At 41.1% G+C, this 132,467-nt stretch overlaps 1 long non-coding RNA gene across 1 annotated transcript; it reads right to left on the bottom strand.

Moving 5' to 3' along the window:
- Positions 1–43,447: 43,447 nt before the first annotated feature.
- Positions 43,448–97,662, bottom strand: LOC117210732. The gene is made up of 4 exons (XR_004488147.1): positions 96,789–97,662; positions 64,710–64,762; positions 56,028–56,038; positions 43,448–43,458 (listed from the first exon to the last, which is right to left on the bottom strand). It is a non-coding gene; the product is annotated as an uncharacterized LOC117210732 (long non-coding RNA).
- Between the last annotated feature and the right edge of the window lie 34,805 nt (positions 97,663–132,467).

The raw sequence follows: 132,467 nt of genomic DNA, 5'->3' as shown, positions 1-132,467 counted from the left end.
CAGGATAACGATCCTTTATATCGAGCTAGCTTACACTTCTATATTTATTTCCCTTTCACGATTACGTCGCCAGCGCCCTGAGCAAATATTACGCAAGAGATTCCTTCATATCCACATCTTCTTTTCTTTCTCCTCTCTTACTCTCTTACCCGTTTTCATTAATTAACACTACAACTACCGATTGTTAACACGAAGCTATTTCTACCAAAATTGGTCAAACTGACTGGTCTTTAAAAAATGCATAATAATAGAATATTTTTATATTTATTGATTTATTACTTTCTTACAGAAGCAATTCCATGTTATGTAGTGCATTTTTGGTATTATTAATCCATCTGAGACCACGATCGACCTAAACAAGGGTTGACACATTTAGAAAATTGTAGAACCAGTCGTTTTGACTGCTGTGGTATTTCTAGCAATCGATTGGGAATTTTCCTGATAGCCGATATCATCATATCGAATGATACGCGGTATAAATTTGAAAAACGTGTCGCAAGTTGTAGAAAACGAGGAAACTGGTTAATTGGGGTTCGATAAACAGATTGCAGGACCCTTTTACACTGACAAGTGCGTCATTTTGACTGCTACTGGTATAAGTAGCTTCAATATCAAATTATTTTCAGTTTGAATATATAAAAGACAAAATAAAATGCATTATATTCATTACATCATTGCGGAAAAAATATAACGTGAAGTAGGAATTTTAAAATAAAATTGTAGAACCAGTCATTTTGACTGCTGTGGTATTTCTAGTATTAGCATCTAGCGATCCAGCGATCGATCCGGAATTTTCCTGATAACTGATATCATCATATTGAATCATACGCAGTAAAAATGTTAAAAACGTGTGGCAAGTTGTACAAAACGAGGAAACTGGTTAATTGGGATTCGATAAACAGATTACAGCACCCTTTTACACTTTGACAAGTACCAGTCATTTTGACTGGTATTGGTATAAGCAGCCTTGATACAAAATTATTTCGAGTTTGAATGCATAAAAAACAAAATAAAATTCATTATATTATTCTTTTAGTTATCGTTGTGAGAGTCGTTACATCATTGCAGAGAGAATATAATATGAAGTAGGCATTTTAATATAAAATTGTAAAACCAGTCAATTTGACTGGTGTGGTAGTTCTAGTGTTAACTGATTAATCAGGTCTTCTGATTACTTTCACATTCGAAATTTTCCCTACAAAGTATTACGCAAATTTACGATCCAATGATCGTATGTATATTATAATACGCATAAAACAGCTGAATCATAGAGCGTAATCAGCGAAATTGTAACGATGTTACGTTGCTGGCCTACAATGGTCCTTACACTCTATTCCCCACCGTCGGATTCCTAAGCCTTGTTATTATTTCACCGGGGATATTTAAAAAGCCGTAATCTCCTTTCTCTTTAATCCGATTACCGAGCGAGCCGCACGATAAAAGGAGAAGTCGCAATCTGTGCCCGCCTCCAGAGACAATGGACCGACCGCCGTCTGCGAAGTCGAGTTCATTAGCGGTGTAAACGCGACGCGGTCTCTCGCCTCCGCGACACCCGACCGCGTACTTCTACGTGTTCCGATCGCTTTCCTATTCGAATAGATGGCTGGGTACACGAAGAACTTTCAGTATTTTCAGGTGATTTAATAAAACAGAAATTTAACAAATATTAACTCTCAAATGGTATCATCGTTACGTTCTATATGACCGTAATAATTAATTTATTTCAAAATATTTTTCATTTAATTAAATACTATTAATCATTTTTATCACGCAGAATGTAACGCACGAAATAGAATTGAACATCCTAAAACTTAGTACGTACGTAGACAAATTTTAGAAAATTCAGTATACGATTTTAGTTTCAATTTTAATCATTTTAGCTTCAAATCACGCAGAGCGTAACGCACAAAATAGAATTAAATATCCTAAAACTTAGTACGTACGTAGACAAATTTTAGAAAATTCAGTATACGATTTTAGTTTCAATTTTAATCATTTTAGCTTCAAATCACGCAGAGTGTAAAATCACGCACAAAATAGAATTAAACATCCTAAAACTTAGTACGTACGTAGACAAATGTTAGAAAATTCAGTATACGATTTTAGTTTCAATTTTAATCATTTTAGCTTCAAATTGATAGTAGTTTCCATTTAGAAAGATACGACTCTATACAAACATCGACGGTCTACTTATTATCAATAAGGACACTCGCTACAAAATACAAGACCGATGAAGCAAATAGTATTGTCACTTTCGAAATAGAAACGAACCTACATGTTACATCTGTAGCAGGTCTAAGAGAAAGGGAGAGATCTTGTAAATGGCGGATTTCGCGATATAGCTCCGCTTAATTCCCAAAATCGAAGCTGAGTGTAATTATAGCGGGCCGGGAGGATAATAATTGTGTATTATTATCGATTATCTAGGACCGGTGCTCGTTGCTTCGACTGCGAGCCAATATATCCGTGGAAAGCGGGCTAAGTTATCGACAAACCGGTCTAATTATCGATCCTTATTAATTGAATTGATTCATGTCACACGAGAATTCACCTTGAAACGAGGGTAACGAGCGGTAATTGCTCGGTGATTTAGAAGTGCTTTATATTTAAAGAGATGACGAGGCACAATGGCGGAGCAAATGTGAGTTTTATGTTGCAATGAAACGCCAAGAAACGATTGCAAAAATGGCCATCGTGAATATAATTTTGTCGTCGATTATGACGAGCACTTTAGGTAAGGCGTGATGAATTCGTGTGAACAGTTTTATTTAGGTACATTCGATCAGCTCTTCTTTCGTTCTAATTTTTGAGAGACTGGAAAGGTAGGAAATTTTTGTAATAGTTTCGTAGAAGTCGTGGAATTTCTAGGACAATTTTTTATTCAAACTCGAATTTGTAGATTTTAAAATTCTTTGTTAACTGCAAGATTTTGGAATCTACGAACTTCCGAAATTTGGAGCTTCTAACTTTAGACCTCCGAACCTATGAACTTTTAAATTTACGGATTAATAGCAATTTTTCAAATTTTCTAATTATTCCATACGGATCTTTCAATTTCAAATTCCCATTTAAATTTCAAATTCTACGGATAACTTATCGATATTTGCTGAAACTGTTATTCCATTCACGCTATTTTCAAGGCACTCTATTCAGGAAGAAACTACTCACCAACTACAGGATGACTGAATTTTACGACCGGTCGAACGAGTGGGTCCGCGTGCCTGTTATCTCATTGTCGACTTTTAAAACGTATATTTCAATTAATCGGGCGACCGATAGGCGCGTCGCAGTGAGTTAACGCCCGCTAGGGCCTTAAGGCTCGTAAAGGACCATTCTCGTTATCTCGATGAAGGCCAGGTGTACGCTCTCGCGTCCGATAGGAGGGCGAGAGTAGAACGAAACGAAAAAGAAAGCGAAAAGGGATAGTAGGGAAAAAGACTAAGAAGACCGAAAAGGGTGAAAAAAGAGTGGGACGAGTCGTGGAGCACGGACGGGGACGGTGGAAAAAGGAAAAACAGGGAGAAAACGGTGGAAACGGCGGGGAAAGAAAACTAGTCGGCGTAAAAAGAGGAACGACGAGTCGAAACGCAACAACGCTGTAGGAGAACGAAGGCAGAGCAAACCGACGGAGAAGTAACGAAACAAAAGCAGAGCTAACAAAAAACTAAGAAAAAGGACAAGAACAAAATGTAAAAAGACAAAATGAAACGAATCTAAGTCTCGGTCGGTAAGAGAACATCAAGCACAGCGATGGACCATTGGGTACCAAAATAAAAAGAATATAAAACTCCAAACGAAAGGGAAAGGGAAAAATACGTGGATATGGTGCGCGGTCTGCAACGAAAACGAGATCGAATAAAGGAAGAAAATATCTGACGAGTAAAAAGAAAAGGAAGAACAGAAGCAGAAACAAACAGAGAAACAGTACGAAAGCAGAGAAGAAAATGAACTCGGTTTCGAAATTAGCTGTGAAAGCAGCGGCCAGTCGCGTTTACCCTTAGGACACGCATTAAGCAGCTGCCAACCGCTAGACGACAGGTATGTCGTGACACATGATGCTCACGAAATGCCAGCGAACCGAGAAACGAGAGATCGACTGCTCGCGGCTAACGTACACAATTAACGATCGTCGAACGCCAAGATGTCATCGTACACCCTCGGTAATGCCAATAATTCCTCGTGAGGCCTGCGTATGACTCGACTGTTCTTCGAAACGACAAGTCCAGCGATCAGCTGCACCAAGGCTTGAGATCAAAACGGATAACCTCGTTGATTATTGCTCGCGTAATTATCCCAGGAAAGATAACAATGACAGCGGTCAGGGCAGAGGGCGATTAACAAGACGAAGGGAGGATGAAAGCGGTCGGAGATACCGATCGGCTGTTTAACGCAATTATTACGACAGTTTACGCGACAGTTTAAGGACGCCACGTTTCCGTTCGAGAACACGATATCGAGGTTGCGAGCTCGCGATGTAGTTGCTTACCAGGCCGATCGTTCGCTCGAGTAAAGTTGGACGGTAATTCGTGATCGATCGATTGATGGAAATTGCGAGGAGATTTAGATTTAGATATTATTGACGCGAAGTAATTTCGCAGGCTATGAGATTAGGGCTTAGTTATAATTTTAAGTGCTAAGAGGTACTTTAGAAAATATCAATTTCTTAGGTTTCTAATTGATCGACTGATAGATTCTGGATATACGAATTTAAGCAGATATAGGTGAACTAATTTTAGGGCATTAAAATGAACGATTTTAGGTGTATTTAGACACCGAGAAGCTAGTTATTATCGTTATAATTAGTCTTTCATTTTATATAAAGATTATCAATTAATTATATTCTACTTATAACATAAAAAAAAAAAATTAAATTCGTGGGATTGTGATTCATTGGTTGACACGAACGTAGACAACGATGTCCTGAATATTGATAGAATATAAACAAGACGAATTAATTTAAGAAAACTTCAAGATAAACGAGCTATCTGTCATTGCAATCAGACATTGAGAACTCAATCGTTATAAACCATGATCCTCCCCAAACTAATTACACGAGCAATCTGATCTCGATTACTATAATGTTCGCATTAAAATACAAAATGCCTTGGATCGATTAACCTCGAACGAGATCAATATATCGTGAAATAGTTTAAAGCAGGAGCAAGATCTAGAGCGTGTACAAAAAGTAACAAACGTGCCCTTCAATTGCCCGTTATTAGCTGTTTTTACAGGAGCAATCGCGTCTCTGCAGATATCAAGCAACGAACAAGCCACGACTTTCTGACAGCAGTGGTTCGCGAGAACGCAACACGCTCCCGCTCGTGCTCCGGCTACTAATTTCGTGCTGGCTTACACCGCGTTCGTCGCCTCGCGGTACCGGCCGCACGATTGAGACGTGACCCTCAATTAACCGGCCGATTACCGGCTACTTAAAATTATGTAAATATTTCGTTTGCAGACGTCCGGTGGTGTGCATGGTAACAAAGTTCTCCGGGAACGACGTCGGCCAGTGGCCACCAATTATCCGGCGAACAGTCGCGCTAATAACAAGGACGACGTCCACGTAAACGCAGATGTCGATTGTGCAACACCAGCGATCGTTCTAATGATACATTTCCAGGTCGTGCGTGTTCCTCGAACCGATTACGATAACTTTGGCTGACAATTTTAACGCAGCAATTATCCATGTCGAAAGAAGACAGCGAAAGTTCTTCAAGGACGCGGAGGACGCCTATCGATCGTTCGATATCTTTCGATATTTCACCGAAGATGTTTGGAGGATGTTGGTGATTCGATTACGGGGCGAATAGTCTTCTCTTTACTCGTCGACGTTCTGGTGAACGCCCTTTTCGTTGCTTCGTTTGTCGCGATAACGAGTTGAAAGTTAATTACCTCTGCAACTGTCGAGGGGAAAGAGAGGCAAAGAGTTATACTCGACGACCGAGAGTAAGAGACGCACGAAAGTTGGAGGAGATTTGCACCTCTGGTCGCGACGCGATCTCCTTTCGTATCGATGTCGATCGCGTTTCGGATGAATACACACGACAGATTTCCATCGTGGATTGTTTATGTAGAAAGGTGAGTTTAGAAATCGACGAAGTTTTTAAAAACAGGGAGACGAAAAAAAGTATGGTAAAAAAAGAAGTCGACAGTCGAGACGGCACGAGCACTTCTATGACTCACTGTATATATTTACTGTATAGATTTATAGATGCCGTTTTTCAGCAAGTTTCTCAGTTGAGTCTCGGATAATCAAAGTGAAATGTAGGATTCGGCTTGGTATACTTTAAACGAAAGAGAGAAACCACTTTTTGCATCGAGTAACCATATCGAATCAAAAAGACACGATTGTTTCACATTTGTGTGCATACACGTGCATCATGTGCATTCAGATATGCGAAATTTGATACGCAAACTGCTCTTACGATTACATCGCATACTACGAATCGATGAATCATCCCTTACTTTCATCCCACCATCTTCCAATAAAATATTTTCATAGAGCGTGTATCTACATATCGTAGAAGGACCATTTCAGGGATCGTGCTCCAAAAAAAAAAAAAAAAAAAAAAAGAAAAAAGCTGAAAGAGAGAAAGAGTTGACTGTTGGAAAAAAAAGTAGACACATCGTAACGTGACACATTTAATCAGCCAACCGATTGTCATAGAAACGTTTCAAGTAAAAAGCTTGCGTGTATGGCACTTAATGTCCGCGACAGGGACGGGGTTCGTTCAGGGCAAAATTTCGTCCAGCACTCAAGCACGTTACGCCGTCAGATTAAATTACGAAACTTTGTTACAAGTGACCTGATCCCGTCGCTGTTTCGACCAAAGTAAAATAACACGTGAAATCGAATAAACAACGAAGATAGGGTGGCCTGATCGAAACGGGTCCCGGACAGAAGAGAAGTCGCGCGAACGCCACGAACGAATCGAACGCGGAGACACGGGACCACGTACAAAGCCGGTCGAAGCTTATTTGTAAACTATACTGCCAGTTCGTCCCAGTTTCGCGGCACAAAAATTCCAATAAGTCGTCCCAACCCCTTCCAACCGACGTACGGTACGCCTATGCGGAAATCTACCCCCTTGGAAAAGTAATTTCCAATGGGTAGCCATCCGACCGAAACTTTGCCTCGTGATGGAAAATAGGGAAATAAGGGATCGTAGGTGTAAGAAATTGAACAATTTATATCGTTCGTATTTTTGTGTATTAATCAATCCCTTGTCTTATAATGTGTCCTATAGTATACAAATTTGCTGAACTGAATTATTTGCTTTTAAAGCATCGTTGTGGATAAAACATCTTTGCAACAATGCTATATGTGTAAGTTGAATTTAATAACGTTCAGTTTTAGAAAATGGAACGGAATTTGAAATTAAAATGAAGATTCAGTTTCAATGCGATTCCTGTTCATAGTGCACCGTAGTGTGTCCCGATTCGATATTATAAGTATGTGGATGAAAATGATCAGAACATAGGTACTTTCTCAAATTTCGTTTTCTTTCGGAAATTTACGTAGTTCAGTAGCGAAGCAATACGAGGTCCTTGAATATTCAAACGAACCGACAACCGTCTCAATCAATATGAACACAAATATGAAGTTCGATATGAGAAACGCGATTGTTCCGTTATCCGAACATTTTTGTTTTCCTGTTGGTTCGCACAGCTTACCGTATCAACCACCAATCTTTCGCACTTAAGACATTTCGCAACATTCACACACACGTCGAAGCGAGCCAACTTTGTCGCGCGAGGTAAATTCTGTCGAAAGCTGGAATAATTCGGGAACGGGAGGAGAAAGTCGCAGCAGCACAGGATGGGATGGTTTGGCTATAGGTGAAAATAGCTATAGAGAGAGGGAGAAAGAGCCGACCGGCCCTGGTAGCAGTACTTAACTAGATGAATTCAATATCTCGGAATAAATACATTGATAAATCAGCCACTCCGCTAAAAGCTTACTTTACTTTGGCTAGCTGTTGCGGCCACGCGCAAACAACATGCGGCCATGTGTGTATGTTCATTCAGAGGAAGAGAGGCACGTACACAGTTGTGTACATGCGGAAGAGCGCGCGAGCGGGCCGAACACGAGCAAAGCGTGTTCGAACATAGAGAAAGGGAGACGTGCAGAAGAGAAATAGAGAAAGCAAGTTTATATACGGGGTGTTTGGAAAATAAGTGGTTAAACGTTATGCATAATTTGAATTGAAAGCGATGTTAGATTATTTTATCAAAATCTATCTGCCTTTTTTTATCAACAGAGAACTTCGAAAATATGAGTAGTTTTCGTGTCGTATGAAACTTCCACTCTGAAAGTTTGAATAGAATTCGTGATGTTTTAACCCATTATCGATATTACGTAAACGTAACATTGTACTATTTGTTTAATTAGGTAGAAGCAAGCAATCAGCAGCAGGTTATTATGCGTAGGAACATAAACCAAAAATGTAAAATAAAATTTTTCCGTTTGAGACTTCATTTTCAAGCAAAATACCTATTTTTAGTTTGAATACTCATGTTTAGTTAAGAGGCGGCCTGATACACAAATTTATTTCTCTCGAAAACAAAGCGTCTTGCGAGAAAATTTTACTCCACATTGTTTACTTATTTTCACACGCAATTTGATCTGCTATCGATTATTCAAATCTACTTGATCTCAAATTAGCTAAATTCAAACCCGATTTTCTTAGAAATTAAATGTCATATGACAAAATTTTACTTATATTTTCGCCTTATTTTTTCTCGTACAATCACCCGATTACCATCAATTAAGGACTACCCTGTATATATATATACCCACCACCAAAATCCTCATACAGTCGCACACTCGCCCTCGCGCAAGAAGGACGAAGACGGTCGCGGCAGCATATACGCGAAGTTTGCACGATCGCATAGGCAGAGGTGGACCGGTGTTCCAGAGGAAGGGCACAAGGGCGAGGAGAGGACGCATTTATGGCGGAGTGGTTCGCCTCGTCTATAAAGAATCTTGTTTGTTTCTGGCCCACAGATATCGTGAAAAAACTATTTGTCTTAGGGATTTAGAGCGTTTCGCGAACCTTTCCGCGACCAACCGACTCGAATCGCTTACTAGCCACAAGACGCAAAAGGCGAAGAGAGCGATGATCCTAACGGAACGCCATCTCAGGAAGAGTAATACACGGAGCAAATAAAACTTCATTCCTGGCGATTGTACATCGACCTATCCGCTGCTACCAACCAATTCAGCAGATGGACAGAGAATCGATCGATTCGGCCGGCGCGGCGCGAGCCACATTTAAATCACTGCGAGCGCGGCCAGGGGGGTGAACATGCTTCCTAGTTGCACTCGAGAATTTGATCACCTTTCCAGCTCTAGCCGTGTGCACCAGGTTCTTCTTTCAACGAATTGGCTGCTTCACCCGTCTACTGTGTCATGACGCAATAAAAGCGAAGCTGAAATTTAAGAAGCGGTAATGCTGAATTTTAAAAGATTCGCGTAATAGTCAATGATCGACAGAGGTCAGAATGTAGGTCGTCGATCGATACAAATATTGCGTGTTCGATTTTTGTTACCTACAATGATTTTAACATGTAGTTCTTTGCACTTGTCGTTGCGTTGTAAAACTTTACGTATGAATATCACAGGAGAAGAATATATCATATTTTTCATGTTTCACAGAAGATGATTTTTAAATTCAATGCGTTGTATTAGCAATTTCTCTTGTTGTAAATATAATTTACTTAAAAGAAAAATGTCACATAAAAAGATAGGAAATCCTCGAATAAAGAAATTGTTAAATCTATTATACAAGTTAAAAGTACGTGTCGATTCGGATGCACATTGTACAGAATGATCGTTGAACAGATCGCGTTGTTTCGTGCGACAGCTTTCTCCTTTTTAGGACAATATTAAATACAGAATAAATGGCGCAATCACGTCTTTTCCTCAGGCGATAGAACGAACGTTTCAACCTTCGTTAACCTGGATTGAAGTTAAAACTAACTTACTGGCGTGATCGAGCGGGCCGGCTATTAGCTGCATACTGTAGCGAACAATTTATAATAAGTAGCTAACTAACTTTGACGAGTCTGTCGATTGATTACGATCGGGCTTTGTGATATAATAATTAGAAACTTCGGAAAAGGTAAGCCCCGGTGAAACCGACCAAGAAAACTTCCGTTTCCATTAGCAATCTCGGTTTAAATGGAACCTAGTACGTTACGTTTTCGTTACCGAAACAATATCGAAACGGTAATTAAAAAACCATTCAAACTACGATATTAATTTTGTAACTTAAGGTACGCTACCTTTATCCAATTAACGTTATCCAGCAAATATTGTTCAAATGTTTTTAACAAATCCTCTATACAAATTAGAAGAATGTAAAATAATTCCTTCCATGAAAAATGAAATTTATCACTTTTCACTTACGTGAAACTTACGAAACAGCTTTGTCAAACGACAAAGAGTGGCAGATTCTTCGAATCTTTCCGCTCAAGTCGGCGCGCCGCGATAACTCGAGTAAGTGGCGAGGTTGGAGGGCGGGTTAAAGGCTGATTAAAGAAAAATCCGCAACTTGTTGAACGTCTTAAATATTCATCCACCAATGTAGCATCTACTTAATAACCGGTGTTGCCGACGCCCCTCGGAGCAACCACCACGGCCGCCTCTTTTTCTCACCCTTTTGCCAAGCGCGTTTCACCCTTCCCTCTCCCCGCCAACCCCTCGAACCGGCGTTTCTTCTGAGATCCATCGTCTCGGAGCCTCAGTACGCGAAGAGCGCGACGACGAGCAAATGAAATCCGCTAAAACGTTTTCTTAGCGGTATCGCCCGGGCTAAAAGCTAAAAGCGCTTTTAAATTCCGCCAACTCTACCCCCTATCCCTCACCCTTCAGTCTGCTTCGCGCGTTTCCTTCGCGTTCCTCTTTCTCAAAAACCTTCGCTAGGCTGTTGTTGCTAGGTCATCAGTCCCGCATCGACGCGTATCGATGCTCCACAATGTAATACAGTAGCATTTGCTTAGGTGTATGTAGGTTTAGATAGGTTCGAGTACTTCTGGATTTAAGGCTACTTGATAATTTAAGTTACACAGTTACAGTGGTCATAGTTTGAGTCATAATGACGATTGTTAAGATGGAAAAATCGTTCGGGCAAAGAGCAAAGATTTCTTAAGGATGTTTCGAATTTTAGAATTTATATTTACAGTTTGAATATGTTTGAACATTTGTTAATTTGCGATATAAAATTTTAAGTGTAAGTTAAGAGAGCAAGATTCTCGACAATTATTATCAATAACTGAAAAATGCAGATGCAAAGAAAATGTATATACCGAAAGAGGAATCGGAATCTAACGATGAAAAAGAAGGAACGAGCAGTTGGTGGACGAAATAGGGACGTTAGCGGAGGAAGGGTAAAACGAACATAGAAGCAGCACGTGAAGCACGATAGACAGACAGACAGAGAAACAGAGAAGAGAAAGAAGTTAAGTGGGTGCACCTACGCTCGGGTAAAACAGAACGGCCTCCGAATTGAAGCTGGCAGCGGTCCAGCCTAATGGAGACTCTTAGCGTAATTAAACGTAAACACATTCGAGGCGTCACGCTAATCTGAATGCTTATCAAGGTCCGCCGGTGTTGCCTCAGGGCCGTGTCTACCTGGCGTGTTCATCCTTGGGAGTAGCGAAATGGGGAAGGGGGAACAGAGTACGGGGCAGTCTCCGAGCAGGCCTAACCTTCGGCCAGGCATTTGCGCGAAAATGGCCCCTGTCTCCGGCACTATCGCGTCCCGTTATTAAGCGAACGATGTTTCTATTATCCTTGCGGTGTATTTGCACCAGCGACCAGATAACGCGCTCGTAAGAAGCTTATTTTACGGGCCGGAATTAATGGCCGGCCGAATTTTCATCCCATGCCCGCGAGCCAGTCCCATCAAACGAACCGCGAATATTGCGGCCGGATCGATTATTTATCATTCGCAGACAAATTCGGCACGATTCCGATCGAAAAGGAAGGAATCGTTGTTACAGGTATTGCTATGAAACGAGTTACGCGAAGATCCATGAATTAAGATAAGAAACGAGGATGTTCATCTTCTGGTACTGTACGAGTCTAATCTTCCAGCTACTTTTACAAACAAAATCATAGAATGATCGGTTAACACGTTCGCTATGAGTTTTACTGTTATTTTTTATAATCGCACATGCTATACAAATAATCTTCGTATAATACCAATTCGTAGGGAACGTGCTTTGTTTATATTATGAAGCGTATCCGCTTCAGTCGCTGATTAATTGTAATATGGCAAGCAACCCTCTGGAGAAACATGGACCGCGATTTAATCGGACAAGTTTTTTTTCGCGACGAACGAGTCGAGGGACCAGAGAACGCGCGATCTGTAAACAGCGAGGGTTGGCATATCAGAGGAAGGGAAAATTATATCGATCGCGTGCTCGCGTCGCCCAGATCGTTCTGCTAATTAATTACGATCGTTAGATTCAATCAACCGCGATTCGCGTCGAAGGCGTTGTTGAATGAATGCCCCTCCCTTAGCCATGATTCGCAAAAAGATCAATATGAACGTATCAATAATGATGCTTTCACCGTACGTATTAAATAGTATTATGTATTAGTATGTACACACACATGTATATACTGTTTTCTCAATAGAAAGTTCAAACGCACCTGACTCGATTATATTATGGGTTTAAGGGCAAAGGTAATTTCTTCCCACTAAATATGCAAAGTATGTGTATAGGAATGTATTATATGAAAAAGTAATCTCTGTAGAACAATTTGGCACACAATGCAAATTTGCATATACAGACATTCAGACATACTAATTATTACATTTGAAATAAATTTATATATGTTTCGTGACACCTTTGAATCTTCAATAGTATTGGAATTCACGATACGCTGTTTATGGGGCGAATCAAGCCATAGATCACAAACGTCTTCAGCATTTTGTCGAAAGATACGCATAACATCTGCAACATTCGTTACCGTGATTCAAGTTGGTGGAGGAATAAAAACTCATTTAACCCCTAGTTGTCGAATGATTGGTGGAGACAGGCAGCTAAGAGGTAGAGAACGGCAAATAAATTTGGAACGTGTTGAGAATTGTGGATCCTAATCGCCGAAAAAAATATGTACGAACTTTCATTGCACGCAGAGATGATAAAATAAAAAAAATTGTATTTATTTAACACCTGATTTACAAGAAAGTACATAGATAACAATTACAAGAGCTTCACTGGCGCACCACCTATCCGGGTGTACCTCACAATATTTCAGTATGTGTACTTCCGAAGGAAGTACGATAGTTACGTTTTGTTTGCTGTTTATATAGCAACGCACTAATTTTGCGACAACTAGCGAGAAAACGAATATCTTATAGGCCATCTTACGACACATCCACGTGTTAGAAACACTAGTTGTCGAATGATTGGTGGGGACAGGCAGCTAAGAGGTCGATCGAATGCGAACACGCGTGCAGCTCAGGCTAATGAAAACATCTTAACGGCGAACGACAGCTCTTAAATCGCCGCTTCTGCTCTCTAATCTCGGGGCCGCGTTAACCACTTAACCGCGTCGCTCTAACCGATTGACATACACCACCTAAAGCGAGGCATCTCTCCCTGGCTTGCGACAGCTTTATTCTCGCGCGGGCACGCGCGATATCGATCGCTGAAAATAGGATTCGACGATTGCAACGCTCGTCCCTCGATCTCCTCGAGACACTCTCGCTTCCTAGCGCTCTTTGACCACCGCGGAAAGGCGTAAGCTGTGTTTGCAGGGGATTCTTTTCGAGTGGAATCGAAAAGGCACGAGCACTTGCAAGACTAATTTGGGTTAATGGCCAGACCGTCCGAATGGCTGTGAAAGCTTTCGCTGTATGTACAGGGTGACGAGTTTCAAATCGATACTCTTGTTTATGATGACGTTGTGTGTTATTTTCAAGTATCTGCACAACATTTTGTTTGTTACACTTGCTCATTAATTATATTAAATTTCGTGTCCTTTAATAGTACTTTTATGCGAGTACAAGAATAGAAAATGTAGAGTTTGATTTAAAAAGTGCTTCATTCGAAGATAAAGTACGTTTACATACTTTTCGTAATCGCTGTACATGGTGCTATTGCAAGGAAAATATTCCGATTAAACAAATTACTTTGACGAGGTAATGCGTTTCTTTAAGAACTTTTTATACGTATAACCTGACTTGCAATGATTGTGTAAATGGAAGAAAACGTAGGTTACGAAGCATCAGGGAAACACATAGAAAATAGTATGTCCCTGTGAAGTGTAACGAAGATTATACCGTGTTTGTAGAATGGAGATGCTTTTTGGCAAGCTTCTCCTGCAGCAAATGAGTTAAATGAATTTATACTTTATAGCGCAAATCATCTCCCTAAGTTCCGTATATCGGGGCAAGGATAATGGATAACAAATGTTAGACTTTTTGACCAATTCTACTAGTCATTTTCAAACAATATATAATTACATTTTTGTACATTCTTTTTATTTACAGGAGATACTGAAACAATATAACTTACTCTACATTTTTCATTTATTTTGTCAACTAGATTAGATTAGAAACAGTCTGTATAATAAATATCTCTTTACACAGCTTCGTAAAAGATATTCAAACGACACTTTATCCTTCGAAAATACGATAACATTGATCATATAAACGTAATCTATTTCTTCACACCTTCCATATCACGTCGGACTTTAAGGACATAAGGAATTTCCTAAGCACTGCACTATTGGCATTACAGGCGACAGTAGAAAATCCACAAAACCCGTCGCCGCGAACAAACCCTGGTTCAGCCCGGCGAAATAATAGGCAAAGTGGTGGTGGGACAGGCAATCGACTAAATAGAAGAAGCGACCGGGTATAGCAACGGCAGGGTCGAGGAACGATTCAAAGCGACTCGAATCCACGATGCTAATCGGGACTTCCGACTAGCTTCGATCGGCCACGGTATCGATAGAAAACAAACCCACCCCGGCTCTATAGCCCCGGTCTATCCCTCTTAAGATCGAGACACGGTACCGGCTGTCCAAACAAATGAAAGCTAATGGAAGGCCTACTCTGCCCCCCTGAGCTTGGTGTTCTTCGTCGATCGATCGATCGATCGATCGATCCATCCATCCATCCCTCTACTCGCTACGCGACAATGCTTCCAACCTCCTCTCTATCTTCTCTGTACCTCCGTCACCATCTCTTTTAAGCTTACTTTCGCATGCACTCTCGAGAGGAACGCGCGCACCACCAGCACCTCATGCAATAATTGCGCGGCACAAATAGAAAAGAGAGAGCCACAGGGACGGGGGATGTTGTTTTGCTAGGAGGAAAGTTACGAGACGGCTGGATTTTCCGTGAAATTGAACGAGACGAGCATCACCGTCGAACGGCAGAAAGTCTTAGAGGAGGATTTATGAGCTCGTTAAACGGTTCTATTCGAAGGCAATTTTTGTATATTTATCCGACCAGTTTCGGGAATACATATAAATTTTACGTGGCGATCGGATTATGTTATTTCTGAAAGTTTCCAGGCTGTAAAGCTGGCTTTTAGAGATCCCCGTTGTAAATTTGCGCCATTCAAAACAGGATATTTCTGATTTAAATCGTAGCCCTACGCGTTTAACTGGTATAAAAGTTTTGTCTAACATTAAGTCGAATACGAAATTTCTCTTCAAAGGGAAACTTGAAGCATATGCGAAGATACTTTGTATATTTAATTAAGATACAATTAATTGAAACGAATCACTCTACTTCATTTTTCTTTCGCGCGGTTTCTCACGATCGAACAATGATCGGAATTTATGCAAAGCCAGAAACCTAACCCAAATCTTATATCGTTTACATATACCGAAAATCCATCAAATTTTCTGTAACGATGAACTTACAATAATGTAATTGTAACGTATAATAATGTAATGTATAGTAATACAGACTATAATACGCTCAAGTTGAAAAATATATGAGCTAATTATAACTTTTTAAACAAAATATAGTTCCATTTATAATTCTATGTCTGAATAGACGTGAGGAGTGTCAGAAAATTTACAGCAAGCCAGCAATCTCCCTAAAAGTTGCCTTGGGACGTATTGTCCCATTAGTCTCGTAAGGGTTAAGAGGCTCGCCTTCTTAACGCTATAATCCCATCGTTCATGCCTTAATTGAACCATTGAAACCTGTTCAAGGCAAAGAATACTTGAATCCAGTGAATGCACTTGATTCGTTCAGCTAAATTATTCCACCGTTTCTAGATTTTTTCGTCGACCAGAAACTGAACGAGTTCGTGAATTCAACTTTATAGAAATAAGTAGATTAAGCCAGATAGATGGCGATTACGTATCTTTTATAGTACCGTGCGTAAGTATCTGGACGCTTTGGGTGATTTATTTCAATAAAACACAATAATTCTACAAAGTTTAACAATTATAAAAGCTACTTCTACTACTTCAAATTGGCTTTTAAAAATCTATTCGATCGATAATTTCTATCACAATCTAATACGTAGCTATTGGGATTATGGAAGATAAAATCATTGCACTTATTCATAATGTTGTAGTTGAAATGAATTGTAATCGTGAAATATCGCAAATAAGCAAATGTCGGGATATTTTTCAAATAGTGTCACTTCCAAGATATGCTCTTGCGTCCAAGTTGCACGAAAATTTCCTCGGGACAAAGATTCTCCCGTTGTTCCTTTTTCGCCCGATTAAAATGCAATCTACGAATTGCATGGCTCTGAATACGCAAATAATACATAGCATGACGTCTCGGTTGAGAAGGGGGAGGAAAAGAGGAGACGCGCACGACATAAACTTTTTCAAACATTCACGGGACCTAGTGGTACAATATAAATAAGGTTTTGGACTCGCGTGAGCGCTACCGAGGAACATTGAAGCAGGTCCGCGTAAAGAAGTAATGAGGTCATCCACTTGAGGTGTAACGCAAGGTCCCAGCGCAGGTTGATTTACAGGCAAAGTCGAAGGAACGAATTATAAGGAGCACGAGTAATAAACTTGAATGGAGAGGGTGTTGGAATTCCTTCGTGTTAATACACGAAATGATATCGATCGTAATATCTTTACCTTTCGAAGAATGTATCTTACATAATAATTAAGCGAATATTTGCCATTAGAATTATATGAATTTAATTTGATACCGTATTACATTTAATTAATTATCATAACGTTATGTACAAATGTACAAGAGAAGTAAGAGTAAGTTACAACCGGAGAAAGAATGTTGCTTATTATAATTACCATCCTTTAAACTTTCCTCGTTAAATTAATTTCTCTCATCTCGGCCATTATTTTACCAATTGCATAAAATTATCACGGTGATCAGAACTCTTGCAAGAACCTGCTTCTCTTCACTCAATAATCACGCATGTAGTTCAATCTACAAATTGATTTGGCCGATCATTAAGATAACGAAACTTCTCGAAAATGGTGTCTCGCTGCAAAAATGAGCGAAACCTGAAACGAGGACTGACAGTGGTACAACGATTCGGCTACAAAGTGACCACAGCACGCTGTTCACGAAGGTAATCGATAGTTATTATTTAAGACGGCTGACAGCGCGCTTGGAGGTAACAGCGCTCTTTCCCCATGCCTCGTTCAATCCCCGGTGGCTAATGGACGCTTCTCATTATGCAGATTGGGCAGGTGAGGCTTCAAACGCTTTTAAGATCCCGATCGAACGGCTCTGCGATCTTGCTTCGAGATCTGCCAAATATAACATCGTATCTGTGTTTAATTGCCGGGACATCGTTGACGCACGCCCTCGATATTTCGTTTTCTCCTCTCCTCCTTTTTAATTCTTTAATCAAGACACGAAAAGTATCGTGGAAGAGAGGTGGTAGAAGAAGGAGAGGAAAGGTAAGACAATAGGCGAGGAACAGGTGATTTCGAGCGGTTCGTTTCAGATTTCGATCAACCGATCGATGAAGTTCGTGTAACGAAGTTATAAACTGCAGGAAGAAAATAAAGAGATAAAGGCTGGAAGGATGACGGTGGTTCGTTGACGGGCCTGTTTATTGCAGAATCATTGCGGCGATTGTTTGAAGACCTTGAAACGTTTCACGCTGTCTGTTACTCGATTACGATGATTAAGATTTCCCTCGCTGTCAACGAACATTCGGTTTTGCTTGTCTTACGAACTCGTTGTTGGCTTTTCATTTGGTTCTAATGTGATTAGGTCTTCTATACGTGTATCATATGTACATGCGTGTAACGAGACCATAAAATTGGCCAAGTTATTGTCCAAGTTCGAAACGTCTAAACAATTAGACAGATAGCTGATAAGGTGAAGACTCAAAACGCTAGTCAAAGTGGTACGAAATAGATTTTAATTGTAATTTGCTTTTTAGTTATTGTTGATAATGACTTGCTCCAATGTCTTTATGCTCCATTTCATGGAACTACAAAAATGATCTGGAACTGTACGTGTCTAAAATTTTGGACGTTATATGAAACCTATACGTAAATGTTTCAAATATTAAACGTAAACTATCGTTAAATACAGTTATCGAGTTGAAACTGTAACCAATGAAGAAGCGATTTCAGAGCTATCAGTATCCACACGATTAACTCCAAAAGAGAAAGTTGCAACGATCAACGAAACAAATTCGGAAAACCAAACAGAATCGGAATAATCCTACGGTAATCCAGCATCGCGTCGCAAAATGCGGAACAAATAGCACATCCGTACCGGTGTGGGAAGAACAGAGATGGAAGAAATAATAAAGCGAAACGAATTACCGCATAACCGAAAGGCGAGCTATATTTAGCAACGGAATCAGAAATTTAATCAACCGGCGTCACTCAAAATTACCAACGCCGTTTAATCGATTTCGTTCCCCAGTTACGACAATACGACGTTCCTCTTTCTTTTTTTTTTTTTTTCTACCTTCAAGCGAGAAAGAATTTCGGTAAATGTCGTCCGATAACATCGAACCAGCTGAAAGAACGTTAATTTGTTATTCGTTCTCCTTTCATTTTTCCCTAGACTTTCGCAGAAATAAACAGCAACGACGTCACAGTCGTCCCATACTGGAAATAAAGTAATAAAGCGTATAAAGTAATCGAGCGTCCGTCACAACCTAATGTCCGTCGACCTCTCGAGTTAGCCCGGTCACGCGGCGCGTATAATGGCCAAGACGTGGCCGTGATAAATTGCCACACACGCGGCACGCCGGGGCCACGGCTTAATGTTGGGCCAACGTCTGGTAAACCTAGCTCGATTCTCGTTCGAACGCTTTTCACCGCGTTTCAAGAATCCCGCGTGTCCACGCGAACGCAGACGTAGTAATGCACAGGCTGATTAACGTGACCAATGCTATTGACAGTTCCAATAAATTACCACCGCGTCGACCGCGGCGCCGTATCAGCTCGCGGGATTTCGATCGCGTTTACACATCCCGAGAGGGTGAGAGTAGTTGCTTCGTCGATTGTTTGCCAATACTCGCGGTCGTATCGATTGATTTCCGTCTCCAGATTTCTGCCACGTGACTTTATTTCTCTCTCTCTCTGCTTCTGCCTCTTCCTTCTTTCTTTACCTTTCTCTCACCTTCCCTTTGAATCAGTTGGAATTAGTTATTTAAAATTAGCCGAAATCTTTTAATTTGTCAACAGTCTATGTAATTCTTGTAACAGCTAAATATCTGTAAAAAGAGCTCAGAACTCGAAGCTTCTCCTTTCTCTTTCGAAGTTTGCCATATTTTTTCCTTAGCATGCAATAACAAGAGAAAAAATAAAAAAAATAATATGCACAATTTTCTTCGTTTTACTTGCAAAATTCATCGATGTATAATCGTTCCTTTGCCGTGAATTATCAGACGAAGGTAACCAACGATCGAATTCGAGCAAAGGGCCGCTGGTTATTACTCCATTGCTGTCGTTCCAGTTATTGCCGAGTATCTGTTAGAGTTTTGCGTATAATACGAGGCAACTAGCTGGAGCGACCGAGCGGCAAGAAGGGGAAGGTTTGGTCGGCACTCTACAAGTCGAGAGCTGCCTTTGACTGGTCGTTGTAATACAACGGCAATTAGCAGTAAACCTAGCCCTCGCAAGCCGGGCTTTTACCCCATGCATTTCATAGTGTTTGCGTCGCCTCGTCAACAACCACATACGGAGAGGTTTAAGTCTTGCTTAACTCGACAATAAGCAATTAAATATTTTCCGCCAACCGCTTGAATTATTTCGATCACGATTGAGATACCTAATTTTGATAGCGATACCTTCAAAAACATAATTTGATTCGATTAATTAAATAGATGACGATTTGCATTGCAGGATGCTTATTGGCAGATTTTCTACTTCTATATTAAAATAAACAAATTCTTTTTGTCTCTGCAATTTTTAAAGGAAAATATACCCATATCTTCTTCTAATTTTCGCACGATAAATCATCGGTTTCTTCACAACGCCATTACTTCCCTTCACCACGAGTAATTAAACCATTCACACTGTCAACGAATCCATCGTTACAACGTTTACATCGTACCACGTGGTCAACACGTGTACCGTCGCCTCTCAAGAGTTCCATCTTACTCGACAGAAGATTTTTCTACCGATAAATCGTTCCCTAATAAACTCTTACCGTCTCTAATTAGTACGTTCGTCTACATTTTAACGACTTTGAGTATTCTTCTCCGCTAACGACGCGTAATAACGCGATTCACGCTAATACGTCAACGAATTATGAATCTCATTTTCCCTTTCGTTCTCTCCCTGTGAGTAGACGAAATAGACTAAAGAGAATAGCAACAGAATATGCCATGCAGCCAGAGGAGCGAAGAGGAGAAACGCGAGAAAAGAGGGAAGTGAGAAAAAATGATTAATTTTCGTTTAATTTCATAGTTTCGAAGTAGAAAACTTTTTTATTCTGATGCTGCGCTTTAACGACAGAAAAATACACATTTAAATTTTTAATAGCGGAATAGGATACGTTAAAACGTGTTTAATAACTTCTTAGAGGATTTATAAAATTTATTTATCGATGAAGTACCGTGACATACGATTGTTCGTCACTATGTTCCTGACCAACGATCATTTGAAACGATTAAGAATTGCTGGTGTTTGTTTCGTAATTTTTATCTTTCAGCATAGTGAGTAATCTTAAGTAGAAGAATAACTGTAAGAGCACAGTTTGTACTTATCAGTGCACTCAAGTAGTGAGACAATTACAATGTAACATTTGATAAGGAAACATTGAAGTTTCGAACTAAAGATATCCATTGAGTAAAGATACGTAATGGAGATATATTACGTATCGGACAATCGTAATAAGAATAATTACTAACTGCAATATTCTACGAATCTTATCTTTCTCGTAACATTTAAAACAGCGTTGAAGATATCTTTTATTTCAGGATCTATAATTTTCATAAATGAGAAGTAATAAAATTATATAGAAATATATAGAAATTATTTAAATTAAACATGCAATATATCGAAGAATCTCGGCGTGTTTAAAGTTTCATTTTAAAAAGCGACATTTCATATGCGATTACTATAAATGTTTCAGATTCGTGCTGACATTGTTTGTAGACGTACCTGCAGCTACTAAAGCTGTCGGAGGTACACTTGTAAATCCTCTCCGTGAATCATAATATATCTTCCAGCGTGTTATCCGTATTGTTTAATACATAAGACCTGAAAACACGTCCTTTTACGAGCGTCGATCGCCAGCGACATTACAAAAATACACGTTTCCCAGTTACAATTTCATAATACTTTTCCGCCGCTTTTATACATTTTCCTCCATTATCGTCGAATTATCGCAAATACGGTGCCAGAGCTTCTTGCATCGTGCACACTCGTCACAGTCGGAAATGACATTAATGAAGCGGACAATTCGGTTTTTCATCGGACGCGTATTCGCTACATCATCGGGGAAGAGAAGCAAATACGTTTCCACGTTCCGCGGGATTTTCCCGCGAACGATGCTCGCGAAAACATTATTATTTAACAAAAAAAAAAAAAGAAAAAAAAGAAAGAAACGTCGGACGTTAAATATTGGCGGAAAGTCGCGCTGATTCGCAAATCGTTACAATTTTAATTAGAAACGCAGCGCGTATGAATCAATTAACGTCAGAGTGGGGAGGTTTACAGGGTGTTGGGCGAGATATACGGGGGTAGAAGGTGTGGCCTGATAAAAAATAAAAGCAAAATTCGAACTATGCCGCGCGAAACATCGCGGAAATCAAATATATTTATTACGCTGCGTTTCGCGGACGATCGCACGGAATTTTTCCCGTCCGCCCCTCCCGTCCCCCTCGTGTGCCTACAGCCACCCCTAACCCTACCAACCGTCGCGTAATTACTGGATACCGTACACCGAACGCTTTTTCCCGTGCCCCTCCGATTAATTAAAATTCAAATTTTACTTTTACATAATTCGTAATACATTGGCAGCGTATCGCCATATTATTTTTACGTTATGTGGAGAACGTTCGACAACGCATTTGTTTTCTGCCCCGTTCGATACGTTCGTGTAACGCAGATAAAAGTGTACCCCCTGTTATAGATATTTCGAGGGGCTTCGCTGGCAGAGGGTGGGGGATGAGACAGAGCGCGAAACAGTAGGAGGATGGAAAATATGTGGCGAGAGAGACAGACAGAGAGAGAGAGAGAGAGAATCAAAAGGTGGAAAGGGTACGAGAGGATGCAAAGAGAAATATCGGTGCATAGCGAGGAGCATAATAGAGATTGAATAAATGAAATAAGAGATGAACAGTAAATATAATTTAACAAATACAGAGCAGATAGAAAGATATAAAATATAGAAAATTAACAAGGGGAACTTAACCTGTTAATCGAGAAATATCTTGTCACTCGAATTGCCTGTCTTTTTGCACAATAACAGGCGAAAATGGCGTAAAAGCTGGTGCCTGATAGATTTTTCCCACAGCAAAGAATCAAAAGGCAAAGAGGCACTTTAGAGATCGTTAGAAGTCTTAAATGAACCTTATACAATCAGAAAACGATAGTTTGCTTCCTAAAATTGCCATTTGCGCGACTCAAAGGAAAATAAGATTTTTCGAAAGTATCAAAAAACCAAGTTTTATCCCGTGGTGTAGGTACCGATTTAAAAACATCGATACATTTTAAGGCGATTATAAAATCTTTATTTTTATTGTGATGGAACTAGGTACGTAAAAAACGGTCATTGAAGAAGTAGCAGGAATCCGTAAATGTAACTCAACCTCTTCATTGGAGATGGGAAACGAGCGATAACAGAATCATTTCGTTACAAAATAGTTGGACGAATGGAAAAAAAGATAGAAAAAGAAGATGAACAGAAAATCCGGCGTGCTGTTTGCTAAACAGAGGCAAAGGGGCGCGTCGGTCCATGCATCGGTGTCCTTTATCGAGCGCAAGAGCGGCGCGTTCGAAACTATCGCTTTAAGGCAAGGCAATCGTCCATCGCGACGCTTTGCGCTTTTATTCGCGTCGAACAAACAGTTTTTGTTCTTGCTCGGGCCGATCGAACAGACGCGCGTCGAGTACCCTAATTTTACACCTGCTGTACCAAACATAATCTCAAAATAAAACACAATCGATATCATCAAAAAGGAAAGAACCGAATGATCCATAAACGACCAATAAAGGATATTATTATACAATAAAACGAACAGAAACTGTTTAGATTTTAACAATCCCACTTTACAATAGTAGCACCGCTGGTCAACAGAAAATAACGTATAATGGTAAAAGACAATTTTCGAAATATTTAAAATCAACTTGGCTTCATAAAGTAGATATACACAAAAACAACTTGTAACTTTTTAAGCTAGTTCTCGTTTTAAGTTAGTTAAGTTCAACGAATTATTTGAAAAAAATTATATGATAATCTTAATTAATCTATGCACCATGTGCGATGAGTTTTTCAGCGAATCTCACGTCTGCAAGCTGCATACTCATTTTTCGCTCCCATTGTATCGCCCATTGTACATTCCCAATGTAAACGATTAGCCAAAATGTCTGCTACTTAACGAACGGCCAGAGAATAATAATGCTGATCGCGAAACGCACTATGGCGCGAAACAACGCCATTAGCAGAATAGACAACGACAATATTCATTTGTAATTGGATTAATTATCGACAACATAATTAATGTAATTGCCGAGTAAATAATTCGAGGCGCGCAGCACCGCGGGTGGACACAGAGTTCGCGCCACAATAAAATATGTAGCCGAGTAATTACGGATTGAACGGCTATTCGATTCTCGATTCTCAACGGGATTTAGAGAACATCCGCGTCGCGGGGGCGTAAACACCCCTCCGTCGAGAATTTGTCCGACCGTTACGGCTGTCAACGGTGATCAAGCGGGGCTATTTATGAGGCGACCAAAAATCTTTTCGCCAGCCAGAAGAACACGCCTCGTTAATAAGACTTTTCTCACGTTGTTCACCTGTCAAGATCAAAAGCGGCCGGATGACACGTATACGAGGCGCCGGTTTAAATAGAAATATCTACTCGGACGCATAACTGGCTGCACATGGCTCGCGAGAAATGAATTTTCAGCATTTAATAATCGTCTAAAATTAACAAAAAAGTGACAGTATGGAAAAGATGGTGCGGGATATTTTAGCCATGTATATATTTACTATTTTATGATTTGTTTTCATGTCGGGAATAGAAAGAAACGATATTAGAATTACAATCCGTTATACTAGGTAGTATTATTCACGTGTCAACGTAAAACATATTTTTAATCGGTAGAGAATGGCAAAAAAATGTGGAACGCGTTGAGAATTGTAGATCCTAATCGTCGAAATAAATATGTAGGACCTTTCATTACACGTAGAAATGATAAAATAAAAAATTGTTTATTTATTTAAACACCTGATTTACAAGAAAGTACATACATTACACAACAACACAAGTACAACAATTACAAGAGCTTCACTGGCGCACCACCTGTCCGGGTGTACCTCACAACACTTCAATATGTGTACTTCCGAAGGAAGTACGGTAGTTACGTTTTGTTTGCTGTTTATATAGCAACGCGCTACTTTTGCGACAACTAGCGAGAAAACGAATATCTTAGAGGCCACCTTGCGGCACATCCATGTACTACAAACGCAAGAGTACTTATTATTTACTATATTAAAGAGCTACATAACGATGCACCACAAGCAGGTAAAAAGTTCCTTTATGTCTCTCATCCCTTTATTAGCATACCCTGCCTTTAGAGTAGTACTTAATAGCACCATCTAATTCATGTTTTCTACCTGTATAGGTTATATTCGCATCATGTTTTTCGCCATGATTACCGTATTAACTTTTGTACGGTAATAACGTGTAAACGAAGAAATATCGCATATATTGTGATAATACAATAGTAAAAAACTGATTAAAACAACATTGTAAAATATTTCAATCTCTTTCGTAGAATTACAAATAATTGAAATCTATTATTTCGCGAAAATTTTCCAAAGTGAAGCTTTCCAAATCAATCCTTTTCTAGCAATAGTATACTAAGGAATCATGAATTTAATCATGCATAGTAAAACGTTTTATTTTAAATTTGATTATGTAAAAATAAATATATAATATAGTTTTGTAACGATACAATGCTAGAAGGCTACGAACTTTATTATCGCATTCAAGGATATTTTAATTTTCTATTTGGTTGGAAACAATTCCTCAAATGAAATTTTACAATCCCATTCGATTTCATCCAGTACACGCGCGTTAAAATAGGTCCTTTTATCGAACAACAGGTCAAACCGCCCGCATTCTAGTCTAATAACCTTGATAGAATAGGCCAAAGAAATGCTACGGCAAAGCTCGTCAGAAACGCCTCGTCAGGGAGCGTTGTTTCTTCGTTAGGAAGGAATAAAACATTTCATAATACAATTAGTTGAATTTGCAAGTGTTTCCTGCTTTGTATGCCCATCACTGTACACAGCCGCATCTTTGTCTTTAAAAAAGATAATTTTCAAGTAATAGGTACGAACAAACATCTGCCGCTTCTTTATTTCTTAAATATCTGTGAAAGTCCCTAAAATTTGTCTATATCTATATTCTCTACATATTATTCTCCTATTAGATACAGTACGTAAAACACCACTTATGCGAACATCTACCCTAGTTTTCTCAGGATGCTAAGTAGCATCAAAAGAGAATAAGACCAACGAAATCGGCAAGGAAAAGAAACGAGGAGGACGACCGAGAAGAAGACGACGAAAGAGAAGAAGAAGAATAGGACAAGGGGCGTACGTGTTGGCGGGAAATGGTGATCTAAATAGAAACCTCTTTAGGGGCATAACTCGGCGCACACCGTCTGTGAAAGATGCATAGCTCTCGTAGAGGGGCGTCGTCGGTGTCTTCGTAACCGGGCCTGACGGATAGCGCCGGAAATAGCGAAAAGTACGGCCAAGAGATATCGTTCACCGTGCGGGGATACCGTGAACGTAAAGCATCGTCGAAGGTTAGGTGTCGAGCCGTCTGGGAATCCGAGTGTCGCCCCGATGCGATGATGCGATCTCTCTGTCGCGTGCCACCTAACCATCGCGCCTCGCTCTTCTTCGAACACGTCGAGTTTGATTTCGACACTCGACTTGCGTGCACCAACTATTCCTCCACAGGATTTGGGCACATAATTATCTCTGATAGGATACGATTTAATGAACAAATTACGAAAATGCCATAGAATGGTTTTTAGTGTTGTTATGATTGTGTACATCACAACATAATTGATGTTCAGATATTAACTATACGTAGTAGAGTAAGTATGTAATGTTTCGCTATTTATAAAGTTTTCCATCGTCAAAGCTAGATGAAGATAGAAATAGTAGTATGATTAGTTTTAAATAAGGCACATCGATTAATTGGCATATCAAATTTTGTAACAAAATTCATAATTTATCATTTATAATTTATCGGGACCATAGAAAAATGATAAATATCATTTCCTATCTTTAATTTACATCGCAGTAACTACATACTGCAACATCGATTAAAATGCCCACATACTTATTATAATATTCGCTAAATAGTAATACATTTCCAATCGTTTTTACGGCCCTACTTTGGTGTAATTTTAATTACATATCAATTTGATATTCCACGAAATTGTAGGTATCGCGCGCGATATTAGGTTTTCAATTGAATTAAAACAAATGTTAAATACGTGGAAACGACTCGTACAAAAAAATATATGATACGCGTGAAAATCGTTTCTTTCCGGTTTCGCAGAAGGCCAGAATCTTCGCGAAATGACGGCGGCAGGATTACCATGTGCGTAACTATTGTCGATGCACGCGAGTGTCTCCGTATCGGGCGCATCCATCTACCGCGAAAAGGACACACATTATCCGAGTACTTGTATTCCGTGCATTAGCCGGGACAGAGTGCTAATGCAGAAATCTGGTATCGGTTAATTAATAACCGTAAAACTCAAACCCCCGGCTTGTGCACGGCGCCGCGTTATTTGATTTCCTCGAGATACGCTCTCTTTCTCCTCCCTCTCTTTCTCTCTCTTCTCCTCTCCTTTTGCTTCTCGTAGCGGCGTATAACCGCGCGCACAAATGGCATGAAACGCGATGCTTTAAAAACTTGCCGGAATAATAAGTTCCTTTCACGGGTTTTTTAAACCTAATACTTTTTCTCGTAAATGTAACGTTACTTACCGTGCCCTTTGTTCCCGGTTCAGCGAAACGTTTTCATGAATTATACGCGGTACCGGCCGCCCCGTCTTAATTAGCGAATTATTTAATGAAAACAGATCCGCGAGTTTTTTCTGCGTACCTCAGACGTCCGACGAGCCTCTTCGATCGCCCGACCTGACCTATGCTCCGGCTTCTTTTTCACGGATTCTCGACGTGTTAATGCTTTCCTCGGCATCAAGCGTCGCCGTGGTTTGTGCTCCCTCGAGAAGACCATAGTTTTCTTCCGTATCTCTACTTCATAACGTTTGCGATTCCAGTGGATCGATCTTCATCATACAGTAGCTCGTAAAAGTATTTGGATTTTCCATAGAAAGCAATTTACGTATATGTTATATGTGTTATATAAAACATTCGACAAACAAGTTTCGAGTCTCATTAGAGTGCTAATGAAATTTTACGCTGCGTATGACACATATTAATACGTTTATGAAAAGTGTGAACAATTTATCTAAAATTCCATGAAAGTGTTCAACAGCTTCTGTGTATTTACGTTAATGTAGAAGATTATTCGTTCGACAGAGCCATCAGTCGCGATCTAATAATCTGCTGTTGTATTGTTCAAGGAAGAGAGTGTACAAGAATGTAAAAGACGAAGAAAATTTAACCCTTGAACTGTAGGGGTGGGTATTTCATGTCCAAGTCATTTTGACCGCGTTGAGTTTCTCACAAGGGAGCAAGTAGAAAACTTTCCCTTCCCTAGCCTAAAAAAATCATTCGATAAAAGTTTTATGATAATCTTAATCCAAAACATTTGAAGATATCATAATTTTTGGGGGATTTTTCTAACAAATGTTACCCACTGAAAAATGCATCGGACACGAAAGTCGAAGTTAGAGTTATAGTTAGAATACAGGTAAAAGCGTTTACAATCTAAGGCTGAACTTCTGCCATTTTGAATTTTCCCGGGAACAGAAGCCGTTTATTAAAATCTTCCGTATTCCGGATGTTCAATCACCGCAGAATAAATTTGGTGAACTGAAACTCGAGGCCGCAAGTTATTATCAAGTTTTCCGACGTATTACGCGTAGTTTGCTATGCCGATATGCTTATTACTGGGACCGATATTTCTACGGTACGAGTGCGTGAACCCCCAATATAAGTCGCCGGGATTCGATAATTTCATCAGATGTAGAGATGATGAAATAAAAAAGTTTTTATTTATTTAACACCTGATTTACAAGAAAGAACATAGATTACACAACAACACAAGTACAACAATTACAAGAGCTTCACTGGCGCACCACCACCCGGGTGTACCTCACAACACTTCAGTATGTGTACTTCCGAAGGAAGTACGATAGTTACGTTTTGTTTGCTGTTCATATAGCAACGCACTACTTTTGCGACAACTAGCGAGAAAACGAATATCTTATAGGCCACCTTGCGGCACATCCATGTACTACAAACGCAAGAGTACTTATTATTTACTACATTAAAGAGCTACATAACGATGCACCACAAGCAGGTAAAAAGTTCCTTTATGTCTCTCATCCCTTTATTAGCATACCCTGCCTTTAGAGTAGTACTTAATAGCACCATCTAATTCATATTTTCTACCTGTATAGGTTATATTCGCATCATGTTTTTCGCCATGATTACCGTATTAACTTTTGTGCGGTAATAACGTGTAAACGAAGAAATATCGCATATATTGTGATAATACAATAGTAAAAAACTGATTAAAACAACATTGTAAAATATTTCAATCTCTTTCGTAGAATTACAAATAATTGAAATCTATTAATTCGCGAAAATTTTCCAAAGCGAAGCTTTCCAAATCAATCCTTTTCTAGCAATAGTATACTAAGGAATCATGCATTTAATCATGCATAGTGAAACGTTTTATTTTAAATTTGATTATGTAAAAATAAATATATAATATAGTTTTGTAACGATACAATGCTAGAAGGCTACGAATTTTGTTATCGCATTCAAGGATATTTTAATTTTCTATTTGGTTGGAAACAATTCCTCAAATGAAATGTTACAATTCCATTCGATTTCATCCAATACACGCGCGTTAAAATAGGCCCTTTTATCGAACAACAGGTCAAACCACCCGCATTCTAGTCTAATAACCTTAATAGAAAGCGGCCAAAGAAATGCTACGTCACAGTTCGTTAGAAACGCCTCCTCAGGGAGCGTTGACTCACGAGTGCGTGGTGCCAAGAAACGGCCAGTGGCAACGCACGACATGAACAGTCGTCGCCGGATGGAAACATTGTCCGACGCATATAATTCATCGGTAACTGGCCGTGACAGACGCCACCTCGGGATGGTGTCTTGGAATTCCTTCCGGGCCGTGTATCGCTAGGATCCACGAAATCCGCTCGTTAAACGGGACTGGTCGATCAACGGTGGTGCCATATGCGAGGCAAACACGAGAGAACTGAGCTTCGTTAGTCGTGGGGAGCTGTCCCTATAATTGTCACCTTAGGTTTGTAGTTACTTCGTCAAACGAGTAACACGTCTCAAGAAACATTAATTTAGAGATGTTTGCAGAAATGAACTTTAAAAATGTATTATTTTTTAGGATGGCTGTCAGTGACATTATTTTACCAATTACGCACAAAGAAATTATGACTGTTAATAAGAATATTATCAGCATTCAAAAACTGTTTTTAACCCTCTGTTTAATCGATATATATACATATTAATTGTATATATGGTATTTTATTCGAGACCTTCAGAAACATTTTCATAAATACAACAAATTCAATTTAATTTAGCTTATTAGTCCAAATTCAAGAGACAAGAAACGTATTTTTAAACCCTACATCATAAAGTAAAAGCTAAAAGAAAGTTAGGAAAGAGTAAAACCTTTCATAATACAATTAGTTGAATTTGCAAGTGTTTCCTTCAGTGTATGCCCATCACTGTACACAGCCGCACCTTTGTTTTTAAAAATGATAATTTTCAAATAATAGTGAAAACGCAGGTATTTCGAAATAAACCCCAGCTTGTCGTCATTTCCCAAGAAACAAAGCTTAAACATACTACGTGCAATAATCGTTACCAGAAGATGAGAACTTTGTTAATGCAAAAGAAAGGAAGGTTGGCCAGAGAAAAACCGAGGATACAGATGCAACCTAATTTATCGGTTAACTTCGATTAACGGACGAACATGTTAATAACCGGAAAATTGCAGAAAGAAACACAGAACGTGGGTAAAGAGAATCAAACGCGACGCGGGCTAGCGGAGCGTAGGGTGTCGTGGGTGACGAGGGTGGCTCTCCGGGAGGAACAGTACGAGTTGTAGGATGAGGGTTAGGAGATGGAGGCGGAGGAGGAGGTGGATAGAAGAGGACGAGGTAGAGCAGTAGATGGAGGTGGAGGAGAGGGTGAACGACGGAGGGATGTCGAGGGGGTGTCGAAGGGGTGGTGTGGGTGAGAGGAGGGCGCGCGGGGCTGCGTCGTAGTTGCACGCACACGAGGACACACTCGCGTGCAGCCCTCGCCTCAGGCTGCGGAGGAGCCTCGCAATTTAACCGGTTCGACATTCGCCTCGAGCTCGTAATTGGCAGGACGAATGAAAGAGCCCCGCGGACGAGGACGAGTGGTCGGGATTAACGATGGCGAATGGATCAGAAATTCTCCGCGAAAATAAAGTAGGTAGCTGGGTTGGTGGTGTGGTATAGGTATAGAGTCCGGGGCCGTAGGTACGAGCCTTTGTTTGTCGTTCGCTCCAATTACCTCCGGCCTCTCCCGGTAGCTTCATAATTAACTCCCACTCATTTAACAAACTTTACTTTTAATGTTTTAAAAATAGTAATTAGCAGTGGCGGCAAGAGAAGAAGAAGGCGGAGGTGGAGGAGGAACGCAGGGGTGGCTGCGGAGCAGGGGGTGGCGGTAGAGAAGCTCGAACAGGAGGAGGTGGAGATGTATGAAGAGCAGGAGGAGGTGGAGGAGGAGGAGGACGACGACGACGACGACGACGAGGAAGAGGAGGAAGCAGGGTGAAAGGGGAGAGAAGAGGGTTCGAAGAGGAGGTAGACGAAGAGAAGGGGGTGACGGTGAAGGGATGCTGGTGGGGACGAAGAGGATGGAAGGAGAGTAGGTAGCAGTGGCGGCGGCGGTGGCGGTGGCAGTGGTGGTGGTGGTAATGCTGGTGGTGGTGATGCGGGGGAGTGTAGAGGGGGTGTAATTAACTATCATGCAACCCCTTCCCAACAGCAGCAGCCGGCGTAGCAAGGAGGTAATTGGACCGGAGTCTTATACGTGTGGAGCTCCGCTAGAGGGAGGAGGGGGGAAGAGGCTGCCAGGATAAAGGGTTGCTTAAAATTGCACACAGTGCTGCATTATGGAACCTCTGACGAGCTTCCAGGGAACGACCGTACGGATGGCGGCGTGGAAATCCATTAACCTCCCCCGCTCCCGCCACCCTACCTCCCCCCGCCCACCCTCCCGCCCTCCTCACCGTCCCCCACCTACTCTCCAGTCGCGAATTAATTGCGATCGTCTAAGGGCGAGTCTTTGCCGGAGTCTGCCCCGACTACCTGTATGGTCGAAGTCGCGATTCAATTTTAGGCGTATCAACTACGATCATAAACAGAGGAAAAATAGTAGACGAACTTGTACTCGGTGTTAGAACCAGTCGAGAAATGCGATCGATCGTGCGAATAAAAGAATCCCTGATTTTACATCCATTTAGATAGAAAAAGATCTTAAACTTTTAATTCTTAAGCTTCTATCCTTTCATTTTTTAAATCATCTAGGATTGAGAGTACTAATTTATAACGATACGGGACGGAGTACACAGTTTCGAATAGGGTATAGAATAGACTTATCAAAGAGATTATGACATTGACAGAAAGTTGAGGTTCTGTTAATCAGGAGTTAAAGGCCTTCGGATGGTCGAGGGTACGCGCGGTGTCGTAAGGGCTTCGCCATAGGGAAGAGAAACCTCATCGGTGCCTACGACTAATCAGCACCAAGACGTCAATATGCTTCCCCTTACCGCGTAGGTAGAGTCGTATTATACGAAACACGTTCTTGCTCTCTCTATAACGACGAGTACAATTCGTGAAACCGACACACAGTTACGATTAAAGAAACGAAAAGGATCTATACATTATGTGCCGAATTATAATCTCAGACTCGTCGAATCCTTCAATCAAGTATAAAGGAAAGTGATCACAAGTGTTTGATCACGTAGTTCCGTTAGAATTTCCTTTGCATTCCGACAGCTGATCGAACCGGGTTAAAAGGGGGTTAAATTCGACAAGAACTCGAAGCCGGTAATTCCACGAACGTGCCAAAAGCGTGGCTTCACCTTCCGGAAGCGACTTGCCAGATTAAGACGCCTTAACCACGCCACCGGCTGAGAACCGCCGATTCGCGGGGCATAATTAACGAAATTCATTATCCCTGGCCGAAACTAATTTTGTAACGTCTCCCGTGCGCCGCGACGGTCCCTTAATCGCGAAAAACCGTGAAATTTAATTAAATTTAGGAACGCGAAAGTGAACGAGCCAGGACGTGGGGATAGGGAAGGAACGACGGTGGTCGATGCTAATAACGTTCTTGTCGTGCCATAAAGGTATTAAACCGCTGAAAATGACGATGTTCCAGATTATCGCGCGAGAGGAGATCCTTCGGGGATCGATTCTTCGGTTTCTTCGATGGCCAGCATTCTTTTTCTCTTTCCTCTTATATTTCTTTTTTCCAACGCTAAACGATAATCGACACTTTGGAAGAAATGCCAGGCTTCCCGAAGGGATAGACGTGCACACACAGGGTCTTGAAGAAATTACGATAAAATAATTACACGGTAGATCGTCGAATAGATTCGACGGATACCAACAATCTGATCGAATAATTAACGAGAAAGGAGAACAAACCCTCTCGGGACACGCGACCCGCATTAAGATTTCAAGCGGGCGAGGGATTTACTCCGGTCGATCCAACGACGTTATAAAGAGAAACGCGATTAATCCTATACACCGTCACAATAAAAGTGGCAATAAAATCTCCGGGACCCGGTGGAAGATACAGCCGGCTGCCGTGGCGAGGCGGAGAAGGGTGGGAGGAATTCAGGTTATAATACCGGACGACGAGATACGGTTCGCGATATTACAAGAAATTGGAACAGCATTACCCTCCTTCGTAAACGTAACGATATTATATCAGAATTATTGCTGCCTCGGTGCCGCTATTGCGTTAGTCGCCCGCCGGTATCCGTGTATTAAACTCTTCGTCCCCGTGATTCCTGTTCGTTTAATTGAAGTCAATTTCTAATTAAATAATTTTATCGAAGAACGCTCTTCCGTTGAACCGGGCCAACAAAGTGGAGGCCGGTGGATAGAAATGGGAGTGGGAACGCGGACGGTAGAATGAGAGGTGAACCAATTAATATAGCGGCGCTCACCGATAGTTCACCCGCAAGGTTGCACGATTTCACGATATCATTAACCGTTGACACTTCGTTAATAGCGAAACCCACGATTCCCGTCCGATTCGATACGCGATACGTCGTCGAACGAACGCCGTGCCGGGACAATCGTTGAATAATAGACTTTAATAACGATCTTTCATGACTGGATAGTCCGCGGTTGTCGTGGCAAGGATGGATAATGAACATCGAAAAAGATTCGGCCATACCGCGGCACGAGGATCGAAGTCTCGAAATATTTGTAGCCGAGCCTAACATTTTCTTTTCGCGAAGCATCGTTTAAGACGTTGCAATACCAACACTGCCGGTATAATGTTCCGGCGATTTTGCTCTTATTGGGATGCCATCGAGTCGTTCCACTCTCTCCATTCCCTCTCTTTCTCTCCTGTGCCTCGCTGCACACCTCCACCTTCCCTCGTTTCCATTCCATCCACATTTTGTCCGTCTTCCTCCCACGACATTAGTCCCTCTTTGTCCCGGTTCCCTTTCTTCGTTCCTACCACCTTGTCGTCGTCGTCGTCGTAGTCGTCGTCTTCGTAGTCGGTCGTTTCTGTTCAGTCCTATCCTTTTTCCTCCCGAATAATCCTCTCGTCCTTCTCCAGCCTTTCCCGCGCTCCTTTCGACAACAACATTTTATCCTTCTCGCGGAAGGAGACAGGCTGAGATTCACAGAGGCGTATGTCCCTTCTTCGCTCGCTTCCCACCCTAGTCAGACCGGTGAAGTTTCCATGGTTCTTCCTTGTTCCTTCGTGTGTGCCACCACACAATTACAGAAACGACTCTGTTAACTCTTGTGCCCTTTCGCCTCGTTCCTCCTCACGGGCAAGCATTAACCTAACGTAACCTCGGCGCCGGGATTTTCTCCTCCGGAGTATTTTCGTCCGTGATAAAATTCCTTTCCCTCTTCTCTTCCTCAGCCGCGGCTCGCGTATTTCTTTTAAGGTTAATTCAATTGCGCCCGTGCCGCGGCACGCCGTCGAGGACCAGCATCGCCTCCATCTTAACCAGTTTCGCTTTCGGTTAAACACCGATTCCACGGTGAAACCTTACTAATTGCCACTGTTTTCCGTATTTTATTTGGCCAAGAAAAATCGTCAGATAACAAGATTCCGTGATATTCGATCTCCGATTATGTAGATAAAGCATATGTAATAGGATATTCTATGTGCGTAGATTTTTATGTATTTACGATATGTTTGATACGATTTTATACGAAATTATAATTTAATATGAAACACATGTTTTTCTAATTGCGTTCATAAAAATATAAATTTGTATAAAAAATCTACGCTCTAATTATGGATGAGAGAGTAGAATGTCTTTGAGATAGACCCATTAGATATGCTCTTTTACTCTCGTTAAATAAATTCTTCGCTCTTGTTGGGACTTACAATTCTTCGAAATTTCGAGGTCGGAGAATCAGCACAAGCAGATTCGTAGGGGCGTGACGCGTAACGGGAACCAGAATTTCTAAAGACCATCGCAGGTCCTCATCACTAATCCATCGTCCAATCTCCATTTCTATGGCGGCAGAATCAATAGACGGCGAATGGTATACTAAACTTACAAACACCTGCAAGAAACAGGTAGATTCTCCTCGAGGTAAAAATATCAATTTTACATTCCCGTGGTCCCGTAGCAGAATCGTTCGAGCAGAAATTATTAATGAAGACATTTCGAGGGTAGTTCGTGCTTTGCGTTCCCTTCCTCGTGTTATTCGCGAGCTCTTTCGCGCTCGTACACACTCTCACCCGCGTAAAAACGCACGTACACGCACACATACACGCCCATACAAGAAGAACGCGAGCATCTCGTACAGCAGAGGCCATAAGATCGGACTTCCACGAAGCCGCGTTTCCTAATTAATTAAAGTAATTAAGAGCCGGCCGAGTTATTGCTCGGACGTCCGCGCGATGCCACATCACGCTCGCTATTATGAACCGCGTAACGAACGTGGCCGCCTCGTCCTTCTCGTGCTTATACCGGGTGTCCCGATTTACAAGATCTGCTCCAGTGACTTTTACAGCCGCGAGAAACGCAGCCGTCGCATCGTCGTACGGGTTTACGATCGCGGCCTGAAAAATTGTTTAATCGTTGTGCCACTCTTTTTGCTGGATGGCGGCTCGGTGAAAAATGATCTTCGATTGATTCAACGGGGTGGGAGTAGATTGTGGCTTTCGTTGAAAGAAAGCAGGAAACATTCTTGAAAAGTGAAATATTTTTATGGAATACGGCATAGATTGTTTGAAAAATAAACCGGTAAATGGAGAATGGGCTGACTTTCAAAGATATCTAGATAAAAATAGATAAAGATATTCAGACAAATATTCAATTTTCTAAACTGAATGACGGCCAACGATCCCAGTTTCAAAGGACACACCAAGAACCTAGTATACATTGAGTTTAACAGTTCAAAGAACTGTGCAAAATAACTTACTCTGTTTTCTGTCGAAGGTAAATAGCCAAAACTCACATTCAACAACAAAAAGGGAAGAATATTTTCAACAACCAAGAACCAGAAAAAAAAAGGAACAAGTGGCTAATGAACCTGGTAAATCGACAGAAAGGCAGGATAATTATTTGACTGAGAGGGGAATCGGTTTGACGTGGTCCCAATTCATCGACAGCAGTGTATGTACATACATAGGGATCAAAAATACTAGCACGATGTCCAACGTATTACGCTACAGATACGCGATCTCTAATCCCTACTCGAACAGAATCGTCCGAGCCGTGTTCCATCCTCGATCTGCGTCGGTAGACGTGATACAAAATATGAATTTTTTTCTCTCTGCTTTCTACCTTTTCCAACGAATCTACTCAAATAATTCCTACGTTATTATATCCGCTTTTCGGACTCGGCTCGTCGACCAGATACAAACCGTTCCTCCTAGTCGAGTGGGTTTAACAGCTCGCCCGTTGGAAACGGAGCCCTCTACAGACGTACGTACGTACACCAGATCCAACTAGGGTTGCAAAGGAAAGAAGAAGTCAGGTGGCTGAACACATATGTGTACACGAGCCGTCCATATACATGCGTGTAGACACGCGAGCAGCCCGGATGCACGTTTAATATTTGAGAGGATTTAAATTCGGACGTTGGACGTCCGGACGAATTTCAGTTGGATCGTTTAAAGGCAGGGCCGCCGTCAGGTCCTCGTGAATGATTAAAAAGGCTTGGTCCTGGAAAGGAGCGGGGCAAGCCTGCGTCTTGGCGAGACTTTTCCTCCGGAATTGTCTCTACGTGTAAACTGTATACCGGGGCGAAATATCGGCCGGCCGACTTTCCGTCCCGTGCTCGCGTATAAATAGAGAATTTTTTTCTTTTTTTTCTCAACGGATGAAGCAACGATACCTGGCGTCCCACGGCTTACTTTACGGCCAGAAGGGACTGTAAACTCGACGCACGAGTCCCGTCGAAACGGCAACGAGAGAGCTTGCAGAGGAAGTTGCAGCTTCACGTTTCACGAAGCTTCGGATCGAACCCTTTTGGCCGAACGTTTGGCAAGACTTGGAATTACCGACGATGGATTCCGAGTTGAATTTTTTATTCCTTGTTGCTGATGGTTTTGATATTTTTCTGGCTATTCGTCGACGAAGTTTGATAGTACAGAGGGTGATACAGAGAAATCGTTGCCTAAAAATTGACCGTAACTCGTTTGTATATCCACGAGATCGTTAGAAAGTAATCCCCGCCGTATCTTCTGTATTTCGTCGTTTTTGGAGATACGTCGATTAGAGCAGGAGTTTGAAGTAATTTCAAAGGTTTCATCTGTATCTCGTATCGGTAGTTTATAAAAAAGAGAAAAAGAAATTGAAACATAAATATGGAAAACGGTGATGAAAAATTGCTTTTTTCATACGGGACGGTTATCTCTTTTTTTCAGATTCTGATAGACGTCAGCGATCACTTGGAGAGGCGCCTATCGCGTCGGCGCGGCGCGGCGTTACGATTGAAAAATAAATCCACAAGTCGGGCACGTTGAAAACGTTTTGATGTTTTACAAACACGGGTATGCATAAGCTTTCAAAACAGTCTTTAGTTCGCTTGGCAACGTTCAAAGGGGCTCAAACGATTTCCCAGAGCAAAGAGTTAATCGTCCGGAAACGTTCACGTTTTCTTTTTCCGTTTCGAAGCGATAATTACTAAGAGAAACGGTTTTAATTAAATCAATATCAGAAGCGTTTGCAATTGGGAATCGGCGGAAGACACGAAAGTGCTTTAAATAATCGGCAACAGACTGAAAATATCCAACGACCAGGAACAGCGATAGAGAGCACAAATGTAGCCGATAATCAACATATTAAACGGCAACGAAGCGTTAATTATTAATTCTAATTTTCTCTCAAATATTTAACGTACTTATAGCTCATTAACGCGCATTAAAAACATATATAAATGAGTTATATTAATGCATCGTTCGACGATGTTTGAGAACATCAGTTGTACTAAAATATCGTAATTAATTTATGCACGAACTTCGATAAATGTTTTCGCTGGGCAAATACACCGCGATGAATAATAACGTGAAACCGTGGCTAGCCGGTGAAGATTTAGAGCGACATCACAGATTTCTGTCGTCCCTGTTGTTGCATCGTTTCGTTCGATACGCCCGAACGATATTTCGCCAGTTCTGTTACTCTCGCGGAAGGTGATAAAAATGATACAGTTATTTAGGAAACAATTTTTATTTAATTTAGGAAACGCTGTCTTATTCGCAATGTTATCGCAAATATTTCAACATTTTTTCTTTTTATCGGATTTAACAGGATAAAAATCATCATGTGTATTCTACTTTGCTTCTAATTAGAATATCTGAATGATACTTGCTCTATTTTTCTAACCAATATTGCTTCCCACGAAATACACGCGGTATGATTAATGATTTTTCACCAGAATCACTGCATATTCATGTAAATATACGAACAAAGATGAAACGCTGCTTTTCAAATTTGTATGTTTCCGGTACGAGCGTAAAGAAACGTCGCGTAAAAAAAAAAAAGAAAAAAGAGAACAAGTGAAGAATGTTATACGGGAGAAAAGGAGAACGTACAAGATCCGTATGGGGTCTACTGGTGAATGGGTAGTATTATGAAGAGGAGAGCGAGAGTCGAGCAACAGTGGACCCCTTTCAGTAATTCGACTCTGTCCACAAATCGCGAAATTATGTACGCTGAAAACAATTGCCGCTTGAAAGCGAACCGATGAATATTTATAAGGGGTCTCAGAAGTCTTAGACGAAACAATAACCGTAACTCGAGAAGTCCGCCAAGTAAAAAGTACGGGCTAACAAACACGCTGTTTAATGCTCTTTTCAGTCCATGGTTAAAGACTATTCTAAACGCTGCCACTGTTTATGGATAGAGAAATTCAGCTGGCGCCAAATGGAATAACGAAAGTACAGTTCACATGTTCCTTTATAGAAAATAATCTGGCAAATGCGGTAGTAACTTTCGAATGAGATAATGACTCACGACCTTTAACAGTAAAGGTATTTCTGCTAAGAATGGAAAAGAAACTAGAACCTTTGTCAGCTCTTGCAAAATTCCTGATATTGGTTATATAGCAAATGGAAAAGGTCCTTTGTTTCTCGACATTATATTACACTTAAATAACAATATCTGCTCTAAGATGTTAGATTTCCAATTTTTCACTGAAATAATACAATTACATAATTAGAGAAAAAAAATCTTCCGACGTGGATATGACTTGTTCGATCGTGAAAATTTAGCTACCCTATTTATCCGGATTATAAACTTCAACAGAAGCGTACCTCAAACAAGCTTAATTCTTTTTTCATCGATATTAACATAATCGCAAAAATCTTCAACCAAAATCTTCCGCAAGAAACCCTCTAAGCATTAATAAACGCACTTTAACAACCCCACAAAACTCCAACACCTACCCCTAGATTCATCTTCGCAGCTAACCTACCCTCCAAAGATACTTCACCAAGTTGGCCAAAAACCAAAGACAAACACCTAGTCCCACCCCCGGCAAAAAAGCAACCCCAATCACGGGTTCAAGTTCGCGCGCGGAAACACCAGCGAACCATCGGCCGTACACGATTGCGCGGCGTGACGTGCTTTCCGATGTGTACATACACTGTTTTTTCATTTTTTTTTACGCGTCACCCCTGGCTCGTGACGCACCCACACCCTTGTCACAAAATCCCCGAAATCCCCGAAATTCGCAGCAGGCCGGGCAAATATAAATAACGGAATGATAATGAATCAAATCGTACGTGAAAAACCAATAAGTTATTGGTCGGCTGGCGCGAATGATTGGCCACGCGCTATACCTGCACGCCTCTCGATTCCGCGATGCAGGTCGAAGCATTGGCCGCGTTTCTCCGCCGTTTCTCTCTGCATACACACACGCGTGAACCACCCCTATTCTACGCGAGCCGGCCTCCCTCCTCACCCCCAAAGTGGAGTTTCTCGATCCTCGTTGCGCGGTCGCATCCGGTCTCGCTCTTTTTTTCTGCCGCACAGGTCTCATTCCCCGTTTCGGGCCGGCAACACGAGCGCGATCGGACAACACACATAGTGCATATTTTTCAATTAATTTAAATTACAAAACATCGCGGTAACGGCGCGGCGGCCCGCCGTACGCCCCCGCGACACCATCCGACCCCTTCCTCTTCCTCGGCTATCCTCTACCCCTCACGGACATTTCGCCGCCGCTCTTCACCCTCGTCCAATATCCGTACGAGCATAAACGCCGGACGCGTACACGCGCGTGCACACCATCCCGGTGTCACGCAACGCACGTACGTCTACCGTGGCTACGTAATCATTTTTATTTTCCTGCGTGTCCCTGTTTCTTTTTTTCTTTCTTTTTTCAGTTTGTTGTTTTTCGATTTTTTCCCCTTTTTCAGCCGATTTTTCGAGCTTGAAAGTTAGCTACTTTGATGGAGAATTTCTTTAGTTGCTTGCTGAAGTTCTTACGGTCGTTCTTCTTGGTTTCAGTATTTTTTTAGGTGACCGTGACTGTTAATGATTAGTGTCTTGTAATCGATATCGAAGTATAGTTCCGAAGTATAATGTGTCTGTATTTGAACGTACGTACGTTGTAGAAAATAGAATATACAGTGACGGGGAAAAGCAAGTTTAATGTTGAAACATAATCTTCTGTTGTAAAATTATGCTATTTTCTGCGGCGTTTGTCTCCTCAAATTTCTTTTACCTTCCATTGTATAACAATATACTCATTGCACTGCATGATGCCTAAAAGAAGAAGAAACGAAACGAAGGTACTAATCATTACGTCTTAACAAACAAACACAATAGTGGCGGCTACCTACCAAATTTATAACCATTTAAGTTGTATATTTACCGAATGTCCACCTGGACAAATTGTAAAATACAAATTAAAAAAATGTTCGTACAATTGAATCTCATTGACATTTCATGACCGCGTTCATACTTGCTGTTTATTTTAACAATATGCATATGGGAAGGTAGTTTTTGAGTAATAACGGATAATTCTATTTACACTGTCTGACGTCTTGGCAAATTTTTTATCGCGTTCCTTTATGGATGAATAAAGCTTTGTGATAAAAATTTCCTCATAAGAATACGTGATTTCTCTCCTTATTATACCCGGCGTTCATAGCGTCCCATCTTCCAAGAAGACGTTACGCTGTTGCACACCATCCTACGAAGAAGATATCCTACGCTCGAACTCGAATTTACCTCACAATTTCTCCATCGAAAATTTATTTCTATCCTACGGAGTCGATCCTGCCCCCTCGGGATCCACGTCGACTCCTGAGAGTCTCTTAAGTAGTTCGAAGGTGTTGAAACGTTCTTGAATAAATAGGGGTCGTCTTCGTGACCCCGCTCGAATGGCAAATCGGCAGCCCTGGCACGAAACAGGCGTGTCCACGCGATCCAACAGTCGACTTATAAATCGGTCTAAACGCTCGCGTTGCAAGTCCCAGATCGAAGAAAGAATACACGTCTCTCTTCGCGATTTCCTTCCAATTGCGTCGACTTATTTTTTCAGTCGGGTTTATCACGCTGGTGGTTCGCCGCGACAGCAGTTGAAGAGTGTTTTTCAAAAGAATGGTCAAGTAAATTTGTTAGAAATAAGATCGAAATAAGGTAAATTTCAGAGATTATGAAATTTTCATGAATATGAATGACTTTTAGGTAAAGTTATCAGCGAAAAGATTCTCGTATACAATATAATATTTTGCAAAGATTAAATGTTACGTGGTATGGTATATCAATCGAGACTACAAGGGCAAAATATAGAAAAATCGCATAGTAATCAACGTGTTAAAGAGATTTTATTCGTACGTTCTTCGATTTATTCATAAGGGGCGATAGAACAAACGAGAGATTCGTATCGGTTTCCAGTCTCATTCGAGATTCAGACTCGCTCTAATTTCCTCAGTTCCTACTCCCATTAGTCTCCCTCGTTCGCATGACGAACGTATACAAATTGCTTCCCGAACGAACGGAACGATAAGGAGGGTGGAAAAGATGGCCATAGACGGGGGGTCGACGCGAGTCACTTTTTTTACGATCGACCACAGGGAGAATAACATTACGGACGTCATGACTGGTCGAAGGCCCGTTAAATCCTTCGCAAACTTATCTCCGAAACTTCAAAGTATCCGTAGTAGTCTATGAATCAAAATTATAGTAAATTGTAAAGAGGGTGGTAAGGGGGGTGGGAAAGTGAAATGATCACGATCATCGCAATCGTACATTAGCATAAAGGAAAAACAGACTCGTAAAACAATTCGGCTGCTGTCACTTCTGTTACCATGGAAATCGCACGTTGCGCTCCTCTGACACTTCCCGTTTCGATGGATGAATACCGATGCATGCAAAAAAGAAAAAAACCATGAAATACAAATTAGGTTGGATATAGCGACAGTTTGTTAGGAATAGAATTAATTATCACGCTTAGGTAAGAGAAATTGGGAGAAGCGAATGGTCAATTAGAAGAAAGTACGATCATTTTAATTCGAAAATATTAGGTTGTCCGAAAAGAATAAAAGTGGGGTTTGTGGAGGAATTAGGACGACAGAAAGGTTTCTAAGATATGCAGACAATTAAGACATTCAAGATGAGCGTAGTTAAAGAAGACTGTCCTCTATAATTGAGTGATTTCTATGTTAATCGTTTTATTATCGAGAGGTGAAAGGTACTATGAACAACCATGTATTTCTTGCTTCAAAATTTACCATACATAAAGTATGTATTGACTAATATATAGATGACAGCGTATTGGGTTGTCCGAAAAGTTTCTTTCGCTTTATGAGGAAATGATAGACGTACAACATTTTTTGTTTTATATTATTTTGTCGAATTATTTACGATCCATTTTGTTCTGTTGCGATAAACACCGCGACATTTCACAGACTTGGTTTCTCGTTTGTATGAAGTTGCTTTGTTGTAAAAAACACGTTTGTGGAAGAAAGACACTTTCCGGACAACCAAATATTATAATCCTCTTCTTTATTATTTCTCCTCTTCTCTTCCAATTCTTCACTTCACTTCTCTCCCATCGTTTATATGTTATATTAATCCCATTAAAAAGATATATTCAACTGGCAGATTCGACAGATTCGACGAATTATATACCAGCAGATAATAAGGAACGTGTGGTATAGTTAGGCAGTAGCCGGTGTTTTTACAGCGGTTACTCGACGAGGAGCCCTCGTTAATAATGCATATAAATTTATATTAAGCTTTTGTCCGCGTACAGTGTGCACGAACAGAGGCATGTAACGTTGAGTTATGCTGACGCGCGTTGCTCATTTCCCTTAATTACGATATTGCTTATGTGCGCCGACGCAAAGACAAAGAGCACTTTCAAAAATGGGATTAAAATTTAAAGTTATGCCGGGCGTAATTACGCGCGAGATGAACGGGAACATTTGGAGGCCGGCTGTGAAAAACACCGCTGTCTATTAATAAGCGAGATACAGCCTGCCGGAATTTCGCGGTATTCTGTCTCATTACCGCTATTAACCTCCAACGTGCGCGAAGAATTCGATTCGCTTTATTAGCCAAGTCGAAAATGAACACTTGGACCAGGCAATAGCGTTCATTAGCTATGAATTATAAACTGCGAATGGGAAATTTGTGATTGCGATGATTGATAGGTTGATTTACATTTAAATTGATTTTGGTCTTCGAACGTTTGTTTCATCAAGAGCGCGCGAATTCAAGTTTATTTGCAATAAACACGGACTAGAAAGGAAAACGAGCATCGTAGATTCTGCGACGATAACTTTCAATTATTCGAATGCTCCGTTACTTAGTGGAAATAATAAATCCATGCACGTTTATATAAACCCCAATGATAACATAAAAGTGAAAAGTAAATACGTTAGGTTTAATTGTCTATTCTGTTTCAAAACGATAGAAACAAGCTAATAAAAAGTAATAAATCTAAACAGTGCCTATTACGAAATACCAATGCGCGATCATCGTATCGCTTCTCCTTTCAAATATTACACAAACGACATCTAATCCAACCCATACCGAACCAGCAATCTACATTTCTCCTCAAAGCCCGTCCCTACATTTTCCCTCAAATGCCCAAACACGAAAATCGCGAAAGAAAACATTTGGTTGGTAAAAAAATCCGCGTGCGCAGCGATACGAGAACGAAACAAAAAGGTTGGAGCGGTAACGAAATTCGGCGAAGCCCGATTTGCCACACCTCCTCCTTACGATCTCCTTTCAAACCCACCCCTTTTTCTTCCTCCAAGAATAAATCGGCGATCGACCTTTAACCCGGTGCCATCCGATAATTTAGCTGTATCTGGTGACTCGTCTAGAAGCGCGAGGGTTGATCTGGCACAGGCAGAGAGAAGGAGAGACAGAAAGCGCGCGAGCCACCCCCTGCCGAGGGCGGAAGTCAAAAAATCGTCCCCACAAATCACCGCGCACAATGGCCCCGATTGTGTACGCTACTGCGCTCACCCCCCGGCCCTTCTAACCCCTAACTAACTATCCTGCTGTAGTTCCGACACAAGAGAGAGGGGGGATGGAAGGGAGAGCCAGCGCCAGTGAAGGGGTGGTGGACGAGGAGAAGGGTGGCACAGGAGGAGGAAATCTATTGCCGGAAGTGAGTATATTCAGCGGCGGTCTGCGGTGCGTGTATGGAAATTCGAGACCGCCTTCCACGGAAGGGTCCTTCCAAAAAGCCAAAGGGAATCCGCACGCGACGACAATTTCACGATGGAGGAAGGGTAATTCGAAAGAAGAGAAAAAGAAGGATGGCGAAGTCGTTGCTGGCTCTGCGATTTCGACTGGAACGCGAACGCTTGTCTTCGACTACGGTTTGATTAACGATTGATTTGCGGCGGGATCGGTGAATGGTCGGTGATCTGCTGGGAGAAAGATGGCTTGATGGGAAGTGTGTAGGGACGGGATGATGTGACGATGAGGGATATGGTTTCTGGTGGGTTGAGCCGAGTGACGATTTGTCGTTGAAGAAAACGCTGGTGTGGTTAGCTAGCGAGATAGTAAGATTGGTCTACCTGGAACGATATGTAGATCGATATCTTGCGAAGCTTGATTTGATTTCAGAGAACGTTACCAGATAACGTGACACACGTATTTGTGGGACCATAAATATTGAATATTTAACATTTACTAAGTGCTTAAGATAGTTCAGAAGTTCATACTGTGCGTTAAATTTTGTATTAAATATATCTTTGCAAAAATATTTTTTAATTGTATACATTTTTAGATTTGTTTCAAATGTTATCAATATAATCAGTCAATTGTCTGTGGTTATTACAAAAGGCGATCGAAAGCCAAATAACGAAACTTTCATCACGATTTCGATCCTACTTGAACTTCGGATCGATGCTCGATCGAAATTATCGAGGTCGAATCGAAGATCCGGCTAGTCGACGCGTGCGAAAAACACGTCGCGAAAGTCTCACAACGTGGCCTCTTCCACGATGATCGCGAAGAGCCATAGCGTTCGTACGAGGCAATTCCAATCAGGAATTAAGTCTCGGCCTATCGGAGATTGCGATGCGGATAGTATTCTCTCTTCATATAGAGTGTCCTGGCAATCGTAGCACAATCGACAAAGGGAAGATTCTACGTGGAAAAGTAAATTGAAAGTATGGAGTAACATTTTTTCATACGCGCCTTCGTCGCATATGTGAATTTGCATGATTAATTACAGAATTATCGCTATCAATATGTAATTAACAACCGGGTATGAGTATCAAGAGGTTATTCTACATGCGAAAATACGTCGGAAGCGTAGAATAAATTTCCAAGAAAAAATGTTACTGTCCACTTCCCACTCATTTTCACACGTAGAATCGCCCTCTTACAGTCACCGACTGTATTATGACCAATGGAACACCCCGTATATATTTCCTTCCTTTACCTATCTGAATACGCTTCGTCTTGCTTCGAACGTTTCTCTGTTCGCTGCAACGCGTGTGTTGCTGGATAAAAACGTGAAGGTGTAGGTGAGGTTGCAGGGGAAGGGAGGGGAACGTTGGAGGTGGTGGGACGCCGTTGTCTGATTCATATAATGAAATGTCTGTGAGATGATGAGCTTCGAGTTCGGTAAGTATAGCGTTGAGTCGTGGCCCGTGACCTCTGTCGAGCAACAGGGGATGAGAAGGGGAGGAAAGATCGAGGGGAGAACGCGGCGATGATGATGAGGAAGAGCCGAATACTGGAGTCGCGTGCGAGATGCATCTCGCCGGACTTGCACTTGTGTGTTTACCCGCTGATACGCGGAATTGCGCGCCAACACACACGTTTAACCCTACCGAGATGCGCACACTAGGGTAAGTTGCCTTAGGATGTGACAGATAGCGGCTGGTGCGATCCGTCGTCGATGTTGTTCGATGCGTGAATTGTTTCGAACGGAGGATGAGAACGAGCGGATGATAGTAGTCGTGAGATACTATTGAACGATTATCGTGAGCTGTTGGAGGTGACATAAATTGAAATAGATAAATGACAAATAATATATCCATGGAGCGAGTTACACTGGTATTTTGACGCTTATTATAAAAATATTTTACCAACGTATAGTGTATGTTGTAGAAAACTTGTCGATATTTCATTAGTGTCGATGGTCTTGTTATTGTGCTAATGAAATTTTAAAATGTATTCATAAAAAATTTCTGTAAACGTACGAACGCAATGTGCATAATATATTGGTGTTTTTCATCGATATTCATTATTCGAAAAATGACTAGAACCGAAAGCTTGAAGCAGAACCGAAGGGACATATAAATCATTATAAAATATTATGGTAGAAGGTACTGCGAACCTATAAAAAATTCTCAAATATCTGAATATTCTCGATTTTTGTTTTCTTTTCCTTAAAATCACATCTTTTATTAAATACTGAATTAATGTCTCTTCTTTGAGGAAAATCTCTAGTAAGAATTATGTAGCTTCTCGTATCTCGGGTCTATAAATCACAAGTACAATTTACAGCGTGATTTATCCACGTTTTGCCTCGTCTTTCGAAGGCCAACTTTTTGCTCAATTTTCCGCCAACATCTTTAGTCAAATTCTTAACCCGTCATCTTCGCTTTTCTATACAAATCGCGCGATCGATCCTCGCTCGAAAATGAAACCTCGAAGTCGCGATCGGTTTAATATGCGCCTAATTAAACGCACCGCGCGATGCCCGCCGATAATCGACTTAATTAATCGTTTCCCGCGGGTAAGCACACTTCGCGCACCAACTCTCGAAAGAATTCCCGGATCCCCGGGAGCATAATTGAAGCTCATTCCTCAACGATGTTATTTGCATAGCTGCGCACGATCGTAAATAAGAAAACATCGAAAGGAAACGATGATAACCGAAAGTGGAGAACGATGCGAAAGGGTCGAAGGTCGCTCTTCCCTCTTTCATCGACGATCTTCGATCTTTCGTTCGCGATCTTCCAGACGAAGTTTTTCGTCTCTCGCTTAGCAATTCTCGGCAATTACGTATCGTGATGTTAATACAAATAATTATTCGTTGTCGCTCTGAGCGAACAGAGATATTATCGTGATTTATAAGGCCGCGTTCCAAGCGGAACCATCGTGGCTTTCTCGACGATTCAACGACTCGATCTACGCTCGAATCGTAAGACACTTAATGGACGCGCGAATCCTGCCACCATGACGCTCTTACTTCTTCGCGAATTACTCTGTTAGTCGTAGTACGAACACAGTTGTAAGTGCTTCTAACGCACTCTCATCACGTCGAATAAACACCGCGGTCAATGAATTTACGTTTCCTTCTTGGTCGAACGCTAATTGATGCATCCAGCTGCCTTGGCTAAACGTTTCAATCCGCTAATGCGGATAGAGGAACAGGATATAGGTAATATAGATTAGCAAATGAGAGGAGTAGTTGTTCGATCAGTATACCAACACTCACACTCATGGTTGTCTATGTATTTGGACTTTTTCCATACTCTATTGGCTCTCGTAATCTTATCGACTTGTTAATTCATCGGCTGTAATTTATGGACTGGCTGTAATATACGCTAGCAATAAATCGACGATTTAAGCGTAACGAAGTTTCCGAATATGAATTTAGTTCTTGATTAGAGGCTAATTGGAAACGAATATAAACTCCGATCAGACTAGAATTAAAACCCATTCACTCTCCGATAATTATAACCGTTTACATCTCGAAACTCGTCCAAACTTTCCTCCCTTCGTGCTGATTTAGCCCTTTCGCAGACTAATCGAATCTCGCAATTCTACATTCGATTAACAATTTTGCCACTGCTTTCGATCGTACAAATTTCAACGCGCGTATCCTCGTACAGAAAATAAAAAAAAAAGGACGAAAGAAATATTCATTATGACTAATACCAGGAAGAATCCATTGATCTACGTACGAAGAACAGATCGATCGAGCGATTTCGCCGATTATTTGTCGGCGGCACACTTAGGATCGTGGAATATTAACGAATTTCACGGGCACCGAGGCCCCGACCAGCGAAAGTAAATATGGAATTAAGAATTCATGAGAAATCCGTCGGTGGATCGGTCGATTATGGCCGTGCAAACATTTGTATGTCTCAGTGTGAACGTACGCGAACCCGCACGATGTATCTGGGTTAATGTATATTGGACTCACCTGTATGTATACGCATGTTTGCCTGTGTGTACGCGTGCACACGGACATACGATGGAGGATAGGCTAGATGCACGTGTAATCAGTGCTAATGCGTCCCTAATGGTGACTAAATACCAAATCATAGTTTGATGTGCTCCCATCAACGGCGGTCCATCAACGGAGTGTTACACTGGCAAACAAAATCAAACCGGATCGACGCGTGCGGTTGTAAAAACGGCACGCGGCTCCCCGATGCACGCTGGATTATGGAGTAAAATTTGTACGTTCACGGTAAGGCAAATTGCATGTGTTACATATAAAAAAAAAATAAAAAAAGAAGTAAAGTGGCTACTCGTTTGCTCTTACTTTCGGATTTTACGATTTGTTTAGTCGGCAATTATAGCGTGCTGTTTTATTTCACGTAGATTCGCTATTACGTATTTCCATACTAGTTATCCGCTACTGATTTCCTCCGATGTATATTTACTTTTTAAATTCGAAGTCTGAAACTTGGAAATCCAATTAGCCTTTGCATACATTACACTATGTGTATCGCTATTATAAAAAATCGACAATTTTTATAGCGGCTATTTTAACGAATAAACCGCTCGAGATATTTTGAAACATTAATCGACATACACAAACATCGTGGAACATCGAAACACGTTTAATACTACAGATTCGCTGATTACAGTCGAAAAGGATTATCCAGGAAATTTCTAGCAGGTGGAAACTTATCCACAAATTCTTCGCGTTTAAAGCGGAAAGTCCGAGGTCAGCTGTATCGAGCGGTATTTTCGCGTCGTTTAAGAGTCTGGTTTTAATTGAATCGGCTGCGTGTAACACGGGGAACGGGAGGCGATTAAACGGGAACTTAGGCTAAGCTTAATCATTTCTTTTTTCTTTTCCTATCGTCTTTTTCTCGCGCCGTATTCTCTCCGGTTCCCACCGAAAAACGGCGTATCCAGGAGCGTTGTTATTAAACGGAAGGCCATCGGGTCGCCATCCCGCGAGACGTATCGTTCCAATACCGCGTTAACGAGTTCTAATGGGAGTTGGGAACGATAATCGTCGCCGCGGAGCGAGTCAAAGTTTTCTTTCTAATTAAGAAACAAATAACCAGAGTTCACGGTTGGCCCGCTTTCGGGGCGGCTTCGTTAATAAACGCGGCCCCGGTTATTAAACCAGAAAATTAACGTCTGCCTCGTACACGGAGAAATAGAAAGGCGGATATAAAGAAGGGGAACGACAACGAGCAAATGCAGAGAGAGAGAGAGAGAGAGAGAGAGAGGGCGGGAAAGAAGGTCTTGGTGCTACAAAGGAGAAAGGACGATGACGTCATTGACCGATTCGACCATTCATAAGACGGATCCACTATTCTTACGAAATCATCGTGTTTCCATCATGGAAGTTCGTGAACCGTTCGCGTTTCTGTTGTGAACGTCGTCTGCGTTGAAAGATAGAAGCGGGTGGAAATTGGAATTTGGAAATTCTTGCAATTGAAATACAACGGTAGCGCTGTTCTTGAAGCGATATTGCAGTCGTAGTCGAATTCTAACGTGAATACTGATAAAGAGCTGGAATTGGGTAAGAAATAAATTATTCAAAACGTTTGATACATAAAAGAAAGATGTTAGAAAATGGCTAATTCTTGCGTAGCTCAGGCACCAAATATATTTATAAGACATCGTTCTGTAGGTTTCAAGGAATTATAACAGCAGAGTTTTCTACTGACGATATGATGGGAAAGTTGTTAATAAAGCAGTTGAACTATGAAGCGAACAGAGCGAAAAATTGGTAATCGTTAAATTGGTAACTCGAATCGGTGACTTCGGATGATCATAAGTTTCTTATCGTAGGATGGGTGCATTTGTAGAAAGGAAAATGTGCCTGAAAAATAATTGACAAAAATGTTTTCTAACGTCCCTAGAAAGCGATAATTATGATAACAAGTGCATTTATTGGAAAAAATATATTCGTAAAAAGTAACGTGTTAGATGTAAAAATTATTATAACAACTTTTCGTTGTTACATTATAGCAGCTTTTCTTTATTTTCTTTATTTTCTTTATTTTCTTTATTTTCTTTATTTTCTTTATTTTCTTTATTCTCTTTATTTTCTTTATTTGCTTTATTTTGACAGTTTAAAATCGGATCAACGCCGAAGACTAAAATATGAGCTCTAGACGAACGATCGGTTTGCCGTATTTTACATTTTATACGTGCGACAAAGTTTTATAATATTGGTATTAGTTAATATTTAACGCAATAAAGCTTAAGAATTGAAAGAGGGAGAAGTATATAAAATATCCGGCTCAATTTATCAAAACGACACAAACCTGAAAACAGTAGAGTATTTCAGTGGTTCGAAACTGTACAAATGGCTTACTGTGCACTTCTCTCTGCTTCGAATAAGACTTAAAGCAAAAGAAAGAACCAAAAACTAAAGTGGAACTGAAGTGGAATTGTCTTATCAAAGTTATAAACGTTTCATATTGCCGGTGAAAAACTGTGTTTCTACGTGAAACCACGTTTCCCTCGTTTACGGAATTATGGTTGCATCACATGAATTTCGATCATCAAATATTGAATTAATAAATTTAATGTGGTTGACAACTCTATATTTTCAATATGACTTATGTTTCAACGTATTTAATATATGATTTAACTTATGATCTTAAACTGTTTGGATTTTATGATATCGCCTGTTTAATTTGCTTTATCTCAATATGCATTTAATACTCGTTTAAATATTCTCGGTGTGCAAAACGAATGACCGAACAACCAGATGGCAGAAGCGAGTTTCGCGCTCGGTGCACGCATTTGCGTACGGGATGAGCTCGTGGTCGACCTTGCATATCGATCGAACGCGACCGTAAGACGTATCGATGCATTCGCGGTCCAGGAGTACCGGCTGGAATAAATTCGTTGACGGGAATTTGGGTGCGGCCTGACGGCGGTTGACGAAATGACATCTCGTCCACGATAATTGGAAAACCCGTCGGAGACGTATCGACTGTACGACTCGAATCAAATCTTCCTATCTGAATATCAATTATTCGCGACAAGCTTCATACTCGTTACTGATGTCGTGTATTTTTAACCGTACAATTTGCGATACGATACTTACATCGTTGGTTACTCTTTCGTAGGTGACTTTTTATCGTAGAATGTGCTTGCCGGAGTTGATAGGGAACAGCTAGCTTTTGCCAATCTTATTGTTCATTTCACAAATTTCTTTATTAAGTTTGGGTAAAAGGGAGAAAAAGTCCGTGTGTTGTAAAAACACACGTTAAACAGCGTGGCAAATATTTAGGCAAATTGTCCGATTTGCACGCGGTATCTCGAAGATTCGCAACTAATTCGCCGAATAAAAAAGAAAGTAAAGGACACGAAGTTTCCAGGGACAAACACGTGTCTCGAGCAAGTAGAACGTGAGCCACGAAATATTTAATCAAGTTTTAAATCGCGAAAGCGATGTCTTCGAAAGTATTTCATTAAGTCGGGACGGAAACGCGTTCCAACGACGCCGAACGATTCTCTCCTCTGTTTTTCTTCCTCTCTTTCTATCGTCCTGTTCCTCTTCTGTACGCCGACACAAAGCCAGGCAAATATGTAACGAGCAATGAAAGGACAAACTGTCAAGTTCTCGTTTGTTGGTTTAATTGGCTGATTGAGAACTGACGCAGCCTAATAACGCGGCATTACAGCCGTGGAATGACGAAGCGATTCGGCGTAGTATTAGGTATATCATAGCCGTTTATATAGAGGCGAAGGATATCGTTCGTGTTGTATCTGTCCGGCTGGATCGGAACTAATTCGATTTCAAAGAGATCGTCGAACCACGTGCTCCGAACGAACCCAGCTGCCTGACAATGGAAAAGTGAGTTGTGGGCGACAGTAAGCGTACCACTCTCGTCGCCTCGTAGTCTAACCATTGATCCTCGTTGTGATTCAACCGTTTCAAGTGTCACGTTGAAACAGATTTTCATTCGCCTCGAATAACGCTGATAAGATTCTCTAGGTAAATAAGATAGTTTAAGGTGGTCACGAGCAGAGTTTCTGTCTTGCGTTACTGTCAAATGCTCGTTAGGGTAATGAAAGGAGCAATTTGTTTATGTTAGACAAGGGAATGGGGAGTTATGACTGTGTTTCACAAGTGGCGATCAATCACGATACAATAATGACTTTAAGATCTGCTTCTAAAGTGTTTAGCTAGGTAAAGTCATAGAAATTTTTACACGTAGGAAACATTCCTTTCTAGTCGAACATATACAGGGTGGTTGGTAACTGGTGGTACAAGCGGGAAGGGGGTGATTCTACGCGAAAAAAAAGTCGAAAATATAGAATAAAAATTTTTTTTTTATTTTTTTTTTAATTTTTCCATCGAGACAACGATCTACAGTGAGATCCGTTATAACGAGACGTGATAAAGTGCACGCGTACCGAGCGAAAATTTAAAGTCGATTTTCTCGAAAACAAAGCCTCAAACGAAAAATTTTTATTTTATATTTTCGACTTCTTTTTTCGCGTAGAATCACCCCACCACCAGTTACCAACCACCCTGTATATATATTAGGTTGTCTGAAAAGTTTCTTTCGTCTTATGAGGAAATAATAGGCGCACAACGTTTTTTGTTTTATATTATTTTGTGAAAATGAAATGAAAATAAATCCAGTCATATAGCCTTCACTCTGCGAAAACAATCCTGCCCACAGGTGACCATAAATAATATTCCAATTCCTAACAAAGATATAGTCAGATATCTGGGCATGATTCTGGACAGAAGAATGACATGGAAACGACACATCGTAGATAAATCCAAACAACTTAGATCAAAATTAAAAAAATTCTACTGGCTCATTGGCAGACGCTCCAACTTAAGCGTGCAGAGTAAAATAATGCTATATAAAGCCATATTAAAACCTGTTCGGACATATGGGATCCAACTATGGGGAACAGCGAGTAATCCCAACATGGAAATTCTTCAACGATTCCAATTAAAAACTCTAAGATCCTTAATAGATGTATCTTGGTATGTTACCAACGAAACAATACATCGTGACCTTAAGATACCTACAGTTAAAGAGGAAATATCCAAATTCAGTAATAGATATAACATAAGAATTAACAACCACCAAAACCCGCTAGTTACTCAATTACTTGACACGACGGATGAGATCCGCAGGCTAAAAAGACATTATCCTCTGGATTTAAACATTAGATTCAACTAGAATCAAACATACGATAAACACTTATTATTCAAGTTATAGTACCACGCCAGAATAATTTACTTATAATTCTCAATAAGAATTGATTGTAACATTCTTCCAAATAAAAAAAAATATTATTTTGTCGAATTACGTACAGTCCATTTTGTTCTGTTCAGATAAACATCGCGACGTTTCACAGACTTGGTTTCACGTTTGTATGAAGGTGCACTGCTGTAAAAAACACGTTTGCGAAGGAAAGACACTTTTCGGACAACCTAATATATGCGATAGTTTATGGTAGTCGATCGATTCAAAGTCCAATATAGGTTCTCAGAAATAAAGAAAAACTACTACGAGTGTTGAGGTTTATCTCAGAATAGAGAGAAGAAATGCGTGGATGAATGTATAATAGAAATATATTTAAGTAAGTATAAGAATAAGTAGAATGTATGCTAGCCCAGATCCGCACGCTGGCAGCGTTATTTTACAATAGGGCTTCGAAGCCATGGGTCTATGGGTATTTATATAATCACGAAAACTGGCCCGCTACACCATCTGTGCATGGCATGTTCCTAGAAAAGGCTATAAGGCTGAAAGGCCCTTCAAATTGATTTAGAGCTAAACAATACTCGATAGCTTTGTGGACTAAGAAAACTAAACACCAGAGAAGATGTAGAGTTTTCCTGGAAATGAGAATCACTTCAACGACGAGGAATTGTACTAAACTATCTATATTTCTTTTTTTATTATTATTTAATTTGTACTTTACAATTGGCCCAGCTGGACATTTGGTAAATTTTTCTACTTTTTTTTTGTTTATTATTGCTTAGTTCTGTCCGTTTCGGCTTTGGACGAACTTTCGGTTTTACATCTCTTATGTCCATTTCTCTTCTTATGTCTACCTCCCCTCTTTTCCACTCTATTCTATTGCACTCCCTTAATTATTCTATCTCTAAAAACTGAAACTAGATACTACAAATTAGCAACTAATGACTAAAACTATTGCAACTTTGGTCTTTAGCCTCCTTGCTGTGCATTCTTCCTGTCGTTTGCCCTTCTCTTCTCTATTATTGCTTTCAGTTTTGTTAAATCTTCTCCAGTCTCATTTAGCGTTTTTCCTATGTCCTTTGGTCCTCCCGTTATTTCACATTCTTCTATTACATGTCTCAGGTCTTCTTCTTTCCATCTACATAGTCTGCATCTTTTTTCTCCCTCTTCTTTCCAGTATTCCCTTGCTTCGGTTTCGTTCCCACATCTGAACTTTGCCAGTATTCTTCTGTCTTTCCACTTCATCCTCCCTTCTAAGTACTTTGGTAATTTTTCTTTGGCTATATTTCTGTAATGTATATTACATTTGGATTCCCTCTCTTCTGCTTCTCTCTTTCTTCTTTCTTCTATAAGTAAATTTTTCTAACTTAATTGCTAAATAACATGTGAATGGCTATCTCCTGCGGGATACCATCCTCGAGTTTGACTATTTTATTTCTTTAGTAAGGTCAGTGGGGTGTTTTCTTTTTAGTCTTCTTTCTATGAGAGTTTTGCTCGCTTCAGCAGCTAGCTGGTTTGGATGTGTTGAAACTATCTATATGTATATACGAAAATCAGATACATATGTATATCAGTCGGATCAATATAGACGCACTAAAATTTGACCAAAAGTAATTCTTTCACGATTCCAAAGGATACAGAGGAAACTTTCTCTTGTAAAATACTCCGAGTAAAATCTTAGACAAAAGGTCGTGTGTATAGAATTTTGAGGGTTTAACAATCCTTGAGGCGGTTCTTTCGACGGCTGCCCGATATTTAAACGCGTCCCACGGTTGCACAAAAGAAGACAAGCGTTAGAATCGTTTATGATGCTGGAGTTAGGATAAGGCACGTTCTTTCTAATTACGTCGGATGTGATAATTACGAGGACGCAACGAGCACTTGTCACACAGTAACGAGTTTTCTTTCATCTGCATATCCTGGCCGCCTCGTCCTCCTTCATCTTGCCATGTCTGCAGGAGACGTAAGCAGTTTACGTGGCCTGCCCGATGCGCGTTGCTTGTTCTCTAAATTAATACTCGTCGTCTTATTAAAACTACTCGCGAAACTTTTCTAAACCACGATAAATTCTCTGTCGCTGTTGTATTTTACGAATTTTCGCTAAATCCAAAATCGATGAGCGGATCGTGTAAAATGCTAACCTGACAATTTTTTTTTTTTTTTTTTAATAATACAATTATTTATATCAGTCGTTTTTAATAACTCTATGAAATGAAATGAAATGAAATGAGATATCTAATACGAAAATTGAATAGAACGAAGATACGTTCCAATATCTCTTCAGTTCAGTCTCGACGGCGCTAGATTAAACGATCAAAACGAATGCAATTATTCAGAACCACGAGCTGCACAACTCGTAAAGCGACTTTTCACGGGCCGTAAGAATCGCCAAAAGAGACACGTTGTCACTCAACAGCGTTGAAACGGCTCACGAGCGGCGGACGAATAAACCGATCGTAAACCGCACTCGATTCGAGTTTGTCGGTACATAATGCGAGCACTTCCGTGCTGTATGGCCGTGTACGTTGGCTACCTCTCAAACGAGGCCCGAACGTCACTGAGAAGACGACGAAGGAACGAAGGACGAGGTGAATCGGGGATGAAGAAAAAAAAGGGGAATAAATGGAAGTACGAGCCGACCCTTTTTACGAGCACCAGCTACGGGTCACGTGCGTGTGTAAGTAAATATACGCTTTGGCGATACAATGCATACCTTGTTAACGTGCCACGCGCAAAGTATATCGCGCGACATCTACAGAGGCGAGCTTCCGCAAGGCAGCAGCGAAACCACAGACAGGACCAGCCACCCTAACTCGCCATCCACCGAGACTTTAATGTCCCTATGCGCACTTTTTTATTAGCAACGCCACGCTATGAATAAAACTCGCCGGAAGAACCGGCGAACGTTGAAGAGACGACAACCGGTTGTCAGCGGTGTCCTCTTCGCGAAGGGTGACTCTGGCACAAGAAAGTAACGGAGGAAAGACACTTGAACCATTTTCCTTTATCCGCTTCTTTTAAGGTTGCTTCTTTCCCTCCTCTCTCTCTCTCTCTCTTCTTTTTTTATTTTTCTTTCTGTCTTTGGTGGTTTTATGAATAAGTTTTTCGGCTTACGCGTTGTTTAATTCTATCTGTGCAGGCAACGTGTTTTGCTTTGGTTGTCACAATGAATTTGGAAATATTAACATACTGGTACTTGATAATGAACATATAAGTGTTCACAGACATATCAATTCATGCTACTGTTAAAGCATAAGTGTTGTTATGACATGGCATGTTTAGTGTGTTTCACCTGAGAAAAGAACGTCTGCGTCGTACAAGCCTAAACCAGCAGCCATTCACGAACAATTACCTGAATAACGGAATCATCGACGAATTTTTCTGAGCGATATCGTATCGTCGAGAGGCTTTCGACGGCGTCCGGTAGCGTCGGAGGCCGGACAAAAAGACGCTAACTCGACAAATTACTTTCACCTCGGTCCCGGCAGGCAAGATCGATGAACCAGCCGCGCGCTCGAATATTATCCAGTCATTTAGTCCTCGTAAAATTATCGAAGATAATATCTTCATTAACCGGAGGCTCGCGCGATTCCACGAAAACCGATCTCGTTCAGCCGTGTTCGCATTTGGGCGTCAAGTTTTTACCATCTCGGCCATCCGCGGCCCTACGTCTTCCTGCTTCTTCGCTCTTTTTCGTCCATCGTTCGCGTTTGTCACGCGCTCCTTCCTTTTCTCTTTCCCGTAGCCGCCTCACGACGGGCGTCGTAGTCCCGCGGCGCGTATTCGAGCGGCGGCAGCTCGTTTACTAATTATTAATAAACTAATTGCGGCTTCCGTGGAGGCACGCCTCTCTCACGTAAATCAAGACATGCCGTCGCGATGAACGACCAACACAGGCAGTCCGGGGAGAGGGTGAAAAAGGGGTGGGGAGCTTTAAGGTTTACTCTCGCTCACTTATTACGTGTCACGTGTGAAATATTTCTGCACGCGTGAAATAGAAAGAGAGTGAGACGCGCTTGTCCCGTGTAAGAACTCGTAACAACGTAATTTCAAGGATTTACAAATCCTGAATAATTTTACGAGCATCACCATCGAGCGGACGCCGGCGCGCGTGTAAATTGCGATTCGTAACGAGCCCCGCGCCGAGAAATTAATGGCCACCGGGTCGGATAACGTTACGCCGAATACCCTCGATCGTTCTGATTCCTGCGGTTAACGGAGCCCGGGGGAAGCTGTCGGATTTCGCGATGAAAGCGATTTCACTATTTTCGAATGTGCTTAATTTAGTTTGTTCCCGACGTCTTTTTCTTCGCCCTTTTTTCTTTTTTTCGATTAACGGCGTAGAGATCAAAAGGACCCTTGTAACAAGAAGATAGCTCTATTTGTCAGTAATTTGAGTAAAAAAGAAATTAAAAATCAAATAGTTTTTCGAATGTGATGTAAATTCATAGGCAACTAATATTCGTAGCAATAAATCGTCGCGCTCTTCACTGTGAAACCTATACCCTTCTTTCTCTTCAGATAAATACAATCAAAATATCGTAGCTGTGTCTTCATTGCTGATATATTTTGCAAAAATGAAATGTTATGTGTAGTATATTTCAATGTTATATGGTGGCCTTCATGACAAGATACTTATACAAAATTCGCAGGATAGTCGACCTGTTAAAGATGAACACATATCGTCGTTTTAAAACGGAACAAGTAAAACGAACCAGCAATCTAATCGTCGAAGCGAAGATGATGGCCTAATCGTCGAACTATCCCACAGGCGAATAGTTTTAGCGTCATAATTTAGAAATTAAATCGAACGAGAGTAAGGAAAATCTCTGGCTGGTCCCGGCATCGGTCGTCACGTCGGTGTCTTGGTTCGCTCGTTACACGGTACGTACCGTAAAGTCAATAATTTCTACAATCTTTCCCCTCGACGATAACTTACGAACATAAACGAGCGGTCATAATAAGCCACGCCAGACTGTGATTTATTGCTCGACCAATAGGTATTGGGTGTATATCTACCTACGTGTCTAAACGGCCATGCAATTACAGTTATATCAGATGGAGACTGGTTTCCACTCCCTAAAACGCCATCCATCTTAAAACACGCCGTTTACTTTATTACCTGCGTCCCCGATACACATATACATGGCTGATCAAAAATTTGGAATCACTTTCCCCGCTTACACCTATAATTTCCTGCTAATTTCCTTAGCGTTTGGGAATTAACGTCGTGCATATCGATAGATCGCTGGTATTTATGCAAATTCACATGTGTATAAATGCAAATAAAGGTAATCTATGCAGAGATGTGCTTCAGTTGCCATTACAGTAAGTATCCTCGGTATATGATATATTTCATGCATTTCTGTACCTTAAGTTTCTCATAAATGCATAAAAAAATCCAGTGTAGTAATTTAGTCCGGTATTCTACGTGTCAATAATAATTACTTTTCAGTCGGATAAATTGTCGAGGAAAGAGCTGTAAGCTGTAGTTATTTTAAATTCCTGGTTTCTATGAAGCGAATAACAATTTCAAACCTTTAGATAACAACGTACGTGTGTAATATATCTGTAATAATTGCAAATCGATGGGGAAGCATACCGATCAATCTTTATACAGATAACAACTTACTTTACCTCGACAAATTTCGAGGGAAAGCACTCGTTAAGCTATTGGGTTGGCAACTAAGTGATTGCGGATTTTGTCATTAGGTGGTATTGACAAAATCCGCAATCACTTAGTTGCCAACGCAATAGAAGGATTCGAAGCTGAATTGTTTGCCGAACTTTTGAATCCTATAGAACATCTAGAGGTTTCAAACTTTTAGCGAATAACGTACGGCATATAATATTATCCATAATAATTTCGAATCGATGGAAAAACAAACTAGTGTACGCAGGCCGGTTATTACTTTGCTTAAACCGAGGACTTCGTCCAATTTCTATGGTAATGTCTGCCCGAGCCACGTGGACAAACATTACGCGTATCGCTTGTCGAACGTGAAAAGAATAGAACAATCGGGGAAATGATTGGAAAAAATCATCGCCACGTTGTCCCAGGAAGATAACGACGAAAACGGTTCGTCTCGTTCGAACGTTTGACAGGTATTCGTTTTATACGGTAGCACGTGCGACGTCGCGTCGGTGGTAGTATCGTAGTGCGCGATATTAGATCGTATATCGCCTCTAAATATGTAACAGCGCCCGTAGAACGTAAAAAAATACGATTCTACCGGCAGGAAGAAGATCAGCGTGAACCAACAGCTTTATTCTTTTTTTCTTTCTTTCTTCTCTCTCTCTTTTTTTTTTTTTTTTTTTGACGAATAACGTGTCCCTTTCATGAGAAATATTTTTCGGCTCGTGATACACAGACCAGGCGAGGTGGGGAAATAGGGCGGCAACAGAAAGGCGGATAATTTGCAGTTGGAAGACTTAATCGAAATTTCTTGAATTATACCAAGCGAAAATTGGTTAGCGTAACACGGCGTATAATAAACCATTATTACTTGGTGCACGCTTTACCTACACGATGAACGTGTTCCCGTCTAATTGGCGGCGAGCAGGATAATTTTTACCAGAGACGAAATTCAATATATTCGACGCGTAACCGCTCGATCCGATCGAAGAAAGTGCACACTTCGCCGGATATTTACTATCGCGTGCCACCTTATCGCGCGTTATGATCGAATTCAGTGGATGGCTGGTATTTATATTCATGAAGCGTTTTCGAGAATCGTATCGGCCATCCGGCGCCGACCAATGGCCGTAGTTTTTGCCGGTACGGAGGCACGGCAACTTTCGATGCAGTTAATACTTCATGGAACGACGTCTCAGCAACTGTTTAGTTGTCAGATGCGCTTAATTAGAGACATTTGTGAAATTCGATGGTAGTGGAATTTTGAAAATCGTGGAAGGCCAGACAAGCATTAAATTTGAATTCAATGGCGGAGAGAAGAATAATTCGTTATTGAGATTCGCGTGAAGAGGAATTCAAGCTTTCTGTAAGCTGTCCTTGATCAATCCCATTCATAGAAACTTCACAGATTTGCAACGATGCACTTTCGCAAATTTCAATGATAGAAGCTTGTTCTTCACCTTGCATTATGTATTTTCCATATACACTGCCAGCCATGAGTACTACGACATCTACCAACTACATTTATCGGGAAACAAATTTTACTTTGTTTAGTATTCGATATTGTAAGATACATATAATGCGAATTAACACGAAATCCGCGATAAAATAACTGCGAGAAACTATCGAAAAACATTCACATCGTACTAAATATCAGCAGGTGTTCGATTGCTTATAACCAATGATATACATCCTCGCCACTTTAATTTCTTCGAAACAGGTGATCAATATTTCTAGTATGAATCGCTTGCAAGATTCTTTTCTTACACCATAGCTTATTACATCTTTCGAAACACTATATCAAGCCATCGTCCATTCTATTCTTCCTCGTGCCTTGCTAAAGTACAATTATTAAAATCCAGGTATCGATAACAAGGCAAAGCGCGATGAAGATAAGTTCCGCGAGAAAGGAACAAGACATCCCCCTCGATCTCAGGGAACGCTGCCCACGTCAGCGTAAAGCCCGAAATCGTTGGAAATTAAATTTTTCCCCGGAGGTGGCCCGACCGCACGGGCCACAAATTCATAAGATTCAATATGCTACGCGAGCGAGCAGGTTGCCAGCAATGGAATGGGGTAGACTCTGCGACGATGTTAGCGGGGTTTGGAAGAGCGGCGGCGGAGACGTAGGAAAGGGGCGGAGGTCGGGGGGTAGAGGGCCACAAACGGGGTACCGTTTTATAGTTTACATCGAATACGTGCCCTTCCTCCACAGGGCCTCGCGGGACCAGCTACTTTTACACATACCCTTTCCTTTTCCAACCCTCGCAAAAACCATTCCCTTTCCCCTCGCCAACCATCCCCTTACCCCGTCAACCTGTCTCTGCGTCGCTGCATGTTTACCCCCGCGATATATATGAACTAATATCACGTGGCACGTGATGCCAACGCAGCGGCACTCGTGTGCACCACCCGCACACCCCTTCACCTTTCTCTATTGTGAATTTTTGAGCGTCGAAGACGCCTCGTGCGGTTGCCTCCGTGTGGTTATTCTCTGGCTATGTGATTGTCTCCGTGATAAATAGTTGGAGAATATGATAGGAGAAAGAAGCTATCGGGAGATGTGTTTAAACTATTTGCTGGATGTATTTAATTATGACGTGATGTTATTTGCGTGCGATTTAAATTGCAACGTGTATAAGTTTCGTGTGGAAGAAAAATTTGAAGATTTAATTTCGACGGTGTAATGTTATTAGGTAGTCCGAAAAGTTTCTTTCGTTTCATAAGATGATAATAGATGAATAACAACTTCTGTTTTATAGTATTTTATTGAATTAGGTATGATCCACTTCGTTATACTTCTATTGTTACGTTCGTGCATAATTCAATAAACTAATGTAAAACAAAAAATATTGTGCGTCTATTATTTCCTTATAAAACGAAAGAAACTTTCCGGACAACCTAATACGTTAGTCTCTTATGTTGAAGATAAACCTAAACTATACTTGATGACAAAAATTATCGGCATGCCGTTGTATCTGTTATACCATTTGGATACGTACTAATTCAATAGGTTCGGGTTTATTGAATTTGCTTATTATGTAGCGGTACTTTCATACATTTAACAAGATTTGGTACTATGAAATAAAGTGTGCAGGTTATCAAGAAAACGCTCCTATACGTGCCAATAATTTCTCTAGCCACTGTACGTTAATCTCTTAGTATCCACGGTCGAGGTATTTCATATCTTTCGATTTTGATTTATGGATTATGCGCTGGACCAGACATCTGGCATTAATGGAAATATACGTGGAATGTCTTCGTATCCTGTCTGTGTCTGTAAAAGGATTAAACGTACAAAAATAGATGGCTAATGGTGCAAGTTGGCGTTTTCTTTGGATAAAGAAAACCGCTACTCTCCTTGCAGCTCTGGAAACTTACCATCCCATCGTGCATTGCTTACAACCGAAATAATGTCGGTGCACTTTGAAAGTCAGCAAGGGCGAAGGAACAACGATAGAACAGAGTAGGGGAAAGGTAAAAGAATCTCTCTCTCTCTCTCTCTCTCGAGAAAGAAAAGATAGAATAAGGGTGAAGGAGGATGGAATAGGGGGAGGAGAGTAGAAAGGACGGGGGCGAGAATATTGGTCGACTTGTAATACCGAGAGTGAAGGAGGCAGGGACCCGACGAATATTAAATATATTATTACATTCATTCTCATTTCCCTTTTAACCCAGGCATACCACCCCTTATAGCAACGTCTTCGAGTTTACCGCGCGCGCAAACAAGCCACGATGTAATTGCATTTGAAAAGATCCACAAGCGGATCGTTGCAACAATGGAAAATTCGTAGATAAATCTTAGGTTTTTGACGAGACGAAGCTCGGCTTGTAAGCGGCGGTTAATACGTTTCGACAGAAAAAGTCTTACAGGGTGGTAGATGAAGCGAGGAACGCTTGAAATATGAATAGGTACGTCTGTTGCAGCCGAGTCGTAAAAGCGAGATTGTTGCTGGTCATATTTTAGACGCTGAATGTTCCGTTTATGGCTCTATGCCGCGGAGCACGTTGTTTGGCGGTCTGTTCAAAATTTAAAACTACTTAGTAGATTCGTAAGGAAAAGGAAACGCTGACGGGATTGAAAATCGCTAAAGAGAGGTAACACAAAAACGACCTAACATTAGAAATTTAAGGTAAGTTGGAGAATGAAAAAAAGATTTCATATTACATACAATGTGTAAAAGCTGTTCGTTTCGAATGTCCAAACATGGTAAGTACTGTACGAATAAAAGCTATAATACAACATTAAAACGGCCATTGGCTCTATCACCATGCAACAGAGAAGATGAAAACGCAGCGGAAACGACAGCGGCAAGAGAGGTATGACGCGCTCGAGTAGAGCGTGTGTTCGGCGCAAACACATAATCGAGGGTATTAAACGTAATTAACTACCCCTTTAAGCATGCAGCGCAGATACACGAACGAAGAGGGTCCATCGATATATCGATCGATCCGGACTCACGCGAGTACGTAGACGGTAAATGTGTATCGAGGCTCTTTCCATTAGCGTGCCAGCGCCACGGTATCGTCTCTCTTTTACCTTTACCCACCGCAGTACCCTTTGTTTTCTCTCATGGGAAATACATCCTCTCCTTTCTAATTGTTTTGCCTCTTCCTATCGATCTAGACCCCATAGAACGAAGGTTACTCACCGATCTTTGACGAAGCTCTCTAACTCTCCTGCTTCGTAACGCTTCCTCTCCGACTGAAACGAAACAATGGATGGTTTAGAAACGTTTGTTAGAGAAATTATCGATCCTAAGTTATCGGTAGATCAGGTTTGCTAATTTCATTGTATTGTCATGCACGTAAAAGGATTACGGAATCATATGGTTACATAAGAGTGAAATTTCTTCCTACAAAGTTTTATTTTTGGGTGTTGAGAATTGTCGATCTTAATCGCCGACATAAATATATAGGAACACTTAGATTACACTTAGAATTGATATTAAAATAGTTTCAGATTTATTTAATATGCGATTTACAAGATATTCGTCGATGAACATTTGCACGCGTCTCAGCGCTCTCTTTGTCTCACCATCTTCTTTACCACATTACCAACGGAACAGTTGCATTCGTCTGTTTTACGAGACGCTGTGCACGACAATACTCCCACACACTCATACTCATATATGTGTGTCACTACTACGCGGCTAACCTAGTGTAGCACACAAAATTACACATATCTCAATATTGGGAAAGCAAAAAATTTTATTCGACCCTCCATTTTCGATTGTACTATGTTTACTATGTTTACTGCAGCAAGTACTAGCAACATACTGGCAACACTTGTGCTTGAAGTACGAAAAAAGAAATTTATAATAACGTGATAGTTTCAAGAATGCGATAACGAAATACATAGTAAATTCGCGAGTAATTTTTGTTGATATTTAGAAACTCTTTCCAATGATCAAGAGGAATCAGAAGGATATGTATTACAGAGAAAGTGTAGATTAGAAAAGTCATAAGTAGCACCGCTATTTGCATAGTCAAATATGGTCACAAGTGTCTTCCGTATCACGACACTCTCGACTGGTACGAGCCATCGTGCATTTTAGAAGCACGCAATCGAAGCAACGCGGTATCGAAGCGCCTTGTTTACGGGCAAGCAATCAGCTTAAGAGGAAAGCGTGCTCGAACGAGGAACCAGTGCCTGAACAAATGTCAGCCGGTACAACCGACTAATGTCTAGGAGTGGCGTTATGGTAAACGATTGGTCAGTGCTCCTTCCGTTCTATCTTTCTTATAAGATATATAGAACGATTAATAAGATAGAATATTCGAAGACAAGTAAATGACGAATTTGCATTGCAGGGAAATAGTTTCATGTTGTTAAAATTCGAATCGCTTGAACTCCGACAAGTTGACTAATCTGTGAACGAAGCTTAGATGCAGGGAAAGTTAGAATTATCGTATCGAGTACGAGTGATAGTCGTTAGCGATGATTTAGGTGGCGTGGAAAAAGGACAAAGCTATCACGTGGCAGATGTTCGTTGCAGAAGAAACGTGGCGTAAATTTCAGCCGTGTGCCGTAGAACAGAAATTGTCCATGGAAAATTGGCTGGCCATATCGAGATTGTTCGACGCTCTTAATGAAGTGCTGCGGCGCAAATCAGTCAGTCGACCAACAAGGAGAAAATTTCGCTTATTATCAACGATGTCGTAAACTCGCGACTCGCGAACGTACGATGCATTCCGACCACATTCTCCATGCATTTTTCCAGCTTATAATTGGACACCGTGTATAATCGAGAGAAATGAATATTTTCCTTTATTCCAAGAAAATCTCTCGGTTAATTGACACGTGCGTGAAACGTGAAATTGCCAATCAATAACAAGCCGTATTATCGTTAGTGGGAGATTGTCGATAGAACTTAGGGTTAGTTTCTATGAGCTTCATTTATGGCACGGACCCCTATTTGTCTTATGAATTGTATATCAAGACTTACCGGTTTCAGTGTTCAAAGGTACATTAATATTACTGTCGTTTATTTGGTTTATCTATATAAGAGCCGTTTCAAAGGCATATTGATCAATTCTGTAAATTGAAAAGCAGAGAAACGCGATGCTGTTGCAAACATTATTTTTTAAGCGATTACTTATGTCATTTCTTTGCGGTAAATGAAATTTTGAAATAATCATTTATTTCTTCAGAATGGAACTGTAATCGTGTTCTTGCGTAATGAAATTAAGAAATTGATAGAGTCGTAGAATTGTTAATGAGAGGCAGTAAGTTTAAAACGAACATTGTTCCGAAGAAATTAAAAATAGTTTAAATAATTACGTCTATTCTAATCAACGAAAAGTTCTTGAGACAATTTAACAAATTCACTACGTTGCTGTTATACGTGTAAGAAGATAAAACGATCTAAACGTCTAAGATGATCCTTTGATCATAAAAATTCGTTTTTCTCGCGAGTCCTCATTCGCGTGTCCAACGAGCCGTCAGAATCCCGCCAAAATTTTTCAGGCTTGAACACGACGTTCACTACTCGATCGGGGCAGCGTTCAACCAATTTTCATCGCGATTTCCGCCGTGTCGCGTCCCGTACTTCCGTTACGCGCACCGCTCGCTCCTAGTCGCGCAAGGGAAATTGCAGGGGAAATTCGAAAGTTCGCGCGATACCCTATGAATTCCAATAGACCTTGCAGCTTCTCTCAATCGGTTGGAAGTTGTGGGTCCTTATCAAATTCGTGCTAATAAAAGCGAATTTTTCAAGCGTGTTGGCTCGTACGACCCTCGAAATATCGAGAGGCAATGATCAATTTATTAACACCATCAATTAGTAAATCGTTGGACAGAAGGACTATAGGTCGCATTGTTAAAATGAAATTTCACTCTCGGTCTCCTTATCATTTTCCTCGAAGTTGCATAAATAGTTTTACCATCACTTTTCAAATGTCTAAACAATAATATTAACAATATTTAACAATTAAACCTATGAAAAGATCGCAAACATGGCGTGAAAGAAACGCAAATTTCGAAACTGGAAACGAACGAACGACAAAACAGATAAATTCCATTTTTTCCACTCGCCAGTGTCGCTTTCAACAACGTTGAATCACGGATACGTGAAAAACAGTAGATCACGCGTGGAAACGTCAACGAGGGATGACTGGTAATACGGTGTAATGTGCGCAAATACAATTATTCCTTCTATCCGTTGCGGAAATATTATATTTAAATATATTACAATATATCGTGACGCGGCAGTCACGATCCGTTCCGCTTTGTTGACTTCCCGCGCGCAGTATAAATCAGCCTTCATCCGACGTTTCACGATCGAGCGCTCTGGTCCTCTTCTATCCTGGGCGCTCGCTTTTTCTCAGAGTATACTCGTATAAAAAAATACAAATACACGTATATAATAAAACAACGGGTAGACGAAAAAAAAAAAAACAAAAAACAAACAGAATATCTTACGCGCGTCATTGTTCGCGGGAGCCCTGGATACGGCGAAAACGTATTTCACTCGAGTTTTATAAAACGTAATTCCGAATGTATCGGACAGGAGACAGAGGATGGATTTCGTAGCAGAAGCATCCAGAAAATATGTGTCACGGCTTTTGACACTTTACATATATTCTCCTCTTTTTGGTCAATAGAACAGAATTCAGCTGGATCATGATCTTTCAAGTTGAGCTCGCGTTCCGTAATTTTTATTTTTTATACCTATAGGTTCGAGAGAGAAGGATCGAATTTGACGGAGGACGAATCAGAAAATCAGTGAAAATCTGCATCTTTCGTTCGTCCAATTTTATTTAATTATCAAAGAAGATGTTTTGTTGTATTATTCATCGTTAAACAGACGTTGTAAATTTTTGTATTAATTAGAATTATAACTTGATCGAAGGTTCAAAGTAATAAAGTAAATGTCAGTCGCAAAGATTACTTCGTCGATTAAAAATCGAGAACGGCAAAAGGGATCTGAAGAATGAAACTGACACAGGAGTAGCTTTATTTCTGTGAATCGTAAATAGAAATGGCTTGAAATGGGAGTAAATCGATCTACTCTAGTTCAACCGAAAAATCTACATTCGAGTTTCCACCGAAATCTAACGGACAGATCTACGGTTTCGAAGTGCGGAGGAATGAACGGTGGCGAAAGAGAAGAAAATTCGAACACTGATGAGTCGTTGCTCGCCGTTCTCCTTCGGCTTTGTCTATCCTCAAAAACAAGAAGCTCGAATGAAAAGCCGAGAATGGATGGGAAAAACAGGCCTTCGAGTCTGCCGGTTGTAAACGCAATCGTAAACCACTGTATCTTTCAATGATTTCGCTTTGCTTTTCGATTGGCGCGAAACGTGCGCGCTTGATTTCGCGCCGGCGGATATCCCGGCTGAAATCCGATAAACCGCAAAAGGCTATTTGTTAGAATGAAAAAATCACTTCCTCGTGCCCGGCCGCTGATAAACCCCGACGGATCGTATCACAAGCCGCGATACGTCAAAACAGAAATGGCGTGAATTCAATATCCCGATTTCGAACTCCGCCGACATATGCGCCTGGCCGCCCACCACCGGCACAAAGACACCGTTCTCTGCTCCCTCGATCATGCGTTCACCATCTCGTTTCACCTATGCTTCATTCTCTCTCTCTCTCTCTCTCTCTCTCTTATATTTACCAAACGTTCTCCATCGCTGTTGCCCCATCATTCACCATCGCCAGTTCGTACCATGATTCTCTGATGTGTTACCAAACTCGAACGGTTAAGCGAGGATCGTTTCGATTTCTAGTGAATAGGTGAGGTGGTTGTGAGTATAGAGAAAGTGGAGTATTTACTTCGTGAATTTTGTCTAGCTTCAACGAATAGAAGTGAGGCTTGTGGAGGCATTAGGACGACAGAAAGATATTTGTAAGATATGCAGACAATTAAGACATTCGAGATGAGCGTAGTTGAAGAAGACTGTCCTCTATAGTTGAGTGATTTCTATGTTAATCGTTTCATTATCGAGAGGTGAAAGGTACTATGAACAACCTTGTATTTCTTGCTTTAAAATTTACCATACATAAAGTATATATTGACTAATATATAGATGACAACGTATTGTCGGAAAAGTTTCTTTCGTTTTATGAGGAAATAATAGACGCACAATGTTTTTTGTTTTATATTATTTCGTCGAATTACGTACGATCCATTTTCTTCTGTTGAGATAGACACCGCGACATTTCACAGACTTGCGAAGTAAAGATACTTTCCGGAGAACCTAATACAAAATCCACGTAAACCAATATTTTAAAAAAAATGTTATGGTACTATTGTTGCACTGTATTCTCGTTTTAATCCACATTGAAATGATCGATAGAGGAAACGACAAATGCCTGGTAAAATTAGGGAGAATTGTTCGAATATAAATGTTGAATGGAATATTAATCGTCCGCCAGAAAAACAATCAGATGTAAGGAATCTCGTCGATCGACGATTAGAATATTTCTCAATAACCAAATGATTCGTGCATGAAATTTCAATGGAATCTCGTATGTTCCTCTTCCTTTTTTGTACCATTTTATCGTCGATCCAAGGACAACTGAGTTGAAGTTCTTCCGTTGGTAGTTCGAATACAAATGTAGAACATCGACCAAAATCGAGATCCACGTCGATAGCCGCGAAAGATCTATATCTGACAGCGGATAGAACGGATCGAGAGGGATGATCGATCATCGAGCGAGACGCGCGACAACTCGGCCTGCACTCCTGACAGACTGACAAGCTGACAGGGTCAAAAGTCGTGAGATTAATCGCTCGAAACGGTGAATACAAATCAGCCGTCGAATGCTCACCGCGACGCCGGAGACGCGACGAGTTTATCACTCTCGTCTCGCTCTTTCGTGTTCGTCGATCACCGATGAGTGTGCTCCTATGATACAACCTCATCATCGATAGAATAACTGTATGTGTAAATGTTTTATCGTATCCAAAAGAGAGGAGTGAATTCAAAATTACTTCAGTTAATTCCTTCACTCGATTTACTCTGTTGGAAAGTAAGTGCACTTAACGCTTATCTTGTAATGTGAAATTGTTTCTTGGTGAAAATTATCCCTTCAAGCTTTTATCAGAAAAATAAACTTACTTACTATACATTCGAGCAGCTTGACATCACATTACCAATGTGAATCGTTTACGTTATGATCGCTTCAATGCAAACAATTTAAATAATACGAACGAGACTTTGAAACTTCTTTCCTGTAATATTCTCCACTTGACAATTTAAGCAAAATGCACGAAAGTCCTGGGCTGTTTAGATTCTTCGTTAACCTACTCGATGGTTCAGATGCAAGGAGCGATCGAGTTGGTGAATCGCATAAATCAACGGCGTCGTCTCGGCGTGGCCCTTGGTGGATCCTCGGCTTATTAGATTCTCAGATCCAGGAGCGATCTTTCTCATTGTTCCGGCACGATTATCGATCGCATTAGGCGCGCGCGCGGCCACCAATTGACGCGAGCCGCGCATAAATCTTGCCGCTATGAAGAAAGCTTCGTATATATATACATATACATACGTACGTACGCGCATCGGTCTAATCTCGGATCGATCTTTCTCTTGTCAGAGCTGGTATGAACACAGGGCCGCTAGTTACCACCTGCCAGCCAACAATGGCCCAATTATACCGGTCGCTTGGCATCTCGCCGATAAAACTGCGACTACCGACTCGATATGAATCGTTCGCTCGCGCCGATGCACAATACGCTTACGCATACGCGATAACTAGCCGGCGGGAGGATAACGAAAACTACGCATAATGCCAAGACGCTTAGCCTTTTAGTCACGAACGATTTTCATGTTTTTCTATACAAAATCGCGGACATGATTTATTACAGTATTTATTTATTGAATCAGTAGGTTCATCATCTGCAGGCACTCTCGTATCGATAGAAAAATTTGATCGTACGAAAGAAAGAAAGATGTTGGAAGAGAACATTGCAAGTCCACTTTTGTTAATTAAATTGTTAAAAAAAAAAGAAGAAGTCTTTTAATATGAAATGATCAAAGACTCTGAATAATCTGATAGATTCAAAGATATAAAGTCTGTTAAAAATAGTAAGATTTTGCTCGTTTGTGAAAGCAAGTTTTCATGATTTTTATCGAACAGATTAACTTTAGGATCTATGCGAACTAACTATAAATTACTGCGCAAGAGAGCTAGAATATTAGAAGGTAGTAATAGCGGGGGAATAGAAATAACAGGTTCGGAATTAAACTTGTCACAATTAATTTTACTATTCATACGTTGAATTTATGTACTTTTAACGCGACATCCCGTGAAACATTTTATATATATGGAATGGAGGCGACAGCTAACTGCGAAACCTGAATGGATAGATCAGGGTAAATATACATTTCATTTCAACCGTGCAGGCTGATAGTTAATCGGTCGAATAGCTAATTAGATAAAAGATTAAATGTTTAACGAGTTTAATCGGTTAATCAATCTAATGGCGTGAACCAGATTAGCCGATTATTTATGAATCGGTTAAATGATCGTTCAAATGAGAGACCATTAATAATCCAAATGTTTTCTCAACTATTAGTACACCGACTGTCAGGTCGCCCGAATTTACTGTTATTTATTAATATACACTGATTACGGTCCAATTCACAGCCTTTATCTGCGACATTCTTCGACATGATAACTACACGTTGTTTCGAAATAGAGCTATCGTATACAGGGTGTTACGATGACAAAAATTCAAATTTTGCCAGCCTATGATGTTGATTGAGAGAACTGAGAAGAATCAAAATTCTCCGATCAATGTACAAAAAATGCAGACACGAGGCACAAGGGAGAAGAATACGGAGATGAATTTGTAATGTAAATATTCGCAAACATTCACAAGGGTTGCCAGCAAGTTCTTATCACTGGGATAACGACAACATCAGTGACGCGGTTCTCGTTCAAGTTGCAGTTTGATAACGGATGAGGGCATCCTAGCGGTCCTTTCCGGTCCTCGGTTAGAAATCCGTCACCATTCTGATTACTATGCCCGGCGCAGGCATAAACATTACTATCATAATACCAGCCACTGCTACGCGCCGTCAGAAACTCGCAGACCCCTCTTCCGCAGTTTAACCTATATATAATTTGAGTTATGCGTGTCGAGTGATTATCAACGATCTAACCGCGTCGCAAGCGATTCAGAACGATACCAAATAATACACACATACACGATAAACTGTACGTACAACTGTACCTACGACAAGGCAAGTTTTTACACCTTGATTTCAACAAATTTCATCGTACTATCTCCATTATGGGAGAAAATTACATTGAACGAAATCGTAAAACGAACGTTTCTTCTCTTCTGTATCGGCCTTAATTTCGAGCTTCCTCCTCGACGACGATTCCTATCTCTCTCTTATTTCAATTTCTCTTTCTTCTCCTCTAGCCAGGAATAAGGTTGGCGAAGAAAAAATGAAGGGGAAGAGGAGCCACCCTATAAAAGGTTGTAATCATTACGCGACACTCTCCGTAATTATGTTCGTAATGATTACTCGTACAGGTTCTGCCCGGTTCACAGAGTGTTAAATAACTTGGTGCTTCGACCGCGTGCACCTTCCTTCACATCTCCCCGTGCTACCCACCACCCGCTCGTCCCCAGTCGCTTTTCCCCTTAATTAAAAATCATGAATTAATCAGATCGTTAGTAATCAGGCGCTCGTCTTCTCGCGTGGACGTTCCTCCGTCTCTAAATCTCGCTCGTCTCGCCTCAAATAGACGTCGCAGTGCTTTTACGGTCCCTTTAGCCTTCCAACCCCATCGCCGCGGTGCGTTCGTTAAGGGCGGATTCATCCCCCAAATTAAATCAATTACCATACTAAGGCGGATTTTCGGAAAGCTCGCTCCCTGGCTTCCACCCCCGGCTTTCATTTTAACGCGCCGCCTTTCGACGAGCTTGTCTCATACACCCTTCCCGTCCCCCGCCGCTATGCCACCCCGTACTCCTCACCCTTGTACCTCAAAAATAAACTTCGAGCCGTGACGAGCCGCGCTCGCGCGATAATGGATAATGCTTCGAAAGTGGAGGAGTGAGAGATCGATTTAGTACGGATAGGTACGTAGCGATTCGGATAGATCTGTTGCATTTTAGAAAATAAATGCAGAATTTCATGCAACCAATTTTTTCTTTTTATACAATCAGTTCTTTCCTTTTGCGAGTCTTTAACTGTAAACGTGATATTTAAGATGATATTCTTGTAAACGTGCTACGTACATGTGTCACCAAACTTTAAGTACTTTAAAGCTTCTTGTCATTACACGTAATCGTCATACGTTAATGATGTCCACGAACGTTTCACCACGAAGCAAATATACATATAGTTACATATATGTATACAGGGTGGTTGGTAACTGGTGGTACAGGCGGAAAGAGGGTGATTCTACGCGAAAAAAGAAGTCGAAAATATAGAATAAAAATTTTTCGTTTGAGGCTTTGTTTTCGAGGAAATCGACTTTGAATGTTCGCTCGGTACGCGTGCACTTTATCACGTCTCGTTATAACTGATCTCACTGTAGATTTTTAAAAAAATTTTTTATTCTATATTTTCGACTTCTTTTTTCGCGTAGAATCACCCCCTTTTCGCTTGTACCACCAGTTACCAACCACCCTGTATATAAAAGTGTGTGTAATGATCGCTTAATGTGAGATACGTGTGTAACGACTGTAAGTCGATAGGTACGAGTATGTGAATGTAAGTCACGCGTTGTGGATGAACAATTTTAAAAAACTTGTGAATGAATGACAGAAGACTGGAGTAGGATCTATACGAAAACCGATTCGATTCGTACGTGTTAAATTAATGACAACGTAATTTTGATACAAGACAGACTTCTCTGATGTTGAACGCGAGCCTTCGCTGAACGGGAAATTTAAGTTCACTAAATAACATTTCTCTGCTGTTTTCAATTCGCCATGCAAAATAAAAAGGATAAATAATGCTACATTGGAAAGAGTACACGCTGGAACACCTGAAAGTAGTCAAGATATCCCAAAAGGAGACGGTTGATAGATCTTGCGGCAAATAGGACGACATTGGGGGCGCCAGAACGCAGTTGGAGCAAGCGGTAGGAAGAAGAGGACCGTGAAAGTTGGGTGAGCAGGGGTAGGAGGCAGTAAAATCCACAAATCACCGAATAAACCAGAACAATGACGTAGCTTGGGTACGGTGATCCTAGAAAGGGGTGGAACGAGGGGGTTGCGGAGTACGGTAGTCGGTGGCAGGGAAGAGTGGTAGGAGGAGAGACGACTGGTTACCAGGAACGTACGGGAACGTGTAGAGCGGGAGGGCCGTTGAGGACCACTATACAACGAAACGCGTACCCGGTTGACGATAAATTTGTCCGCGGAGTCAATAACAGAGGCTGTTTCTGTGATTTAATGATATCTGCCTCCGCGTCCACCGTTCATAGCTGACTGTTTGCCTGTTTTCACTTTTCTGTTTGAAAAGGCGACGAACGCGTCGAACTTCCAGCACGTTTCCTTTTTTAAGGATCTACGAAAGTACCTCGTAGTTAGACGGTTCAATTAGCAAACTTTTTCAGGTGTTTCATTATTTATTTCTATTAATTTCGAAAAACAGGAGAGAATATTAGAAATTATTGAATATTGAAATTTGGAATTGTCAATCGGCTTGGAATGACAAATACAAAGAGGTTTTGTGGTTGGTTAATTCAATTGGCAGAATTTTTCCATACGATATACGCTCTTTTCGTATTTCTCTCTTTTTTTTTTTTTTTTTAAGGAAATGGTATTAGAACTTATTGTATCGAGTTTTTAATTGGTTTGAAATAAAAGAAAAATTAGGTTATCATAGGAAGAAGGGAGTTTAAAAGAAAAACGGGAAGAGAACAGAAGATCCATAAAATTCGATAAGACACGTGTTCCAATTATCTAAATGTGTTCCTGTTATATCTAAAGTAATTAAACAACTTTGCCACAAGTAGAAAAAAAGTCAACCGATAGTAGTACGATTTTTGTCGCGGCTTTCAAGCAACTTCGGTCTGTAACCACGTAAAGCTCGAGCGCTCGTGCATTGTTCACGATTACGCGACTTAATTAATCACGGTCTAGGTCAGAGAACGAGTTAAATATCGCCGGATTTTTCGAATTTCGCCTCATTATTTATTTTCATACACGGAAGAGGCAGAGGCATAACAACCGCGTTACCAGCGATACTGGTGTTTTATTTCGTTACATATTATTCGGGACCGGTCGGCAATTTAATCAGCCGCAGAAAAGTTTAATAAACGAACGCATGAACTGCGCCCTTTGAATTTCATTTAAGCTTCGTCCAACTTAAATCAATTCCGATAAAAGGTTTTGTTGTCAGAGTCGATTCGCCGCCCGGTGGGTGTAAGAATCGGCCGAAATGAAAATGTTTGAAATGATCGCGAATGAGCGCGCTCACTCGCCCACGTATATTGTTCCTTTTTTTCTTTTTTTACGACCGGTGAATTTCAAAGCTGCCGCGGTAATTAAAACGATATTTAATTAAAGAGCGATGCTTAAAAATACATGCGCGCGATTTTGATATCTCGCATCCGACCGGCTATAATAAACTCGTTATTTTTCGTTGCGCTGCTGTACAAAACCAACCCCATCCTCCCTTCCCGCTACCTCGCTCGCAAATCGAACGTTCGACCAGTTGAAACGGGAAGAATCAACACCGTTCGACGAGGTAACGCGCGAGCTGTCCGGTTTTTCGCGGAAAACAGCTTACGCCTGGTGAAAAAATGCTACAGGTTCGAAGGCAGAGCACTGGTACTAAAGAGTACCAAACGAAAGACAATGGTCGAACCGAGTTCGTCCATCTCTCCTGTTCGCTCACCTGTCTCTCACCCTTCGACAACCCCTTTCCACTGTTCATTCCTGTCCGCCAGTTCACAGTTCACCCGTCTACCTCGTCTAGAACGATTAGGATCATCCGGGAAGACGATCACGACGGTTTCGTGTGGACTTACGAGTACGGGCGACGTGAAAGTTCATTAGAGGCAGCCCTGATGGACACGTGCATTAATCAAGATTTTAATTACCACCGCGTGTAACTGCGCGCTTGGCTAAAAACTAAACATACCTCCACCTCCTCTTTCCCCGTACGCTACCTACTCTAACTCCTGCTTATAACGGAGCCCGGGCTCGTAGCTAGAGCTAGAGCCAGCTCTAATTAGAGCTCTTCTCGAGGCTCGAAGATTAAAAGCCAGGCCTAAGTGCCGGCACGATGCGCGAGCTTCCTCCCTTCCTCTCGTTTTTCCCTCTCTCCCTTATACACCAGTCGCGTTCTTCACCCCTCTTCCGTCCTTCTCCACGCTCTTCTTTCCTTCTTTCCTCCCTTTCGCTTCTTTTTCTCTTTCCCTTTTTCTCCTTTTCCAACTTTACCATCACGTTCCTTTTTCTATACTATCCGTTTCTTCCTCCAACCACCTTTCTCCCACTGTCTTTGTCCCTCGTGTTTCCTCCCCCAATCCATCCACGCGTCCCTCATCTGGTTTCAACTCGCTCTCTCCTGCTCTCTGCCGCGCTGTTTCGTTCCGTTTAATAGCGATCGACCATTCGCGAAATGCGCGAAGCGGAATCTCATGGGTAAAAGGGTAAAAAAAGAGAAGAAAGAAAGAAAGAATGAGGGAAAGCAAAGGAGGGAAAAAAGAAGAAAGGGGAGGAGGGAAAACAGAGAAACGAGGGACAGGTTCTCGGAAACCTCGAACGAGATGGCTTGATAATTGAGCGTTCGTCTCATCGATGAGAGCGTTGTCTTTCCACGTAGGCTGCTCCCTCACCTTTGTCCTCGTGTAGTGTTCGCCGGGTTTCCGATTCCGTGGCCGCCGCTCCGCTTCGCCGGCGGAATTTATTTTAATTAAAAGGGGTAGCCCGCCCAGCCAAAGTCCCCGTGCCTGGGATTCTCGTTTTCGTGAACGACTCGGTTCGACCGTATGTTAAGATTTTCTTCGAGAAGCAAACGAAGAACAGACATAGGAAGAGTGCGAATAAAGTTCATCGGTCCATCGAAAGTTACTGAATCTATCAAAGTCAATGAAGGAGAGTGGAAAAGTAGAATGTGCTCGCGTCTAGGATTCTCATATTCATAAACAATTCGAGTATCGCTTTAATAACCACACCTTACGTATGTTAAGGTTTTCTTCTTTAAGAAAACGAAGAAGCGGAACGAGAATAGTTGCAGAAAAATTCGTCGATCAGTTGAAAAACGTAGAATGTTTGGAAGAGACCGTGAAAATGCAAAGTGTCCTCGTATCTATGATTCTCGTTTCCGCAAACGGTTCGGTATCGCTCGGTTCGACTCTGTATCAAAGTTTTCTTTTCTAAGTAAACGAAGAAGGGGAACGAAAAAATGTATCGACCTATCAAAGGGCAAGGAATCTTTCGAAGATGCCATAGAAAAAAAAGTGAAACTTTAACGGTGAAACGTTTGAATGGTAAATTTTTGTGAAAATCGAGTTCGAATGAAAATAGAGGCGAGCGAGTGCCCTCAAAGACCATTCGTCGGCCATGCGGGCCTTTCGCAGACGTTCGAACCTCGTTTGACTTTCACTCGAGAAGACGCTAAAAGGTTCCATGGTATATCAAGGAGATTTTGCTTTTAGCACATTCACGATAAAACGCGTCCCGCAGCTGCGACTCCCGTTTTCTTCGACGGCCTCTTCGACCTGTCGACGCTAACGTTGATCGACGTCCATCGGTAATAGCGATCGACGATCTTTGTCCTATTCGTTATACCGTTTGAAGTTCTAACGTGTTGTTTCTTGGTAGGTAAATGACCGGTTGATGGATAAACTCCTTATACGTTTATTTATCAGTCGAATTAGTTTCTCGTGACAACTGTTTCACAAATGATTATAGAAATGGACGCACTAAATGATGAACATGTGCGTATATCAGTCAGACTTTAAAATCATCGAAGAAAGGCAGAATGAGAGAAAAGATTTGGATGAAGGACAATATCGTTTCTTAAATAAAAATAAAGTAGAAAAATGCTGTAATAAAAATGTGAAACAAACGACATTCTTTAAAGAACTTCAACGAGAAAGAACGGTAGTTGAATATCACTGTATTTATCCTCTGATATGGTCGTACTCGAAAAACAGACTCCACTTTCCATTTTTTCAAATGAAGCAAGACAAGCCAACAAGTTTTTAACGAACCTACTAACCAGCTTGTTGACTGCATTAAAATACGTCGTCAAGTATTTGGTTAATTCCAGAGACTGGTCTGTGCGAATGACGTAGAACGATTATTCGGCACGGCGTAACAACGCTACGAGCATAGTTTATCCATGGAGACGATATACGACAGTGAAAACCCGGCCAACGTTGATTCTGGATGCGAAGCCGGTTATTTTTAACCTGGAAAATCGTTTTCATACGGCGAGAGACACACGTGGCTGGCCAATGGATTTCACGGCAGGGTCCGTTTGTCCCTCGGCACGGTTATGGCGCCAAGTTCGCGATAATTTAATTCACGAAGGTTTGGAAAAGCAATTAATGAACATGAAGTAATTACGGCCGCGCGCGCTTTAATCTTTCCGTCTTTCCGTTTCGGTAACGGCTTTCTATAATTCAGACATATCTCATTAAAAGTTGTGCGCGTTTCGCGCGACCAAAATAAACGTCAACAAGCAACTTCCTAGTTCTAATTACCGCGCAATTCAAGTGATTTTCCCTGTACGTTTGTTTTAATATCAAAGCGTCACGGCATCACGGGACAATCAGCCTACTTTCTTCCTGTTCAAAACTGTGCTTTTTATATTTCGATCTTAGGTCCGAGTACATACGCGAGGGTGCATCGTTGGAAGAAAAAATTTTGGGGCGGAAATTTGCATAGTTTGAAGATTTTTGTTCGAAAAACCCCTAATTGAAGAGCAATTGAGTTATGTATCTCGTGAAAGTTTCATTTATCTAGTAAATATAAGAGCTACTCTAATTATCAATTCAAACGTTACTGACATTAAGGTAGAGCTAAATTTCAACGAAAAACACCATTTTATCTTATATTCCCTTGTTTAAATCCGACAAGCTGCAAAAGCTTCCCAATTATATCTATCATCGGCAGGTACGCAGAAAAATACAAGGAAAGAACAGCAACACATCCAAACCAGCTGGCGGCTGAAGCGAGCAAAACTCTCATAGAAAGGAGACTAAAAAGAAAACACCCCATTGACCTCATTAAAGAAATAAAATAGTCAGAATCGAAGATGGTATCCCGCTGGGGGTAGCCATCCACGTGTTATTTAGCAATTAAGTTAGAAAAATTTACCAAATGCCCAGCTGGACAAATTGTAAAGTACAAATTAAATAATAAAAAAAATTACATCTATAATTTTCTAATCGCGGATGATTTATATCCACTGAATTATATTCACTCGGAGGGAAGAAAATGTCGAACGTATCGTATGAAAATTGTATTCCCCATATTCGTTAGCGAAACGCTTTCAAATTTCAGATCTTTGCCTCCTTTCTTCGTTAAAGAATCACTTCGATCGCTTCACGGAGATCCACTAAACAGTATGTATACTCGTGACGAGAGATATCTCGTATATTTATCTGAGGTTTATTTAGGTACACAGTGAGATCACGTTGAGGTATTTATCGTCGCGGCAACGATTCCCATAATTTTCCGCGACACTTTTCTCGTTGCCCGGGTGAAATCTGAAATTTCACTTTGCCGGTTAACTTTCGCAATTTACGGACCGGCTCGTTTCCTTCCCCTCGTCTCCGAATGAACAATTTGCGGCCGCGTTACGCAAACACGCGTCTAATAAAGAGGAGAGAGAGAGAAAAAAGAAGAAAGAAATAGAAGGAAGGAACGGAAAAGGAGTAACAGCGAAAAAAAGAAAAGGGAGAACAGAATTGTATATAGAATGGAGAAAAAGAGTAAGGGGAAATCGGTTAAACATATAGATCCGTTGGTTCGTAACACAGTATTAATTCGTTAAGATTATACACGGTATATATACGTATATTGGGGAAATAGCCGCGAAACAACTTTATGTAAATTCCTCGTAAACAATCCCCGCGAGTTAAACCGCGGGCACGAAATTAAAGGTTCGCCGGGGCTTTTTAATTTTCAAATGGCTAGCTTAGATAGAATGCAAATATGACAGCTGAACATAAAGTTTAATTACGTGCTAGTGATAAAGCCGGGGCCGGGTACCGGGCAGGCCAGCGACGCAATTAAAAAATATTAAACCGGGCCATCTCTCTCCCATATAGCCGTCTATCTCCGGGGTTTATTCTATGGGCTTTTTTGAGTGGAAAATAATCGCTAAAATGGCTTTTGCCAACTAACTCGCGAGCAAATATTGCGAGTATGCGAGAGGGAACACAGATTAATTATCCGATTCATTGCGTTCGACGGCGTGGCTGTTTGTAACACTCGGGCTTGGTCATGGACAGTGCTTCCATGCTCGATGTTAAAAAGTGATACAATAAAAAAAGAAGAACGAGGAGGAAAAAGGTAAAAAAAGAGGTTGTATGTATATTATATGTAGAAATTAATTCGATGCTTTTACTTGTTAAAATAATTACAAATCCATTTTATATTTCGTCGTTTATACAGCATTTTCGGACTTTGAAGTAAGAATTCATAATATATTAAATAAAACTAAGAATTTACCAAAGAAAGAAGACGACGAACTAATTTCTACGTCGAACGAAAGTAAACCAACGATAAAACCAAGAAGGAAGATAAGATGAAGGAAGAATAGAGCTGTTTGAAAAATCGTCACAACAAATGTTGAAATTAATTAATTTTCAGGTCTTTTCGAGTCCTTTTTCGTGGCGCTTCCCAGTTAATTCCATTTAATGGCCATAATGAAGGGAGGTGAAAATTCTTAAAGAGAAGGACAAATTCTACCGTTAATTAACGATGTTTCAACTTTCTAGTTATTTTTTCTCGTAGATATTTTTAAGTTTCGAAATACGTAGAAGCGGCGTTGAGCATCGTAAAAAAAATTGTCAAGCGGAAACAATGACAAGCGCGGCCACGATCGATTTATTTCAGAGCCAACCCCTGTCACAATCCTCAATTAGTTCTACAAATGTTTTCTCGTTAACCCTCCACACGGTATCGTCGCTATTGAAATACGACATATCAATGCGTTCGGCTAAAAGCCTGCCGATATATCACCACTCGATAATCTTTCATTGACAAATTACGCTTAATGGCATGAAACATTACACGCACCAGTTAGTTTATCGCTGGACCGGCTGACGCTCATGAAATCGCGCCGATTTTTCACACGATTCGCCAACTTTGATGCACAAGAATGATACAAACCAAAATTGGCACAACTAGTTGTTTCATCCTGATTCGTTATTGTGATTTGCGCCGTTTTCTCTGTGATTTTAAGCTACGCTGTTATAGACAAAGGAATTTCGAAAAGCGCGTATGCATTTAATACGATTCGAGATTTTAAGCGTTCGTGTAGCAAGAATAGTTGCTGGAAACACAACGGTACAAGAAGATCAGATATCTCGTCAGTCGAAGAAGCTAATCGATGCTAATAGATTCAGCAGCGATCACGAAACCATAGTGCTTGGCCTTTTGCTCCGAATCTCTTCGCCGGATCATGGCTCGAGAATGTATCTCACAACTGACCAGACGAAAATTTAAACGGTTCGACGAAACGTGAAACGCCCCCGGCTCGACGGCTTGTTAACGCCTCTATCGTGGAATTAATCGCGCCGCGGCTTTCTTCCTTCTTGCGACTTTAATCTCCTAGCTATCCAAAATCCCAGTCTCCATGAAGATAGCAGATCAGAGCGAAATCTTTCCTTGTTTGGATCTTCGATAAAGTAATGTTATAAGTATCGCGATATTTGTACGTTAATATTCCTAGAGAAAATGATAAATGGAAGGAACTACTCTTTTTTTTATTATTATTTAATTTGTACTTTGCAGTTTGTCCAGCTGGACATTTGGTAAATTTTTTAACTTAATTGCTAAATAACATGTGGATACCATCTTCGAGTTTGACTATTTGACTTGACGAGTTTGACCGTTTGACTGTTTGATTATCATGTGGGTGGTGTGGATGTTGAGTGTATAACATGTGGGAGTTTGACTATTTTATTTGTTTAATGAGGTCAATGGGGTATTTTCTTTTTAGTCTTCTTTCTATGAGAATTTTGCTCGCTTCAGCAGCCAGCTGGTTTGGATGTGTTGCCGTTCTTTCCTTGTATTTTTCTGCGTACCTGCCGATTTCTTCTTTGACCGTTGGTATTTTTAAGTCTGCGTATATCTTCGCTTCTGACATACCATGGAGCGTTGACTATTGTTCTCAGTATCTTCGATCGTAGCGATTCTAGTTTATTTATGTGGTTCATTGCTGCTGTCCCCCATAGTGGTATTCCATACGTCCAAATTGGTTTTATTATCGTTTTGTATATTTTTCATTTATTTTCCATGCTGAGTTTAGAATTTCCACCAGTTAACCAGTACATTTGTCTTCTTTTTATCCGCATTTTGTCTATAATTGATTTAGCACGTTGCTTCCATGTGAATTGTGTGCCTAAGTGGAGTCCTAGGTATTTAACTTGCCTTGTTTGTGTTATGTGCGTGCCATTCAGTTGGATATTTGGTGGTTTCCGTTTTCTTAGTGTAAATGTAATATGGTTGCATTTACTGGTGTTTGCTTTTATTCGTTTATCTTGTAGTCACTTTTCTATTTTTCTGATGTGCTCTTGTAGTAATTTGACAGCTGTTTCTGAATTACTGTGCCTGACTGAAACGACTACTGAGTGGAAAAAAAGATAACGCTGATGCAACGAAACACACGGTGATCCCATAAAACGGTCGGTAGCATACGTACAGGCTGATCACGTTTTTCGATTAAAAACAACACCAAGTGTCGTCCGTGCGAGCGGTAAATAACCTGTCGTCATTAGAGGAACCTTTCGATCTATCGAATGAAAAAGAATGGCGTCTCTTAATCGGTCATCCAATCGGTTAATGCACCGTTCGTGGTGGCGCGCACGGTAAACTAAATAAATGGTTCCGATTCTCTTTCCCGTTCTTTCCCGCGCGATACCTTTTCATTTCGTTCTTTCAAAGACACCAACCGTGATTCCATTTGAAATCAGTGAAAATACGCTTTCGCTACGGTCTCTTAGCGTGCTTTTTTTTTTTATAAAGTTTATTGACCAGTAGAAAAGTATTACATGTGTGTGTTGTTCACAATAAACAATGAATTTCGGTTGTGGTATAGTTTAGGCAAAAGTACCGATACGTGGCGGTACGACATAGCCATACAATGTTTTGTGTGTCGAAATTACATATTTTAGTGTTACTATTTTTAAATTAATTTAAATTTAAGTCGCTGTAGAGCCGTGCTTATATACGATATTGGTTTTTCTTCCTATCTCTGTCCTGAAAACCTGGTCGCAAAAACAGTATCTCTTGGCGTGAACTGAAAGGAATATGACCTATCGCATAAGAGAAAATATACAAATAATCGACACATGCGTGTATAACACTTTAATAACTGATAAACTTTGCTGTTAGAATTCGTTTACGCCTCTCAATTTCGTCGAAGAGGAGAAAAATATTAGAAATGACGAGCGAAACTATAGCCACGAAAGAAAAACGAAAATAGAGTACACGCGAACTTGACCATGTTTCCCAGGTTTTTTCCTTCGTAAGTTTAACCCCTCTGCGTCCCCCCCCCTTCCATGCCCGCTCGTCCCCACGGATTTATCTGATTCAATCTATATGCAAATCAATTATAATGGTAAATTAACGGCTGACCTAGACTGTTAGGTAGATATATCTCGGCCGACGATTATCTTGCCAGCATGTTCGTTGCTAGTTTCGCAATTATGACCCAGTCGTTGTAATGACTGTTTAGTCACCGCTAGCTCCGCGGGGCAATTTAATTATCATCGAGCTGCGAGATCAGTGGTCTCGGCCGGTGTATCGTCGTGCCAGTTCCTCGACCGGCCATGCGGGAAAGCCGATCGGTACGTGTACGAAGAAATTATGTTGTTGCCGCACCAGCAAACGGAACGTGTAATTCGACTTTATTAGTTCGCTTGGCAGAGGTTGATATCATCGGAGATATTTAACATTCGTGGGTTATTAAATCGTATCTCGAAGGAAAAGTAACGATTACAAGATTTGTAATATCGGTATTTACCTGGCAAATAGCAGGGTTTTTCGGTAATTATTAGATATCGAAAGAGGACAATCTTTGTTAACACTGGAATTCTAACGAAACAATTTGCCGAATGTAAATCGTGGAATTTGCCACATCGGCAATACGTGGTACAGATTTTCGTGAATATTAGGTATCGAAGGAGAAAAATTTCATTTAAAACAGAAAGTGGAGCGAAGCCGGCCACTTCAATTCTCGAAAAGGAATTTTCATTTTCATTCCATTGTCAATATATTGAATTTTGATTTTCCGCGAATGAAACTCTACCCGAGTTAACCATACGTAAAACCTATTTTCAAGAATAACTGTCAGTACTATTCCCTATTACCAATCCTATACTGAAATTGTTCATCTGCCTATTAAACGTTTATCCCTCTAACTTCACATATTTTAATCCATCGGTGAGCATTCGACGCACGTAGCCTTCCGCCGGTTAAAATTACGCTCTCAATCTGCTGAAAGATTGAATGGACGTCCATTTATAGCAAATGTACCGGTACCCGGCCGTACGATAACAAACGAATTGAAGAAAGGGGGTGGTAGGAGGATGGGAGAAGTAGCGTGGAAAGAAAAGTGGCGTACATGAGCGCGATCCTATAACTACCACCTTTAGGCGTATCTTCGGCCGGGTAACAGCGAGTACAACACCAAGTCCATTCAATCTAATACTTCTACGGGTAGGACGGTGGTCCGGGGAGGGCAAGCTAGCAACAACCATTTGAACCCACACAGCCAAAGGGGTCGACACGAACGTGGTTAGGGGCAGTTTAATATCGGATAATTGAATCCGAACCTCCCACCCCCTGGCCACACGACCTCTGGCTCACTCCTGGCCACGAAGAAACGAGACAGAGACGAACGGAGAGTGGCAATGAGAGAGAAAGCGAGAGACAAAGTGGAGAGACTAGGAACGAGCGAGAAAGGGTATAGTAGACTAGAAAGCGGAGATAAAGAACGACTCGAATAAAAAGAGGGAGGGAGACGGCCAGGGCTGATAGAAATAGAAACTGGTGGACGAAGAGGATGAGGAAAGAAATCGAAATGTAGAGGAAAATAGGAAGTAGGAAGGGAAAAAGGATAACTGTGACAAGGAGTAGAGTAGCGAGTATGTGGCCAGAGTTGGTTACTACCTCTTATTGCAACTTCATCGAACGAAACAAATAGAGGAAGCACAGCGTAGTTCAAAGATGGAGGAACGAAGGAAGGGCGGCCCAATTTGCAGCGAGTATTACATCGAAGATCGACCGTAAAGGAATCCAAGCATATCTTCGCGATTAATTCGAGCGAACTTTATCTTCGTACGAAAGAAAGGACGATGGATAAGCATTCCAAGCTAGGCAACGCAATCCCATTCCGGCCAATAAGAGTAAATTAAAGCCGATGTGGAGACCGGTGGGTGCTAACAATTCGAACTGTCGAGCGTTGCTCTAAATGGCCCCGATATATGTGTCTTTCCGTATCTGCGTCTCTTTTCCTCCTCGCCAGTTTTTTCTTTCGCCTTTCACGCGATATAAGTCGGAACTCGTCCGGTCCCTGGCACCCAACCCTCCACCCCTGACCCCGTCGCGACTCTCTATACACATAGTTAAAATAGTAGCGGCCTGTGGAATGCGGGACCGCGCACAATTTATTTGGCCAACGTAAATTTTCTGCCGACGAATCCCCCTGGGAAGTTATTTAATTTCGGGGCCGATTCTCAGATCTGGAGAACCCGCTGCTGTTAACGGCTCAGACTTTTTCACCCTTTTACCTGGCCGGCGCTTCTGGAAATTTATGTCACAGCACGGTGTACCGTTCAGGAATTGTCCGGATCGTATGCCGAACTCCATTCCTTTCCCTCGTTTGCGTCCTATGGACCGATCTCCAGAGACTTTTTCGTATAATAGTTTCTCGTAATCGTCGCTGGTTTCACCCTTTCGCGACGGGAGTGAAAAACTCAAGCCACGAAATTTCGTATTACAAATGTCACATTTTAAGTATCACCATACGCAATGCAATTATCGATACTTGTATCCGATAAAATGTCGAAACGCGAGCTACCTTCGTAATAAAGAGATCATTATTTTTCAAATCGTTCGTTCTGAATTCTTCGTCATTCGAGTATATCGTCGATACGTTAATATCGAGTAAAGTTTAAAACAAACTGTAATATTCTCTAATCGTAAGTCGATTAAAAACGAAACGGCGTTTTCTGTCGTGCAGAAAAATGGTATATACAATTCATAAAAGCGAGATTGGACCTATCAAATTGACCATAGGCAATTATGCCCGTCGGTTGGAATGAGGATGGTAGAGAAAAGTATCGCGAGATGGGGGCGGTATCGTTGAAATGCAGTCGTCATAATGACCCCTGCGATATACACAGGATACGAGTGTATACAATGACGACGGGGATACGCGCGGAAAAAATCAGCCGGCGACTGGGATTTCGTTTAATTAATTTTTTAATTACAAACTCATCGAAATGAGTCGGCGAACAGCGACAGCGGACGACGACGGCTCGTATCGACCAATCCAGAATTTTTGATGTGATTGATGGGCGGCGAGGAGGGCCGCAAGAACGAGCCCCGTCGATACGATCATGATTATTATTAATTTTACAGGTATTATTGGTTATCGTTTATATTTATTCAGTACTATCCGGTTGGTCCACCCCTCCCCTTCACCCTGTCAACCCTCTCGTCCCACACCATCGTCCATATTTGCCTCCACGCCGCAGGATAGAGGCGAAGTTGCGTATAGGTTGGGACGATGCCGCGGAGAGAGACGGCTGTATTTACAAGCTCACAAAGCAACGATACGCAATATTAAAATGTACGGGTAAATTAAAAGTAGAAGCTGCGTGGAATCGACTAATAAAAAATTATTTCGTCGCAGCTGCAGTCTGACCGGCGCGATTAAATGTCGTCGAGTATCGTAACTTTCGATGACCGTCCGGGGGAAAAACGAACAAAGAGAGAAACGATCCACGCAAAGATCTGTTAAATATATTTTATTAATCGTTGAACGCTTATTCGCTGAAACAGATGAAGAACTCTTCGCACTGTGCCTCGTCGAGCTTGTGTAACGAACTTTGTAGATGTTGCTGTTGGAGGAGAAAATTAGGAAGATAGTAAAGAAGAATTAAGGGAAGAGAAGATGCAGGAATGGGGAAAAGTGTAAACGCGATCAATGGAAGATCGAAAATCGAAGGTTTCGGCGGCGGGGGTTAAACTCTGCCCTTCGGTCCTGCGAAGGTTACGGAAAAGGCGTGAGAAAGAAATGAAAGGTCTGCGAAGAGAAAAGCTCTCTTTTATTAAACGAAAAATTGGATCGTGCTTGTCGGAATGCAATATTTCGACGGATTCATTTGGTGGAAACATTTCTTCCTCGGGAAAAAATTCAATCAAATCCAGAAGGTGAGGTAGGAAGGTAGAGGAGGGTGACAGAGAGTGGAAGAGGAAAGAAGAGAGGAGAAGCGAAAACACGCTAACGTCGGTCGGGAAGCGAAGAGAAGAGGAGAAGGAGCGAGAAGAAAAGTACGAAAAGTTCGAAGAGCAAAAAGTCACGTCGGGCCCGGGTATCGAAATATTTACAAGCTATCGAGCGGTATTATTTCATTGGCGGCGGTCGATCCTTTCAACGTGACCGTTGCAAAATTCAATCTCATTGATCGATCGCCACGGTCGTTTATAACTTCGTCGAAATTGCATCGTTAGCGGCGCGGTGAGGTATCGATCAACGGCGCGGCTCATTATTTCTCTCCGGCTTCGCTGCAAATGATACTTTCTTCGAAAGCAGACAGATTGCGTACAAAATTCCAGGACGGACCGCCGTTAATATTCCTACCAGACGATGCACATTATTCTCATTACCTCATTAACACACACCGGCCGCCACTCCATCTCGTTACGACAGAGATCGCGCGTGTATCTTCTTTCTTTTTCCCTTACACACCTCGTACGTGCGTCACCTTTCTTACAAAGGTACAAAGTGTTTCATAACAACTGGTCAATCGAGGAGGATGTAGCAAAATATGATGAAGAAACATTTCTTTTTTTTTTTTTTTCTAGTAAACGATTTCGTTTTATTTTTTAATACAGAAGGTTTAAGATAGATCAGTCTATTGTAATCAATCCTGCAATTAGTTATGAATCTTATAGGCTTCTATCGCATTTACTAAAAATACTACAAGATCAAACAATATACACAAAAAGTAAGATCTCATCTTTTCATCACCTATTACTTAATCCACCTATACTTCTGCGACACCTTATACATAAATACCGTACAAGGTTCCACGACGAACGTCTTAAACACGCGAACTTCAACGAGCAAGAACAAAGCGTCCCTACTGGCGAACGCGTTGCTGTAATTTTTCCAGCTCGAATTTCCGGAAGCCGAAACAACGACGAAGAGGAATTCCTTCGAGGATCGAGATCCCGAGTCCTGTCCGCGAGTGAATTTTCACTTTGGCCCGGGTGATGAGCCACCATTACGGTGATTTACTTAATGAGCACAGCGACATACCAGCCAGGGGAGAAAGAAGAACGAGTCGCGATGGCCATCGGACTAAGCACGATAGAGAGGGTTAAAAGTAAGGCACGCATTGTCTTCGAGAGGGCCAGGCCGAGAGAAAGTGTGTCGAAAAACAATGGTGTGTTCAACCCCTATCCGTATGCCCGTTCTTTTCGCTCGTCCTTTCCTCTCTTTTCTTCCCGGATCCTCGTCCGCACCTTGAGGTCTTGATGAAAACGTGACCTAGTATGATTCTGCTGCAGCTACCTGCTGTACCGACTGTGCTTCTCATCCCTAAAAGGCGCTCTCTGGAAATCCGCTGGCGTTGTTTCGTCCATTTTTCGTTGTTTCGTGAATAATGAATTTCTTCTTCTTTTTCCCCCTGTTTTCTTTTCTTTTTTTCTTTCTGCCGTTTTATTTATGCTTCTATTATGACGAGGCTTCATTTCAGAGGGAGAGACTCGAATATCAAGTAAGCCTGTTAGTCTTATCGAGGAAAGGTTATCTTGTAAGCTTATCAATCGTTGTATCAGAGACCATTACGTCGCAATGCGACACAATCTACAAGCGTGCACGGGGCCGAGGTAACGAAATTAATTTTTTGCGTGACCGTTCGATCGAACCGCATTCAAGAAGCGGCGCACGCGGCCCGCTTAAGGAGCCACTCGTTGCGGCCAGTTAGAGGCGAGTGTCGCTGGTACCGAGCAGCACGGATCAATTTATTCCTTAATTTACATTTCTTTAGAAATCTTTTTACCCTCTGTCCCGCCCCGTGCCCACCGTCCCTCCGCGGTTATTTACGACATGTCGTGATAGCATGGCCGCTACCCCGGCCAGGATTAATGTCGCGACCTTAATTCATTGCCGAAGCTACCTCGACCTCTTGGCCAGCTTCTCGAACAGTACGTTTTCGTGCTTGTCGTGAACGGTAATGAGTTTCTTAACGAAATTCCAATCTCAAAAAGGATCGATATTTTCATTTGCCTACTGTTCGATTGAATAACGATACCTCTTAAAGTTTAACATATTTGCTGCTATCGATGCATACGTTGCTTTATATTAATTATCTGAAATTCAATTGCCAGACTGCCGGTAATAAATGAGCTGCTCAGAAGTCGTGCCGGTCAACTCCACTTTTTATCAGAATTTCTCAATTTCATTATATAAATACACGATTAATGTTCAAGCTCCGAAAACAAATTACTTATTTCCATGTGTTCATTTGTTACAACAAGAAGAGATGAATAGTCAAACCTTAGCAACAACGTACGTCATTCAAATGTTGAAACACGGATTTGTTTATGAAAAAAAAAAAAAAATGGTCTAAGATAACAGTTTCTGTTCTGAAATCGTTTTCGAGTACCAAAGCTGTGTGATGTCGCCTGGTTAAAAAAACAACAGAAAGAAGTTATCGATTTGCATGGCAGGCAGAGGGCGGGAAAAGGCGCAAACTAATTACGTGGATTAAACAAGAGAAATGACCTTGTCATATTCATCCAGGCCAGACTCGAAACAAGCGGCGGATGGAGAGAGCAGCGACGCACCGGCACATCGGTCTCCGGGCGTTCGAACCGGTTCGAGAGTGTCTTTCCAAGGGTTGTAGAACATTCCCACTAAAATATAAAGTGGCTTTCGGGGTGGCATAGCAATGGGGTGCCTATCGCATGCATTCACCCAGGGACGCAAACGTGGGGGTGCTATTGATCGACTGGAGAGCCAGTCAACCCTCTCGGCCCTGCACGCGCGCGTAAAGCTCACATGTAAAATCATATATGTATACGCACCTGCACAACGGCCGACGCATCTGTGCCTGTAGGTCGTGCAAACGAACGCGAAAGGTGGAAGGTTTAATGTCTAACTTTCGGCTTTTCGTGCGTAACAGCCCGTCCAGGTCTTTTCCGTTCGCATCAACCGATCACCCGATATGCGAACGTCTAAAAGAAAAATTCCGTGACGCGTTTATTTTACAGTAGAAAAAACATAGTATGTTCACGAGTACAGATCAAACGAGTTAAAAGCATGATTTATATTATGATAAAGTCACATTTGTTAATATAAAAAATGTCTAAGCGTCCTGCAGAGCTCGATTTGTAGCCTGAACCGGTATCTGTTCCCAAATCACGAAATTACAAAGCACAATCTTATATTATGTTTCATCGTAAATCTACGACTCTTCGGTACACCAACGATCAACGAGTCAGACATCGATCTGTAGAAATTCTTGAAATTTTTACTTCTCCATAGGATCGGAACCCGCCATTCCAGTAAGTCCTTATCGCGTTATATTGCGACTGCAATTTTTCTCATAGAGCCAATTCGTTATAGGTCTTTGCGCGAGCATCGGCGAGGTTTGGCTGAAAGGTGGAGAAACGACGGTGCTGGGACGGCGAAGGGTCGTTTGGAGGGGGGTAATGAAATTGCACTCATCGTGTGAAATTTAATATTAATCCTGGATGTAATATGAGCGGACGCAGCGGTGCTCAAGCGTCGCGGAAACGAGCGTCACTTTCGTAAGGTTCCAAAGAATCGACGCCGGTAGCATCGACGTGACACGGTCGCGCCGCCATACCACGTTGGCCCGCCGTCAATCTGTAAAGCGATTATCGCGTCATTTTATCTCGCGATTGCCTTCGCTGCAATTTCTTTGCCCCTCTCCACCCTCTTTCGCCGGTTCCGCGATAATCTCGTCGTCGTTGGACGATTTTTCTTACGAATCACGACGATCTGGTTGCACCAATACAGCCTGTGTGCACCTGGTGAGATTCGTAATTGGATAGGATAAGATCGACCACCGGACAAAAACGAGACGTTATCTAACGGTTACATCGATCCGGAATTGAATGCAGAAACAGGAAAGGTGAACGCATTAACGATCGCATAGAACGATAATAATCGAGTAATTTTGTGTGAATGTTGTCGAGCGATTTTGACATCCGAACACCATAGAAACAAAATATTGGAAAGTTTACGATACACCGGTCGATTATTGGAAGGGAGACGTTGGGCACCGCAACGACCTCGTTCAAGTGACGAGCGTCCGTTAAAATATTAATACTCGACTTTTAATGAGAGCTGCTCGTCTTCTCTCTTATGGAGCGAGCGCTTGGTGCCCTCTGCCCTTTGCAGCTTCTCCCCCTTTTGCGTTTCATCGCTGTCGTACCCTCTTTCCCCATTCTCTACTTGTCACGATCCAATAAATGCCGCACGAAGAATCTTCACTCGCGAATTTCCCTCCATCCGCGTTATGCTCGCTCCCATCACTGAATTCGGATACCGTGTTCGAAAATCAAATTCTCCGGTGTAATCGTTTCCGGCCGCCCTCGATTAAATTCTTCAACGACCATGGACAATAGTGTCCCGCGTGCTTCCAGCCGATTCTTAAACTCCAGTTATAGCACACTGATAACCCATTGAATCCCGGAGTTTTATGACCTTACGGCACCGATCGATCCAGTACAAGTGTCTTCTTACATTTGCTAAGTGGTTGGAGAAATTGCTTTTTGTTGCAAGAAATATTTCGGATTAAGTGATCGACTTGTGTTTACAAAGTAGGAGATTTAGATGCACTTAACTAAATGAGATCATACAAATACATTTTCCCTTTATTAATATATTCTTCTAATAGCGTTGACAAAAATTATTAAATTTTCTGTGCGATACCTGTATCGACGCAATGTGGTATTACAAACTACATATACAAAATCTGGCAAACTCTTTTCTAAGCTACTGAATCCTTGCTCTCGTAAGTCGAATACTTTTTTAACAAGTTATTCGTGACAACGTTCAATTTAGAAATTACCCTCTCCCTACGACTGGCGGTAATCTATCGTTCTAATTAACCCCCTCCTGCTTCAAGCCTCTGCCGAACTTCTAAATTGCAGCACAACCATGCCACCCCCGATCCTCAAGAAGATACTCGAGGCCGATAAAATATCTTACTCAACGTTCCCCCTAATCGAACAATCGTCGAGGTAACGTAGGCCACGCTCGAGCACAAAGGACTAAATCATCGCGAAACCCAATCAATGTCTGGTGTACAATGCAATTACAAATCGCTGTACAATTTCTTCCCTCGACCCGGCACGATCACCTCTCGCGAGGATCTTCTGCTCTGCGAATCAAGGACCTCGATTTATCTTTATCCACGCTCTCTCTCTCTCTCTCTTCGTTCTTCGTCTTTGTTTCGCACTCGTCCCAGGACCGTCGCCGACTATGCTCACCGGCACACGTCGGTCCGTCTCTCTTATTCCTTCTTCTTGCGGTGTTCTTCCTTGTCGTTGCGCACGGCGATCGGCGCCACCACCTAGCTTAGTCCTGTGCTACCTCCTGTCGCAAGCTGCCAGCCTAATCACGGCAGGACGTTTTCGCGCCTTCTGCGCCCGCCGGTAGCGCCGACACAGCCCCCACTACCGAGTCCTAACTCGCCTTCCACTGCGAGTTCCGCTGACCGCAAGTCCTCGCGGCGAAGGATTCGCGTGAAAGTTACCCGACAACTCTTTCGCGCCACGCTGGTTCCGCTTCCCTCTGTGCGCCTCTTGGCGACAACAGCGACGAACATCGTGCACCATTAAAGACGTTATAGACGAACGATGATGCAGGTTGGAGAATGTTAGAAAGCAGGATGGCAGCGTGGTCGACGATCGGTTCTTCGTTGTTAATAAGTAATTTGTCTTGGTATATGAATTCGATAAAGGAATGATGATTGATGAGTAAATAAGCGAACCCTTTCACTGCCGATGAGAGCGACGATGTGTAACAATAATTCTATCGGAAAATTTAAAATAACTTTCCACGTGGGTTCTGGATATAATTATTTATCTATTGCTAATGTAACTTTCGCTTAAGAATAAATAAAATATGATAAATAAAATATGAAAGGTTTTTGTTGGAAAATCCTTTAAATGCAAAAATTTGTAAAATAAAAAGAATGAAAGTAACGTATAGGTAGAAAGATGCATCGAGTGTTACAGATTTTTGCAGAATTTTTATGTTTTTCGAACGAGAATGGATTAGATATTGATATAAAGAGCACGGTAGCGGAATCGCATGAAAATTTTGCAAACTCAAGATTTTTCCATTAAATTTTACACAAACCGTTCTCTTCTAACTATCGGTCTAATAAAAATCGGGTCCACCAAAGCAGTCATGTAAAAATTGAATGTATATTCTGTGCGAAAAAATTCATTTATTACTAAAATTAGTCTAATAAAATATTCTTCGTTTTAAAAGTTAGAACATAGACAGAACATAATTGATACAAAAGACTATTTATTATCTATCTATCTATTAGTATCTATCTAGGTACTTCACGTACTCGATACTAATACAAATAGCTAACCTATCAAGTTATAAAACAGTCTAATGGACGAAAATCCGAATATCAAAATAGTCTGAGATCAAAATCACATATCTATTTCAACGTCAAACGTAATCGTAAACTACTATCTTTCAAAGTACCGAATATTAATCTATCAAAATCATATACGCTCCTGGTCGAAACAAACTTTTTCTAAACGATAAGAATAATACATTTAAATATAAAATTTAGTTAAATATCTAAATATAATTAAGCTTCCAATACCATAAAATTGAAGAAATAAAATAAAATTGTACAGTATCAACTACACTTTATAGCATAAAAGAATATCACGAATAAGATATCTATCGACTTAAAGAATTCATTCTTTCCTCTTAAATTTTAAGATGCTCTGATCTTTAAGATGATCTGATTTCAGATAGGAGCGTATATCGAATAATTATTTTACCGGATAATATTCCTATATCCTCGTTCTATCCTTCTCGGACCCCATTTCCGGAAACAGTTACCTCGCGTTAGCTTTTCGGACAAGCCTTCTTAAGGGACTATCAGACCATAATACGTTAGATTAATTAACGTAATCGTAATGAGACGATCTCATCTCGACGCACAATGTGGGCTACCCGATATCGCAAGTGTCTTGATGTCCTCGTGCGTGCACACGGCAACATCTACCTGTAATACGTCCACGCGAACGGCCCGCGCGCGCGCACACATACAGGTCAGCCGTGTATTACTGACAAGATAGGTCGAACAATGGCTTCCATTACGGCTAGAGACTGGTTGAGTTAATGGGCAAATTGTCTGCTAAGTCATTTAAAGGGCTAAACCCGGTGCAGGCGCAGGCCTCGCTCTAGTCTCTTCACGCGGTTTGCTGACAATCGATGCAATTAGATCGATGGTGCGCCGCCTAAGACCCGATAACCTCGCGAAATTTTCGACCGGAATACGCGGAAAGTTCGATTGAATTGCGATCTCTGATCGGTCGACGTTGGTTAACCGGATTATCTTTGATAAAAGATTTCCTGCAGATCGAATTAGAAAATTAGAAGCTTGAGACACTAAGCTTCTTGAAGATTACTAATTCAAACAGACACGACATAAGGAAACTTTGACTTTGTCGTGAACGTGAACTCAGCACCATGTAATCGCGATATCTGCCGATATAAATAGATTGCGGATGTTTATGCATTTGCAGATAATTTAAAAATGGAAGATGTATATAATATGCAAGAATATATGAAATATGTAAAATATTAGGTTGTCCGAATAATTTCTTTCGTTTTATAAGGAAATGATAGACGCACAATGTTTTTTGTTTTATATTAGTTTATTGAATTATGCACAAACGTAATAATAGAAATAGAACGAAATGGATCATACCTAATTCAATAAAATAATATAAAACAGAAATTGTTGTCCATCTATTATCATCTTATGAAACGACAGAAACTTTTCGGACAACCTAATAGAACGCACACAAGAATATTTATTGTCTATAACAAATCTCTATATTCAGTTCTCGTTTCTGTGGTTATATTCATAAGAACGTAAAATTCCTACAAACATCCGCAGTCTAGTTATGAATTTGCGTAGAACTGACTAGTCACTATGTATTATGTTTATTACGACACAACAACTGACCCGTTTCTTCTTCCGGACATCGAATAGTGAATACGCAAATCAAATGTATGTATATTTTATTCCGTATACTAAAATGTATCTATTCGAATACATTATTCGATTACATTCGATTACAAGATACGTTATTCGAAACTAAATTTTAAAAGTCCATCGATAGCAAATATTCGTGTGTCCTATGTATATGATTGCGTGAGAGAAACTTGTTCTATCGATACGTTTCTGTTTGGCGTACAAATTTCCATTACTAAGCGTTAACGAGTAGAAGCAATTGAGAAGTATAAATTCACATATCGATTCTATGTCTATACTAATTTTAACAAAAATTTCACAAAAATTGTTTATATAATAGCACGTCAAAATAAAGTAAGAAAAAGTGGTTTACCTAATAGAAATATGCAAATAATAAAACGAGAACGTACAAACCCTGACATTTAAGCCTGGCGCAACAAATAAAGACCTACCCTACGCACATTCTCCCAGCAAAGCAAGTTCAAGGACCATCGACATCGAGCGTAAACAGGAGGGTAGCGGCAGCGAGTAGAGGGTGGGGGTTGTGAAATGCGGCAAGGCAACAATATGCTACAAGTTCGTTGATCGTAACAAGGGTACTCACTCTGGCTGGCAGGACGTTTTCCTAGCAGCACCAGTTCCGAGTGATCCTCTTCGCTTATCTCCGGTTCGCGGCACCACGTCGTGCTCGTTCCTTCTCGGCCGGTTATAGGATGCACCACTGATCGATCGCGACACGACCACGTGGCGATCACGAGCGAGCCGTCCAATGGGGAGACAGGAGCGAGCGAAAAAGAATAAACAGAGAACGATCGTGCACGAAGCTCTTTCGAATTTATTAATCGCGACGACGAAAATTCTACAGTCTATATATGGAAATTTATTCCAAATGTTTATTTAAAGTTTAATTGAACTTTATTCGATAACATCGTTCGTTAAGTGGCAGTAATTTCACAGCGAATAATTCTTCAAAGAAAAATTGGATACCGCTGATTTTTGTTAATTGCTGGTTAATTGCAAGTATACACGATGACGATACGAAAACACGTGACACCGCGACGGTTGCCCGCGGCTGACTGAAACGACGGGGGAAGAAACGTCAGGAGTGTGCGCTCCCGAGTTCTCCTGGGACCGACTGATTCGGTCGAGAACACGTTCCAATTAAATTCTCCAAAGTTCGTTCCTAGTGTGATTTTTTCCACGGAAATGTGTAAATGGATTCTGAATGAGACGAAGAAGTCTGACGAGAGATGATTGCAAGAAAGGGACGTAATATCGCTTCGCAGCGGAGAAGAACGTCGATGCTCGCCTGCTCGTGGCGGGCTTTTTTCGAGCAGAGACGGATAACCGCACGGTCTGGGCGCCGCGGAGCGACTGCGAGCCACCGCGTAAGGAAGCCTCCGTGCCATCTAGCGGAACCCGCCGGAAAACGCGACCCTTCTACTCGTACGCGCTGGAGGGGACGACGATAGAGGGGAAGACGATCCATTTCTACGCTTCTCTATAATTCTCTTTCTCTATGTGTGTCTGTGTTACTTTGGGGTATATTTCTGAATGCCTGAGCTATTGTATCCCCTAAATACTAGCGATGAAACTTTTATGCGATTTCAGACAATGAGGAACATCGGAAATCGGAAGCACCAAGTCTGACGTCTCACGACCATTGTGCGCTAATGTTCGTGCCCAAGGATCGGGCATCGATCGCTACTTGTGCAACGATCGAAGACACGGTTTAGCGAACTATGACGAGGAAAGATCGAGCGCTTGGTAAGAATCGGTGTACGAGGATGTAGAAATAATTGAGACGAATGGCTGGATGTACGAACATCCCTGAAGCCATGGCGGTCAACTGCATAAATTGAAATGCAAAGAGAAATGACGAGTATAGACATTATCTTCTCAAACTTATCTTGGAATTTCCGATTACTTATGCTGTTTTTCTGCGGTAAATACCTTCATGGCAATAAGTCCGTTGCTTGTTAAAATTCAATTTTCAAAATTTTATACAATATGGAATCGATTAGTTTGATTAGTAAGATCAATTATTAGGAATGAGATAGATGGAGAACTGATGCAGTTGTTTAAGTTGAATATTGAAATATCGTCCACTTAGGATCATAGAAACTCAAGAAGAACAGCAACGATAAACTACATTTTCATCGCAGCAAAATTTCCCAACTAGTAATTATCATTTGTTATTCAGAAAGATTTCACCTAAATACCTAAGGCTATGGTTATAGCGGATAAGTATTCGAACGAACTGGTGTTCTAATGAACTCAATACGTCAATGCAATCAAATATGTATACGACTCTTACATATTCGTAAATCTGTAAATATTTTATCATTATGATGCTAGTTTTCCCAAATACTCATTCACTGTCAAACATAGTTTAAAAGAAAATATAAAGATTGGGAGGAAGCACGATCTGGAACGGTACGAAAGCCGCCTAGACGATGCAAGTAGATTCAGCCAGCGCGGTCCAGACAGCACTAGCGGCCGAAACCTCGTGGTGCCTCGTCTCGGGTTCCGTGCCCCACCAGCACGAAGTGCGGAAAGCGTACGCGGAAGCGCGGAAAAGCCGCAGGTGCGGGAGGCGGGGCGTGCGGCGCAAGCGCAGGTGCAAACCACACCTCCGCAAGCTCGGCCAGGGAGGAGCGAGACGCAAGAGAATCCGCAGAGAGGCTCGTGATTGGCGACTGTGTTCACCTGCTTGGTCCCGGTGTCCTTGCCGTTCTTCACCCCGTTCCCCTGATCCATCCCTCTCTACTGGCCAGAAAGACTCCCCCCGTTTCCTCATCCATTCCTCCCCCGCGGCGAATACGGAATCTATTAATACACCTGCATGATGTTAGTAATCACCTTGCACCCCCCACCACACGACTGATCTTCGTTTCATGACCGGTCACATCAGTTCTGGACCGATAAGGCGTGCACACGTCTTTCACACAGACTTGAAACTTTGCTATAGGGAGAACGAATAACGATGACGTTGTCTGATGACGAATTTATGTGATAGAATGTGCATGTACGTTGGTTGCATTGTTGCATCGAATCGATAGTAGTCAGACATTCAGTAGAGAAAAGGAAATTTTCTTCTAGTAAAGAAGATAAGGACATTATCAATTATTAGCACGTATTTTAGTCGAGAAGTAATAATTTTTATTTTATTTGATATTTCACGTTAGAAAGCATACCGTGAAAGTGGAAAGTAAATATACATTCTCGGAAAATGACGAATCATTTTTCGCTGTCACTGTATATGATGGGAGTAAAATAAATAGGAAATGCAAACGGTGGAAGACATCTAATTCGTACTAAGTATCATCAAGTGTCCTAATACTTATAAGGGATGAGAAGACGAACTCGCTGTCGTAATTCAACAGTCTGATTAGTTAACACAAATACGATAGTTGAAAATTGTTTAGAATGCTTTCTCAATGTATTATAATAGAAATATCTCACAATGATAGGAAGTTTTCGCATGTGAACTTCGCTGGGAACCGAAACGCTTGAACATACGTGTCTGACACTGATAGACAATTCTACTTTAACGCGAGCCAACTGTCCTCGATGATCTTGGAAATATATCGATACCGATAACTATTAGAATATTTTGATAGGATCTTGATAAAAGAACAACGAAGAACCGAAAATTGATGAAATCTTTATTTCTTAATTATTATTGAAAAAAGTTTTGATCGATGGTATTTAATTGTTTTAAAAGAAATATCATAAATTCTTGTTTCGTACGTATCGTAATAGTTTCTTGAAAATTGATTGAATATGTATATTTGTGATACAGAATAAAAGATGTATTTCTTTGGGAGAAGCATTCATCTAATTAAAAGTTGATTCATGATTTTCATCGCAAACACGGAACATGGTAGGCAAGCCGGTTACAGCGTAGCCAGTTTTTGTTTTCCGTAGAAGATTTGATGTGATCTGTTGGAAGGACAGTTACGATGCTCTGTATGAAAGTTGGCAGCAGGAGGAATTAATTACCCAGGAAGCCAGACGGAGCACTTTGATGTCCGACTGGCTTCCGGCGAGCCACGTAAGGGCCAAGGTAATCGACTTTGCTCGTTTGAGCACAAGTCGTAGCTAACCACCTACGGCAGTGGATAACCTATGTGACAGACAGACGGCTGCCGTAGCTGCTTCAAAAGCGCACGCAACATCGAATAACATTGCTATTAACTTCTGCCCTGTCGCTTATCTGTCGCTCGGAAATTACAAAGATCAACCGCGATGCACGGTAAGCGTAGTCCTCTCCACAAAATATCGACGATATTTCTGTGAATTTTACGACATAAACCTGATAAACTTGCGGATCTTTGAATTTTATATTAATTCTTTTAAATTACGATAAGAATCTGATAAACTTGTAAGTCTTCGAATTTGTTATTATATATAATTCTTTTAAAATTAAAATTTATATATACCTAAATAAAGTACAAGTCTAAATAAAATGTTATACGAGTAAAACTCAATGACAACGTATAATAATATTCTGTGACAAAGTAATCCGGCGATATTTCGTTTTGCAAAAAAATTCTTCGAAAAAAAGAATGTGAAAGCATGTATATCACAAGGGAAGCGCAAAATAACGGGAAAAATACTGTAATATATTAACTAAGAGGATGAATTTGCAGCGTGCTAGGCAGTGCCGAACAATGGTTCGCGCTGGAAACTTTAAAAAGAGCAAAGGTTAGGCCACTACCGTGTTCTGCACATAAATTATTTAGAACGTCAGAATGTCACGTGTTCGTAACGCGTCCTACGCTCGTTCCATTCTACATCCCAATTTCAGAAACCATCATTTACCTCCAACAATAATAAAATCCATTTTACTCGTCGCATTACTAAATCCAAATATACCACAAACAAAACTAATCCATGAAAATCCATTTTTCAATCTATTCGAAACGATCGCTATCGCTTATCTTGCTATATCGATTCTACGTAATAGAAGTATACAAAGGACCGAAGGAGGACACTTGCCAAGCATAAAATGGCTCTCCCTAAACGGAAGCCAAGCCAGGCTGGATCGACTCGCGGAACATAGTTAAGTCGGCGAGGCGCTAAGGGAAAGAACAATGGCTTATATAATGAGGCCGAGTGGCGTGGCGCAAAATAACACGTGGAAAACTCTCCGGCGGAAATCCGGCTTTCCTCCGGGGACGAAATAATTACCTCGTGCAAATATTCGTAGGCACTCTTGCGCCCTATCCACTCTTCAACCTCCTCCAACCCCACCGCTCTCCTCCGCTTTATCCCTTCATGGAAGGTTTGGTCAAGATTTACATAAGAATAACCTGGAACAACAATCCCTCGAACAATTACCTCCGTATTTAGCCGGCCATCGTCCCCCTCCAGGATCTCCTGCGACCGTATTATTCTAATAAGCCGTGCCGTCCTATCCAACAATGATATCCGTTTCGCCCGGGGATATACGTAGACTAAAATTATTCCTTTTATTTTTGAATCGCCCAGCGGGTCACGGTACTTCGCCCCCTTCTTGTTCCACACGCTGGCCGGTCCGAGGTCTGACCGAGCTCGTGCGATTTAATTAATGCCACGACCATTGTTTTTGGATAGAGACGCTCCTATTGTTCGATGTATATACACGCGTACCACTACCACGATCCACTCGCTGCTTCAAAATTTCATAATACGTCCCATTTCGGATAGTAACATGTTAACCCCTTTTTTTCACTAGGATGAATTTCGGGACGACAAAAAGAGCTTATGGCGCTCATACAGGAGTTGATAGCACTTGTACGAAATTATATAGCATTAGATGAAGTGATGTTTGTTGGTGACTCGTTTGTTTAAATGGTGATCGGATAAATCTATTACGGTTGACAGATCATTTTACTTGGTACTTTTACTGTGAAGAAGTTTCTACGAAATTACGTCTTTGTTAGGATACTATTTTTATAGTGTTACGATGTTGTTTCGTCTGAACGGCGACTGGGTTGCTGCGGTTGATGGGTTGTTCTACCGTGAGGTTTGAAGTTCTTATGAAACTACGGCTTTATCGTCTTATACAGTATTTAATTCTGTGAAAATGTGTTACACGCAGAGAGGAGAAGAAAAAAGAGCAATAAAAAAAGGAATAATAAAGAAAGATTATATAGACTGAATAAGATAATTATAATTTCGTATAAACCATGCGAAATGTGATCAAACTGTCCAATTCACGATTCTTCAAAGAAAGTTCCTAAACTTACAACAATACATTTTTGGAAATTTGTAATAAAATTCATTGCGTTATATATTTTCTCGTACATCATAAAGCCTCATTACTATTGCATTAAATGGCGGGAAAAGAATCGGAACAATTCTAATCACGACAAGAGAAGAAAACAAGGATTTTTACATTAAAAGACACGAACTCGGAAAAGCCGGATATAGGGTATCGAAGTAAGACTATTTTTCGCAGTGTCCGGCAGACGATCGAACCAGAGAACGATCGGTCCATTCGTTCGGCTTTCACCCGGTGACGCGATCTGATAAGGAAGAGAGAGGATTTGAGAGACTACGAAGTCAAAGAGCGATCTCGAGGGCTCCGGTTTGTAAGATCAAGTCGAGCCTGGCATCCCACAGACACGAGAGAGCGATATCGATTCTCCCGAAGCGAACAACCTGAACGAGGCCTCTACGAGCACGCTCGATTTACGAGCGATTCGACGATAACGAGGAGACGAATGGAGAAGACAACGAGATAAGATGAGATGCATGAGAGCCGTCCTGGTACCCGAAGAGACTTCGTTAACGAGATTACTACAAGCCCGACAAGTTTACTACGGCGAGGGATCGTCACTTTATAAAACTTCACCACCTGTAGTACGCGTGTCGCATGTAAGGTACGATTCAGATTTCGTCCGCAAACTCCAACAATTGCAATGGTATACGTCGTGGAAAAGTTAAACGTTTTGGTTAAAATTTGTAGCAAGGCTGAAATTGTTTTATGAAAATGTTTAATTAGTGAAAAATAGAGACGATCCTTAAGAATTTACAATTCTTCATATCACGTTTGTTTGTGTTTAAATAGTGAATTGAATAAGCATTTCTCAACACACATATATTTTATAACTTTATAACTTATTTTATAACCTATATTGTATTCGTAAGAGGATTGTTTTTAGCTTGGAGAATTATTTTAGTCATTTAAATATTGGAACAATATCACAGGATAAATATAAAAATTAACTGGTAAATTCGGCTGTATCGTTACGCTATCCTGACACAATTATCCTACTCGCTTCCCATTTATAATAATTGATTAACAAAATAAATGCAAGATCTGATATACAGGGATGGGGTTTAATTTAATGCGATTTATTAAAGATTTTTCTTACAACAAACTTTAATAATTTTCACTTATAAACCAAAGAAATATTTGTACTTTAGACAGATTAATTAAATATTCGACCCTTATAATCATTGTGAGTCGTCAATCGTTCATCAAATGAACAATGATCTTGCCTGAATATGTATTCGATTTCTGTCCGATCACGAATCGAAACAATAATGTATTCAAGGTTTATGACTGATTAGGTATTCCTGTTTGAATAAATGATACCGGTTTTTCCATCGAAACGTTAAGCACGGTATTGTCTGTAATTTTTCCCGCGCCACTAGCCTACTTGCGCTGGATAAGTGGCTGATAGTTTCGCGAAACAAAACGGATAAAGAGTGCTCTTCCGCCTTCCGTCTACCACGCAGTTTTCAGCTTATGAATTGCAAGGGACAAAATGTTCATCCGCTGTACGATCATCGGCCGGAAGTGAAACAGCGGCAACTCGGAAGCGGCTGAATGACGCAGAATAAAGTCGAGTTCGAAAAGAACCTCCCCACGCTTTCCCCCTTCTCCCTTTCCCTCGTCCCTCCACGTCTCTTCCTTTTTTTTCATTTTCAGCGGTATAGAATGAGGTCGATAAAAAGCTGTAGGAAAATACAAGTTCTCGAGCCTCCTTCTCTTTCTTTCTTTCCCTCCTCTTTGCTTCTTGTTTTGTTTTCCCCGTCTAAAGACGCGAATTACCAAGGATTTCGCTGAACGATCGTTTTCAGCCGTGTTTCTCTCTTCTCATTTTCTTCTCTCTCTCTCTCTTTCCTTTTTTCTACCGCGGTTAATTTTCTAAACGAGGGTACTTTCGGAAATATAATTTGCTTATTGTTTGTCCGTTCGCAATTCAATTGCCGTCTAACAATCGCGTGGCCGTAATTACGCGCGGGATTAACGCGAAGGTTCATTGAAATCGGTAAGAATCGCGCGCATTTGCCAAACCTGGGATTTTTAATCTACGAAATTGCACTCGTTTTGCCTCTACCCGAAATGGGTGAATCTTCCGCGTTCTTTTTTTTTTTTCACCGTGTCTCGAAATTCGAGAAACTTTAGGCAAGACTTTAGGCCTGTAAAGTGTTTATATTCGGTAAGTACATCCGTTCCAGTTAACATTGTAGACGAACTATCTGCTATTTCGGAGAGCTAGCATTTTGTATAGAAATCCGTAATAGAATTGTATTCGCTGAAAAATGATCAGCTGTGATTACCTTGTTACTTATTAAACTTCTATCATTTAAACGCAGCTCGTTATGGATTAATCCTCGACTCTTTGAGAATATATATCAGATAAAAATGTCCAATAAAAATATAGTTTAAAACAAAACGGAGAATGAATAGCGATAAAAAGAGGGCCATGTAAAAGCAAATCGTACAGATGGCTAAAACGCGCAAGTATCAAGATACTATGGTTATTTTATTTCTTCGTTATTCGAAACATCGCTAAATACCGAGAAAGTCTTCAGAGTCACGGTCGTCTGTGGAATATATACTCGATATTTCAGGAAGACCTGCACCCGCGGGACTTCGTATTTTATGCGAAAGATCTTACCGCGAGCTGAGTTCCGGCTTCGTGCGATCTTCTTTGCCTTCCGGTGCGAATTACGTTAGCAGGTCTACGCGAGACGAAAGCAAGGACGAAACCACGGATCGACTATGATTTTCCAATCACTTTGGAACCAGCTTGCGCATAATTATTAATTCAAACAGTTCCGCGATATTCTGTCCTTATTGCTCGCTTATTACCTCTATTAATTCAATTATCTCTTTGTTCCGTATAAAATAGAACATTTAACGAACAATTAACGTGAAGTAACATTCTCGGGCAATGTAATTCCGCGCTTATAATTTCGCGTAATCACGGAGCAACGATGAAATTTCGAGACGAAATTGAATTGACCTAACCACGAGTGAATAGATTCGTTCGAAAGCGGAACTGGTATGGAAAAAAGGAACGGAATCGACAAGAACGGCGAGAAGAACAACGACAACAACGACGCTGCAACATCGACGTACCTTCCCAGGTAAAAAACCAAAAAGGAAAGAAATAGAAAAAGGAGAGGGAAAAACAGCGTGAAAAAGACAGACAGAGAGGCGGAGGTTACGTACGTTCGCGAGTTAGAAAGAGAGCAGAAGCTCGGAGATAAAATCGCCGAGCGAGCAAGCCGTAGCTGAGCGCGAATTTAACAATAAACCTCTGTTGAGGAGAGAGATGGAGAGAAAAAAAGGCCGGAGGCGAGTTTTCACATTTAATTCGCGCTCGTCGGGGTGAAGCGGGGGGCGGAGGCCGGCTCAGGGATTAACGTCGCGAAATATCACGAAAATATGTAAATATATCGAGAGACAAGCAGCCGAGCGGTCGCAGCTAGGGTTGAAGTGGGACGAACTTTCGAGAGGGGTTTGCAGAATCGAGAGAAAGGAGAGGAAGGCTGCCATGGCAGACAGAGAGCGAGAGCAAGGGAAAAAAGTATGAGAGTAAAGCGGGAAAAGAACAGAAACAGAGAAACAGCAGGGAAAGGGGGGAGGGAAGAGAGCGAGAGAGATTTCCAGAGCGTAGAAGGCCCATTGAAAGATTAAAAAACTCGCTCGCGTGCTCCATGCCGAATCTATACTCACGGATCTTGCTTTTTTCCCCTGCCCCGCACTCTAGCAAGCGTACAAGTGCGTCCGTAAGCGGGACGATCCCGTAGGAACAACGTGGAGGGAGTGTGGAAGGAGAGAGACGGGACGGAAGAAACAGGAAAGCGGAGACACAGAGGATAAAATAAAAAAAAAAACGAAGGAAGGGTAGAAGATAAAGAGGAAGGACTAGGAATGAGTATACGCCAAAGAGAAGGGAAGAGAGAGAGAGAGAGCGAGAGAGAGGGGGGAGAGGCGGTATTTAACTACGAAAATGTTCAGTCAAAAGCCGTCGTTCTGATCTCTACGGGAGCAAGTACAACGATGAAAGTGGATGTATGAAGAGATACAGGTGGATGTGGGTGCTATTACGAGCAAAAAGCAAACACACGGGGTCGGTTGGAACGTTCTACTTCATTTTATTCGCGGGGGCTGGCCGAGCTACCATGCTGGGCCATACCCTCGGTGCGAGCAGACGTAAAACAGATCTCGGAAAATCTACCCTATTGTTCCACCTTCAACGAAAAGGAAGGACTATCGGCTTACCTCTTATTCGAAACCGGCTGGCTTGCCTGGTTGGCTGGTTGGTTGGTTGGTTGCAGCTTCGTGAAATGCTTTTTTAACCGTCGATTCCGCGGCTATCTCGGGTAAATGCCATGGAGATGGAGAAAAAAGTCGACCGGTTACTCCTTAATGCTGCATTCGCCGGGCCCGCTTCCTCGAGCATTCTCACCTGTAAATTAGCAAAAATCAAGAGTAGAGAACTGTAACGCCAGAGATGCTAGTTTTCCATGGCGAATCCATTCACCGGGGATCTAAAGAAGCTTTCCGATAAATGTTCCGCGTGCAACGTATTTTATTCAACCAGCGTTTTTATGCGTTTTATCGCACCGCTTGCGAAACGATGCATTATACAAAATTAAACGCGAAAGAACGATATTTCAATTTACGGCTAGTCGATGCTGGTTTAGTTCTACGTTGTTATATCGATATCCTTGTCCTCTACGTTTCTTTCATATGCAATTGTCACGAATTTCGAGTAAAATACTCGTAAATTCGAAAGTTTTCCATTTCAACGATACGTCGTGCTTCTTAAATTCTCAACACAAATTCTGTTATATCACTAGTACCTATCTAATGGAAATTCTATTGCACCATGCCGTGTTTAACGAGTTACAAAGAACCTGTGGATACGACTATTGTTTTAACCAATTATTTTTTATAAAAGAAATATTTCTAAAGAATATTGGTATCTATACGAAGTGAATATACTCGATTTGCAATTTGCAAAAATTATTTGCATCGCGATGAAAATCCATGAAGCGTGAGTGATGCATCCGAAAAAAGGATGAGGGGAAAGCCAGAAAGCCGTGTAAAATTGTTAGACAACTCGATCAATAATATCAGAGAGATCGTTCGTTAGTCTCTCAGTTAGCGTCGCCTCTCGAATCGCGAGTAATCAAAGGCTGCACAAACGTGATTGAAATATAATGCCGGGCGAGTTTGTTCGTATCATTCACCCTTCGGCGGTGATCGGCTGTCAAAGTGAAGCCCCGCGGCACTTTCACGATGTTCCGGTTAATTCTTTACCCTATCCATACGTTTCGTCTACTATCTACCGATTGAAATACTGCCCTACAAAATGCCTGTCCGTGTCTGACGCGAATACCTAGACATCGTCAAAGTTTGAACTACCTGAAATTATCGATGCACTCTCTGATGTGACGGTTGCATTTCTTACAAATGAGGAAGAATATTATATTTCTGTGTTTTCGCCGTTTCAAATGAGAGCCGTATTAAAGAGTTGAAAATTATTAGTTATACGTTGGCATTAATTCCTATAGAATTTAAGATCCTAATTAAGATCCTATAGAAGAATTTAAAGAAACGCTTTGCTTAAAGTTACGTTACTTTAGAACATTTTATCACCAAAAATTTATCAAAGCAAAGGAAATTCCTCTTGATAGTTGGAGCATTAATTTCAGGAGTAGTAGCAATGTTATATTAGTAAAAAATTAAGTAAACAGCAATTGATCATCATCGATGGTACGTGGTAAATATTTTATTTAAATTATCAAATATCTTGAGCATGAACAAATACACATAGCGATGAGAAGCTTCCGAGACATTCATTGGTCGAAGAAAATTTCTGGATTAAAATATGAGGCGAATCCGACCGATGTATATCTACTGTGTATGATTATTTGTACGGACAGGCAACTAAAAGAATGTAAACAAACAAAAGTTCAAATCATAAACAAAATTTCAAATACATAGTTCCCACATTTAACTTCTTCCAACTTTCTTACGACTGGGATCAAGTTTCCAACTCTCGAGAAGAAAGTTCTCGAGTCACGGTTCCCGCAACCAAATCCCAAGTAATGTGACTGAAGGATAAAAAAGCTTGGAACACACCCCGAAAACGTCCTTGGAACCACAGGAAATCGAGTAGGAAACGGCGAGAATGTCGAGATTATCTGTCTTATCCTGTGGCATAGGTGTAAGCAGTTAATCGAGCCGTTTTATAGGACAGTCGAAAGTGTCCGATCGAGGGTCTGAGAGGGTTGGCTTCCTCTTTACCGTCGCCACGATAAAATCTCGGCCTACCGCACTCAGGAGGATCTAATACGCGGACGTACCGAGTCTCTCCTAATCTGATCCACGAAACGAACCGTTCGCGGTTATTACGCGCGACTACATCGCCGATAGAAAGCACCCCAACCAGGTAACTCGTGATACGTACTACACAAACCAGCATTATAGCTGCACCACGGATGATAGTTCAAGAGATCGAAATCGTCCCCTCGGGCGGATTCGGCTCTTCTACGTACCGCGTGCACCCTCGTCTCTCTCAGCCCAATTTCTCATCCTAATGTCTCACAATTATACCTACGACGACGTTACTCTTATTATTACTATTATTATTATTATTACTATTATCATTATTATTATTATTATTATCATTATTATTATTATTATATATGCAAATATTTCATGTTCGAATCTTTGATGGATCTTTGGTAGGAAAGTAACGATGTGAGATCATAAAAAGTATTCATAAGTTTTATGTGTTATTTTATCTTAATTTTAGGATATTACCATTAACTACCGTCGATATCGGTTTAGCTGTCTTAGAGATGGTATTGTTAGCAAAATTTTACAAGCCACGAATTATCTGATTATCGTATGTAAGAGAAGATTATAGAATCACGAAAGAGAATTGCATAACTTGTAGCTTATCAGTTTACTATTATTGTTATTTGATACATTATTGTGTAAGGGGGAGCAAATTTAAACTTGTTTGAAACGGATAACTATTATGTCAGTAAAATTACGACGGAGATGCACCTACCATACAGCTGTCTAGTACATTATTAACACGATTGTGTATAACTCGAATGTTACGAGATTACATTTTTTAAGCTAGGGATGAAAATTCCTATCTTACTCGACAAGTTCGGAGATCATGATATAGGGGCGTATTAAAAAATCAACAAAATTGATTGAATTGATTGAATGAAAAACTACGTTTAATCGTAACACGTACCGCATTCGCTGCTTAATTAAGAATCTCCTATCATTCCACCTATCTTTCTACAAACTGCTCGTGACGTAATCCAGCCTGAATTGAATATCCTACCCTCTACTTCCCTGCAGCTGCGCAATTAACAAAATTACAGGCTCCAATATCGACGTAACATTCCTCCACATTGTTATCTCCATCGTAGCTACATTGTCTACCATGCAACAATGTGTTCGAGTACAAGAATGTCTCGCGTGATTCACAGGCAGCATGAGGATCAAAATCGCTAGACGTATAATACGACATCTGCGATGTCGGATCACGCGTTGTTAAAGCATTCGAGAAGCCTTCGAAATATAACAAACCACCGATGATTATCACCGGGCATTAAGCTAACGAAGCAGTGCCTTAAAGGGAATATAAGGCAGCGGGATGTTGTACGAGTCGGACGTCCAAGTGTGTACACATAAGCGTTCCGTGAACGTCTGATCACCCTTTGAAAACGGGAAGGTAGTCATGTTGTAGGTCTTCCGGCCTGTGTATGGGCTGGTATGCGCAAGGAGGGCATAAACCGAGACAATAGCCGCCTTAGGGCATTCGAGATGACCGCCATTAGAAGCGCGTCCCTCATCTCTCCCTCGTTCCGTTTTCCTCGTTGTTCCTCCGCTACCCTCGCAAACGACAAACTCCTCGCTACAAAATTTCACGCAAGTGAAGTCCACGCGCATAAACATGCTGTTTTATACGTGCGATATACATTCAACTTTCGTGATACGATATATATTTCATTGATATATATCATTGAAATATATTTCTTTCTTACTGAACTGCGGGTTTTTGGGCACTCATGATAGATTGCAAGGAGCAAAAATGCACAAAATGTGGTATCTGTTATTATATAAAATTCTTGTTTACCTTCTATCTTTTAAATTATGTTCATGAAAGTACGAATTTATTATACATCAACTATGAATTTTTCATTAAGTAGAAACGAATCTGGGGCGAGTATCAAGTCTCTCGCTCTTTTACCATCACACTATCCAATTTTCCAACCACACATGGTATACCAACTATCTTATTTTTAAATACAAAGCATAAAATTGTAGTTAGAAATTTTAAACATACAGCTTACTTCCCTGTCTAATGAACTTGATGCTTAGATAACTTCATAAATTAGCCGACTGAAAATTCACGCAACGCCATTACTCAGCAACACCATTCGTTCGGAATCAAAGATAACAAGCACAGTTAGTCTCATAAGGGGTGTAGGGTAAATGTGCAAGTCGGTGCAACTATCGGCGGAAGCTTCGAACCGGAGGACACGGATGATTTCCGTGGTAACTTGGCGCGACTAAAGCTTGGGAACATTATTCTCATGCGGGATAATCGTACGAATCGCGACGTTTACAATCTCCTCCGCTTCCGAGGCATTCGAGAGGCGCGAACGATAAAGGGAGGAGTTTCGAAGTGAAGCCAGAGGGCGAGGGAGGTCTCCGCGCAACGATATATGTACCTACGCGAAAGAAAGAGGAAGACAAAGAAGTCTGAGATATTAGTAGTAGTAGTGATACTAGAAGAAGAAAGAAGACAAGGGCCAAGGGACGCTGGTACGGAGGTGGAAAGAGGGCTGTGCCGTGGCCTCTACGAGTGAGTAATAAGCACCTGCCCGGCTTGGAAGCAGAGACTTGATTCATTTCGCGGTAAGTACAGAGCGCGGCGAACAGACAACGACGACTGCCTTGGGCAGCTTCGTTCGACTTCTTCGCCATGGAGAGAATACCTGGAGCCCCGTCTATCTCGTTCTCGCTTCGTGTGCAAACGCGCACATTTTCTCCGCCTTTTTCTTCGAATCTTCATTGGAGAAACGGCGGGAGGGCGAACGAAACCGAGTGTTTTACTGTTGCTCGTCTCGGATGGAAGCTCCGGGGCTAAACCGTTCGCGCTGTCGTCGTTCAAACTTGTTCCCCCTTCCACCCACCCCTCCTTTTTGCCGTTTACTCGATTGTTATTTAAGACACGCGGTCCAAGATCGTTGCTTTCTCTCGAATAACTCGGCCGGATAATATTTCGCTGCTCTCGACGTGGATGAGAGTTTTTCGATTGATGGATAGCCAGCGGCAGAGGCAGAATTGTTAGAATTTAATCCAGCCCGACAAGGCGAGTCGTAGTAAGTGGAAGTAAATTGACGCGAATACGCGGTGGCTACGTGATACTCGAACTGTCGCGGATTAGCGGTCACGCACAGCTATTTTGATGTTATCCTGACGCGTTTCGTCCGGGGGAAAAAACCGAGTTGGAACGAAATAGAAATGTGGTGCGATAGAGAAAATGGTGAAGGTAACGCGATTACGTCAGGTATACGCGAAAGAAAGAGAAAGAGAGGAGAGCAGAAGAGGATCGTAGAGAGTAGTTCGTGAAACTCGTACGTGGAGACTAGGCGGGCGCAAAGTGGTCGAAAACAAGGTTATCATTTTCTCGGGGAAGAACCGTCAGCTGGACGAGGACCAAGGGGATAGGCGGCTTTAGACACTCGGAAAGTTGACGGGAGAAACGTTTGACGGACGAATATCCAAAGTTTTGACGGGGACTTCGGCCCGATACTCATGAATTACGAATGAATTTCCACCCGCTGTTGCTGCTCTTTCCTTTCCGCTTTTCCCTTACGCCACTGTGAACGCAAGAGAGAACGAGCTTCTTCATTTTTTTTTCTCTCCATCCTCTCCGGCACGCTGTTTACTCTCCTTCGAGAAAGCGAGCGCGAACTCCGACTATCGAGAAAAGTTATTTGCTCTGTCCATATGAGGCGCGAAGCTGAAATGAAACTGCACCGAGGGCAGCCATCATAAACAAGTCACGAGTCTAGACAAACGTTTCTGACGCGGACCTGGAATTGATAAATGATTCAGGGCCACGAAGATGCTGGTTGATGGCAGGTATTTGAATCTGGTTAAACGTTTTCTTGTCTACCGAACAATCGGAAAAATGGAGCGCTTGAACTGTTAAAAGATACAAGCAACAGGATGCCAGAAATATTTTCAGCGTGTACGTACATGTATATTTCGTGAAATATCACGTTGAAATAGAAATTATGAATGAGAAATAGAAATGAGAAAGAAGATGCTACAATTATTTCTCTCTTCTTTCTTAAAGTCAAACCTTTATTCAACCAAACTACGACAAATGAAAAAATAATGTGATAATGTTACTGATAAATAAATCAGAAACCTAAGTAATTATTAATTGAAATTGAAATTTTCTATAATTTGTGAAGTTTTCAACCAATTTGGCCTACGAAAGAAGCTTCTCAATGAAATAGACGAGAAGTACTATCGAAATATTTTCGACAATTTCACGGAGGAAACGTTATGGGATGATAACGACTAGAAGCCGGCGCGAATGTTGGGCGCACTCGTGCGCGTTTACCCCGAGCCGTGTAAGTTGGTGGAGAACGCGCGATAAACGTTCCGACGTGCCGTTTCGATCGTCCCGCGAAAACCGTGAAATATCCTCAAGTTTCGGCGGGGCCGAGTAGTATGCGGCTAAAGCCGAGTAGAAATTACATTCGCGGTGGCCGTTTGCGGAACGTTTAGTGCCCGCGGAACGACGGCTTAGAGACGATCGTGAATTTTTAAAAATATGCCAACAATAAAGTTTTCTCGGATACCCGGCTGGAACGAAGGGAAATTCTCCTCTCGCGAATCTGCTTCCCGACCGGGCATTATCCACCTTAGTCCGCCGTTACACCGGTAACGCTGAATACGACCAGGAGAAACGATGATAAGAAATTCTTTGCTAGCTTGTCGCGCGATGCTTTACAATTCCGTGGAAATCGAATGGGGGAATTTCGAGACGGAAAACGTCGTATTTTTAGTCAAGCAAAAATGTACCAGATACGTACGAGAGTTATATCGTAAAATAGCAGTGAAGAAGAAAAAGAGTAAATGGAAGGGTGAATTTAGTATCGTAGTACATGTCGGATAATCCGTCGATAAAATTTTCTTCTGCGAGACATAAAGATTTCAAAAAATGAATATTCGTTCCTCTGCTGTCGAGCGATAAAGATCCTCTATTACTTAAAATACTAATTCAACAAGTATATCCATTCGAACAACACGTCCTTACGATAACCGCTATCATATTCCGATTAACGACGTACGCCGACACGATATCCCGCTATAAACCGATCGATCCTTGCCTTGAATCGGCCAGCTTTATAGTACATTAACCGAACGAGGCACATGCGATCACTCGATCGACGGTTTCCCAAAACGAAGCGTCACCATTCCCGTCCTTTCTATTCCCGCACAAACGTCCTTTCGACTATTCCGCGACAATTAATAAACGATTACATGGCGCATCGGATGCAGCTGCAGGACTTCATCGGGATACACTGGTACACGGAGGAAAAGCGACGAAATAAAAAATCGTTTACGCACCACCCCTGTCACCGATGACCCACCCCGATGCCCAAGCCCTGTACACCCACCCGCCGTGTTCACCCCGTTTCTCGTATCAAAAGTGGCAGGACACGGGAGAGCATGAAACGTCGTTCAGCGACGGATAAAACAAGTGTCAGTGCCGTATCCGCGAGTGGGTGGATTATCCCCATAAAAATGCCGGAGCTAGGTACTATGGAACGACACGGGATGGCGGACGAGAGGGTATGCAGAGGACGAGCGAGGATCGCGTTGGTAAGAGCGAAAGAGAACGAGGCGCGCGAAAGGGAGAGAAAATTACGCGATGCACCGGAAACGACAGAAAATATAAACCAGGTGAATTTCACAGGGAATATACCGGTTTCGGGTATACAGCACAAATACGAGAGAGGCTCTCTTCCACCGAGGTCTGTCTCTCTTTCGCCGATTCACTTCGCTATCGCTCTCCGCGCATCGTCGTTTTTACTGTAGCGTTACGGTGCGCGGCGCGAGGGACCGCGAGCGACGTTAAATGTTCCATACCAGCGAATATTTCGCGGCGTCGGGGAGCAGGGCCCCTTTATTCCCTCGGATGAAGGCATAAACTTCCGATTAGGCGGTAACAGGCGCGTGGATCTCGTGTTAGGACGGCCGAACGTCTACAACGGCGCGAAAGTGACCGTTAAAAAGCGGAAGCCTCCACGGTAACGTAGTTCTTGCTGCTCAAGTTTTGTCTGCTGTACTTCTGCCGTTCGTTCAGCTCCCTTAATGGTACTGTTCCCGCTGCATCGAAAGCGGAATGAGCCTCCGCTTTACGTACGAATCAAATCTTTCGAGGATTTAATCTTCTTGGATTTTATCTGTCGCGCTTAATACGGATGGATGGATATTGTTTAATTATTTATTAGCGACTAGCTTTAGCCCGCTACTTCGTCCGCGCGGACTACTAATGTACGGAACGATCTTTAAGCAGATGAACTTTTACGAATTAAATACCTATATATTTGTTATATTAACAGTTAGTTTATTTTCCGGAGTAAAAAAATATTAAATTATGGAAAAGTTCGATTTGAAAATAAACGCGAGGTAAAGAATAACCATCGTTGCTTTTGACCTCTATCAAACATTGGAACGCATACAACTCAGACGCCAGGTTATTTCTCAACTTCAATAAAACGGATCGAGATGAAAGATACTCTATTTTCTTCGCCAGATACTAAATCACTAGTTTTTGCGTGATGCGAGTATAAACAGAAAAACGAACAGACAGGGAAAAATTCCAGAAATTAGTTTTTTGGAGTCCGTAGCTTATAAGCTATTTTAGTATTATTATTATTTTTTTTTTTTATTCAATGCACAAACACGTCCCTTCCAGATTCCTAAAATTATATAAATAAATTCTATATAATAATTCTATATAATTCTATGTAAATAAATTCTAGTTAAAAATTGATTAGAAATCGTACCTATCTTAATTCTAAATTATTTAAAAGACGCCTATTATCCATGGACGTGGTTCGAATAATTATGAAGGAGACATAACATTGCAGCATAAAATTACACGTATGAACAAGGGGAAGTAGTCGGCAGAAAGATATGCGTAAAAGACAGTGTAATTCCGACTAGTCTTGCATCAGCTATAAATTTGCGTAATCGAAGAGGAAAAAAGCGAACGAACCGCGCGCGCCTGTGTAAAACGAAACGGCCATCGAACAAAAGCGACCGTCGCGCCCCGCCCTCGACTCAATGAGGATCGAGAGGCGATTTTGGCCTCGCTGAACGGTCAGAAAGGCACGAGGTAGTGCAAACACGAAAGAAAGGCGAGAGGTCGAATAGCTGAAAAGAGATTTATGCAGACTTCTATGCGAATGTCACACCGGGTACCGGTTCTCAACCCCCTGCGACCTTCCGTGAATTAAACATTTCATCGGGACTATGCACGGCAGACAGTCGGTGACGATATTTTTGAAATTCGACAGTCCGCCTCAAATATTTGACTGTGTACCTTCCATTGCCAAGATTCCTATTGACACGGCACACGACCGATCGCGGTATCAGTTTTGTCTTTCGTCAAATTATTCACGAGGTCTCCTCCATTCGTACGACATCGAGATCGATGTATCGATTTTCTGTTCGTTTCATCCTCCCCTGGGCCATTTCGAAAAACAAACGGGCCGGCCGTCTGCGGATCCATTGTGTTTGACGTTCCAAGTGTTTCAGTATAAACGATGGTTTCCCTTCCCTGAGATGCTATAACCAAGTGTCATCTTGCGGTAACTCTTCATTTTCCCCAGTTAAGCACAAATAGAGGGTGTTTAATAAGCTTTTAATCGATACTTTGATGACTGTTCGATATCCTTCGTTATGGTACCTTTGAAACGAAGAATGCTTTTCATATACACATCGAAGTTTTTAATAACATGGAAAGATTATACGTGATGGTAATTAAATATAGCGTCAATGTCGAGTAGCGTATGGTAACTCGTAAGTGATGAGAAAAAAGCTATGTAAATTCGTAACAGATATCTAACGTTCCTGCGTAGATATCCACCGACAATAAATAACGAGTCGTCTTTCCTGGTTAATAAATTAATTAAGAACTAATTAGAATTAGTACCGTTCATCGACATACCTATCGAATCAGATTAAAAAATATAATTTACGTTTATGAAACAATTATGAGAAAATTCCTCAGGATAGACGAACAAACCACCTTTGAGCCACCATAAATAGTTTCCAGCAATTGTCCAACGATTATTGAACGGTTTACATAGTGTACACGGATGATGATGGCGCGTGAGGGCCGATATTAATAGCAGAGCGACTCGCTCAAATGATTCCGTCGAAATCGCACAAACGGATGAATACCTGTTCGCTCTGCATGTCGAAGTTGAAAATATATATACATATATATGTATGTAGATACACATACGCGTTGAGAGTGAACTGTGAAAGTGTATGTGTATAAATATATATAGATATATAAATATAAGCGAGATACGTATAGATATGGAGCAGGGTGGTGCGAGGGTAGCCTAGCGAAGAGCCGATCGAGCAGGAGATTCAAAGAGGGTGGGGATCACAGCGTGGAGAATTGATTTTAGCACCAGGCTTTGTGAAATGAAACCTGGCCGAGCCATCCCCATTAACAACGATAAAAATAATCCAATCCGACGTTTGTTTGATCTATCAGCGCCTATATTTCGCGGCCGCTCTATGCGGCTGATTACGATCCTTTCTGACATCACTACCGCTTTCATGGATTCTCTAATTGATTTCTAGCGATTGCTATTTCGCTGCGAATATCTTTCCGCTCGTTGTATTCTTCGATCCTCAAATACGAGACGCTCGAGCCATTGTTCCAACAAAATGTCATCGCTTTATTCGAGTAGATTCCTAATACATTTTCATGCACCTTATCAAGTTTCTAAAAAAACACAGTCGAATGTGCTGAGTTGCTACTTGTGAGTTTAGATATATTCCAAACTCATATATTTTGTATATTTTGGCAAGATTCGGTAGTCGAGTGGCTTGTACAGTTCTAATTTGTACTCTGGTACAATAATCTTGATTGTGGAATTTTTATTCGTCACTTGATTTTTTAACAGACGACTGTTTTATATTCCAGAAATTTCATTCTATTATTTACTTCTTTAATCCAATGACTTTTTCAATTGCAATTCCAAACTTGATATGCATATATTCGTATACATCTTATATCTTTAAATTACCATCAGTCGTTAAAGAAAGACATTTTCTAACTCAACGTATCAATCATTGATATCCACTGAATTAATACAGAATGTTACTAAACCATCGCAATCCTGGATTCTATTTTAATATTAAGAAAGAAATAATGGAAACAATTTTATATAAATTTGAAACTTCCATTTTCGACCGCTTTGTATTGTCCTGTACAACACGTTCGCTTCGTGGAAATATTTTAATCGGTCCATTAAGCCGCGCACATATATAAAGACAACCTCGTTACGATACCTCAACGAAGGTTAGGCGATGATAGAACAACGAGCAAAGGTAAAGGAAGAAATGCACGCTCGAGAGCGAAAGAGGCCCTGGACCAGCAATTATCGTAATTACACAATTATTATAATTGGCTGGTCTCTTAATTTACGTATATGCTAATACTACAGTCGTGTAGCTCGCGAGGACCACCCATAACGTTCACGAATGAATTATTAATTGGAATTATATGCCGGGACGGCATGCTGATTATTTATTAAAACTAAGCCCGCGTACCGACTAAATACGCGGCGGCCTCATCGAAAGGCGGCAATTGTTTGCCGGAGACAAAGAGGAAGCGAGAGGATGGCAAACCGTGGCGAAAGTTGCGCGTAAATTCGTTGTAATTTCCATCTAAAGCTCCTTAATCGCTGTATCCGCCGTGCAGTTTACAATATTCGATTGGTTTTATCGTGTGTTCCTCGGCCGTCACTGTAAAATCCAAGCGAAAGCTTTCATCGAATAATCGAAGCCCTTCTTCCCGGCGTAATAATTAAAACTACTTGAAATTACTTGAAACTACGCCAATTAAAAATTATTACGATGTTAGAAATCGACGAATTGATCCATGTTTTTATTAAGTTGTCCAAAAGGTTTTGGCAGTAGATATGTATAATATATTTGTTTATTATAATGTATATTGTTTGTTATAATGTATATGTTTGGTAGGATTAGAAGAGGATTACTTATCAAAAGTTTTCACCCAATATTTCAAAGCTCTTAAAACAAACATTATACGCGAGATTTGAAAAAGAAACCGGAGGTTTATGATGTTCTATGTTTCGTGTTTATAGCGTTAAATTTTCGTAGTCATAGTTTTGTAAGCGTCATAATAAACATAATAATGTGCCGCTACTTGAAATTCGATAAAATATTAATTCAACGAAAATAAATACGTCCTCTATAAATTTTTCTTCAATTTCGCTACGAATTTGTCGAGCGACCCAATAAATCACGTAGTTTCGAGTGATCGTAAGACAGCTACGAAAAAGCTACGAAAACCCTAAAAGCGGAGATCACGAAGAGCTTCGTTATTAGAAGGAAGAACTGAGTGAACGAGGAAAAATGGCAGGTAATCGCAGCGAAAGTAACGCGAAAACACGGTAAATACTATGACCGTCGGCGGGATTGTATGGCGGGACGCGTACCACAGTCACGTGGTCTTAGTTTCGTGAATAATGGCCCAATTAGGAAATAATAATACGTCTCTTCCCCGTGCCACGACTCCGAGTTAGAGTTGCGAGTCTCGAGTGTTGTGCGGCCTCTCATTATAATGCCTCACAAAGGAGGCTTGGAAACGTAGAAAGATCGAGGGTGCACGAACAGGAGGGGTGAAGAGGAGGCCACGCTTGCCGACCAAGAATAATTAGCAATTCTTAATTACCAGTCAATTACAATCCTGGGCTCCGCCAAGACTTCTTGCTGCGAAAGCGAACGTTCACAAGGGCACTCTAATCATACTGTTTTTGCGAATTAAGTAATTGTCAATTAATTGATTTAAGAAAAGAGAAAAACGTGCAAGATATTGAGTTAATGATCTGTAAATATTTTTCAGACAGAGTGATGTCTATATACGATATGTTTTCGCTTTAGTACTTTCGTAGTTTGATTTTTACATCGCAACTTTCTTGTAGTTGAATGTAATAAATACCCTGCTGTTACTAGGATGAAGATGTTTTGTTTAGTTTGAGCTTGTTAAGGTTGAAGAGATTTTGTATGAGCTGTCGATCGCGTGAAACAATATGGAACGATTTAGATAAGGAAGGAAAGAGGTGTTTTCGCGATACGAGTGCCAGAGTTTAGTCACCCAGATACTTGACAAAGTTAATAGCGCCAACCGATAAAAATATAATAAGAATTCCAAATAAATAAAAGAACATAAAAAATACAAGATTAGGTACTAGAAGAAAAGGAAATACGAGGTAAGCGGGCGGAAAGGTAGTAGAAATTTAAACAAAAAAGAGCTGAGAGAGAATAGAGAGAGGGAGAAAATAAGGAGAGAAATTTCGAAACGCGACGTTCGAGTCTCGATCGTAAGAACATACGAACGAATGAACGAACATACGAGCATACGAACATATGAGCATACGAACATACGAACGAACGAACATACGAACGAACATACGAACATACGAACGAACGAACGAATGAACATACGAACGAACGAACATACGAACGAACATACGAACATACGAACGAACGAACATACGAACGAACGAACATACGAACGAACATACGAACATACGAACGAACGAACGAATGAACATACGAACGAACGAACATACGAACGAACAAACGAACGAACGAAGGGAAGAACGAACGAACATACGAACGAACATACGAACGAACATACGAACGAATGAACGAACATACGAACGAACGAACATATGAACGAACGAACGAGCGAGCGAGCGAGCGAGCTGTTCGTTCCATGGAAACCTAATTTGAGCGTGTGCCTTCCCTTTGCATGCAGGCACGTACCTACTACCTACACCTCTATACATCTGGATACCCTCCGTCATTGCCGCAGCCTTAATTAAACGGCGTTCCACGGATAATTAGCAATGAGTTTCGCTACTTTTGCCGCGTGCGGCCCCGAGATCCACTTCATAGACAATCGGGGTCGTGAGAACACCGAGGCAGTCATTCAAATACGAACGCCTGCGCTTATGACTCGAGCCGCTAATTATATTTGCAATTAACCCCGGAGCGTGCGCTTCAGAGGGAGAAAGAGGAAAGAGCGAGACGAAGAGCGCTGGAGAAAGACGAAGAGAAAGAGATCTCGCGCGCGACAGACGAAGAGAACCGGAAAGAGAGGGAAACCAAGAGCAATAGAGAGAGTGAGTGAGAGAGAGAGAGAGAGAGAGAGAGGTCGACTCACCCTTCCAGCTTAATGTCTCGCGCACGAATTCCAGTTTACGATTGCAAATGAGAGCCGACCCCTATTGTATCTCGAATTAAGCAAGTATGGCGGGCAAGTAAGTAAGTAATTAATCCTCCAAGCGTGCGTACGTTTATGTACGCACGTCTCTAGAGTTAATTAGCCGGATTGTATTCCAGGGCAGCGTTATGAATTACGATTGAATTATAGACATTGATTGCGAATGCTTACCGCTGTAACACAGCAGCTATGCGCCGCGTGCACAATTCCCTTCTAAACAGTCTACCCTCTTATTTGCTGTGAAATTGTATGTAGTCAACGGTCATACTTCCCCTTACAAGCATGTAGAATGTAGAATGAGAGGAAAATCATATTCTCGTCGTCGTCCGTCGTGATATCTTGTTCTATCGTTAACTTACGATGAGAATAATAATGTCGTTTGGTTGATGATTTATTCAAAGAGGGAATTCTACGACCAGTCGGTATTCCATAGTGATAATTCGTACGTGTGTAATTTAAACGGTCGTACGAGGCCGCGTGATCGAGAAAGAAAATTATGTTTAAGAAGACACTCCGTGCAAGCAGGACGCCATAAGGGTAGGCAAACATTGACAGAACGTAACCGCCTACGTGGGATACTTAGTGTCCCATTAGCATCTATCCGAGAGAGGATGTATTTATCCGAGAAAACGTCGGACGCCGAACTTTCAGATTGCATTGCAGATCAAAGGCCTCGCTCCTACGATCCACCACCCCCACCAACGTTTCCTCTTCCGCTCTTTGTATGCTTTACTGCACTCTGTAAGTATAATATTGATTGTAAGAAAATATTTTAATTATCCCGGTACCCCTTGAAGGATTTTAAAGTAATCGGCGGGATATGAAATGCCCGCAGCGTGTAGTCGGATATTACGAACCATCGATATGTAAAGAATGATATAAGATTCCTTTGATATACCACGAATCAAAGCTGTTCACGACACAGACAGTAAAAGCGACTCTTTTCCCTGGCGCCGTTACTATTTGATTCCCGATAGCTCCAAACTACGTTACACACTGGGAATACGTAATTTAAGGGAGGGAAAATGAGGAGCAGTGGCAACATTCGCCGACCAGTTAACTTTTCCTTCATACATAAACAGTGGGATAAAAAGCCAGGATCGAATAAAGAGAGTGAGAGGGTTCGACCTCTCTGGTCAGAGAATTTTCACGAAAATGTGTTAATTTGTGATAAAACGTGCGATCTTCCCGGATACCTACGTATATACGTCTGACCTCATCGCAGGCGTTCGACCGTTGCAAAATGAACAAAGGTAGGTAGATGCCAGCCGACTAATGTGTCTACCTCCGCCTTTCGCTTTACGCTTTTTTTCTTTTCAGTTCCCGCGTATACGCAAATATGCGGCAACGGTCTGTCTTTTCCTCCCTCGATCCTTGTCGATTCCCCTGCCTCGTTTCCTCACCCCCTCCGCTATCCGTCTGCCTCCCCTGACAAACCCTCGCGCGCGGCAGCCCTCTTCATTTCTCTGGCTCGACCACTTAGAGGCACTTAACCTGTTTGCTGAAAATATTAAGCGCCGACAAATATCGTAAAATAGAACAAATTCGTGTCGAGTGCTTTCGCGTGTGACTGGCTGGCGCGAGTCTCTTTGTGGAAAGAGATTTTTTTTAAGCGGCACGCTGCGTTCCACCCTTTTAAACATTCCACCTAACCCAAACCGGCCGACACGATTATACGGTATAGAGAGACGCAGAGAGATGCCCGCCACCGGTTTATAATATACACATTAAACCATTTTAAAGGGGACACCACATCGCGAATTAATTTAGAGATGAGACCGTTTCGGTGGAAAAAAAAGAAAGATCCGCGCTCGAGTATCCACCAACACTCCAATCTCTCCGTGGCCAAACGCGACAGCAACAACGCGGCAATTTTTATAATGAAATTCGAGTGACTCTTTAGTATAACAAACAGCCCTAGCGTGGCCCAGTCTCGATGTTTCGATACGAAATGTCTACGTAATAAAATATAATTTCGAATACAAAAGCCCATGGGAATATAACTTTTACGGAACGTATTGTAGCGTATCCTTGGCAATTTTACTTTAGAAAGGGATAATCCATTTTTGCAACTTGCAATTACCAAAACCGGATTAATAACCGTGAACCGTAGATCTCGTTTTAACTAAAAAGAAAAAAAGATACGAAAATAAAGATTTAAATAAGTTGATGTTCCATCAAGTCAAAAGAATTTATTCGCAAATTTTGACCACGTTAATTTTTAATTTTAATTAAGTATCGCATGAGAAATTGTAAAGTTCCGGCCGTGCAATAGCTATGACGACGCGCCGTGACGACAATAAGCGTGTATAAGCCGCTTATCCTGCTATTGACATATGATATTCCCCCAAGAACATAGAGCTACATCCATTTGTGGCAGGATCTGAGCTGAATTCGCTGTATGCATGGTATCTTCCATCGTGTATACCTAAAATGTATTCGTAGTCTCTTCCCTCGTATAGATAACGCGCGCGTCAAGTATCGTTAGAGCAAACATATTTTTATTATTCAAAAGCGAATACAATCAGGGAGGGGAAACTAAAAAAGACAAGCAAGTTTGCTGCTGCTTGGAAAAAGTAAGAAAGAACACGGAGAAGTGTTATAGTAATACTAGCGGTAGTAATTATTATAATAATTCAACTATGTATAATTGATTTAGATGGGTTATATATAATTGAATTACGGTTGAATTTTTCTTAAGTCGAACTACTGAAAACGTTCAGTAATTGAAGAACGCGTTAATAGATCAGTTAGGGTGAAAGTTGAAAGTTTCATTGAAGAAATCATTTTTGTTAGAAAAAAGAAAATTGTGTTATATATTTAATATAATATAATATTACACTAATATATCCAATAAATAGCTACTTTGTTTAGTATAATATATAGTATATCATAATCTCAAATATTGTAATATGAAGTTGCACAGACATCCACATCCACGTATAGCACTAACAAAAATAAAATGAAATTTCAGAAACGTATACATATGCTAGTGTGTAACTTGTAACTCGCGTGAGTTTACAAAAGATTAATGCCGATAAACACGATATCTTAACTTTTTAAATATTTCATGTCATCACTCTTTTCTTCCTTCTCTTGCTAATTTCTCGCCGACCGATTTCCCTTTGCTTCTTTATCATCTCGATGAAGTACTATTTACGATCGGAATAAACAAGAAATACGCTCCCTCGCGTTACACAAGCCCCACTGGTGTCGAGAACGTTCGTAAATTCGCTTGGCAGTCGCCATCAAGATCGCACGTGATTTAAATGAGCTTACGTTAGATTCATGAGAGCGAAATATTGTACATACGTATGACAAATATTACTGCTATCGATGCGACCTATACAAAGGAACGACTACGAGGGGAGAAAAAGGAAGAAGGAAAAGAATTAATCGTCGGCATAAAGTAAAAATTTGACGTTTATGTATTATGGGAAGAACGTGAGCCCGGTGAATTTTATTTCGTGGCCGTTTCATCCTTTCGCTTGACATTATTTATATACAAGACAAGTTAACGGACATCGGTGAACCAAAAGACACTCAATTACCTCGACCATCGTCGCGAGACGGTCACGCGTTACGTTCTGTCGATAACTTTGAATATGTTCCTTCTCGTTCGAAAATAAGACACGCTTAACCGAACGAACAAGAAGGTAAGTTATACCTCGATGCTCGATGGTAATTCCCGACATAAATCACTGGATGAAATTTTCGAATTTCTCAACGCAACTGACAATTCTATCCTCGAAAGTTCGTTCAGTTACTCGGGGAAAAAAGTTAAAAACTCTGCCACTTTCCCGTGCCTGGCGAGGTAATAAATCTAGCTTAACGATATTTAATAATGCCCCATTAACGATGCTTCCATTCACCGCCAGCCACCTTACTTTCTTATTTTGACGCCGTTGGCTTTTACCGCTTAATTAACAAAAAACAATGTCAGTCGACCTGATTGCGATCGAAACTCGTTCTTTCGTAGGTGAAGTCGATTATGTTCAAGCCTTGACTCGATATTGCAAGGCGATCGTTTGATACATTCAATGCCAGTCGAATTTCGTATTCTTACTTTCGCTTATTCCACCACGATACATTTTTATACGGGGTTATTACATTTTGTAATCACGAACAACCTCTACAACGTTTAACGTGTTTTTTAATGCCAGACATGTGGATATCTATGCAAATGTATATTTTTATAAAGTTAGGTACAAAAATTGTTTTGTTTATTAAATATCACAAGGTGCTATATTTTTCCGTGTTATATACATTCTGGGCGTTTCTACATGTTCAAATTTTCTATAAATACATAAAGACCCGCAATCTACTTGTTACTTATGACGACATTGATTGCCTATTACAATCAAAGATGCGGATATCAATAAATCCCAATTACAAAGTTACACTATGCAAATCAAATTCTTCCGAAAGGGTCCCCTTTTGCTGTAATGTAGAAAATCGCAAAAGACCGAGGCGCAAAATCGCAAAAGGTCGACGAAATGGCGATGCGGTGGAGATATCGGTAACGATTTTGGCTATTTTTTCTAGTTCGTGCACGTTTGGACAGTTAACCTTCGTATTAATATAATGTTTAACGTGTCCTTATCGAATATACAAAATATCACAAAGGTACTTTTTGGTACTTTTCTTTCAAACTCAATTCAAAGTTGATGAACATTTCAAAGGTAGTGTAATACGAAACGCAACTTGTAAAAACGAAATTAAACTTACAAACAATCGGCAAATGGCGAAGCGTTTAAAAAATGTGCCGAAAATTCCAATAAATTTCTGGCATCCTTTTCTTACAACAAACTGACAAATTTAATAAAAATTATAGTTAGTATTAGAATCTACGTTCATTTCTTGATATTGAAACATATAAAAAGCTATCATTCATAGACTTCAGATTCTTGACTTTTGTCCATTGCCCGACACACTATGGCACGCCGACATGATAACGACTGACTAACACGACGAGCAAAGAGAACTAAGTACACACACCAGGGGATGGAAGAAGTTGGTATCGGTAGACGCATGTGCATTCGGAGCAGCAACGATATCAGTCCAAACGCGAGAAGACAGTTCGTGTGGCTCGGCAATATTTCCCGGTGGGAATCGACAGGTGTCCCTAGAGGTAGCTCCCCCCGATAAGTACTGCTTACCGGGGGAATTATGTCTGTCACGTCTGTCCGTTTGCCCGATTCATTTCACATCGTCCGTCCTCGTTCACCTTCCGTTTCCCTACCTTTCAATTGAAGTTGGCTTACGGCAACCGAGCGTGTCAAAACGCAAATGCTTCTTCAATGCGTCCGTCTGCACCTTCGATTCGAGCCGAGGAGAGAACCCCCTCGCACCAGAGATCGAATCCCGAGAAACCGAGTTTTCAATGGAGAGAAATAGAAATAGAGTTACACGGGGAATCTTTTCATTGGGAAAACGAAGTAATAGGCTGTCGTTTGTCGAACGAGCTCGATCGGATGCTCTCGCGTCTCTTTGATACATTGCCACGACGGGCTAAGTAAAATCAAAGTGTTTCAAAGTGCAGACACGCATCTTTTTCATTTATCGAGTCGTTTTCAGTTTAGGTAGAATATTAAGAATATCAAGCTTAAGCCTCTTCTGAAATTTCATCAGCAACCATAGAAAATCAAATCTCAAATCATATAAAGATTGCGAGCGAAAAATGTGATATGCTTACTTTTGCATTCTTGTTGGTCTTTTCATTCTAATATCCTGCCATCTTTTCGTTTTAATGTTCTTCACGATTAAATATAAATATGATATAAATGTGATATAATTGTAAATGAGAACCATCATCCAAATGGACGTATCAGGTTAAAAGATACAAATCTTTTAAAAGTAATTGATAATCTGACGAAATTCTGTGGAAACCAAAGATTAATTTAAACTAATTTTTGTGAAACAGAGGAGCAGCTAATTGGCCTAGAATATTTGAGCCTTGAAAATCGCGCGAATGACATTGCAGTAGGGGGAAAAAAGAATGGAAAAACCAAACTCCTGGTGCGGTCTGTTGCCCACTATAAATTATTAAAATTTGTATTTTCCACCAACGTTTCTAATCGATTTAAATGGTCCGGCGCACCGTGACGGTTCTACGGTTCCGATCACACCGCGCGATACCGATTACAGAGAGCCGGGCATAATAAAATAAAATGCTCTCCGCGCGAAATACGGCGGAACGCTGTGCAGCGGCACGCACGGAAAAACGATTCGAAAACGGTCGCGAAACCACGAGATACATGTACAAATCGATCGTCTTCCTTCCGGATAATACAGGCGATTCATGCGGGACGAAAGGTGGGGGAAGGGGGCGGTTCTGTTCACGACCTTTCACACGGGTAAAATCGGCCGGCACCCCGAACACCCAACATATTTCCTGATTTCCAGTTCATTTGCCGTCACAAAGCGCGAACCGGCTAGTGTCATGGACAATGGGGAAACGCAAAACGATCACGAAATACAAACGTTGCGATCGTTGTCACGAATCGAAAACGGCCCTGTACCCTGCTGGCCAAGTGACACACGCGCACGGAACATGGTTTTTATTGAATTTTAAGCATCCATGAAATATCCGGACGATCGCATCCTCGCACTCGGAAACGGACAAACTAGCAATTTCGTATTAAAAATAGCCAAAAATAAACTACCCTTTGGATATTTTATCGTACGGATTATTCTTCGAAATATGGACTTTGGTCTTGTAACAAGGATATCTTTATACTATAGGGTTGTTTGAATCAGAAAGATATTTGAGTCAACATAAGTATTAGGTTGTCCGAAAGTTTCTTTCGTTTCATAAGGAGATAATAGATGAACAACAATTTCTGTTTTATATTATTTTATTGAATTATATTATTTATATGTTTATTTATATGGTACATATATGGTTTTATATTATTTTATTGAATTAGGTATGGTCCATTTCGTTCTATTTCTATTATTACGTTCGTGCATAATTCAATAAACTAATGTAAAACAGAAAACATTGTGCGTCTATTATTTCCTTATAAAACGAAAGAAACTTTTCGGACAACCTAATAATTTATTTTTTAATCCGTCAAAATCGTACCGTGCGTACATTACTTTATTAATGCAAGTTGTTTTCTTTTCTATTTTATTAATTTTCATATAATGTTCCCTCGCCGGTTCAAAGAACTCTACCATAGCGTTAACGAAATAATTTTCTCGTTTTTTAATACTTTCTTGCTGCATCAAAAATACACGATGTATTCTCATTCTTTCGTTATTATATGAAAGTCTAATGGTGCCTCGCAAGTTACAACGAAGTTGATTACCACGCGCAAAATTCAAAACTGAATTATTCGATTGAATGCTTAGGTGACTCCAATAGCGCTATCGTACTATAGCTTCGAAATATGTGCCGACGAGAGAGTTGTAAAGTTAGACGATTTTCGAGGAACGTTCGATTTTTAAACATTGGATATTTCTACGTCAATTGTTGTTTGATAAAATGGGCCGAAGGGTGCAATAGACTGGATCAAAGGTGTGTATCGTCTATTTTGATTTAACTAGCTGATCGCGTAACGATACGCAACGAATCGCAAGATTCGCAGGGCAAAAAGAGACGAACACGCGGGGCGTACGTATTAATTTTTGCAATACAGAACCGGTAGGACAGCCAAGACTTAATAACAATATTGTTCCGAACGAAACTCTGACGAGCATGCTATCTCTGTAACAGAGTTCTATCGAAGTGGATAGGACAGGGGAACCGAGGTGGATGGTTATTCATTTTTATGAAGGCCGGTTCGGCGAAAAATTCCGCAATAACGTCGGCGCGCTGGGTTAGCCATGGAATGGAACAATAAACAAGTCGATATTACTGATCATTATTGTTTAGTCGAAATCAAACAGAGTGGACAGCGGCGATTTATTTCTCTCTGTTTTGGGGTTCTCTCTTTTTTATCGCCTGCGGAGGACGGAAATCAACACGACGCGATCAAAGGCCCTAGCCCAGTCTTCGTGTACACGCCAATAATTGAAAAACTGATCACCGAAAGGCAAAATCTCATGCGTGAAATTCTTTGTGCGAGTCTGATGTTTTGCTGTTTTTTATTTTTCCCCGATTTTTTTACCTTGTATTTTGTTTTTCTGTTTTTTTCTCCTTCCTCCAATTTTTTCCCTTTTCCATCTTTTTTCTTTTTTTTTTTTTTTTTTTTGTTGCGCATCATAGGAAAACTTCGAGCTATTCGAGAGATTTGAACGGAACCGAAACAAAAAAAGAGCGTACGCGCGCGATACGCAATGTTTTTAAAATGGATTGCCTTTAATCTTCGCGTACAAACTGAAATATTTGGTTGGCCCGATAATAGAGTTTTACCTGTCAATTCATTAAGCGGAGCCGTTCCATTTCGAAAATTGTAGATAGGATAAGGGACGCGATTGAAGTCTGTATCACGTTACTACTGAGAACGTTTATTCGATGACCAACAACTATAATTCCATTCGAAACCAGCGACACTATCCTTCTTTTACGTTTTGTCATTTCGGCGCATTGTCCCCGCTTTTTTCTTTGCCCGTGACCAAGAATCTCGTAAACGAAGCTTAACACGTATCCTACGTAGTGAAAATTAATTTTGTTATACCAAATACATGGGATTGTTATCGTAATATCGAATGTACGAGTTCTTCATAGTCGATCGTTTCGAATGAGATAAGAATTCTCAAACATTCTGGGTTTCCTAATGATTCTTCAGATTTATCTAAATTTTCCTGAATGTCCTAATACTTGTGAACAGAAGCGTATGTCGTTGAAGAAACGAAGAATTTACGGCGAGATATCGAAGTGAGTGAAAGATTGAAAAAAGGTCAGATGGTTTTAGCAGGATAATCGAACGTTAACGTGCCATACATAACACGATTAACTGACAAACATTTCGTTCTAAAAAAAGCTTATAATAAATAAGTTTTCAGCTTTTCTCTTCGAACCTCCGTGATACGCCTATAATTTGAATAATTGACGTTATCCTGGCACCGGTCGTAATGAAATATCCAAATGTCTTTTCCGGTAAGCTTTCAGTCAATCGCCACGTCCACCGACTATCTATTTCGTTAATTAAATCCGTATTTGGATTCATTTTTTACGGTCGTTGGAACGCCAGACAATATAAATCGCTAGCTAAATTGTTCTCCAAAATTAGTCTAGCAGTGATAGGTTTCAATGTTTCAATTTCAATTTGATTCGATACTTATGGACGATAGTGTATGTAAAAGAAATATCACGACTAATTGTAGAATTTGTTAATATTATATAAAAACTGACTTAATTAAAAATCCATAATCCTAGTCGACCGTAAACATTAATGTAAGACAATGAACGTATCGTGCAATAAAACCGAATAATCTCGTTTAAATGCAAATATCGTTGAATTGGAAAGAGGGTTGGATGGGTGATGGTGGAAAATAGAAAGCGTGTAAATCGGCAACATAACCCTGGAAAAGTTCGACGACAGTTCCTGATGACTGTATTCGTCGTCGTACCCGATCCATTAGTGTAATTGCAATTTATTTAGTAATTACTTTAATTAGTGAGCACCCAACCATGCTCAGTGGAGAAGAGGTTCGTGGCAGTTCCAACGAAGGAGGCGGACGTGGAACACGAAGAAGCGATGGTACGAGGACTAACGGAATTAATTAATGAATTAGCCTTAAGGGATAAGGCGTAAAAACAAGTGGAAATCGGGTTGAAGCGGCGGGGAACGAGCGCCCGATTAAAGTAAGTGGTCTAAGGAACGTAAGGAAGCGAGTAACTAACTAAGTGACGACTAAACTGCCGCGTCCCGAAAAGAAGAGAATCCGAGAGCAATCGGTAAGGTCCGAAGATGAGAATTAATGGCAGCCATGGCCAAATCCTTTCTTATCCTCGCTTTCCTGCAACTGGGCCGATTCGATGCAAATTAAACGAAACAGTCCCTGCCATTTTTCCCGTAATCCTTTAATTTTCTGTTTCCCTGTGGAATAAATTTTCCGATGGCCGACGTGCTACTAAATTCGAAGAAATTAACGACAAGGGTAAGGTTCGAGGAGAAAAATAACTTGAGTGTTTAATCTACAAAAACTGCAAGAGTCACGTTGATACAGTTATCCCTTGTTACCGACATACGCGGGCACAAACCACCCCATCGAGTTCGAGTTATTAAACGCGGATGCGCAGAGGGGTGAATTTTCAGCGAACGGGGTCGGTCAGTAGCGACGTTTCGACATTTCCAACGAGTCCGAAGGGAGAACCCATAAAAGTTTCACGTTTCTCGATTTCGGCCAATTCGAAAGATCTGCCAGTTGCCTAAACTTCGTCCCGATTCGACCCTGTTTAATCCCCTCCTTTAGATACGTCGTGCACGTTTAATCGGCAAAGGAAACCAGTCGATTTTACCGGTCACGGAATAAACCAAAAAATATATGCCAGTCGAAGCGCACGTCGAGAGTTCATGGCTGCTCGATTCGCCGACCGTCAAACAATTTCGAAAGTGAATTCGAAGCTAATTTCGCGGAAAATCAGGTCACCCGATCCCTCTTCCTAGATGGATGGTTACCACGCACTCGCCATTCTAGATAAATCAGTCGTATTAACCCCCGACCAGACGCAGAAGGGTAAACGGACCGAATGATATAATACTTGTCAAAGTCCATCCCCTCCTCTTCGATACTTAACAACTTCTGACAAGCAACGCTGGGAAAGACAAATTATCGCGCTGGATTATTAAAACTCTGTCTTTTTATTACGGTTCTTCGCGAACTTCGCGAATCGTCTCGGAATGTAGGAAGACAACTTTCAAATTCTCAAACTTATAAAATTTACAACTTTCAAATTTTTAAGCTTCCAAATATATGCGAATCTCCGAATATAAAAAATTTGCAAGTTTCTTAAAATACTCGGAAGTATTAATAAGAAAGGGTTTTTTTAAAAAATCCAAAGTTTTAATAAACATTCGAATCTTTGTCCCGCAAAAAGGCGTAGGATTTACTATATCTGCTACTTTTGAAAATGATCGCACGACAACGTCACCATTTCGAGGAACATATTGTCGTTGTCCGTCGTCGCAGCTACCAGTTTCAGTTTCTCGTCGCGCATAGATTTCAGTGGAAAATCGAACGTGGGTTACACGACGGGCCGAAATTTAGCCCCGGTTTTTCACAGGGAACCGGTGCAACGCGTACGCGTACGCGCACCACGTTTTTTTTTTTTTTCGAAAAACAAGAAGCGCGTCGGACAAATTTTTGGCGTCACACCAACGCCGCTTGTAGCATCGTGTATTGCATTAGTACGGAGGCATGTTATCATACCTGGGTGATTTTTCTCCATTAGCGGTGTTGTTCCCCCCGTGGTGAGCGTGCGCGAGTATTCTACGACTAGGCAGCGTGAGTACACTGCTCGC

The sequence above is a fragment of the Bombus bifarius genome, unplaced genomic scaffold (genome assembly GCF_011952205.1).
Source record: "Bombus bifarius isolate JDL3187 unplaced genomic scaffold, Bbif_JDL3187 scf7180000008210, whole genome shotgun sequence".
Taxonomy (NCBI): domain Eukaryota; kingdom Metazoa; phylum Arthropoda; class Insecta; order Hymenoptera; family Apidae; genus Bombus; species Bombus bifarius.
This window is presented reverse-complemented; position numbering and strand designations above follow the sequence as displayed.